At 61.0% G+C, this 121,886-nt stretch overlaps 5 protein-coding genes and 1 long non-coding RNA gene across 17 annotated transcripts; 4 read left to right on the forward strand and 2 right to left on the reverse strand.

Moving 5' to 3' along the window:
- Positions 1 to 2,017: 2,017 nt before the first annotated feature.
- On the forward strand, positions 2,018 to 38,200 carry PRX (periaxin). 2 transcript variants are annotated; one of them, XM_039510471.1, is made up of 7 exons: positions 2,018 to 2,294; positions 22,353 to 22,408; positions 23,165 to 23,266; positions 23,619 to 23,747; positions 24,551 to 24,710; positions 25,869 to 26,062; positions 28,275 to 38,200. In XM_039510471.1, the coding sequence occupies exons 4-7, from the start codon at positions 23,721 to 23,723 to the stop codon at positions 34,515 to 34,517; spliced, it is 6,624 nt and encodes a 2,207-aa protein (XP_039366405.1). In that variant the 5' UTR covers positions 2,018 to 2,294; positions 22,353 to 22,408; positions 23,165 to 23,266; positions 23,619 to 23,720; the 3' UTR covers positions 34,518 to 38,200. The 2 variants fall into 2 exon arrangements, with proteins under 2 accessions (XP_039366405.1, XP_039366406.1); XM_039510472.1 differs by lacking the exon at positions 2,018 to 2,294 and adding an exon at positions 10,641 to 10,732.
- A 2,199-nt stretch (positions 38,201 to 40,399) lies between these two features.
- Positions 40,400 to 47,566, reverse strand: LOC120388571. 2 transcript variants are annotated; one of them, XR_005590592.1, is made up of 3 exons: positions 47,406 to 47,566; positions 45,300 to 45,404; positions 40,400 to 41,164 (listed from the first exon to the last, which is right to left on the reverse strand). It is a non-coding gene; the product is annotated as an uncharacterized LOC120388571 (long non-coding RNA). The 2 variants fall into 2 exon arrangements; XR_005590593.1 differs by lacking the exon at positions 47,406 to 47,566 and adding an exon at positions 47,312 to 47,372.
- HIPK4 (homeodomain interacting protein kinase 4) lies at positions 41,599 to 46,310 on the forward strand. The gene is made up of 2 exons (XM_039510473.1): positions 41,599 to 43,303; positions 45,806 to 46,310. The coding sequence occupies exons 1-2, from the start codon at positions 41,630 to 41,632 to the stop codon at positions 45,980 to 45,982; spliced, it is 1,851 nt and encodes a 616-aa protein (XP_039366407.1). The 5' UTR covers positions 41,599 to 41,629; the 3' UTR covers positions 45,983 to 46,310.
- A 415-nt stretch (positions 47,567 to 47,981) lies between the features above and the next one.
- C22H19orf47 (chromosome 22 C19orf47 homolog) lies at positions 47,982 to 84,312 on the forward strand. 6 transcript variants are annotated; one of them, XM_039510485.1, is made up of 10 exons: positions 65,745 to 65,891; positions 67,630 to 67,704; positions 70,944 to 71,031; positions 72,128 to 72,242; positions 73,505 to 73,586; positions 74,194 to 74,328; positions 76,334 to 76,489; positions 77,733 to 77,803; positions 80,129 to 80,533; positions 81,172 to 84,312. In XM_039510485.1, the coding sequence occupies exons 2-10, from the start codon at positions 67,686 to 67,688 to the stop codon at positions 81,187 to 81,189; spliced, it is 1,089 nt and encodes a 362-aa protein (XP_039366419.1). In that variant the 5' UTR covers positions 65,745 to 65,891; positions 67,630 to 67,685; the 3' UTR covers positions 81,190 to 84,312. The 6 variants fall into 6 exon arrangements, with proteins under 6 accessions (XP_039366416.1, XP_039366419.1, XP_039366415.1 ...); XM_039510482.1 differs by lacking the exons at positions 65,745 to 65,891; positions 81,172 to 84,312 and adding an exon at positions 47,982 to 48,522 and having other exon boundaries at positions 80,129 to 80,867; XM_039510481.1 differs by lacking the exon at positions 81,172 to 84,312 and having other exon boundaries at positions 65,746 to 65,891; positions 80,129 to 80,867.
- Positions 49,103 to 63,313, reverse strand: PLD3 (phospholipase D family member 3). Of its 5 annotated transcripts, XM_039510474.1 has the most exons (14): positions 63,199 to 63,279; positions 61,695 to 62,010; positions 60,684 to 60,856; positions 59,951 to 60,037; positions 58,240 to 58,305; positions 57,207 to 57,355; positions 56,697 to 56,880; positions 55,677 to 55,797; positions 54,789 to 54,916; positions 53,798 to 53,998; positions 53,407 to 53,546; positions 52,692 to 52,857; positions 51,744 to 51,843; positions 49,103 to 50,693 (listed from the first exon to the last, which is right to left on the reverse strand). In XM_039510474.1, exons 4-14 carry the CDS (start codon positions 59,975 to 59,977, stop codon positions 50,494 to 50,496), a joined length of 1,482 nt encoding a protein of 493 aa, XP_039366408.1. In that variant the 5' UTR covers positions 59,978 to 60,037; positions 60,684 to 60,856; positions 61,695 to 62,010; positions 63,199 to 63,279; the 3' UTR covers positions 49,103 to 50,493. The 5 variants fall into 5 exon arrangements, with proteins under 5 accessions (XP_039366408.1, XP_039366413.1, XP_039366410.1 ...); XM_039510479.1 differs by lacking the exon at positions 60,684 to 60,856; XM_039510476.1 differs by lacking the exon at positions 61,695 to 62,010 and having other exon boundaries at positions 63,199 to 63,275.
- A 1,085-nt stretch (positions 84,313 to 85,397) lies between the features above and the next one.
- Positions 85,398 to 118,097, forward strand: AKT2 (AKT serine/threonine kinase 2). The gene is made up of 14 exons (XM_039510480.1): positions 85,398 to 85,567; positions 100,290 to 100,430; positions 102,391 to 102,519; positions 103,058 to 103,169; positions 104,177 to 104,330; positions 104,935 to 105,066; positions 105,692 to 105,757; positions 106,633 to 106,701; positions 111,414 to 111,536; positions 112,076 to 112,204; positions 112,806 to 113,020; positions 114,040 to 114,127; positions 116,621 to 116,723; positions 117,278 to 118,097. Exons 2-14 carry the CDS (start codon positions 100,385 to 100,387, stop codon positions 117,355 to 117,357), a joined length of 1,446 nt encoding a protein of 481 aa, XP_039366414.1. The 5' UTR covers positions 85,398 to 85,567; positions 100,290 to 100,384; the 3' UTR covers positions 117,358 to 118,097.
- The last annotated feature ends 3,789 nt before the right edge of the window (positions 118,098 to 121,886 follow it).

Consider the following 121,886-nt stretch of genomic DNA (forward strand, 5'->3'; position numbering starts at 1 on the left):
AGGGGGGGGGGGGAGCCCATGGACAAAGAAAATCAGCAGAGACTCCTCCACATGGCAGACACGCCCGTTTTAGAAACCTTCACCCATCATCGGGGGGCCCCTCGCGCCGGGCACCACCCAGACCCTGGCCGAGATCAGGGCCCCTCGCACCGGGCACCACCCAGACCCCAGCCGAGATCAGGGCCCCGAGATCAGGGCCCCTCGCGCCGGGCACCTCCCAGACCCCGGCCGAGATCAGGGCCCCGTCGGGCCTGGCACCACCCAGACCCCAGCCGAGCTCAGGGCCCCGTCGCACTGGGCACCACCCAGACCCCGGCCGAGATCAGGGCCCCGACGCGCCGGGCGCTGCCCAGACCCCGGCCGAGATCAGGGCCCCGTCGTGCCGGGCACCACCCAGACCCCGGCTGAGATCAGGGCCCCGTCGGGCCGGGCACCACCCAGACCCCAGCCGAGATCAGGGCCCCGTCGGGCCGGGCACCACCCAGACCCCAGCCGAGCTCAGGGCCCCTCGCACCGGGCACCACCCAGACCCCGGCCGAGATCAGGGCCCCTCGCACCGGGCACCACCCAGACTCTGGCCGAGATCAGGGCCCCGACGCGCCGGGCGCTGCCCAGACCCTGGCCGAGATCAGGGCCCCGTCGTGCTGCTCAGACCCCGACCGAGAGCGTGTGACAGAGCCGGGGTCTGAGCCCAGCACTCGGCTGTTTGATACACTCGAAGTGGCACCTTCCATGACCAGGAAGCAGCAGCCCAGCAGGAAATGACAAACCCTCCAGAAATGATTGTCACCCATCCACTTCCCGGAGCGGCGGCGCCTGCTGCCCCTCCAGCAATAGCTCCGGGGGCTCTGCCCTGGCAGCTCGGGAGCGGTTCCAGTTACCTCTGCCCCGCCCCCCCGTACCCTGAAGCCGGGTGTTTGCTGGAGATGGGCGGGTGCTAGGCCTGGAGCGCTGGAGACGGCCTGGGTGACTGTGGCTGAGTCGCGTTGGGGCAGCGTGGGCAGCACTCAGCACCCACTGGGAGCCAGTCTCTCTGGAAAATCAGCCCCTCCATTCGCTGGGCCTCAGTCCCCTCTGTCCTGGGGGTGACACCCGGCGCCCCCAGCACCCGCAGCCATTGGGCGTTTGCAAACAAAACTTCTGCCACGGACGTTCGCAGGGGAAAATAAACCATCATAATTCTACTGTGTGTGAGCTGGTCCCGCTCCCAAAGAGCTTACACTGAGAGTGTGCAGCGCCCGGCGCGACGGGCCCGATCTCGGCCGGGGTCTGGGCAGCGCCCGGCGCGACGGGGCCCTGATCTCGGCCGGGGTCTGGGCAGCGCCCGGCCCGACGGGGCCCTGATCTCGGCCGGGGTCTGGGCAGCGCCGGCGCGGGGCCCTGATCTCGGCGGGGTCTGGGCGGCGCCAGCGACGGGGCCCTGATCTCGGCCGGGTCTGGGCAGCGCCCGGCCCACGGGCCCTGATCTCGGGGTCTGGGCGGCGCCGGCGCGGCGGGCCCTGATCTCGGCCGGGTCTGGGCGCCCGGCAGGGCCCTGATCTCGGCCGGGGTCTGCGGCGCCCGGCCAGCGGGCCCTGATCTCGGCCGGGTCTGGCGGCGCCCGGCCCGACGGGGCCCTGATCTCGGCCGGGGTCTGGGCGGCGCCCGGACGGGGCCCTGATCTCGGCCGGGTCTGGGCGGCGCCGGCCCGACGGGCCCTGATCTCGGCTGGAGTCTGGGCAGCGCCCGGCCGACGGGGCCTGATCTCGACTGGGTCTGGGCGGCGCCCGGCCCGGCCGGGCCCTGATCTCGGCTGGGGTCTGGGCGCGCCCGGCGGACGGGGCCCTGATCTCGGCGGGGTCTGGGCGGCGCCCGGCGCGACGGGGCCCCGATCTCAGCGGGGGCCTGCAGACCCTACCCCATCCGCCTGGCCCCCGGGAGAAGGTGGGTCGCGCCCGGGGGTGGGGGGAGGGCAGGCCCGCGCTGAGCGGAGGGTTAAAGGCTGCGGAGCGGCTGGCCAGGGGCCGGGCCGGGCTAACGAGGCGCTAATTGGGCTGGGGAAGGCGCCTGGCCGGCGGCGGGCGGGGCAGCAGGAAGCGGCTCCCCCCGCCCCTGGGGCCCGGCTGGGGAGGGGACCCCCCCCCCGGCGCTCCCCGCTGGGACCGGGGGCCCCCGTCGTGCCGGGCGCTGCACAGACTCGGTCCCAGAGCCTGTCCCTGCCCTGCAGAGCTCCCGGTCTGAGCGGCCCAAGGCTCATGCTCCCCACGTGACAGGAGGGGAAACTGAGGCCAAGGATCTGCCAGGACTTCCCACAGGTGAGTGGCCTGAGTGGCCGCGTCTCCCGTGTCCCAGCCCGGAGCCTCGGCCGCAGCCCCCCCTCCCCCCCCCGCAGGCTTTAGGGAAACCCCCCTTCTCTGGCCCTGGTCCCCCCCCAGCCAGCCACCTCCCCCAGCCGTGAGCTCACATCCCCTGGGTCTCCTCCCGCTGCCTGCGCCCTAGTGCTGGGAGACCCCCGGAGCAATGTCCCGGTCTGACCAGGGGCCTGGCGCGTAACCCAGCGAGGTGCCCGTCCAGGGGGACTCCGGTTCCTGCCACGGGCGGCCGGGCGCGTAACCCAGGGGCCGGGCGCGTAACCCAGCGAGGTGCCCGTCCGGGGGGCTCCGGTTCCTGCCCCGGGCGGCCAGGCGCGTAACCCAGCGAGGTGCCCGTCCGGGGGGCTCCGGTTCCTGCCCCGGGCGGCCGGGCGCGTAACCCAGCGAGGTGCCCGTCCGGGGGGACTCCGGTTCCTGCCACGGGCGGCCGGGCGCGTAACCCAGGGGCCGGGCGCGTAACCCAGCGAGGTGCCCGTCCGGGGGGCTCCGGTTCCTGCCACGGGCGGCTGGGCGCGTCTCTCTGGTGACGGCGAAGGGACTCTGCACTGGGGCATGGAAAGCGCCCGCTGCCCTTGGTGCATCGGAGCTGCCCTGGCTCGGTGGCTCCAGGGTCGGAGCGAGACGCTGTCTCAGGCCTTGCAGGAGGGGTGACGGTCACGGCCCCAGGCTCCTGCCTGGCCTGGCCTCGGCGTGCGCCCGTCTCCCAGTGCAGCAGGGCCGGCTGGGCGCAGCGGGTGGCATGACTGCGGCAGGCGCGCTGGCATTGCCTCGGGGCTGGCTGCAGTCGCTGCGCTGTGCCCACTCTCCCCATGTGTGCGAATTCCCCTGCGAACCCACAGCATTCCTGGCCCGGCGGAGCTGAATGCCCCATTCTCTCCGCGCCCAGCGGCTCGTGTCTTAGAACCGTGGCTCTGGGCTCTGCCCGACAAGGCGCTTGGACCCGTGCGCCGGGGGTGCTTCTCCCGCAATCCGCGTAGCTGCAAAGCGGCAGAGCCCTGCAGGGCTCCCCGAGGCCTCCTCACCCCCACCCAATCCCAGGCACTTAGGAGCTGCAGAGAGCCCAGGGGTCCCGACTCCCAGCTCCGGGCTCCCTCTGCAGGGAGTCTGCTGGGCACTGCCCCGTGCACTGGCAGCTCTGCCCCGCTGCAGTGGGATGTTTGCCAGCTGCTCCCCCTTAGGTCTCCCCTGCCCCGGGGCACGGCACGTGCTGTGATCCTGCCGTGCTGGCCTGGGCCAACGGGCGCCAGGGTCCCAACCGCCTCCTGCCCGCCCCTGCGGCAAGACACCCGTCTCCTCGGACCGGCCTTGGCGGCAGGGCAGGGCAGGGCTGCTCTGGGGGTGCCGGGAGGGCTCCCGAAGGTCCCCGAGGGGCTGAGGCTGCAGAGACCCTCATGAATGACTCCCCCCCCCGGGGGGGGGCTCTCGGTGCCGCGACGGGACACCTGGGCAGCTCCTCCACTGCCCTGGGCGGTGGCTTCCCGCAGACCGTGCCCAGTGGGAGCCGCAGTGTGTGGGGACAGGGCAGGGCCCCGTTGGGCTGTCGGGGCGCTCGCGGGGGGTCTCTGCAGGGGCTGCCAGGCTGGCACGTGGCTGTAGCGTTAAACGGGGGTTGGGGCAGACCCAAGTGCCTGCTTCCTGTGTTCCCGTCTCTTGCTCGTTACACACGACTGGTGGGTGGGAACGGCTGCCCGGGGCGCAGGGCGGCTTGGGGTCGGGGCCGGGGCCGGAGGGACTTACAAGCTGGACCTGCACAAAGTGCTTCTCTAAGGAGTGAGGCAGGAGGGGAAGGGCCTCGGACGCCTGGGTTCCGTTCCCAGCTTGGCCGCTGACCTGCGGGGGGATCGGGGGCAAGCTGCTCCCCCCCGCTGAGCCTCGCGGGGAAGGACAAAGCCCGAGAGGCGCCGCACTCCGCTGCCCGGTGCTGGAGCCACGTGCGCTCGCCTCAGCGGAGGGCCCGGTTCGGGGGCACGGAGGACGTTCCCAGCAGCGCTGAGCGGCACAGCTGGAACTGGCCGTGCTGCGGGGAGCCTTCGGGAGAAGGCCGGTGAGTGAGTGTGCGCTGGGATTGCTGCCCACGGCAGGGGAAGGCCGGCAGAGCGTCTCTGCGGAGCAGGGCTGGCTTGCGTGGTCCTGCGTGTGCTCGGGGTGTGTCCATTACTGGTGGTGGGGCAGGTACCTGATGGCCCCGGGCTGCAGGGAAATAGGTGCTGTACATAGATGGTGATCTGAATTGCGTTAAACTTAATTGAAACCCGGCGTAACAGCTGCCCTTCGTTACTGAGAAAGGTCAGAAATAATTAAGCTCCAGGTAGCTAAAACAATAGCAGCCTCCACCCCAAGCACAGGCAAACCTGAGCAGAGGGGGTTTGGCGGCTGGCTATTGTTCCCTGGGGGGAGGGCGGGGGTCTGTGTGGGAGAAGCTGTGGCAAGCCCTTGAGAGCGCCTTTGGGCAGAGTGCTGGCTGGGAAGGGGCTTGAAGCTTTTTGCTCGTGTCGTCTCCTGGTGTTTTATTCCTGCTGCGTTAGGGACCAGACATTGCCACAGCGTTGTCACCCGGCTCCTCCCCCAGCTTCTCTTGTGAACCCAAACAACCTGCTCGCCCTTGAATGTGGGCGAAGTGCCTGGGCCCGAACGGGACACCAGCACCGTGCTGCCCTCGCCCCAAGAGCTTAGCACTGAAATAAAGACGACCCAGGGAGGCTCAGCCCCGGGTTAGGGGGTGAACAGAGGCCCCAGGTCGTGGCAGAGCCGGGCCTCTGAACCCAGATCTCCAGGGACTGAGGCTGCAAAGAAGGGCCGTTGCTGGAGCCGGGCAATCGAGGGAAGCGTCCGGTGCAGCTTCCGGCAGCGCGGGCCGGGCCGGGGCTTTCCAGAGGCTGTCTCCTGGCGGAAGCTGCTCCAGGAGGAGGATGTCCTGTGTTTACAATGGCTGGGCAGGGCCCCTGTTCCCAGAGAAAGGGCACAAACAGCCTCTTACCTGCAGGGAGCGGGGGTGGGGGTGGGCTGTGCTTCAAAGGGGGGGCCCCAGACCCCCGCGGGCACCGTCCGTCCGGGCGCCACCTTGGGAACCTGCGTGGAGCAGCGGGGCCCGGCCCTGGGGTGTAACAGCAGAGCCCAAGCGTCTCCCTTGCGAGCAGCCTGGGGCGGGGCTGAGTCCCAGCCGGGGCGGCCTGGGCACCTCACGCCCCCTCCCCAGAATCACTCGGGCTTGGGAGAACTTTGGTCTTTAGTTCGTAGCTTCTCCCCTTTTGCAAACGGGGATCTCAGGCGGAGCCCCCAGACCTGCTTTGCCTGCCGCTGAGGGGTCCCTTCCCCCGTCTCAGTAGGATCGAAACCAGGTGCTGAGAGAAGGAGATACCCCCCCCACCCCCGGGGCTGCTGGCAGAGCTGGGAATGGAACCCAGGAGCCCTGATTCTCAGCATCCCCGCCCCAGCCTACGTTCTCTCTCCGCCGGGGGTGCTGGGTTCAGGTCAAACTTCCTCTCTCAGCCTGATTCCAGTGCTGGGTCAACCCACCCACTTCCTGCAGCCCGTGCGGTGACACCGGGTGCTGCTGTGAGACGAGAGGTGCGTTCTTCGCTCAGTGACCCCAGGGACGTGGGGTTTGGGGGCTGGGGGCCGATCTTCAGCGGGGGCCGGTGGCTCCCCACCAAGCCGCACTCCGGTATCGCGGGGCCGGGGGCAGATCTCCAGCGGGGGCCGGGGGCAGATCTCCAGCGGGCACCGGGGGCTCCCCACCAAGCCGCACTCTGGTATCGCGGGGCCGGGGGCAGATCTCCAGCGGGGGCTGGGGGCAGATCTCCAGTGGGCACCGGGGCTCAGATCTCAGCGGGGCCGGGGCAGATCTCCCGCGGGGGCCGGGGGCAGATCTCCCGCGGGGGCTGGGGGCAGATCTCCAGCGGGCACCGGGGGCTCCCCACCAAGCCGCACTCTGGTATCGCGGGGCCGGGGGCAGATCTCCAGCGGGGACCGGGGGCTCCCCACCAAGCCGCACGCTGGTATCGTGGGGCCAGGGGCAGATCTCCAGCGGGCACTGGGGGCTCCTCACCAAGCCGCACTCTGCTATCGCAGGGCCGGGGGCAGATCTCCAGCGGGGGCCGGGGGCTCCCCACCAAGCCGCACTCTGGTATCGCGGGGCCGGGGGCCGATCTCCAGCGGGGACCGGGGGCTCCCCACCAAGCCGCACTCTGGTATCGTGGGGCCGGGGGCCGATCTCCAGTGGGCACCGGGGGCTCTCCACCAAGCCGCACTCCGGTATCGCGGTGCCGGAGCCGATCTCCAGCGGGGGCCGGGGGCAGATCTCTAGTCGGGGGCCGGGGGCAGATCTCCAGCGGGCACCGGGGGCTCCCCACCAAGCCGCACTCCGGTATCGCGGGGCCGGGGGCAGATCTCTAGTCGGGGGCCGGAGCCGATCTCTAGTCGGGGGCCGGGGGCTCCCCACCAAGCCGCACTCCGGTATCGCGGGGCCGGGGACAGATCTCTAGTCGGAGGCTGGGGGCAGATCTCCAGTGGGCACCGGGGGCTCCCCACCAAGCCGCACTCCGGTATCGCGGGGCCGGAGCCGATCTCCAGCAGGGGCCGGGGGCCGATCTCTAGTCGGGGGCCGGGGGCTGGTCTCTTCCTTTCCGCTTCGGAGTCGGACAAGTGTCCGCACAAGCCGTCCCCAGGCCCGATGCAGCGTCTCCGCCCTTCGCGCCTCCTCCTGCCTCGGCACAGAGCCCTCCCCCTGCAGGGCGGTTTGGTGCCCGATGGGCAGCTGCTGGGGCCTGGGCTCCCCTCCAGCTCCCGGGGTCCCTACACACCAGCGCTGCTGCCACCCGGTCCCTCTGCCCATTGCACTGTAATTAACACCTGCGAGACCTGCTGTTTGCACGGTGCTGACGAGGGGGCATAGATCACGGTGCTGCTCGGACGCGGCCCCGGGAGGCCGTGCTGGGGCCAGCCGGGAAAAGCAGGACACCCCCCCCCCCCTGCTGCTGCTCCGGCTGTCGGGGCGTATTGCACCAGAGCGGGGGGAACGTCCTGCCCGGCCACGTGGCCGGGGCTCTGCTGGTGCCCTGAGGTGGCCGAATGCTGCGCTCGCATTGCCTAGCGGTTAGAGCTGGCTGTTGGGGGGGTGGTATTGCTAAGATGGGGAGCCAGGACTCCTGGGTTCTAGTCCCCTCCTCCAGCACCCGCCCATGGCCCAGCTCGGCCTTCGGCGGCCTGGCGCTCGCCCTGCCTGCCTGTCCCCCCGCGCCGCCCGGGCACCCAAGCCAGGGGCTTTAACTTGTCTCCCTCGTCAAATCCGCCCTGGGCAGGGAGGGGAGAACAATGGGCCGGTGCCGTGTGGAAGTGCTGACGGTGGGTTAGCGTTAATCTGCTGGGCCCGCGGCCCATTCACTGCTGCGTGCAGGGGGCTTTAGCCTGCGGGAGCCGGGTGCTGGGAGAGGGGGCCGTGGCCAGGCTGGGGACGGAGCGGCGGGAAGATGTGCGACCGCTTCGGCAAGGCTCTCCGCACCGCCTGGGCCCTGGCCGCTGGGCGTGGTAAGCCAAGGCCTGGGGGGAGGGCAAGGACCTGGCCCTGCAGCCATCCGGGGGCTCCTCCTGCCCCCCCCCCAGGGCGGGGAAGGGGAGCCTGGCAGGGCTGGGAGTGCAGCCCCGAACTCCGGGGTCCCAACCCTACCCAGGGGTTCAGTAGCTTCCGGCTCCTCACCTGGGAGCTTCCCCGAGGCTGCGGGTGCGGCTGGGGGCGGATTGCCTGGGACAGACCCCGGCCGAGGTGGCAGACCCCTCCTCCCTCTCCGTCTCTGCACCTGGGGCCCTCGGCCCAGCGGTGCACGATGCTCACCAGTCGTCTCACGAGTGCGTCGCACAGGTGTGATGGAAATGGCACCGTCTTCCACCCCCCCCCCCCGTCACGGTAGGCAGGAGCGTGCTCCTGTGTCCTGACCCCTGCCTCGGTTTCCCCCACCCGGGAATGGCGCTAACCCTGAGAAGAGGGGCGTGGAGAGGCCCCGTGCTCGGGCGGCCGAGGGCTCAGCGCGGTGCTGCCAGCAGGGAACTCGGGAGCTGCCAAGCGAGGTTAGCTCAGCGCGGGGCCCTGTGCGGTGAGCAGCAGAAATTCCCTCGCACGGACGCCTGCCCCGGTGTGCAGCGCGGCCGGCCCGAGTGCCGTGGGTCACTGTCTCCCTGGCCGCGGGCTCTGATTGGGCCCCGCTGCTGCCTCGCCGGAGGGGCTGCCCCCTGCCCGTGTCGGATCTGGGGCAGTGCTGGGCACGTCCTGGCTCCTAAAGGCAAACTGGGGGGGCGAGGGGGGCATCCGGGGCTACACCTGGCGAAAGAGACGCCAAAGCTGGGAGCCAGGGAGGAGGTCTGGATGCTGCGGGGAGCCCAGAGCAGAGGGGGTTCAGCTGGCGTTGGGGTAACTGGGAATTTGGGGGGGTCTTTCTGCCAACTTTCTAATCACAAAACCAAACACCCCTGCTTTGAGGCCCCGCCCCTGCTTTGAGGCCCCGCCCCTGCTTGCTCCATCCCCCCTCGCTCGCTCTCCCCCACCCTCACTCACTTTTGCTGGGCTGAGGCAGGAGATTGGGGTGCAGGGGGAGCTCTGGGGGGGCCAGGGGTGAAGGGTTTGGGATGCAGGAGGGGGCTCAGGGCTGGGGACAAGGTTGGGGTGCAGGGAGGGCTCTGGGGGCCGGGGCTGAGGGTTTGGGGTGCAGGAGGGGGCTCTGGGTGGGGCTGGGGTTGGGGTGCAGGGGGCCAGGGTGAAGGGTTTGGGGTGCAGGGGGCTCTGGGGCTGGGGTTGAGGTGCAGGGGTGAGGGATTGGGGTGCAGGAGGGGCTCTGGGGGCCGGTGGTGAGGGGTTTGGGGTGCAGCGGGGCTCTGGCTGGGGACGGGGTTGGGGTGCAGGGGGCTCTGGGGGCCAGGGGTGAGGTTGGGGTGCAGGAGGGGCTCTGGGGCCAGTGTTGGGGTGCAGGGGTGAGGGATTGGGGTGCAGGAGGGGCTCAGGGCTGGGGACAGGGTTGGGGTGCGTGGGGGCTCTGGGGGCCGGGGTGAGGGGATTGGGGTGCAGGAGGGCTCAGGGCTGGGGACAGGGTTGGGGTGCAGGGGGCTCTGGGGCTGGGGTTGGGGTGCAGGAGGGGGCTCTGGGGGGGCCAGGGGTGAAGGGTTTGGGGTGCAGGGGGGCTCTGGCTGGGGACGGGGTTGGGGTGCAGAAGGGGGTTCAGGGTGCGGGGTCCCGCCGGCGCTTCCTGCAGCTCCCAGGAAGTGGCTGCCAGGTCCTTGCAGTCCCATGGCGCAGGGTGGCCAGGGGGTCTCCGTGCGCTGCCCTCGTGCCCACAGGTGCCGCCCCCTGACTGGACTTTTAATGGCCCGGCAGGCGGTGCCAACCGGAGCTGCCAGGGTCCCTTTTCAACTGGGCGTTTGCAACCCAGGGCCGGTGTCTAGCGCCCTGCCCAGCCCAGCCCCTCTGCCGGCTGCAGCCCTGGGCTGCCCAGCTCTGACCCCTGCAGTGACCTGCCCCCTGCAAGTGGGGGGCTGAGACGCCCCCTGACCGCGGTGCTGTTCTCCGAGAGGCAAAGCCAGCGGACTTGCCCCCCCCTCCCCCCGGGGTCTGGTCCCAGCCGCTCTGCTCCCGGGAAGCTGCTTTTCACCCTGACTCGAATACGCGCTCGGAAATCCAGCCACTCGCTCGGGGCGTCGAGCTTCCGAGGTCAGTTCAATCAGCCCAGGAAACGAAACTCGGCCAAACGTCCGCAGCAAACCTGGCAAGCCCAGAAACAGGGGGCTTTGGGGGGGGGGCTGTTCCTTTTTCTTTGGCCCCGACCCCCCCCCAGGAAAAGAGGGGGAGCTGGTTTGAGCTGTCTTGGACTTTGCTTTTGACCTGCTCGGAGCGTAACGGGAACGGCTCGGGAACGGCTCCGTGCACTGGCGCTTCCCCACCCGGCGTTCCCGGCTCGCGCCTCCCGGCTGCCCTGGCTGCAGCTCAGCGGGGCTGGGCACTGCCATGGGGGACGCTGCCCACCCGCCCCTGGCCGGGAAAGGGGCCTGCCTCTGGGCCAGAGCTGCCCCGGCCCTTTAAGTGCAGAGCCTGGACAGTCAGTGATATCTGGATCCCGTAAGGGGCCGTGAACACACACACACTCACACACTTACACACTCGCACAATCCCACGGACTCTGATGTCGGCCTGGCTGCAGCCAATGGCAGGGGAGCGCCTGCCCCTTTCTGCTCTGGGCTAGAACCTGCCTGTGTCTCCAGCCTCCTTTCCCCAGCCAGCTGCAGGGCTCGCTGGCCTGGGCCACTTCCCTCCGCGGGGCGGCGTTTGGCTCGGCGGGCTGGGGGTCGCTCTCTCTGCAGGGGGGCGCAGAGAGCCGGGGCCAGGGGCTGCCAGCTCCCAGGTAAGGTGCTGCGTGGGCTGCCCTGGCGCTGCCCGTCTGTCGCCTCCTGCGGGTGGAGGAGCAGCAGCAAAACGTGCCAAGATCTCACAGGGGCTTCAACACCCAGCCCAGGGCGAGCTCCCCACGCAGGGCCCCGGCCTTGGGGGTCGCTGCCCCGGTGCATTGCTGGTGGGGTGGGCTGAGACCCGTCCCGCTCGCTTCATGCCAGGGTGGGGGGCTGGGAGCACTGAGCTCTGCTCGCTGGCGCCGGGCTCAGCTGGCGGCGAAGTCCCTGCACCGAGGGCGACAGGCAGGGTGCAGATGAGCCGCCTGCGCCCCTGGGTGGCTCCGCTGGCCGGGTCGCTGCTGACGCTGATTGTTTGGGGACCTGAGGCGAGCTCTGCGCCGTTGGACGGTCCAGTGTCGGGCTGGGGGGTTCTCGGTACTTGTCAGCTCAGGACTGGCGCTTGGCAGGGGCGCGAGCGGCACCGAGCAAAGCGATGAGACCAGCCCTCTGTGGCGGAGGTTAAGCCGCGTCACCTCAGGCCCGGCCAGCGCTCAGGGGCGCCGGTGAGGGGAGCCGAGGGGCAGCACTCTCGGGGTGCTTTGAGTGATTGGCAGGGGGGTGCCCCCCATCTCTGCTGGGGAATCGCCCTGGGAGAGGCTGACCCAGCCCGGTCGAATCTCCGGCAGTGCCCCTGTTCCCTGGGAACTCGGGGTCTGTAGGAAGGAGGCTGGCGCAGGCAGGGATGTGGGGGTTGAGCTGGGTGCCTGTGGCCGGGTCGGAGGGACTGTTCCATGGGTGGCAGCTGCAACCCAGCCGGGGGCCGTGAGAGCTGCCCAGCCCGGGAGGGGCCCGGTCTCAGGGTGGGGTTGGGGCCTGGGGGGTTTGACCCCAGGGCTGCCTGGCCGCCCAGCTCGGTGTGGGTCATAGCAGGGCCCTGGCAGGCGTGAGGGGGACGAGCAGCCGCCGCCCGGCAGCCTGGGCGGTTGCACCAGTGCAAAGCAGGCGTGCAAAGGGTGACTGGTGCAAAGGGCTGCACGAGGGGTGGAGCAGCGTGGGACTTGGGGGTGGGCGTTGTGTGTGGCTGTACAGGGGGCCTGGTGGCGAATCCACCTGCCTCCGGCCCCGTGAGCTGAGCCTGCGGCTGGATTCTCTGCCCAGCCGCTCGCCGGTGCTGCGCCGCGTGGCGAGGGGCCCGGTGCCCCTGCTGGCTCCGCCGGTTCCAGGCGTGCGGGGTCAGGCTGGGCGGGATCCGGCCCCGTGCGGTGCTGGTCCAGAGGGCAGGTCGGTCTGTGCTCCGACACGCTGCCACAGCACCAGAGTTGGAGCCTGGGCGCCCTGGGGTGCACAGTCCCCAGCTGGTGCAGACGGGAGCCCATGGAAATGCCCCAGCTCTGGGCTTGGTCCCTTGCAGAGAGCGAGTCCCTGCGCTGGGCCCCCCGAGCTCCCCTTGCTCTGTTAGGCTGGGCAGTGACTCCCACTGCTCCCCCCTGCGTGGCCTGGCTGGCAGGGGCTGGCCTTGCCCAGGGCAGCCGGGGCTGGGCCGTTCTAAGCAAGGGATGGGTCTGCCCACTGCCGTACTCCAGCCCCAGCAGTGCCCAGGGCTCCAGCCTGAGCTCCGGGCCCTGCCGCGCTTGGAGCTGTACAGACGGGGTTGGGAGCTGCACGGATACTGGGGCCAGGCTGCTGCGGGCTGGGGCTCGTGGTGGTTTACTCAGCTCAGCTGGGAAGAGTAAAGCAGCACGAGCTGCGGCTAGAGGGAAGTACCAGGGTCCGTTGCTGGTGCTGCTGGCCCGTGGTGGCCCCTGCCTGAGGACCCTACGGCTAGCGACCAGGGCCCTAGCTGGGTACATTGCACCTGCCACGTGCTCCTCGTGGGGACCGGCTCAAGCCGGGCCCTCGCCAGCAGGGCCTGTGCCCGCTCCCCTCCGGCGCGACGAGCCCAGCCAGTGCTGGGTTAAAGGGTCTGAGGGCCCTGTGGAAATTGGGGGAGGGGGTGGCACATTTGCTCATATTTGGCCCAGCCGCCCCCACCCCCAGTCATGAAGGGGGGGGCTGGGCTCAGTCTGGGTGACATGCGACCTCCGATGCCACCCGCCCGAGTGCGGTGCTCAGGGTCCCCCCCGCGCCGGGGGCTCCGTGCGAGGGCACCCAGTGCCTGCTGGTTCCTCCAGGCCTGGGTGCGACCGTCTCTGAGCCAGCGCGGCCGTGCTGGCTGGGGATCCCGCCGCCCGCCGGAGCTGGGTGCGCACGAGGCGGGAGCAGAGAAATGGCTTCAGAGCCGCCACCACGACGTCTCCCGGGACAGGTGCGGTTACACTGGCCAGAGGGGAGGGGGCGAGGCTTTGGCTGGCACAAAGTCACCCCAGAACCAGCACTGTTCCGCCAGGGCAAGCGGGCAGCCACTGCCCCTGCAAACTGGGCACACTTGGCTGTTTGACCTGGGAGCACTTTGGCCAGGGGCTTCCCCCGGCCTCGCCGGGAGCCGGGCCTGGACCCGAGGGAACCGGGGGGCGGCTGCTCTGGGAGCCCAGCCATGCTGCCACGTCAGTGGTTCTGCACCGGGAGCCAGGGCACCTCGGTGGGGCCGCGCCCTGCCCCCCTGCGGCCAGCGCCAGCCGGGCAGGATGCGTGCCGTGACTCGCCGCACAGGAAGCCACTTCTCAACCTCCTGCCGCTCAGATTCCCCGGCTCCGCTTCCTCCAGGAAGCCAATTGACAAGTTTGTTTTGCCTGCAGCCTCTTCTGCCCCGAAGGAAACGCTCCCGGGGTGGGGAGGTGGGAGCTGGTGCTGAGCCGGGCGCCCGGCCTGGCGGAGCTGAGGGGCTGCTCGAGGGGGCCGAGAGCCGGGGATTTCAGGGCTGGATTTTCCTGTTCGGGGCAGCACCCGAGACCCCTGCCAAGGGCTGCCCGAGAAGCCGCCCCGAGCGAGGCCAAGGCCGGAGCATTGGAAAACCAGGGCGGGAGACCAGCCCTAGACACGAGGCCGCGGCTCGAATTCAATCGCTGGCTAATTAGATCCTCCGCATAATCGGCTCAGAGTCTTTGATCCCCCCCCCACCCCCTGGCCTCGTTTAATTCGAGTGGAATCGCTGGCACTAAACCGCCCCCGCTGGCTGGTGTCTCCTGCCGTGGAGCCGCCGGGGCGACCGGGAATGTGCTGGGAAGTGGGCCCTGGCGTGTGACGGCACCGGGCGGGATCGTCCTGGCACTGGAGCCCAAGGCCGGGGCTGTGCCCCAGAATGAGCTGCAGTGGGCAGGTGGGGGGGGAGGAATGGACTTGGGGGGCCGGGGGGCTGCCTGTCGGTCGGCTCCACGCAGGGCTGGGCAGGCGGGGGCCGTCGCCAGGACAGAATTAGAAACGGGAAGCCGGAGCAGGGTGGAGCGCGGCCGAGGCGCTGGAGCCTCTGGTGCCGCTCGGCCTTGGGCCAGATACCGTCCGAGAGCAGCCGGGGGCTGGCCAGCGAGTGCGGGGGGTGGGGGAAAGAGGCCTCGGCTGCCCCAGCTTGGAGCCGTCCCCCATGGGGCCGCGGGTGGTTCTTCCGCGGACGTCCCCTGGCCTGGCCTCGCTGCCAGCTCTCCTGTCTGCACCCCCGCGCCCCCCCTTCCGCCACAGGGTCGATGCTGCGCCCATCACTGCTGCCTCTGGGCCTGGGCCTTCGTGCTGCCCCCACCCCAGCCCCTCGGGGGAGCTGGGCGCAGGGGGTGGGGGATGGTCAGAACGGGCCCCAAGCTCAGCAGGGCCCCCCGAGGGGGAAGGGTCGGGGCCCCCTGGTTCTCTCACCAGGCCTGGCTGGGGGCCCACGGTGCCCTGTCCCCCACCCCGCTGGGGGCCTGGCACTGCTGGGTGGGCGAGGGGCCGCGGCCGGAGACCAGCACGTCCCCTCCGCGTGAGCCTGGGGTGCCCTGTCCCCCACCCCACTGGGGGCCTGGCACTGCTGGGCGGGCGAGGGGCTGTGCCCGACGAGGGGCTGTGCGCAACGAGGGGCCGCGGCCGGAGACCAGCACGTCCCCTCCGCGTGAGCCCGGGGTGCCCTGTCCCCCCACCCCGCTGGGGGCCTGGCACTGCTGGGCGGGCGAGGGGCCGTGCCCGACGAGGGGCCGCGGCCGGAGACCAGCACGTCCCCTCGCGTGAGCCCGGGTGCCCTGTCCCCCCACCGCCGGGGCCTGGCACTGCTGGGCGGGCGAGGCTGTGCCCGCGAGGGCTGTGCACAACGAGGGCGCGGGAGACCAGCACGTCCCTCTCGCGTGAGCCTGGGGTGCCCTGTCCCCCCACCCCGCCGGGGGCCTGGCACTGCTGGGCGGGCGAGGGGCTGTGCCCGACGAGGGGCCGCGGCCGGAGACCAGCACGTCCCCTCCGCGTGAGCCCGGGGTGCAGTGCGCCAGGGCTGCGCCCGCTGGCTCAGGAGGGGGCCTGGCCCCGCTCCGGCATGGCGGGGCCGGCTGCAGCTCGGGTCTGGGGCAGGTACAAACACACACTATGGCCTCCGGGGCCCACACGCGCTGGTCAAACCGCTGCCCCTCCCCCCCTGTGCAGTGGCTCACAGCCGGGTGCCTCCTGTGTGTTTGTACAGCGCAGTGCACCAAGGCAGAGAGCCCCTGGGTTCTCTTCTCAGCTCTGCCATTGGCCCGGCCCCTCTCCATGCCTGGTTCCCCATGTGCCTGCTCTGGTCTGTGAGCTGTGTGGGGCAGGGCCGGGCTCACTCTGCGGCTGTGCAGCACCTGGCGCGGAGCGGCTCCAGCCTAGGTGTCACCGCGCTGCAGGGGCGATGGCTCCTGGCCGAGGCCGAGCTCACCAGGAAACTTTTTTTGTTCCCAGGAAAGATTTCAGTAGAAACAGAAGCTTTAGTGACATTTTTCTTAGTTGTTTTTATTTTTCCAGCTTTTCATCCCCAAAAAGAGAGATTTTGGGGGCTTGGCCGACATCGGAATTTCTGCACTGCTGGGAAAAGCAGGTTTTTCCGGGGGAAACGCTTCTCCCCGCGAGCAGGGGGTGTGTTTGGCCTGCCAGCTCCGTGGGGCAGGGACCGTCCCGTTGGTCTGACTGCAGCGCCTAGCGCAGGGGCCCTGGGCTGCGCGCTCCAGCGCTGCGCCAGCTTTTGGGTGTCTGGGTTCGGTTTGCTTTGGGGTTTGTTGCTGGCACAAAGAGCTAAAACTCGACACGTTTTCATCCCTTTGCAGCACAGAAAGCCCGAGCCTCCCAAAATAGCCCCCGGGCCCCTCCTTTCCCACCCCCGGTTAATTTTTTTCTGCTGAGCCTATAAAATACTTGGCATTCCCCACTGCTTGCTCCCGCGGGGAGCAGCGGCAGAAGGAGCCGGAAAGGCGAACAAGCTGCCGGTTGTCCGGCTAGCGAGTGGGACGAATTCTCCGACTCTCTTTGCTGACTTTCCCCAGGGGGCTTGGGGGCTTTAGGCAGCGGCACGGGGAAAGCAGCGCAGGGGATGTGTCTCCCGGGGTGCGGGGCCTGCCTGAAGCCAGGGGCCTCTGCAGCCAGAAGGAATCTCGCCCTTGGCCCAGCATTTCTTCCCCCGGGAGGAGGACTTGGGTTCGCCTCTCTTCCCGCCTGCGCAGGGCTCATGGCTGCTGCTGCTCCCATCTGCCCGGTTCCGTTCTGGGCGGCGTGGGGTTAACGGGAGCCCTGGTTTTCAGCCTCTGAAGAGCTGGGGAGACCCAGCGTCTCCCCGGGGTCACCCCGAGGCTGGTCTCTGACCCCCAGGGCCGAGCTGCCCCTGCTCCAGAGGAAGGGTGGAGGCATTGGACAAGGCTATGGCAGGCTGCTCAGGCTCCTTGGGCAACTGCATCTCTGGGCCTCAGTTTCCCCACGTGGATGGGAGAGCTGGGCTCTGGGGCTGGCTCTATGACGGGGCCACGTAGGCCGAAGGACGGGGAGTCAGGTCCTGGCTCTGTTGCCTCCTTATGGGCAAGTTACTTCCCCTGGCTCTGCCACGTCCCTGCCCCCGGGAGCTCCTGGCATCTCCCACGCGGGGTCTGGGCAGCGCCTGGCACCGGGGGGGGGCGTCTCTGGGCAGCGCCTGGCACCGGGGGGAGCGTCTCTGGGCAGCGCCTGGCACCAGGGGGTCTCTGGGCAGCGCCTGGCACCGGGGGGGCGTCTCTGGGCAGCGCCTGGCACCGGGGGGGCCGTCTCTGGGCAGCGCCTGGCACCGGGGGGGCGTCTCTGGGCAGCGCCTGGCACCGGGGGGGCGTCTCTGGGCAGCGCATGGCACCGGGGGGGCGTCTCTGGGCAGCGCCTGGCACCGGGGGGGCGTCTCTGGGCAGCGCCTGGCACTGGGGGGTCTCTGGGCACTACCCTGATGCACCTGGTAACAAGCGGCGCCGGCGCGACACGCGGGATGGAGCTCAGCTCCTGACTGGCTTTCGACCCGGCTTGTCTCAGCGTCGCGTCAGGCGCGTGGGAGCTGGGCATCGCCCGCGCTCTCGGCCCCTGGGGCTCGGTCTCTGCCACAAGACCCGACTCCTGCAGCCCCTGGCGTACGGCAGGGGACGTTTCTCGCCAATGCGCCTCTCCGCTGCCGGGCTGTGCAGGCCGGTCGTGTAGACGCTTCCCCCGCAGCTCCTGCCCCTCGGCGAGAGCCGGCAGACCCCTTCCGCCCATCGCGCCTCAGCGCCCCTGAGCTCCCCCAGGCCGGACCCCGGCCGGGCCCCAGCTGCTCTGGTTTAATCTCGGGGGTTAACCCAGGCTCGGGCTTGCTGGGGGCAGCGCACTCCTGATGTGTGAACATGGGGTAGGGGGAGACCGGCCGGAAGTGACTAAACTCAGCTGAGCGGAAGCCGCTGGAAGTCGGAGTGAGAGCGTCCCCCCGGGGGGGCCCTGCCCTTTCCCGGCCCCACGTGACATTCAGGCCTGGTTAGGTCAGATGAGCTCCCATAAGAGCGGCCAGACCGGGTCAGACGAAAGGTCCATCTAGCCCAGAGTCCTGTCCTCTGACAGCGCGTCACGGACTCCCAGTCGTGCCCACTCGTGGCCCCGTGCGGTCTGTGGGGGGAGCCCCCTTCAGTGCGACAGCCCCTCTCGGGGGGCCGCTCTCCCTCGGGGTCAGGCCCCTCCACCTCCTGCAGCCGCACCTCTCGGAGCCTCAGCACGTCTGTCTGCCGTGGACCCCTCAGGGAGTCCCCTCGCTCTGGGCCCCCCGGGGCCTCCACCCCCGAAGGGGACGATGCCCCCCCCCCGCGCCCTGCTCTCTAGCCCGGAGCGACTCTCCCCCAGCGTAACACAGGAGGGTTTATTGAGAGTTGAACCCAGCACAGGAAACTCTCAGGGCCTCAGGCCTGGCCTCCCTCAGCCCAGCACATCCCAGTCCCCCTGCAGCCAGGGGGGCTCTGCCTGCTCCCCCTCCAGCCCCGAGCCCCCCAGCGTCCCCGCGGGGCTCCGGTAACCCCCGCCCCAAGCCCCCCCCGCCCATTATCTTCTCTCCAGGGACACAGGGTCATAAACTGGTCGCCTGGGCCCCCTCTCCCCTCTTCTGTCCTCTGGCTGGAACCGGCTGGTCAGGTCACCGGGGTCCTCTCCCCGCAGCCCATTGTCCCCCACTGGCCAGACCCAGCTGTGACTCCTGAGCTGCGTCTCCAGGTCACCAGTCGCTGGGGTCTCCATCCTCCAGGTCATCGGCCGGGATCCCAACTTCCCTCTCCCCCCACCTTGTTAAGCCAGTAACACCCGGGGACACTGAGTCCCACCCCCTCTGCACGCAAACCACTGGAAAACCATGACAAAATTTAAAAAATCCCCCACTTTGTCACACAGTGGCCAGTGCCAGGTGCCCCAGAGGGAATGAACAGAGCAGGGGATCAGCCAGTGACCCAGCCCCTCGCCCCTTCCCCGCTTCTGGCAGACAGAGGCCAGGGACCCCATCCCTGCCCAGCCTGGCTAGTAGCCACTGACGGGCCTGGCCTCCAGGAATCTACCTAGCTCCCCTTTGAACCCTGTTATGGTCTTGGCCTTCACAACATCCCCTGGCAGGGAGTTCCACAGGCCGACTGCGCTGGGTGAAGAAATACTGCCTTTGGTTTGTGTTATACCTGCTGCCTCCTGATTTCATTGGGTGACCCCTAGTTCTAGTGTTAGGAGAAGGAGTAAATAACACTTCCTGATTCACTTTCCCCACACCAGTCAGGATTTTATAGCCCTCGATCGTATCCTCCCTTAGCCGTGTCTTTTCCACACTGAACAGCCCCAGTCTGATTGATCTCTCCTCACACAGCAGCCGGTCCAAACCCCTCAGCGTTTTTGTTGCCCTTCTCTGAATCTTTTCCAAGTCCAGTAGATCTTTGAGACGGGGCGACCACATCTGGCCGCAGGATTCAAGGTGTGGACGTACCAGGGATTTATACAGAGACAATACAATATTTTCTGTCTGATTGTCTCTCCCTTTAATGATTCCCAGCATTGTGTTCGCTTTTTTGACGCTGCTGCGCAGTGAGTGGATGTTTGCAGAGAACTATCCACAGTGACTCCAAGATCTGTCTTGAGTGGGAACAGCTAATTCAGCCCCGTCGTGTTGTGTGGCTAGTTGGGATGATGTTCTCCAATGTGCATCACTTTGTATTTACCAACATTGAGTTTCATCTGCCGTGTTGTTGCCCAGACACCCAGTGTTGCGAGGTCCCGTTGTCGCGTCGGTGAGTCCCTGGACTGGAACCTGGGCCCGCGAGGCTGGGGGCGAGGGGTGTCTGGGCCTGCAGGGGTGTGTTTGCGGTGGTCGAATGGCTCCTCTTTAACTACCCTGGGGCTGTTTGGGCAGGCCCCTGGGAACGGGGAATTACCACGGCGCCCGGCCACCTGCCCTCTTCCACTCGAATTCTTGCAGCCAGGTTAGCCAGCCGGCTCCTTCGTGGGGACCGGTCCCCAGGGCTGGGGGCACGTTGTGAGCAGCTCGTGCCCCGTGCTGGGGGGCGGGGGGCGGCCGAGTGTGTTACCTGCCAGGCTGAGCGGGGGGGCTGGAGAGGAAAGCGCTCGCTGGCCCGAAGGATGCTGGGATGCTGGGCTCCCTAGGAGGTGTTTTACAGTAGCACTTACAGGCGCTGAGTGAGACGGGGGCACCGGGGGTGCTGCCCTGACCCCCCCGCCTGAGAGCAGGGGGCCCCCTGGGGCCGGGCGCTGCACAGACCCAGCAGATGGTTGCTGCCCCAAATCACTCCCAATCTGACCAAAGAATGGACCTGGCTCCCCGACCAGCTGGGACCCCCCCTCCCCCCACGCTGGGACCGGCCCCCAGGGGTCCCAGCTCCCCGACCCGCTGGGCCCCCCTCCCCTCCCCGCGCTGGGACCGGCCCCCAGGGGTCCCAGCTCCCCGACCCGCTGGGACCCCCCCTCCCCGGGACCGGCCCCCAGGGGTCCCAGCTCCCCGACCCGCTGGGACCCCCCCTCCCCGCGCTGGGACCAGCCCCCAGGGGTCCTGTCTCCCTGACCTGCTGGGACCCCCCTCCCCCCGCGCTGGGACCGGCCCCCAGGGGTCCCAGCTCCCCGACCTGCTGGGCCCCCCTCCCCTCCCCGCGCTGGGACCGGCCCCCAGGGGTCCCGGCTCCCCGACCCGCTGGGACCCCCCCCGTGCTGGGACCAGCCCCCATCCAAGAAGAAGAACCGGGGGGGGGGAGCTGTGGAGCTGCTGCTGTCGCCTGCGGGTGGGGGGAGCCGGGGCTGAGCAGAGACATTGTTCGGGGTCCCGGGAACCTTTGCCCAGAATTCCAGCTATGCCAGCGCGGCCCTGGGCAGGACGCAGGGGCCCATTGTTTCCCGGGGGCTGGGAATGTGAGATGTCAGCCAGTGACCTTTCCAGGGACGGGCCCCGCTGGCACAGGCGTGGGAATGAAATGCCACCGGGCCCCGTGCAGAGATGGGCGCCCGACGCCAGTCTGCCCCCAGGCCGGGATGAGGGGGGCCCCCGTGAGGGGTGCAGTGGGGAGAGGGGAGGTGCAGAAGGGAGAAACCTCTTTGGGTCTGGGGCAAGGAGGCGTCAGGCGCAGGGAGCCTCAGGGAGAAGGACACGGCCGGAGTCGCTGAGCGTGTCACTGCAGGGCTGGGAACCCTGGGAAGTGGGAGCCAGGACTCCTGGGCTCTCTCCCTGGCTCTGGGGTGGATGTGGGGGTGACTGGCTTAGGGGAGCAGCCTGTGGGGGGGCAGGGCATTGCCATTCAAAGCATCCTGCCCCCCCCCCACTGGTCTTGCCGCCCAAGGCTGTCAGGGGAGTGAGATGAGCAGCATCTGTGCTGACCCCTGACCCCCACATGGATGTTGCGCAGAGTCTTGCTAGTGCGTCTCGGCGAGGGGCAGACTCTCTCCATGGGGCACTAGTACTGGGATGCTCGAGCACGCGCCTGCAGCTCGTCAAACCTTCCCCTGGCTCCTGTGTTTATTGCCGTCAGGAACTCCTCAGTCCACACAGCTCACTGCCGAGCCGCCCTCGTCGTGCGTGTGCCCTGCACCCCCCCATACACACACACTTTGGGTGGTGGCTTCTATTCTTTCCAGCTATCATGCTCCACAAAAGGGTTAATTGCTCCTTCCATTTAGCCCAAAAGAAGGTCTGCAATCCACAGGCCATTTGTTGGCAGCAGTGAGCGCCATCCCGCATACCAGCCGAAGGAAGTTGGTGGCTGAATGAAGTGGGACTGGGCTGGACGGGTTTGCTCTGAGGTGACGCCTCGTGCCGCTCTAGGAGCGACACGCTTGATACCCCTTATGGAGCTGAGCGGGGGGCTGGCTCTCGCCCTACGCCGAGGGCTGGGGTCCTGCCTGGGAAACCTGCCAGCCCTGCCCCAGCGAGATGAGCGCGGCAGGTGGCCGAGTGAGCCCCTGCGAGAGCCTGGGGATGGGTGCATGGTCCAAGCCCCCCAACTCCCTGGGCAGACCTGCCTGCCTGGGGGCCCTGGGACCCCAAAACACAGCAGCAGGGGCGCTGGCCTGCGGGGGGCTGGAGGAGTGTCGGGGGCCGGGCTCCCCGTCTGTGTTATCAGGGTGGGGGTTGGGCTGGTTTCCCTGCTGACCACTGGCCCCGGGGACGCTGGTTCCTGACAGGGCCCCGGGGGGGGAGCGGGGGGCGTATTTAGATCAGGCTCCTTTGACCTCGGGGGCTCTCCCCTCACCGCAGGGAGAAAGTGGCCCAGTGCCCCCGAGGCGCGGTTACGTTCCCGGGGGCGCCTGGGGCTGCCGGGAGCTCCCCGTGTCCTGCCCCGGCTGTGTTAAATCGCACGACGTTGTGTGGTGGTTTGGGGCACGGCTCGCGTGTGACGCCCAAACGCCCTTCGGTGTTCGGAGCCTGCCGGACGCGTCCACCCACTGCATGGCGAGGCGACGCATCCGGCCGGGACGGGGCGATGGGAAAACTAGGGAGTCGGAGCCGTCTGGGATGCGAGATCCTCTGCTGGAATCTGGGGCGCTGGACGGAAACCCCCCGGGGTCAGCAGCTCCCCTGAGATTGACGATCTCAGCAGCCTGTGGGCTGGGGTCACAGATGGGACCCCTCTGCCCCCCTGCATTGCCCTGGCCAGGTCCCTTCAGCCCCGAATCTGGTAGTGGAGCTGCAGCGTATTTCTAGGCTGCCTCCTGCGGGTGCTGTGTGACTCGCGCCCTCTCCCCTCCAGGGCTCCGTTCAGTGGGGCTGTTTTCTCTGTCTGGCAGGCGCGGAGAGCGAGCGGCCGGACGGCCATGCTGTCAGCGCAGGAAGCCAGTCTCCCGTAAGTAGCTGCACGCCGGCTCCCTGCTCTGATTCTCAGGGGGTTGGGACCTGATCTGCAGGCCCAGGGCGAGGAAGGAGCATGGGCCAAACTGCTCGGCCCCTCTGGCCCCTCCTGGATTTCCAGGCCGCAGGGCACAAGCCTTGGCTCGGGGGTGCGGCTGGGCACGCGGCCCCGCGCGAATGCGCTGCCAGGGGGACGGATGGACAGACGCTAGGCAAGAGCTGCGGAGCGGGATCTAAACCCTCCTGCTTTTACCGGCCCGGGCTCAGGAGCTGGACCAGGGCTCTGCAGACGGGAGGCTGCGCTCGATGGGCCCCCAGTCTGATCCCATTCCCGATCCCCGCACCAAGCAGTGTCCCGTCCCCGAGTCGCCCTGGCCGGGCCCCAGCCCAGCTTGCAGGGTGGATGGCCCCGTTTTGTGGCTGTGGGGGGTCCCGGAGCGGCGATAGAGGTGGAGAAGAGGGTCCTGAACCTCGTCTGCTTCGGGGCTGAGCTGCAGCTGACCAGCCGCCGCTGAGCGTTGGGGCCGTGGCTCGCAGCGTGTGCTGGGGATAACAGCCTCCCACTGCTGCTGGCTGGGAGAGCGATTCCCATAGCTGACAGGGTAGGTTTGTGTGCTGCGGCGTGGCAGGCCCCAGGCCCCGCTGGTACCTTGGGGGGCGGTCAGCACGTTAGCCTGGGTGTTTGTGGCTGAGAGGGGGTGGGAGTGGGATCGGCTCCAGGCTGAGTCCTGTTTTCTCTCCCCCGCTCAAGGCAGCAGAAGTAAAGGAGGAGAAGCGGCCTGCACAGCCCCAGCCCTCGCCCGGGCCCCGGCCACGCCTGTCACCCGAGGAAGCCAGCAACGCGCAACGAGCCGTAAGGCCGGACGGGGCAGGGGAAGGGCTGGGGGAGGCGGCTCTGAAAGGCCTGTCTCTGTAGCCGGGCTGGTCCGCGAGCTAACGGCTGGGATCAGCCCCACTGGGCTGGGATCAGGCTCTGAAAGCACACGAGTCCCAGGGGTGTTTGGTGTAAATAGACGAGATGGGCACAGAGAGGGGGCTGGGGCTTGCCCAGAGCCACACAGCAGGTCATTGGGAAAGAACCCAGGAGTCCTGGCTCCCAGCGCCCCCTGCTCTAACCACTAGCCCCCTCTCCCCTCCCAGAGCTCCTAACCCCTTTCCAAGGTCCCAGCACTCACCCCACCTCTGCCCCCGTTTCCCCGTTGCAGGCCCAGAAGGAGAAGCTCCATGCAGAGCTGAAGCGGGTCTTGCAGCGGAAAGGCGAGAGCCAGCCCAGCGCCTCGGAGCCAGAGACGCCCCCCGCCCCCGCCATGGAGACCCAGACCAGGGTGACGGAGGTGAGGGATTAACCCTTCCTAGCCTGGCCACCTCCCGCCTTCACTCCCAGCACGGACCCTCCCTACCCCCATTGAAAACAACGCAGCGGCCCCAGGACTCGCCGTCCCAGCCCAGCGGCTTCTGGGTGCCGTCTATCAGCCTAGGGCCTCCGGAGCCCAGCCAGGGATCGGGGCCCAGTTGTGCCAGGCGCTGTGCACCCCTCTGCTGGAGAGACCCGCCCTGCCCCAGCCTCCGGGCGACGCTGCAGAGCCCAGGGTGGGTCTGTCCCACGTGTGATCTCTCGGGGGATTTCTGCAGCCCAGCAGTGCCGTGGCTCCAGGGCTCCCAGGGTGCAATCCCCAACGGGCCCTGGGCTGCTGCCCTCATGGACCCGTCCCGGCAGCCTGGGAGCAGCCGCTGGAACAAAGCACTGCAGAGCAGCCGCAGGCCCGTCTGTCCGGCCGTCCCTACGTGCCGGGCTGGGCTGGGCTGGCCCAGCTGCCCCCGACCCCCGGGCAGCAGCCATGGGGCTCACAGGGTCGGAGCCTGTGTCTCACATGCAGGCTTTGAACCTGCTCGGTCCCTTTGCCTTCCCAGGCACTCGGTTATCCCCAGGGAACCGCGCCCGGCAGCAAATGGCTTCCTCTCCCTGGGCCGTTCAGCCTCACGGCACCCTGGTGAAGAGGCAGACCGGGACGGGGGGGGTGATGGGTAGCCGGCACTGTGCCCGCCAGTCCTGTCTGAGCCCAGGGCCCAGCTCCTGGGAGCTCGGCTCAGTGCCAGCTTCCCCCTGCAGCTTCTCGCTGGGTCTCTCCCCCGCCAGGAGGCAGCGAAGACGGCGGAGCTGGTGGAGATCATCCTGGAGACAGAGGCCAGGGCCGGGGCCAGTGGGATCAGCGTGGCCGGTGGGGGCAAGGAGGGGCTCTTTGTCTCCGACGTGCTGAGGGAGTCCCCCGCGGCCAAGGCCCTGAGCCTGAAAGAAGGTGGGTGGCGCTGGCGGGGAGGGGAAGGTGAATGGCCTCGTTCCTCAGGAGGGTGGTGAAGGAGGCAGCCGGGGACCCAGGTCTGCCACCGACTCCCTGTGGGACCCTGGGCACGGCCCTGGTGCTCTCTGGGCCCCAGCGCCCAGTCTGGGAACTGGGGAGAACCATCCTTCCCTGGTCTGTTGGCACTGGAAATTTGTTGGGATGGGGGCTGAGCAGTGCCCGGCCCGATGGGAGGCACCAACCTGTCTGTGCAGCGCCCGGCCCGACGGGGGGCCCCCGACCTTGGCGGGGATCTGTCTGTGCAGCGCCCAGTCAGCCGGGGGCCGGGCAGCGTAGCGGGGCTGAGGGTCGCCCCAGCTTTGTTAAAAGCTTGCTCTGTGGGCGATGGGAGGGAGGTGCCCCGTAGCTGCCAGATCCCCGGTTCCACTCTCAAGGTAGCAGTGCTGGGCAGGGCCCCCGTCACTCACAGTTCCCAGTGGGACAGGTGCCCCCTGCACAGTGGGCACGAAGGGGCCCCCTTGCTGACCGCCCCTGTAGAAAGGCCCACGGCTAAAGGGACACTCAGCTCCGTCGGTGCCTAGAGGGGCTGCCCAGCTGGGTGGCTGAATTGTAACCTTTGAGCAGCCAGAGTGAATATGCGATCGGTGTCTCTGGCTCCGGCCTTGCGGAGACATTAATGCCACAGAGTCGGCAGGAGAGAAGCGTCCGCAGCCGGGCTGCTGCCGAGCGGCTGGCGTGGCCTTTGTGGTTGTTACGCCGGCAATGAGCGTAAGCCCGTCCTGCCCGTAGCAGTGTGGTAAGCCGGGAGCGGGGGCTGCAGGGGGACGGCCCAGTGACCGTGGGGGGCTCTGCTTTTCAAATGCTGGGAGAGGAACGCTGCTCAATTTCCTGGTGCAAGACTTTATCCAGGCACCTCCCACGGCCCATTGCCAGAGCGTTTCGCGATCTCAGCAGGGAGCCGAACCCCAGCTGAGTTCCCGTGTCCCTGGTGCAAGCCCTAAACCACTCGTTTGGGTGGGGGGCTTCCAACCCTGGCCAACATCCCTTGTGCGACGTGCCCTTGGCACTGCCGGCGAGGGCTGCCCCGAGGTGACTCCGGCCCATGGCTTCTGTTTCTATTGCTGCCCCTAAACTCCCCCCAACCCATCCCCGCAGGTGACCAGCTCCTGAGCGCCAGGGTTTACTTTGAGAATGTCCCATACGAAGACGCCCTCAGGATCCTGAAGTGCGCGGAGCCGTACAAGGTCTCCTTCTGCCTGAAACGCACCGTCCCCCGCTCGGACGTCCCCGGGAGCCCCACCGCCGGCGGCCTGGAAGTGAAGGGACCCCAGGCGAAGCTGGCCAAGCTGGTACGCGGTGCCGGCCCCTCCTGCTGACCTGTAACTCAGACACGGGTTTGATTCAAATGACTCACAAAGTGAAATGTTAGCGATGGGGGGGGCGCGTTTGTTCATTTATAACTGAGCTGAGCTTTGAGACTCGGCAAAATCTCTCAGGCTGATTCTCAGTTACCCGCTTCCTGCAGGTGGGGGACTTCAAAGGCCCCTTTGAGTTCCCTGTAATCTGGGCCCCTGGTGTCAATGACTGCAGCCTCAGGGCGGCTCTAACTCATGCTTCAGCCCTTCTGGCCGTGGGGGGCTGGAATAGCCCCAGTGCAGTGCGCTCTGGCCACACACCCCGATCCGCCCCCTACAATCAGAGGCTCGGAGCAGGGTCCTTCTGCCAGCCACAGGCTAGCCAGGGACAACCCTGCAGGGTGGCTGGGATTCCCTGATGGCCACTTTAGCCCCAGAAGGGCCTGGCATGACTGAGGATCAGGCCCCGGTGCTCTGAAACGTAAGATCCATGATGGGGACGGCTGGGCCGGGCCGGGCCCACTGGCCGGGACCCCATCTCGCTGGAGGAGGGGGAGGGACGGAGCAGAGGGTCTCCGATCCCAGCAGCATGGGATGGAAATGCCCCCTTACAGGGGGTCGCTCCGAATCAGCGCAGGACTGTCCTTGTTTGCTAGACCCTCCCTTTGTCCCACGTTGGACCCCCCCCCCCGCCACAGGACTCCAGCCCCGTTGTAGGACAGGAACACACAGGCCCTTCGCCTCCGTAGCCTGGCTGCAAGGAGCTATTTCCCTTCGTACTCACTGCTAGCCCCGTCCCTGGTGCCACCCGCAATGACTCCTCTTCCTGTCGGGACACCAAGAGGGACGTCTAGGGGCCATGGGCTCCATGGGCGTGGGGTCTGGGGTGTTTGCCTATTGCTCCATGGGTATGACAGTGAGGGAGCGGCTGTGACAGAGTTTTGGACTGGGGACCAGGCCTCCTGGGCTCTCTCCCCAGCTCTGGGAAGGGAGTGGGGTCTAGTGGTTAGAGCAGGGGGGCTGGGAGCCAGGCCTCCTGGGCTCTCTCCCCAGCTCTGGGAGGGGAGTGGGGTCTAATGGTTAGAGCAGGGGGGCTGGGAGCCAGGCCTCCTGGGCTCTCTCCCCAGCTCTGGGAGGGGAGTGGGGTCTAGTGGTTAGAGCAGGGGGGCTGGGAGCCAGGCCTCCTGGGTTCTATCCCAGTTCTGGGAGGGGAGTGGGGGCAGGGGCGGCTCCAGGCCCCAGCACGCCAAGCACGTGCTTGGGATGGCATGCTGCGGGGGGCGCTCTGCCGGTCGCCGGGAGGGCGGAGTCCCACAGCTCCGGGGGACCTCCCGCAGGCGTGCCTGTGGAGGACCCGCTGGTCCCGCGGCTTCGGTGGAGCCTGCGGGAGGTCCACTGGAGCCGCGGGACTGGCGACCGGCAGAGCGCCCCCCGTGGCATGCTGCCATGCTTGGGGCGGCGAAATGTCTAGAGACGCCTCTGAGTGGGGGCTGGTTGGGGGGAAGGGGCTGCGAGTCAGGACTCCTGGGTTCTATCTCTAGCTCTGCCACTGACTATTCTGACCCTCCCATCACATCACCTCTTGATGCCCGAGTTTCCAGGCCTGTTAGTGCAGGATCTAGGCCAGGTCTGCCCTGCAGGCTTACTTCAGTATAACTACGTCGCTCCGGGGTATCCCCGCTCTGGGTGACGTATTTACACCCACCGTAATGCCCCGTGGAGACAGCGCTATGGACAGAGGTGGAGTTGAGCCGCCGGGACAGCTCTCTCCCCTCGGCTTAGAGCGGCTTCGCCAGAAGCACTCCAGTGGCGCAGCTGCATCGGAGTGTAGACCTGCCCGAAGAAGTGGGAGTGGGCTGGCGTGTGGCTGTGAGGCAGGGACAGCGCGTGGGTTGGTAGCTGCTATTATCCCGAATACATCCCAACCTAAGTAACCACGCCGTTAGCCTCGGAACGCGGCAGCCTCCTGGGAGCGACTGCTGGAGATGGGGCAGGGACCTACGGAGATGCAGTCCAGGAATGTAGCTTGCCCGCCGCGAGCCGGGATCGCAGGGACAGAGTTGCAGTGTCGGTCCCAGGTTGCGCGCTGCTAGTGCGGCGACAGAGGTGGAGGGAACGTTCCCACGCTGCACAGCCGCCGGGGCGCTCGCTGGGGCGCAGAGGCTGGAACCTGACTGACAGGGCTGTGTTCTCCCTCTCTCCCCAGAGCATAAAGAGCCTGGCGCCCACGAGGAAGCAGAAGGGGAAGGGCCTGGCGAAGGCCCCGGAGGAGGAGGTGGCCCTGCCGGGCAGCGTGGAGCCATCAGCGGGGAAGCTGGATGTGGCCCCTGTGGACGTGGAATTCTCCTTGCCCAAGTTCGCCAAGCTAAGGAAGGCAAAGAGTGCGGCCGAGGCAGGAGCGGCCGGGCCCAGCCCAGCCGGCTCTGTCGAGCTCTCCTCTTCGCACACCAAGGGGAGGAGGCTCAAGTTTCCAAGGCTGAAGGTGAAGGAGGCGGCAGGTGCGCAGGCGCTGGCTGTGGCGGGGCCGCTGGAAGCAGCCGGGCCCAAGGGGAGCGTGGAAGGGGAGGCAGGTGTCCAGGGGAAAGCCCCCCAGTTCGCAGCCCCATGCCCCAAGGTGAAAAAGCCCAAGGAGGATGCTGGGCTTGTGGAGGTCGAACTCAAGGACCAAGTCAAGTTCAAGGCCCCCCAGGTTGAACTGGACATTCCCATCCCTGACCTCAAAGCCCCCAAAGTAGCGGCTGGCGTGGAGACTCCGGAGCTCTCGGGCAAGGGGGAAGCTTTGCGGCTCAAGCTGCCGAAGGTCGGGGTGTCCGCCAGGCCTGCGGAGGGGGAAATGGAGGTAGAGAGGCTGGAGGGGAAGCTGAAGGTGCCTAAAGTTGGGATTTCCCTGCCAATGGCAGACCGGGAAGCAGAAGAGCCAGAGGAAGAGCTCAGAGCTGGCATCAAACTCCCCTCGGTGGAAATAGCAGCTCCCAAAGTAGAGGTGGACTTGAGCCTTCCCAAAGTGGAAGGAGCCCTGGAAGCACCAGACCTGAGCGCCAAAGGGGAGGGCTTGAAAATCGAAATGCCCAAGTTTGGCATCTCTGCAGGGGAAATGGAAGGCACCCTGAAAACACCCGCCATCCCGGCCCCCAAGCTCGGCACCTCTCTGCCCAGCGACAAAGGGGACGCCGAGGGGGCAGCCGGGAGGTACAAAGCCGGCATGAAGCTCCCCTCCCTTAACATAGGGGTGCGGCAGGTGGCTGTTGAGATCCCCCTTCCCAGGGGCAAGGCAGACACGGAATGGGCAGTGGAGCTCCCTGACGTGACTGTGAAGATCCCCAAGACCAGCCTGCCCACGCATGAGGGCAAAGCCAAAGAGGAGGAGGTGGAGAGGGAGCTCAAGGTGCCCCAGGTGGAAGTGAAAGTGGGGAAGGCAGAGCGGGAGAGCCCTGAGTTGAAGGCAAAAGGTCCCAAGATTAAGATGCCAAGCTTTGGGATCTCCCTGCGGGAACACAAGCCCGACGCAGACACCAAAGCGAAAGAGCCTGCTGCCGAAGGGAAGGTGAAATTCCCTGTGGTGAAGATGCCCTCCATCGACATCTCTGTCCCCAAAGCTGCTGACGTGCAACTGCCCAAAACGAAGATGGAACCAGTTGGGCTAGCCGGTGAGGGGAGGGTGAAAGCCCCTGATGGGGACGGTGCTGAGGGTCCCGAGTTCAAATTCAAAATGCCACAGGTGTCGCTTCCGAAATTCGACCTCTCTGGCATGCCCGGGAAAGCCGAGAGCAAGGCCCACATGCCTTCGCCCAAAGCCCCGCAGCTGGAGGCCGACACCGGGGGCCTGGAGATCGCGGCTGGGAAGATAAGCATGCCCACGCTGGATATCTCTGTGCGGGAGATTAAGCCGGTCGATGTGGAGCTGCTGGAGGCCTCTTTGCGAAAGCCCAAGCTTGAGATAGCTGTCGAGAAGCCGAAGATTGAGGTGAGGCTGCCCTCAGGGAAAGCTGATGGGAGGAGGCTGGAGTCTGAGGTGGAAATGGCCCAAGCCAGGCTGAGTTTCCCGTCGGTGAAGATGCCATTGCTGGACATCGACATGCCCAAGGTAGGCGTTGATCTGGACCTGCCGAAGGCAGAGCCTGGCTTCAAGGGGGAGCTCAGGGCAGTGGCAGGCCTGAAGGAACGTGACCTCCAGCTGCAAAAGCCCCAGGAGCCTCTCCCGAATTTCGGGGCTGTCTGCAAGGACTTGGAGGTGGAGATCGATGTGCCAGCTCCCAAGGCCAAGGCTGACCGCCCCACACCACGAGCAGAGGTTGAGCTCCAGGGTGCAGCCTTTGAAGGCCCGGATCTAAGTGGGATGGTGGCGAAGATCCCCAAGGTGGATATTTCGTTTGGGAAAGAGAAGCTGGAGGGTGAGGAACTGGACAGAGAGGGGCCGGAAGGGAAGGGCAAAGCGGATAAGAAGTTCCCAAAGGTCGGCCTAGAACTCAAAAGCCCCGAAGTGAAGCCTGGGAGCCTGGAGGCCAGAGTGAAGCTGCCCTCCATTGAAATGTCAACGCCTAAGCTCCCCGACGTGGCCATCGAGGCCCCGCTGGGGGGAACAGCTGCCGTTGACATCAGTGGAAAACTGCCGGAGACCGATACCAAGCTGAAATCGCCCAAATTCTCTTTCCCCAAATTTGGCATCTCTGGCCCGAAGGTTAAGAAAGGAGGCCTGGAGGCTGTGACACTACAAGCTGAGCTGGAGGCGGAAACCCTGGAAGCAAGCACCAAAGGGCCTAAGCTGAAGATGCCAAAATTTGGGCTCTCGTTCTCCAGGTCGAAACAGGGGGCCGACTTGGATGGGCCCAGGCTCTCTGCGGAGGGAGAGGGGAAGGCTCCCAAGGGGAAGGTGGAGATCTCAGGGCCTCACGTCGATATGGACTCCCCCGAAGCCAAAATGAAGCTGCCTTCAGTGAAACTTCCCACGGTTGACATCTCCAGCCCCAGAGTGGATGTGGACATTGACTTGCCCAAGGGAAAGGGGGACGTCTCAGGCCAAGGGGTCACACAGGCTGGGGAAACATCGCCTAACATCAGCATGGAGGTCCCAGACATTAAGCTGAAGATGCCAAAATTTTCACTGCCAAAATTTGGGGGCCAGGACAGGGAGAAGCAGCTGGAACTGGAGCAAGAGACGCTCAAGGGAGAAGTGAAAGGGAGCGTCGAGGCCTTGTCCGGAGAGCTAGACGGGAAAGCAAAGGGCAAGGAGGCCAAGATGAAGATGCCCAGGTTCAAAATGCCGTCGTTTGGCATTGCCAGGAAGGATGTAGAGGTGTCTGGGCCCAGTGTGACAGCTCCTGAGATTGACGTGAAAGGCAAGAAAGGGAAAGCAGCCACCAAAGAGCCCGACGTGGCTGCTGGGAGCCCAGAGGAGAAGCTAAAAGGCCCCTTCATTAAGATGCCAAAACTGACGATTTCTTCTCCCAAGGCTGACCTAAAAGTAGAAGCCGACATGAGAGGCTCCAAAGATGAAAGTTACATCCAAGGCCCCGACATAGAAATTAAAATGCCCCAGGTCGAGCTGCCAAAGTTTGGAGCCAAAGAGGAGAAGGCCAACATGGAGATGTCTGAGAGACCGGAAAGCCCTGGCACCAAGTTAAAAGTGGGCATGGTTAAGATGCCATCACTAGACATCTCCGCGCCTGACCAAGTTCCTTCATTGCAAATCTCCGTTCCCGGTGTAAGAGCGGAAGGCGAGCCATCGGTGGGAAAGCCGGTCATGGACGTCTCTGAGGCTGATATCAAGGGGTACGAAGGAAACTTGAAAATCCCCAAGGCGCCTTCCATTGGCATCTCTGCGCCAAAGCTAGACTTGGATATCAGCTTGCCGAAAGCCAGTGTGGAGATGCTGGGCCAGCATGAGGCTGGGCTGAAAATAGAGGGGGATGCCGCCTTTAAGAAAGCAGACACCAAAATTAAGATGCCGAAGGTGGAGCTGCCCAAATATGGGCTGGAGGGTTTCTTGGGGAAAGACTTGGATAGAGAGTTGAGTGGTGCCGAGGCAGAGATGCACCTCCTCAAAGGACAAAAGCTGAAAGGGCCTTCCATAAAGGACCAGAAAGTAACCCTGGAGATGGAAGGGGGCAAATATGCAGCTGATGCTACCGAAGCCTCCCTGCTGGGTTCCAAGATCCGGGTGCCCAAACTGGATATTTCCTTGCCCAAAGCCAGGCTGTCAGACGTAGAGGTACCTCTGACCGAGGGGGAGATCACCATCGAGGGACTGGAGGAAGCTGAGGGGAAATTTAAGCTGCCGTCGGTTGGGCTACCTAAATTTTCTACCCCAAAGGTGAAAGCTCCAGAGGTAGGATTTGATGTTGGCTTAAGCAGAGATCAAGACTTTGCTCTGGACACATCTGGGCTGCATGGGAAGGTGCCCAAAGTCGAAGTGAGTGGCCCAAAGATTAAGCTGCCTAAATTTGGGGGAGCTAGTTCTGATGACCAATGGGAGGCAGATATAGACTCATCCAAGACCCCCAAGGTGGAGCTTAAACCCCCTAAATTCCGGGGGAGCCTCGAGACCCCAGGCAGCGAAGTGGTGGTGAAAGAGGCCAAACTCAAAATGCCATCGGTTCCCATCGGCTTCACTGTGGACAAGGGAGAGGGGGAGAGTTCCCCCAGGACAGAGGACTCTGAGACAGACGGTTACGACAGCAAGTTCAAACTGAAGATGCCGTCGTTCGGGATTTCCAAAGTTGGCTCAGAGGCCAAGGGGGACGAGTCCAGGATGGACACCCAGCCCCTCTGCCCCACAGCAGAGGGAACGGACTTCTCCTTTAAAATGCCTCAGCTTGTCATTCCAGACGTGGGGTTCTCAGCAGGCCCAGGGGACGCTCCAGCTTTGGAGGGGGGGAAAGCCGAGATGGGTGGAGACGCCAGGGTCAGGGTTGAGAAACTGGCAGGTGCTGAAGATCTGGAGCGAGACGTGGGAGGGTTAGAGGTCAGGCTCAAGATGCCCAAAATCAAGATGTCACCATTCGGGATTTCAGGATCCAAAGGAGACGAGGGGAATATGACGGCATCTCTCCACAGCCACAAGGGTTCAGACTGTGAACAGATCGGGGGGAAGAAATCCCTGTTCAAAATGCCAGACCTGGAGATCTCTGCCCCAAGTATCAAGGCGCATGCAGAATATGAAGTTGAGGGGGCTCAGCTTCATCACAGTGGTTCCACAGAGCTGCCGAGAACTGGTGCCGCTGGCATCCAAGGTGAGGATTGTAGTGTCAAGGCTCCGGGAGGGAAGGGGGACACTTCTGAAGCCGAGGCAGGGAAGAAGTATAAAATGAAGCTGCCCAAGTTTGGGATCGCCCTGCCCAAAGCCACCCAGGAAGGAGGAGAAGGGCACCTTTCTAGGGGGGAAAGCAAGGCCCAGGAGGCTGAAACCAAGGTGAAGATGGCCAAGGTGAAGAAGGCGGTCTTTGTGCTGGTGAAGCCCAAGGGGAAGGGGGCAGAAGCATCCTCTGGGCTCTTGGAAGGAGATGGCGAAGCTGCTGCTGGCTCCTTGGAAGGGGATGGGGATGGCAAGGCAAAGGTGCCCAAAATAAAGCTGAAGCCCAGCTTTGGGTTCTCGCTCTCCAAACCCAAAGCTGGGGTGGAAGTCAACGGGGAGCTAGAGCCCTCAGCCAAGGAGGAAGGGGAGCTGGAGAAAGGCTCCAAGCTGAAGCTGCCCAAGCTGGGCTTCTCCAAGGCCGAGGTCACGGACCTGGGCACCAGCGGGAAGGGATCAGCATCTCAGCTCAACGGGGAGGAGGGAGAACTGTCTCTGCAGAATGGCTCCCAGGACAGCAAGGCAAAGCTGGGGAAGATCAAGCTGCCCCAGGTTGAATTCTCCTCCCCGTATAAGGCGGCAGAGATGGACCCTGAAATGAACCTCAAGCTGGTGAGGGTGGAGGAGGCCAAGGATGAGGCTCACGTCAGCACCTTCATGGCTCTCAAGGCGGCCAAGTTCAAGTCCCCCAAGATCACGTTCTCAGGTTTCAAGAAGAAGGAAGGGGAACACGCCGGGAATGTGGTCTCTTCGGCTGCCAGGACAGAGATGGCTTTGTTGGAAAAGGGGGAGAGGGATCAAGATGCCAAGCCAGAGACGTCCAAGATCTCGCTGGGCTTCACCTCCAAGTCGAAGGGGGACTACAATGTGGAGAGAGGCGAGCTGGATGGCAGAGATAAATCCCCTAAGTTCAAGTTCCCCAAGCTGGCCTTCAGCCCCAAAACCAGAGGAGTGCTAGAAGTCACTTCCAAGCAGCAGGAGAGAGGGGGCTCCTCCCAGGGGGAAGGAGAGAAGGGGCCGGGAGCACTGGAGGGATTCAAGGTTCGGACGCCCAAGCTGGGTTTCTCCACTCAGCTGGAGGAGCAGATCCCAGAGGAGGGAGGGGGCCGAGTGAAGCCAATCAAGGGCGAGGTGATGGTGGGGAAATCGTCCCCCATATGAGGTTGGACTGGGGCAGGGAAAGCAGAGACTTGAACAGCCCCGGCCCCTCCCTCTCCCTCGCTTGGGAGCTTGGCAGGCTGGTATCTGTACAGTTCTGTAATAGATGCACTAACCACAAGACGAGCTTTCAAACCACAGCGTGGGATGGGGGTGGAAATGGGGGTGGGGGGAACCCAGCTGTTCTAATAACCAGCCTCAGTGTGGGCTCCCCCCTGCTCTGACGCCTCCTCGAGGGGGGCCAAGTGAATCTTCTTGGGGCAAGACTTTTTTTTTTTAATTTTTGTTGAAAATAATGTGAATAAATAACCAAGCTACACTTAGTATTTTTTACAGTTTTACCAGTTTATTAAACAGCCCCTTTGACCCGGTGCCAGCGCCAGTTCCCCCAAGGCCCTGCCTTGCAGGGGGACACGGCGGCTCTGAATGCACTAAGGGCTCCAAATGATTTTTTTTTTAACTTAGGCTTTAACTCTGTTTCTCGGGGGGTGGCTGTTCCATTTATACTTTTAAATTAAGACGCTTGCAAACTAATGGTCAGTAAGGGAACGGTAGGAGAATAAAGCAGTCTGTGCTTTCCACCCGGAGACCAATGCCTTCTTACTAGCGTAACGCTAAGCTTGGAGAAAGGAATCGATTGGAAGAGGAAGGATAACGTGAATTAGGGGATATTTAAAACACAGCTCGCTCTGGACTGCGCAGCTTGTTCATATTCTAGTACCAGGGGTAAGGAATTTCCAAGAAAGGAACAAGAAAACGGCAGGGGGTGACTGTTGCACTGCTCCAGCGGTAGGAAGGGGCCTTTGTGGAAGGTGGGCTCCTGCTTTTTAATGAGGGATTCTAGGTGTGGGGAAAGCAGGGGTTTGATCCCATGAGTTCTGGAAAGCCTGGCCTGGCCAGCTCCACTCTGTTTACCCTCAATTCCTAACCTCTGGCTGCCCTTTTGTCAACACAAATAGCAGCGGAGTCCAAAGGGTTCCTCCTTGGAAGGCGGTTTAAAAATAACTAGCGTGTTCTCTCCCAGCGTGGGATCAAAGAGGAGCCTTCTCAGGCAGAGCAGGGCTGGTGCCTGCTGTCGGGTTCGCTCCCCTCACCCAGCCCCCCGGCTGGGGTTGTGTTAAAGCAAAGAGGAGTCATTTCCTTTGGGCTGGGGAAGGTCGGGATCACAACAGGGCCATAGTCCCAGCTCCTTCCAGACAGGAAAGAGACCAGGAACCTCAGCTGATGACTGGAAAGGCCTCCACAAGATGGGGTTAGAGCCAAGGGCCAATCACCCTCCTGTCGTCTGTAGTCCCCACTTAGCCACCGCTGCATGTGTAACCTCCGGAGAGCCCCTGCCCGGCATTATTACTGGGGAGATCAGGACTGTCCCGCCCTAAGGAGCTTGCAATTTACATGGATGAGACAGTCAGAGAGAGGCTAATTAATTATCCCCACTTCCGGCCCAGAGAGATGCAGTGACTTGCCCATGGTCTCACAGGGAGTCAGGGGCAGAGCTGAGAAATGAACCCAGCTGTCCGGAGTCCTAGAACAGTGCCTTACTCACACAAGTGTGCCCTTCCCTACAGCACAATCCCACCCCAGTGCCTCAGTCAGCCCAGGGGAACAAACTGGGAGATCACTAAACACCACCGTGCTTTGAATGTTCCTGAGTATTTACATTTTCCCCAAAAGAAAGGATGGAATATGCCCCCACTGCTAGTTTGATTTCTAGCCATTGTCTTTGTGGGGGTGGGAGTCTGTCCAGAAATCCCTCTGCTTGCTTCTGGGGGCAAATGTGTACACAGAGTAGAACCTAAGCGTTATGAACACCCCAGGAATGGAGCTTGTTCGTAACGCTGAACAAAACATGACAGTGGTTCTTTCAAAAGTTTACAACTGAATGTTGCCTTAAAACAGCTCTGAAACTTTACTATGCGGAAGAAAAAAGGGTGAAAAGCAGCATTTAATTTAAATGGACCAAGCCCAGAAACAGTTTCCTTGTCAAATCTTTTTGTAAACTGTCCCTTTATTTGCTAGTAGTTTACGTTTAGCACAGTACTGTACTGCACAGTATTTGCTGATGTGGTGTCTCTGCTGCCTGACTCCATACTTCTGGTTCCCCCTGAGGTGTGTGGCTGACCGGTCAGTGTGTAACCCTGGGGTTTCTAACGCTGAGGTTCCACTCTTAACGAAGCCATAACCCAGCTGAGCTTCAGTGTTGGGGCTTGTATTGAAGGGGAGCGATTGCACTCCATGGGTGTGTTAAGCACGCCAGCCACCATTGCCATGGACTGGAGGGCTAGCTTGGCTTTCCTTATGATAAAGGCAGGATAGACGTAACAGGGCGGAGGAGAAGCCCTTGTGTGCAGTCACGTTGTATTTCCTGCCTTGTATCTAATGTGTAACTGTGTGATAAGGGGACTAAGGGGTGGGAGTTCGGGTGCCTTTCCATAGCTAGTAGTGTATTAGCGCATACACAGCATACCTGCCAAGAGAGAAACCTGGATCTTACTTAATGAACTGTGTTGCTTTGGCCTCTTTTACTGACGATCTGTCTATTATTAATGGCATTTTATTTTCAAGATTGTCTGATCTGATGACTGGAAAAGAATTAAAAAAAAAAAAAAAAGATTGATGACCCAGACCCCCCAGCCCACACTCGTGCCAGGTTCCTGAGGGTGGGGATGGCTCGCTAAGCTAGCCCCAGGGGGAACCAGGACTGCAGGGCCAGCTCCCCACCAGTGTTGCCTGTGACAGCTGTGGGGCACTGGGAAATGTGGCCAGAAGTGGTGTCCTAGGAGGTCTTGGGCGCTTTTGGATCCCGGCAGCCCGCATAGGCTCCCTGGGGGTGAGCTCCACCCTGCTGCCAAGAAGCCAGCTCATGGCCTGGGTACTACTTAACTCCCTCCTCTTCGGCCCAAAGGCTGACGCAGGATGTGAGTGGTATCTAGGCCTTGTGGACATGGCATCTCACTCCAGCCACGCCACTTTCAGTGTCCAGACCAACACAGACACCAGAACAAGGCCTGAACTACCGTCCTCCCAAACACACGCTAGTGGGTTCCTTCCCCTTTCTCTCTGCCTGGGAGACACACACGCAGCCCTGCTGGGACGTGCATTGAGTCCGATTCTCTGCTGCCCTGGCTTCAAATGGATGCAAAACGCTATTCAGTGAAGCCAGTAATGATTCATTCCCACTTTGCATTGGTGCAAATAACTGTGCAAGGGGCAGGGGTAATGGGGCCCACTCTCTTTCAACTTGTCCTCAGCAGCAAGTGGCCGAGCAGGAATTAGCAGGTGTGTGTGTGTCAGCTTCCTTTGCAGGGGCTTTCTTTAGCCAAAACCACTGACATTTGGAGCAGATGGGAAGGCGTTTGGAGCAGGGGCAGTAGCTGCAGCAAAGCGAGGAAGCAGAGCGCTCTTCTCCCACCCTGGTTTGTCAGGGCTGTTTTAAAAGCATTGCTCTTAGATGCAGGGGGATTTTTTTATTCCCATTAACGCCAAATGCCTCTTTACCCGGAGTCCCGCAGAGCTATGGGGGTGCCCTGTTCTCCAAGCTTGCCCTGCCCACAGCGATGCTCAGATCCAGTAACCCTGGGTTCACTTTGTTACCTTGTCTCAGAGTCACTGTGCTGCTGCTTTTTCTTTCTATTTTGGGTTTGTCTGAATAAAATTAATCTGTGAGCGAGTGGAGTCCTGGGCGGTGTCTTTCTTCGGACCTCTGGCAGATGAGACCTCGGGCCGCAGGGCTCAGCGCTCTAGGTGGAAGTGAAACATAAGGGTCCTGGCTCCTGTCTGTAGCCCCTCCCGTCTCCCAGGCCGTGTGTCAGCTCCCACTAGCCAGAGAACAGACCTCTGCTGATCCCACACACGGCACTGCTGCTCTCCCTGCACGGCCCCATTCTGCTGAGTGCTGCACCCCACCCCTGCTGCTGGACAGCGGCTGCCCCGGGCAGCTCCCTCTCCCAAGATACATTTCCGTGGTACAGGTGGGGAATTGGGCACTTCACCTCCTGGTCCCACAGTGAGTCGGTGCCAGTGCCAGAACTGAACCCAGTTCTCCTGAGGCCCAGACAAGTCCATCCCTTTGTCATCAAAATCTCCAGGCCTTCCAGAGGCGTGGGAGCACATGGCTGCCCCAAAGGCAGCAGGCTAGGAAGCAGGCCCCCTTGAGACCGGGTATCCACCCCGCTTGCTGCTGCAGGGAATGGGGCTTCCAAGGTGTGACCCAGTAGGGAGCGGGCGCATTGACCTGGGAATGTCACTGTCTGCATGGGGGATGGGAGAGCAGGGGATGACTCCACATCAGTGAGGATACCTGAGCTGGGAGGGGCTTGGACCCAGGTGACACCTTTGCCCGGGGAACTGGACAAAGGCCGGGGGAGGAGGAGTGAGACTGCTGCGGTGGAGTTTCAGTCTTGTGCTGGCTGGGAAATCGTAGGCAACCCCAAGGTTGGGGTCTAAGCTAGGGTAACCAGATGTCCCAATTTTATGGGGACAGTCCTGATTTTTGAGTCTTTTTCTCATATAGGCTCCTATTACCCCCACCCCGTCCCGATTTTTCACATTTGCTGTCTGGTCACCCCAGTCTAAGCTCCCTACCCCCCAGAAGGACCTGACAGAGGGGTCCTGTTTATGCCTCCAAGCTCTGGCTTGGACTGTGTTCCTGTCGTCTGATAAACCTTCTGTTCTAGTGCCTGGCTGAGAGTCACAGTGAATCGCAGGAAGCCGGGGGGCGCAGGGCCGTGTCTCCCCCACAACTCCATGACACAAGGTTATTAATTGATTTCAGGAAGAGCTTAATCTAGAATGGCACAGGGGCTCTGGAGTAACTCAGGCCTCGTCAGTGTCCGACACCTGCTGCTGCTGCAGCCATAACCCATCAGCTGCTTAAAAATCTCCCTGGTCAGGGGACACCACTGGGGAGCCCCATTAGTAGAGCAGCCCTCTCCCCCCTCTGCGGCACGCCTGCCAGATCTCAAGTGCAGTCAGGGCTGGGCTGGGCCACTTACCTGTCCTACCTCTTAGCCTTTTTCCCCGTGCGGCAGTTCCCGGCAGTTCAGGGGGTGAGAAGGGAGCCTGGTGCTGAAATGTTGCAAGCCGGGGAAGAGGGATAGGAGCCCTGCAGTGGGCTAGGGCCAGCCCTAGATAACACAAAACAAACTGCCAGTGTCCAGGTTTCCATGCCACTTACCAAGGCTTGGGGCACCCTCTGGTGGCCAAAAGGCAGGGACAGAGGGGTTTGAAACTCGACTCTCCTCCCCGGCACCGGCTGCACTGCTCAGAGGGAGGCTCAGTGTGGGGAGAAGCAGGCCCCACATACAGCGAAGTGCAAGGGGCCCGACAGGATGAGCCGGGGCCTACCTCAGCGTCCATTGGGCACTGACGAAGAGGCCGTTTTGAGACCAGCCGAGCCATTTGGAAACGTGGGCCCCACTCGTTGGAGCTGTAGCTTGGCAATCTGGCCCTGAGCTCCCAGGGGATCTTGTGCAGTCACTTACACCAGGGCCACAGGAGCTCAGTAAGGCCTAGGCTAGGATGTGACGGTATGACATGACCATGCTGGCTAACAACAGGTACCACCTCAGTGCCGCTAACACATCTTAACCTCACTCCCGAAAGCCTCAGCTAGCCCAGGTCTCAACCGCGCGGCTAAGCGGTGCTGGGCAGTGCAGAACCGGAGGCGGGGAGCGGTATACACAGAGCTCGAATGCCAGAGACATACACGCTGGTTAGGCAAGTGCAAGGGACTGTGGGGGTGAAAACTCAAAATGACGGTTTTTAATGCCCGTCTTTCAGATGTAAAGGGCCAGCATCCACACGCAACCATTGTGTTTCTGCCTGCCTAGCAGGTCTGCGTAGCACCCAGGGCTGCAGGAGCAGAGCGGTGCCTGGGATGGTGCAGCAGGGCAGGAGGGAGCTGGCCTGGAGGCTCTGCATGCTGAGGCGGGAGCTGGCAGGTGAGTACAGCTTTTCTCTTCATTCTTAGGGGGTCTCTGCTTCCCACGTCCCAGGCAGGTTGTGGGGGAGGGGAGAGGAGGAAGAAGGGGTAACTTGGGATGGGATGAAGGTTCGGGGCATGGTGGGATGGACTCAGCATTCCAATGGAAAGTAAAACTCCAGATCCCAGCACCCCGGGGCATTCAGAACCGAGCAGTGGAGTTGGCACCCTGGCTGTATGGGTTAAACTGTGGGGCTGTGATACAAACTGAGCTAAGGGGCTGTCACAAATTCCTTGCTGCGAGGGTCAGCCCCATCCCAGGGGCTGCAGCACACTGGGTGTCTCATGGGTCTTTGCTGCTTCCCACCAAAGTAGCAGGCCAAGGCGGTTAGCAGAAACAAGCTGCTGGACTCAGGCGATGTGAACTGGGGTGGCAGGAGGCAGGATGCCAGCAAGCGAACCCAGGTAGGGGAACTGTCTGCTCTGCAGTGAGACCTGAGCGCAGTGGTTCTGATCTGGTATTACTGGGGTGGGACAAAGGAGTCGCTGGACCAGTGGTTCTGAGCTGCTCTGGGAAATCCTCTGTTCCAGATACTACCGGTGAGCCCTTCACATATGACCTGAAAGGCCAGCCATGCTCACGCGCAGTGCAGGCTTGCGTGGAAGGATTTGCCCACAGGTTGGACTTTGCTCTTCTGTCCATGTTCATGGCACTTGCCGCCTGGACCTATGATACAGCACAACAGTTACTGGGTAATCAGGGCTGAGAACCCCCACTCCAGGATGGCCCTCGAATGGAGAAACACAGGCCTCCTGATTTTCCCTGTAAGGTAATTTACACCCACTTGCAAGGCTCCTTTGCACTGCCAGAGTGGCGCAAAGGGGACTCAGTGTAAATGAGTTTTTGCTGGGCAATGTGGGCCAGATTTCCCAGTGCACTACTCCAGTTTTACACTGGCATAATGGGGTTCTGCGGGTGTAAAACTGGAGTAACTTCTTCTCCCCCACAATAGAACTTTCTTGGCCTGGCAACTTTGGAATGAAGGGCACTGTTGCATCAGCCCCGGTTCCGCTGAAGGGCAGCAGGGGGTTCTCTTTGCTCCAAGGAGGTGGAGCATTCTTTTGCAAGAGGCCAGTTGCCCCCGTGTTTCTGAGCTCGGCCCAACGGAGAGGGAGCAGTTAAGAACAGAACATGGTAACAATCGAGTCAGGCAGTGAATGTTTTGACATCATAGAGATTTTGGGGAAAGGCACCTTTGGGGAAGTGGTGAAAAGCTGGCGGAGGACCACGGCGGAGATGGTGGCTGTCAAAATTCTGAAGAATGATGCCTATCGGCGCAGGATCATTAAAAATGAACTAAAGCTGCTGCAGACTATGGCGGGGGTGGACTCAGAGGAGTCACACATTATCCAGTTCCACACGTTCTTCCATGATGAGATGAAGTTCTACTTGGTCTTTGAGCTCTTGGAACAAAATCTATTTGACTTTCAGAAGGAGAACAATTTCTCTCCTCTGCCGGTCAAGCACATCCGGACAGTGACCGCCCAGGTGCTCAAAGCCCTGGCCAAGCTGAAGGAGCTTTCCATCATCCACACGGATCTGAAACCTGAGAACATAATGCTGGTTGACCAAATGAGGTACCCTTTCCGAGTCAAAGTTATTGACTTTGGGTCAGCCAGCATCTTCAATGAGGTGCGCTACGTCAAGGAGCCATACATCCAATCCCGTTTCTACCGGGCACCGGAGATCTTGCTGGGCCTACCTTTCTGTGAGAAGGTGGACGTGTGGTCTCTGGGCTGCATTATGGCAGAGCTACACTTAGGCTGGCCCCTTTACCCTGGGAACAATGAGTATGACCAGATCAGGTACATCTGCGAGACCCAAGGGATGCCCAAGCACAGCCTGCTCAATGTAGCCAGGAAAGCTCACCACTTCTTCAAGAGAAACCAGCATGCTGAACTGGTAACCCAGTGGCAGCTGAAATCCTCATCCGAGTACTTGGCAGAGACCAAGGTGAAATCTGTGGAGAGGAGGAAGTATGTTCTCAAGTCCCTGGAACAGATGGAGTCGGTGAACATCCAAAAGATGATCTACCCAGACAATGAAGCCCTGGCTGAGTACTTCGACCTGAGAAGCATGGTGGAGTTGATCAAGAGGATGCTGACCTGGGATTCGCATGAGAGGATCACGCCAAGTGCAGCCCTGAAGCACCCTTTTATCTCCATGCAGCTGCTTAGACTGAGCTATGAGCTCACCCAATACTACCAGCTCTGCCTGCGGGGCTTCCAGGAGTCCATCAAGCGGGAGAGCAAGGACAAGCAGAAAATGGCCTTTTGCAGTGCCATGGAAGAGGACACCTTCTACCAGGCGCAGGAGTATTTCAAGGAGGAGGAGCATGTGCACGGCATCCCTGGCCTCTCCAGCGTCCAAAGGACCATCGACCAGATGGACGATCTGAGCATCGCCGAGCCAGGCAGGGAGGCTGCCATGAACTTGTTAGGGGAAGGCGCCAGGATGGGAGCGTCTGAGTCCTCCATTCCTGCTGAAGTGGCCGACATCACCCTGGGCCACATGGGAGTGCACAAAGCCACTTACCAGAACCCCCGGTTAAACCACGAGCAGCATCAGGAGCCAATCCAGGCCTATTACGGAAGCCGGCATGGCAGCTCCAAACACCGCAAGCACCCTCGTCACACCAAGTCCGACCCCACTTTTGGGAACTTGATCCTACTGGGACAGCAGTCTCCTGGGGATACCGTCAGCTGGGAAAATGAGAGCAATGCCAGCATCTCCCCTGTTGCCTCCTCCCTCCCCGAGCCAAGCAGTCTGGATGATCAGAGACATCCACTTTCTCCCACCACTAAGGTACCAGGGACAGGTCCATTTTGGCTGGGCAGGAGCTGTGTTGTTTCATTATTAGGAGGCACCCTTCTTGGGGTCAGCTGAGATAGGGTTTGCACCAGTGCTTTACAGATAAACCAGAGATCTACAAGAATCTACCTGGACCTATAAGGAAGATTTACAAGGCAGATCCTTGAGCACAGTAGATACAGGAATCTACCTTGATATTCCCACAACGAAACAAGGGATGGGCCAAGACCCAGCTCCTCAAAGGTAGACACCTAACTCCCTTTGATTACATGGGAGTGAAGCGCCTAATACAGTACCTTTGAGGATCTGACCCTAAGTGACCACTAGCTGTCCTTCCCCATTGTGGTGATTGATCTATCCAACCCCATATAAACCCCCTCTATCTATCTATCTATCCATCCCCAACCACCCCCTCTATCTATCTATCCCCATCCACCCCTCTTATCTATCTGTCTAACCCCAACCACCCCATCTATCTATCTATCCCCATCCACCACCTCGATCTATCCCCATCCACCCCTTCTATCTATCTATCTAACCCCAACCACCCCATCTATCTATCCCCACACACACTCTCTATCTAACCCCATACACTCCCTCTATGTATTCCCATCCACCCCTTCTGTCTATCTAATCTATCTATCCATCCCCAACCACCCCCTCTATCTATCTAACTAACCCCATATACTCCCTCTATCTATCTAATCTATCCCCACCCACCCCTTCTATCTATCGATCTACACTGATCACCTAGCTGCCAGTAGATCTCTTATTCTTCTTATTCATCATTTAGATACCATCCCATTTATTAATTATCATCATATAGTGCCAAGAAGTGTCAGCAATGAAGCCCCATTGTGTTAGACATTGCACCTACTCAAAGAGGAAGGCAGATCTGCGCTACAAATAGCTGATGGTCTGACAGGCCAACAGGCAGACAAACTCAACCTCAGCCCAATTCTGTGTGCAACCAAAGATCAGACATTCACTGGAGGGTGGAGAGGAGAAGTTCCTCGGAAAGATGGTTAGTTTTGATTGGAGTTTTGGGGTGAGAGCATGTTCAGTGATTGCTCTGGGTCAGACTGAGGCCAGCAGACGAAGCAATCTGTTCTGGAGACACGGTGTACCTCTAAAGCATAGGGGTATTTAAGCCTTGGCTTCTGCCCTAAAACAGAAGTCTTATTATTTGTGATGTGCACTGTGGTAGTGTCTAAGGTCCTCAACCGAGCTCAGGACCCCATGATTGTTGATATTATTTATTCTACAATGCCCACAAGTGCCCTGCACTTAACACAGAAAAGACACTGAAGAAAGGTCCCTGCCCAAGGAACTTACAATCTAAGGGCCCAGTTCTGCAAAGACTTGGGCACACGCTTAACTTTATGCTTCAGTGGAACCCCTCCCGTACGTGAAGCGAAGCACAAGTGTCTTTGCAGGATCAGGGCCAAATAAACCCGGATCCTGCAATGGGATTAGCATTGGCAGAGCTTGCATGGAGCCCCTCTGACTCAACTAGGTTGGTGTCAACCTGTTTGGACTTGGTGCAGGATCAGGGTCCAAGACTGTTCATGTCTAAGCTGCTGCACCCTAAACCAGGATTGCCCAAACTCTGCCCCGAGACGGACTGTGATGGTAACTCATCAGCACGCCAGGGTCTGCGGCTAATGTATGATTATTTATTGATTGATTGGCTGTTTGTGTACAAAACCAACTGCAGCCTCCCTGCCTGATCTTTGATGGCTATGACTGGTCCCATCAGCCAAAGATCTGCTTCCCTATCAAAAAAGCCAGTGGCCATGAGTCATGCTGTAGAAAACCCATCTTCCGTGCTGTGGTTACCTCTGCATGAGCACAGTGCCCCTGCAGTTTCTGATGTCAGTTGGGTTCATTATTAGGATTTAAGGACAGCTGAACCATAGCCAGAGATGCGACAACAACAGGGAGGCTGGGAAAAGCTTAATTTAACCCAACATTTTATTTCAAAGCTTACCCTGCAGATGAGGCGCTCTTGAGTCCTGACTGGCTCAGCGGGGACTACCTCCTTCCCTCCTCTTTGTCCTGATTGGTGGCCTGGCTGAAGCTTTCCTTGTCCCTACTGGAGATACAGATGCTAATTAATGTCCATTCAAATGGGGCTGTTGGGTGCTATATGGCCTCATGTGAAATGAAACTATTCCGACCCTGGGAAACAGCTGAGTCAGAGACCTCTGGGCTGCCCTGTCCCTGAGATAATGTGCTTGTCTACCTTGGTGTTTGCCTGGCTGTGTTAGCGTCCAAATTCTCAGCGTGTGTGAACAGGCAAAGCTGTACTGCACTCACTGGAGCTCTGAGGATCTAGGGGTTTAGTGCTGCTACACCAGGAGCTGGAGTGCCCTGTTTAGACAAGGCCGGAGCCCCAAGCAGCAGCCTTGCTCTCCAGTCTCAGCAGCAAGGGCAGTTTTTTGGCCTGGTGTCCCTCTCAAGCCTCTACTTCTCATGCCCTTCTCTCGCCCGCAGAGAGCCCAGCCGGAGCTGCCCGACCCCGAGTCGCAGCTGCCCAGCGCCAGCACATGGCTGAGCGGTGATGACTGGCTGATTGAGAGGAGCAGGGAGAGAGCCCACATCAAGAGCACACTCCACCACACGCCGAACAGGCACCAGCCCTACCTGCAGCACATCGCGAGCCACCACTGAGCCCGGGGCAGCCCGCAGGAGGGACAGGCCAGGCAGAGGCACACCCCCCCACCCCTTTGCAGAGTCATTTGTAGCCATTAAATTATAGACTGTTCCCGCCTCAATGCCGTTTACTCATGAAACCCAAAGCTACCTCCCTATTAGTGAGCAGTATGAAACCCGGACTGCCCCGTGGCCGCTGGGCTGGGCTGCGGTGCCATACCAGGGCAGGAAGTCCATCTAAGGGAAGGCCAAGGCCACTCCTGCATGGGGATAGCAGTCAGCCAGGGGCATGTGGGCCTCACCCTGGGGCCGGCTCATTTCTGTCTCAATAAATGATTTATCAGTGGCAGAGTGTTGAATGTATATTGTTATGGGATGGAAACCAGCCCTCCAGCCCCATTATCTCACTTCTCTCCCCATACCCCACCCCCAGCAAGGACAGCCCAGGGGTCAGCACCCATCCACCCTGCCCTGCCCCGAGGCGAGGCCGGCCCAGGGACCAGCCCCCCCCTGCCCCCAGGCGAGGCCGGCCCAGGGGCCAGCCCCCCACACCCACCCCACCCTGCCCCCAGGCGAGGCCGGCCCCGGGGCCAGCCCCCCACCACCACCCACCCCACCCCAGGCGAGGCCGGCCCAGGGGCCAGCCCCCACCCCACCCCACCCCGCCCCAGGCGAGGCCGGCCCAGGACCAGCCCCACATCCACCCACCCCACCCTCAGGCGAGGTTGGCACAGGGACCAGCCCCACCCCCACCCCACCCTGCCCCAGGCGAGGCCGGCCCAGGGACCAGCCCCCGCCCCAGGCGAGGCCGGCCCAGAGGCCAGCCCCACCCCACCCCACCCCACCCTGCCCCCAGGCGAGGCCGGCCCAGGGGCCAGCTCCCCCACCCACCCCACCCTGCCCCAGGCGAGGCCGGCCCAGGACCAGCCCCCCACCCCACCCCCACCCCACCCTGCCCCCAGGCGAGGCCGGCCCAGGGACCAGCCCCCTGCCCCCAGGCGAGGCCGGCCCAGGAGCCAGCCCCCACACCCACCCCACCCTGCCCCAGGCAAGGCCGGCCCAGGGCCAGCCCCTCCACCCAGCTCCCAGGCGAGGCCGACCCAGGGACCAGCCCCCCACACCCACCCCCCCCTGCTCCCAGGCGAGGCCGGCCCAGGGGCCAGCCCCCCACACCCACCCCACCCTGCCCCCAGGCGAGGCCGGCCCAGGACCAGCCCCCGCCCCAGGCGAGGCCGGCCCAGGGACCAGCCCCTGCCCCAGGCGAGGCTGGCCCATGGCCCAGCCCCCCACATCCACCCACCCCGCCCCCACGCGAGGCCGGCCCATTGCCCAGCCCCACACACCCACCCAGGGCCAGCCCCACAGCTGCCCCTCCCCCTGCCCCATCTGAGGGGAGCAGAAGCTGGTAAACAACCAACTGCCACTTGATGCCGGGATGTACCATTCTCCGCCTGGATGGGGGTGCGCAAACCTACAGGCTTTATTACCACCCTGATTAGAAAAATCACCACACCAGGGGCTCTGAGGAAAGGGTCTGTGCTTTGTGTTCTCGCTGGGAAATGACCTAGGGGGTTTTACTGCCCGCTCCCCCCGTCAGTGAAATGGTTCCTTCCTAGGAGTGAGTGCCCGCCCCAGCAGCAAAGTGCTGGAGTGAACCATTGCATTGGTGGGGGCGATGGGAGCAGCTGGCCAGGGCTGATCACCGAATGGAAATTATTACTGGTATTATTTTATTATTTACCCAAGCTGTTTACTTAGGCTGCACCGTGTGCTTAGGGTGATTTTTAAATAAACCTGGATATTTTGGGGGAGGAGGCACCTTTCTCCCTCCCCCTTTCCAGGGGAATGGTACCTTCCCAGTGCTATTTAATTGAGTGGCTGGGCCCCAGGCAGCTCCCCCAGGCAGCTCCATGTCAGGCCGAGGTTTGGGGGCAGCCTCGTTGTCCTGTAACGTAACCACAGGGATGAACCAGGCCATCGTGGTGATGTCATAAAGGCGGTGATGTCATCCCAGTGACCCATCGGGACATTGTGATGTCACAGTGATGTCACGGGGGCAGTGAGCCCCACTAGCTAATGCCTCAGGCCTCCTGGAGGACTTGGTTTAGCTCTTAGAAGGGGCAGGGCCGGAGGCTGCTTTGCATGTTGGGCTCTGGCACACCCTACATTGACATCTTGAGGGTCATTCACCACAGAGCAACAGCTGGTTTCCCCAGGCCCTGCTGCCACAAGCTCAGCCTCTCTCCTGGGCAGTCTGGAATTGCTCTGCCTCAGGTTGGTGAGGCTGCTCCATGTTTCCTTAGTGAGCCGCACAAGCCCTGGAGTAAGCAGCCGAGTACCCAGGGGAGAAGCGAGCGACAGAACGGCTTGTACCCAACCATCTCACACGGCAGAACTTCGCCGTTACCCAGGGCTGGCTGGTTTCCTCTGCCTTGCACCCTGGCAAATCCTTTACAACCTCTGCAAGGTGATTACAAAACGCTGAGCGAACGGAGCGGTCTGATGAGATGGTGTTTTACACCTGCTCACTCTGGTGTTCCTGACTTCACAAGTGCAGGGTAAGTCCAGTGAACCTAAACTCAGCCAGCAAAACTATTTAAACAGGATTTGCTGAGGCTCATCACCAGCCATCCAAGGATTTGGCAAGTAGCGTAGTGCAAGCCCCACCCCAGGTCAGTCTAGAGCAGCCCTGATTTTCTGTACCTTGTCTCACTATCTACACCCGTGCAAAGCGGATGCAGCCTGGGGGAATTCTGTTTCTAGTGACACTGTGCAATAGCCACATGATTAGGATTAAGATATCACTGCAGGGCAGAGTGAAGGTTGTGGAGGTGCCTTAACGGTGTATTTCTTATGCGCACAGGTTTGGCCTTCTGTGGAGTGTAACATGAGCTGTGAATTGCCAGGGTTCATAATGCTGGGTTTGGGGAGAATTGCCACATCTTTGTGTCCCAATATGTCTGTGCTGTTGCCTCTGTGTGCAAGAGACCCTTCCAAGCACCGATGCCAAAGCCAGAGGGCAGCTACAGACCCGTCAAAGAGCAGTGACCATTGGGCCAAGAAATCCGACAGTGAGAACTCTGCATGCAGGGTTGTGGTAGCCGGGTCAGTCCCAGGATATGAGACAGACAAGGTGGGTGAGAGAATAGTTTTTATTGGACCAACTTGTGTTGTTCTTGGCACTTCTCCAGCCTCCCAGTAGCACTGAGTCTCTCATAGACTCATGGCTGCAGACTAGCTGGACAGGAAAGGTGGGGTTACCTCTGTCACACTGGGCCCAGCTAACTTCTCTGTAACCTCTCCCATCACAATACGGAATCATGTTGCTTCATTACAACCTATTGCTTCCAAGAGAGCCTCAGCACCAGAGTTCCATTCACGTTCACCTGATGGAAAGTTTGAAATAGCTACATTATTCTGTTCAACTCATTTGGGACAAAGAAAAGAGTGACACCGGCTAATTTTTTAGAAGAACTAGTTGTGTATTAATTTGAATGTGTGAATTAACAAATGGATTTACATGGAAATTCTCAGTCATTCTGCGTTCAGAGAGGACATACAGTATGCTTGAGGAGGGCACACTACATTTTTCTTACAATATAAAGATGCTGAATCCCTGCTTTGAGTACAAAATGGAACTCAGCCTTTACCTGAATGCACCTCCATAACTGGTGACTTTATTCAAACCTATTTGCTGTTCTCCTCCTCAAGTTTTCAGCTATTGAGTTAATGCTTTCCTTGTTCCTTGCGAGACCCTGCTACAGAGCCCTGCCTTGGAGTGAATTTTTGGAATATCATATCAATTCATGGAGAGTAAATGATCCATTGGTGAAATTCACCCCCGGGCAGAGGGGCAGCACAAGACCTAGGCATCAGTTCAGTTACTGCATAAGTATTTAAACTAGGGCTGCAGTAGGACATCAGTGGTTCCCTGGCCATGCCTTGTCCCTCTGAACGTTGATGAATTCCATCCTGTGTCCGTGTGTATGTTCTCTTTGTATAGCTCCCCCTGTGTAACTCGCTGTATCTTCCTTCTGATGGACTGAAAATACAGACACAAATTAGACTTTACTAGCACCTCCCATCTCCTGGCACCTGTATACAAACCCTTTGGCGGGGATCTGGACAATTACATATCAGACGCTATGGAAGCCCATTCCACTGGCCTACACATGAAAGTTCCTGCTCAGTTCAGCACAGAGGGAAAGCAGCAGCGGGGTGTGGTAGAGAAAAGGATGAACTCTCCCCAGCCTGGCTCAGCTGTTAGTGTTTGAAGATGGGGTGTCCTTGTGATCCAGAGAGACACCAGGGCTCAAAAAATGGCTAATGCCATTGCAGATAAACCAAAGGGGCTAGCAAGAAACCAGGTGATGCCGGATATTTCAGGCCCTGGAAAGGACATGTCAACCCCACCATGTTTGCAGTGCTGGGGGAGCCATGCCGCCCTGGCGTGTATCCTTGACATGCTGTAGCCGGGTCGTTCTGTGATGCCAGGATTTCCTTCCATCAGTCCTCAGAGGCGTAGCCTCCTAGTGACCTGTGCAGATGTTTTCCCACTGGCCCAAGGTGCTGATGTCGCTGCTGTATTTGGAGTTCCAGTCCCGTTCGAACACGGCCTGGAGTTGTTCCCGCACTGTGAGCTCGCCCTGGGCATTCGTGTCGCTCTGGTTCACCACAAGCGCAGATCCTGCTGTTCTGACAAAATAGTCTCCTGACCAATTGGAGGTACCTTCGGGGAGAAGGAGGAGAGAGCTTATCACACCTGCCGGCCCAAATGCCATCATGACGCTGGCAGCCCTGGGCTCTCCCATATCGGACACGTCTGTTCTACCAACCCAGGCATGTCCGAAGACAAGAGTGCTTCCTGCCCCAGCATTTCCTGGGTATGCCACCAGCCTGCAATTCTCAGCCAGGTCCTCCTCTCCTCTTGTCCTAACTAGGAACGTGCCCTCCCCCCCGCGAGTCCAGCACCATGGCGCGCAGCTGCTGTTCTCTCATGTGCACTGACGGGGAGCACGGACCAGCCATGTGCGGGCCCCTCCGCTGGCTCCCTGTGTTTCAGGCTTGAGTTCAAAGCTGCCCACTTCATAGTTAAACAACTTCACGGCTTTGCTCCTATCCTGACCCTACAGCCCCTGGGCCCAAGTCTCACTCCCACGAAGGCCCCTTTAAACCATTCTAGCAGTGTGTAAAAGGGCCTTACAGCGAGTGGGAATGGCCCCTGAGCAGCCCCCTGGGTGGGGCTGGTGTAAGGCCTCCGCCCCCGCCGGTCTCAGCCCCTGGCCTTGGGGTGCGGCCGGAGTGCCCAGCGCCCGGGCTAGTCTCTGCTCCCCAGAGGCTACGAGAAGCACAAGGTAAATCAGAGCAGACTTAGGCCCCTTGTAAGGGTCTCCCACCGCACGCAGGAGGGAGGTAGCTGAGAATCGTACCACTGGCGTGCCTCTCGCTCTGCCCCCCTCCTCGTTCCCGGGGCCAGCTAGTTTCACCTGCCTCCCCCCCGTCCATGCAAGGGCGTCTCCGGTGCCGGCAGTCGGAGTCTGTGCCGCGCTGCCTCGCCATCTCCTGTCAAATCTTGGCTGGACACAGCACAGCCTTTGCTGGTCTAGAGCTCCGGCACTCTCCCGGGCTCTGGGTTATTTAGTATGTAACTGAACCATATTATCCAGTGTGCAGGGAGATGGTTTGTCAGTGCGACAGGGAGGAAGGATACAGGATGTATTTAATAGTGGCGGTAGGGAGGCGTCAGCAGCGGCGGTTCGATCCTTCGGGGTCTACTCACCAATATAGGCCACCTTGTCGGTGACCATGTACTTATTGTGGTTGACTCTTGCGTAGGGGATCTCGGCTTGTGTTTCATTGACTGGAATGGTGAAGAGCCTCTTCAGATGGAAGGGAGGAAAACAAAGACCCCACAGGATGAGTGTCCTAACGCATCAGTGCACCGCAAACACCGGCCGTGAAAGAGCCGCTCTGAACCCATAGCCTGTGGTGTGGAGACCAGGCCTAGGTGGACAAAGCCCCAGGTCCTGATTCTCTGGCCCCTGCACCATGTGCAGCCACTGCCGAGGGAGTGTAAAATGCACCCACCTTGCCCACTGTTTGTACTGGTGTCCATGGCAGCCCAACAAGCAGGGCAACAGCAGTGAATTAACCCTTAGAATTGTCTCAGAACAGCACGTGCCTACGGTGCAGCTCACCCGAGAATCCAGCTGCTGCGGACCAGACCGTGCAGATCTACCCCAAACCAACTCCCAGTCACAGCACTGGCCGGGGCTTGCCACCGCCAGTTTCGCTGCTGTGCTCCCCTCACAGCTGATTCCAGGACACGCGCTCCCCAGAGAACCCTGCTCAGAGGCAGCACTGCGTGATCAGCGAGGTTCCTAGTTTGACATGGCTGGGTTGATTTCACGGCTCGGGGAATGAGGGACAATGGTCCCTTTAGCCTCAGCGAGGCCCTTTGGACCCAGCTGGTCTCCTACCCTGGAGGAATCTTTCGGGCAAATGCCCCAGCATTCTAAGGATGAGGAAACCAGTCCAGAGAGGAGCAGTCTCAATGGAGGTCAGGACGACGCCTGCTTAGCTTTAACCGTGGGCTTAAGTGCTTTGCTGGATCAGGGCTTTAGGGATTTGCCAAAAGCCACAAGAAGGGGAATGAGTGTAAGAGGCAAGAGCCGAACTCCAGGATTCCCGACCCCTGCTGCTGTGCCGAGCTCAGAGCATTACTCACCACTTCCACACTGTAGTGCGTCCTATTGTCCTGCATGGCAGCCAGAGACTTCAGGAAAGGAAACATGGCTGGCTTGGAGTGCTCCCAGCAGCCAATCAGCAGTCGAATGTGGACTTGCCTTTCGTAGGCTGCTTTCCTGAGATGATTGTCAATAGTTGGCCAATACCTGGGGAAACAAACAAGGCTTGGCCTGGCGCCTCTCCGAGTTACTAGCTACAGTGGTGGCTGCCTCGGGTCCTTTTCAAGTAACTTTTTCAAATATATTGGCCTGAATTTTCAGAATGGACTAGCAATTTTAGGATGCCCCATGTGCAACGCCTGAAAGACGGGACATCTGATGAAGATCGGGTCCCTTAGGGCTGCTAAAATCACAGGCCCCTTTTGAAAACGGGGCCCATGGGTTTTACTCTGCGCAATCCTGGCGGTTCCCAAGAGAGGGCATGGCGTGAAAAAGGCAGGGAGTGGATCGGCAGCGGGCACAGGAGTGTTAAAGGGAGACGTCTGAGCAGCACATAGGGCCCAGGAGGAAACAAAGGCAGTGGAGACGGGTGAACCCTTAAAGGACGAGGATTACACCCCCCTGCCCTTGTTACCGAGTTCAACTCGGACACAGCTCATGCCCGAAAATCTCCCCCGGCACACACTGCGCTGCGAACTCAGCACAGCCGCGAGCTCGGCCCGAGAGCTGCTTCGCAAAGGGCTGCTGAGGCTTTACCTCCGGGGGTGCGAGAACTCCATGGTTGGCAGGTAGCTCATCACGGCGATGTGCACGAACTGGCTGGCATCGTCGATGACGCTGAGCAGTGCACGGAGGTCCTCCGTCCGTCCCTCGGCACACAAGGCTGGCGGGGAGCTCTGGGCACAGCACAGAGGGGTCAAGCTGACGGCTGCACGGTCAGGAAGGAAATTGTCCTTCCATGTGCTGCACGGCCTGACTGGGTCAGGGGCACCACGGGGGGCTTGGACGCACTTTGAAGCAGCAGGTATTGGCCACTGCAGGAGGCGAGGTGACTGACCAGAACAAGGCTCTGTTTGATTACGGCAACTCCTACATGGAACCAATAAGAAGGGGCAGAAGAGGGTTATCCTGAGGTGCCTCAACTTACAGAAAGGTACACGTCGGCATCCGTCCCGTTCAGCTGCACCTCCAGAGGCGTCTCCTTGTTGTACGTGGTGGAGTAATTGGCCGGCCAGGGCGATGGAATGGAGGCGTCCGGCACTCCCAGAACCCAATAGGCTTCAAACATCTTCCCTAAGTCCTTGGCCAAGCAGCTGCAGTTGTAGACAGCCGCGCCCAGCTCCTTCACCTGCGGGACAAGCAGCACCGAACTCTCCGTCACGTGCAGCTGGCTGGCGTGAGGAATTCCCAGCGCTGTGGTTGTGTAAGCTGCGTATTTCAGAGCCTCTGGGGACTCCTTCCCCCCCCACTCTAGCTAATCTCTCTAGGTTCTCATATCGGCACCACGGTACGAGCGTCCCAGAGAATCGGAGCGACAGCGCTGGCCTTGCCGGTGTCTCTGCTGGGCTCATTCTGACAGCCCCTCAAAGTGGTGCTGGAGCCAGTCCAAACTGCTCCTGGGACTTGAAATCCTGGCCCCAGGCCTGGAATAACATTTCCATCAGGCTCTCCGAGGGGCCATACACAGCAGCTCTGACCTTGAGCCCTGGGCACTTTGCTACAGAGATGCTTTGATTTTCCTGAGGAAGGGTCTTTGGCAGCCCCCAGGATTCCCCTCCCGCGCAGGCTTGGCCTAGGTGTTAGAGACCAGTGCCCCAGTTCCACAGAGAGCTCCATGTGGCTGGCTCCTCCCCTGCCACTGCCCTCAGTGCGGTCCGGATGGGTCAGGCTCCATGTCCTCATGCCAGACGGGGCCCCAGGTCAGTAGCAGAGCTGGGACCACAGCCCAGGCTTCCAGTTCCTACTCTCAGCACTAAGCAACGCTCCCTCAGCTTTCCCTACACCCTAGCCCGGCCCTGCCTCCGCCCTAGCTCAGAGCCCGCCCAGCGCCTGCCCCCGCAAGCAGGGCTCCTTCTGACGACCCCCGATGAAGGCACAAGAGTCTGTGGCACCCCAGCTTGCCCCTCGGAGGAGTTTACCTGGGTGAGGGAGCGCCAGTCCATGTTAGCGCTGCCAAGATAGACATGGGTCTTGTCGACGATCCAGAACTTGGTGTGCAGCACCCCATCAGTCAGCCTGCGCATGTTCACTTTGCGGACAGCAGCCCCTAGGGTATGTAAAGGACATGGAGCTTTTTCACGGCCAGGTCCCGGAATCGGAACGGTCCCTTGGGAGAGCCGCACAGGCGCCAAGTGGATCGAACTGGGAGAAACCGGCCAGAGGGGGCCCTGGGGAGCCGTGTCCTGATTCCCCGGGTGTCTTCTTGCAGAGCCTCTCATGACATGGCCAGGCGGTGCCCAGCGGTTCGTTATCAGAGGGCTGCTCCTGAGCGCTGATTGTAAGGACTCGGGGACTAGAACCTGGGTCTCCAGTGCCGCAGGAAGTACCGCCCAAGAGACCCCAAGTGACAGTACCCTGCGGCCCTCGGATTGGCCACGTGCCCCTACTTAATCCCAGGGGCTCACCCAGGAACTTGTCTGGGCAACCACATGGACCATGGCTGCTGCAGTGCCAGACTTCCCCTGATCTCCGGTCTTTGACCTTGGCCTGACTCTGACCCTGGGATCCAGCCTTGTGATTCCTCCAACTCCTGCCCGGTGATGCCTGTCCCTGGTGGGCAGACCTCAGCCCAGCTGTAACCACTAGGCCAGACTGCCTATGCCCCAGTCGCTTACACTGATGGGGCTACACAGGCTGCTTTGGTGTTAGAACAGCCAAGATAGTCAAAAGTGCCTAGTGAATTTTGGGTCCCCGAAGTGTAATACCACAAAGGGGCTGATTTTCAGAGGGCAGGTGCTTGGCTCTTTCTGGAAATCAGGCCCCATCAGGGGGTCTCAGGTTGGGCCCCCGGCACACAGGAATCTTACCGCTCTGCTCCAGCGCTTGCAGGTCATCCAGGGGCTGCTTTGAGGACGGGCTGCTGACTGCGATTCTCACCGAGACACCTCGCTGGGGTAACTGCAGCAGTTCTGCCAGGATTTCTTCACCCTGTTTTTAAAAGAGGAGTTAAAAACACCAGTAAGTCCAGACGAGGGGCTCTCTGCCAGTGCTGCCTCCTCACCAGGTCAAAGTGGCATGATTCATATGGCCATGTGCATGTGCCTATACCCGCAGCCCCATGGGCATCACACCGACTCGGGGAAATTCACCCCGACTCGTGCTGGTCTCTCTGCATGAGGCAGGGGCCTGCTCCAGCTAATTCTGCCTTCACAGCTCACGGTGCTCCCTGCGTGGGCAGGGTGGACTCACCACCGCTCCTTCCAGTCTGGCCTTGTCTCTTTTCTCTGCCAGGATCCGAGCTAGCATGACCCGCTCTGATCTAACCAAAGCCATGAAAGAGGCTTTGCAAAAGGAGGCTCAGACTCCGGCAAATCAATGTTCCACTCAACAGCCTTCCCTAACTGGCTCCCTTGATGGCCTGGGACGAGGAACCCGTTACTGGCTTGGTAATTAGACGCTAATTTGGGGGTGGATTCAGCTGATTTGACTGCGGTTTTCTGCCCCAGCCGAGGGACAGCTGGCTCCTGTGCGTTTCACTCGCACTGACACAGTGGTGGCAGAGTGAATGAATGAATCCAGCGGTACCAAGAGGAGTCTCGGCACTTTTCTACACATGGGTTTGGAAGTGATGCAGTTAGATCAGTACAGCTTCTTCCTGTAAATTACAATACAACGTAGTCACATTGGCGCCAGCCCTGGGAGCGCCAGCCCTGGGAGCACCAGCCTGCAGCTGAGGAGCGTTCTGGCTCCATCCAGCAAAGCATGTGAGCACACGCCGAGCAGGGGAGCTGTTCCACTGACTGTAGCAGGTTGACTCCCTGGCTCGAGCCCGAGGCAGGATCCGGCTCTGGCAGGATCCAGCCCCTAATTAAGCTTTTGCTATTTACTTGGTCAGCCGTGGCTTCCTGAGTGTGCGTGTCATCGTTGGTCAGGGTCCAATAGAAAGATGCGATGTCCAAGCTGTTCGTGGCACCTCCGATCAGGCTCCTCCAGGCCTGAAAAGTGGACGGGTTCACCGTGCCGTTGTCTTCATACACCATTCCCTCGGGGATGCTTTCCACCAGCACAATCCTAGCAGGGACAACATCACTGATACCCTCTGAGCTGTCACCCGTCGGGCCCGGCTCATCACAGCCTCCTGCCGTCACTTACAGCCGCGCAACGTGGCGTGTTGCACCGCTGTGTACGGGACTGCGCACGGGACAGGACAGCAGTGACCTGGGCCTGTTCTGGGAGCATTAATACCTGGGTGCAAAGGATACTGGCCTAGGCTGCCCTGTATTCTGGCAGAGCGCGCCATGGGAGAAACTGAGCAGCTGCTGGGGATTGCTAGTGAGCAAAGGCCGAGACGCCCTGACGTACAATAATTAAAACCCACGCTCAGAATAGTCACTCACCTGCAAGGGTCACTGCACGTGTTGCCTGGATCCTGCCCCACTTTCCCTCTTCCCAAAGGGGAACCGAACGGAAAAACTAAGAGACGAGTGAGAATCCCGGCCAAGAGCACGCCCACCAGGATCACAGCCAGCAGGGCACGGCGGGGATACTGGGGGCGGAAAGAGAGAACGAAATGGAGACGGGCAGGCAGCAGCACACACAGGGTTGAGACATTCTGCTGAAAAGCCAAAGCCTGGGTCTGATTTGCCACTGCCCTGCGCCCGTGCAGTCATTTACACTAGTGCAAAATGGGTGTGAAATGCTACTGAATCAGATAGCATTTTGCACCCCCTCTGCACTGTTTGCACTGGTGTAAATGACCGCACAAGGAGAAGACAATGATTAGAGTTCTGGTCTCACACCAGTTTTACACTGGTGTATTTCTACTGTCTTTAGTAAAGTTATTCCTGGTTTACCCCGGTGTAAGTAAGAGAAGAATCAGGCCCTCTGATCCCAGCCACTCGTTCCTCTGCCTGCATGCCCAGATGTAGCCAAGTCTGACTGGCACAAGACACCTACCCAGCGGGTCATAACAGGTGCAACGGAATCCACAGAACATACTGGGCGTGATTCTGTGCTCACTGCCGCAGCCGTACATTGGGAGCAAGTCCCCGAGGCCAAGGGGGCCTGATTCTCAGCTGGCAAGTGCTGCACTGAAGCCAATGGAACTATGCTGATCTGCTCCAGCTGAGGATCTGGCTCAAGAGAGTCGCTCCAGTGCAAATCCGGTGTGAATGGCGAAGGGGGGCTGTTGACTTGGGGCTAGTCCTGGAGTGGAGCTGTAAGCGTCCCCTGCTCTGGCACTTCTCAGCAAACACAAGCTGTAAACTTCACGCCTCTTAAAACCACCCCCGGGGCGTGATGCAAACATAAGCAGAACCAGCCCAGCATGACACGGGGAATGCAGAACAAGCGTCTCCTTTATGGGGCTGTTCCGCTCTGCTGACTCCCTGGTTTTCTGGCTGAGCTCAGCCCGTTGGCAAAACAACTTACCTTCTGGGAAAGCCGGTTCGGCTGCCCAGGCAGCAGGAGCTCTTCCTGGCTCCCTAGAGCGTTCAGCTGTGAGGGGACAAGAAAAGACAGCTGTCTGCTGTATCTGAAACAACTGGCGTGTTGGAGTCTCACCTGCAGACTGGATGCAGCTTGTGCACGGGGAGCATGCAGGGGGCGGTGACAGGCCCCGATGAACTCAAGTAGTTGGGTTCCTAGCTTTCAGTGAACGTTCAGAGCCTAAATCCTTCTGTGCAGCTGGGCCATAACTCCTCCCAAGATGCCGTGCATTATTAGCCCATATCCTGCAGTCCTTGGGGTTTTGCCTGATGCTTGGAAAGTGGCTGGACCACAGAGGACAACAGCCTCCTGCCGCTGCTGGCTAAAGAAGCCACTTCTTTAGCTCAAGCGGGAGAGGTGTGTCCTTTGGTGCGAGTTGCTATGTAAAGGCTGCACAGTACATCTGTTAGGTGCACTCCTTGTACAGCAAACCCGAGCAGTGGTTCGTTTTGCACCAATCTCACTCTGCTCTCGCTCGTTTCACTGCCAGCAGAATGTGGGGCGTAAAATGACGGGGAAACGGAAGAGTCTGGTTTGGGTCCAAGGGAAAAGAGACCCGGTTCTGGGATTCAAAGGACCCCAGGCACCAATGACTGCTCTGGAAACAGCCCACTTGCTTCGGGGACTAATTGCAGCCACTGGCCTGGCCTGGCAGTGGCGTTCACACTTTGCCTTGTAACCTTTGGCTTCCTCTGTGGGTTTTTCCCACTGTTGGGTTTTAGTGTCCCACATGTTCTAGGGGACGGGCTCTCGGGGAGAACCTAACCCAGGGGCTTTGTGCAGGTTCAGCTGAGGGGAGATTCCAGAGCGAGGCCTCCCGGGGCTCTGAGTTAGCATTTTACTATCACACATGAAGGGTATCTGGCAAAATTCTCTCCTCAGCTCAAATCTCAATGCTGGGCATTTGGCCACTGGTCCCGGTTGTCAGGGTGCGGGGGTGTAGAATCCAGGCTTGTGGGAGCCTGGGTAACTGCTGCACCACATTGCCTCCGGGGAGCTCAGCAAAGTGACTGGAGGATGAGGCACTGCAGGAAGTCCTGGCCGGAGAGACCAGAGCGACGGAACCCTCTGGCTGCCCCATTCAGCCGTGTAAACCAGAAGTTCCCAAGCAGCAAAGCAGACCCTGGCTTGTGCCCTGCCTTGCTCCTGCCTCTTCCCTTTGACCCTGGTCCAGGCCCAGCCGCCTCCGTCCCAGCCACTGCACCTGGCTGGAGAACGCACCACACACCTTTGAATGCATGTGGCCGTCCCTGTTTTACAGAGGGCTGAGAGCAACGTAGATTCAGACCATGTAAACGCTTCTACTCCATGACCCCTGGCCACTCCTCAGAGCTGTCTCTGGCCAGAGCACCAACAGACTCCCGTTTACTCAGGCACTGCAGTAAAATACTGAAGCAAGTTAATATTGCTGCAGAATCCCAGGGCACGGCAGCACCTCGTGCATCTGTCAGGCTCCTCCTTGGTTAACCACAGACCGAGAGGCGTACGTTGAGGCTCAGCATCTTATAAACCTCAAGCGTGTATACAAAGCCCAGGACAGTGAGACCCTGGCCATTCTCACCGGAGCCCATACAGACCCGGGACCTTCACTAGAGCAGCCAGTGGCAGGAGCCGAGAAGGAGATGTAGCGTTTGTGTCCGTTTCTAAGGCTTACCTTAGTGGGGGTTACAGAGGGCTTCATTTCTCCAGAACCTCGGAGGCCCAGGGTTGAGTTACGCAGCAGGAGAACGAACCAGCAAACCTGGAAAAGGCCAGATGGGAGCAGAACATAATTTCACTGGATTTACACCTCATTTAAGCCAGCGGAAGTGAGATCAGAATTGCGTCCTGCTAAATTATACTCTAGAAGGTGACTGGCTATAAGTCACCCTGTGAGTGCCACTTTAATTCCCTCTGTGATCCCAGGGCAAACGTGACCCGCTCACCAGCGAGAGGCGGCGTGCGCTAACAGCTGGCACGTGGGATCCAAAACCCCAGCTGGCTTCTTTCTACCTTCACATCCTCATTAGTGCTAGGGATTCGGCACTCTGCCCTGGACTGGCGTTTCTGTGGCTGCTCCGTGAGCCAGAACTCAGCCCAGCTGGGGACGGGGGGGGGGGGGGGAATGGGGGACAGCTGCCCTGGGGCCCCCTTACAAATGTCTGTCACTGGGGTGAAACAGGATGGCACCCCAGCAACCAGGGCGTGGCTGCCAGCGATGGGCAGTAACCTGGCTCTGTCTCTCTCCCAGCAAAGGCCGTGGGCAGTTCCTAGCCGTGCTGGGATCCTTTCTTCCTGTCCGTGAAGGCCCCGGCCTGCTTTCCTTTGCCCCGGGTGAGTCACTCAGTAACACATGCACGTTGTCCTAGCCCCCACCTCGGAGCCCCCGAGCCGGCCTGAGCAGGCACCTGCTAGCACACGGCCAGGGCGAGTTATTCACACGCAGAACCCGAACCCAGGCCCTGCAGTGGTCGAATCGGGCTTTAAATCCACAGGCCCCCAGCTTGAGTTCAGCGGCTCCGCTCCTGTGAAGTTAAGACTTGCCCCAGCTGAGGCTGTGGCCTATAATGTCTGAGTGGGCCTGAAATTAGGAAAAAGTCATTGGACAAACCATCCATCCATCGACCTGTCTAGCCCTTCCCTGCACCCCCATCACATCCTGCTTCTCTCCCTAGTTCCCGGCCCCTTCTCTCCGGGTTCTTCTCTCCTCAGCACCCCCGGCGTAAGCAGCAGGACGGGGGTTTCTGGCCCAGCCGCTCATGCAGCGCAGCGCTCCCGCAGCTGCAAAGGGGGTGCAGTGCATGCCCGCTGAGCGCCTCCCCCATCTCTCTGGTTCCACTGCGGACGCAGTCGCTGTGCCATGAGTTGCACGGTGCTGAATTCACTCCCGGGCATTGCCCTCCCTGCCCCAGGCCTCCTTGCTGGGGTGGGGGATGGGGACACTGGCTTCTGGGCTGGATTTCACAAGAGCAAGTGTGGTGGGTCACAAGGCGGTTAGCACCCGGCACGGGGAGGCTGTCATGTGTCTTGGGCAATCCGAAGGAAGGAGGTTTCGCTGCAGGAGGGGTCAGTCAGCACATTCAGGGCTGTGACCGCTCGCCTGCAGAGGTCAGGAAGGACATTCCCTGCCCCCATGCAGAGTCTCTAATGAGCCCTTACTAGCCCAGCTCAGAGCCGTGGTCCTCGCCTTTCACGCCATCAGCCCTGCTCTTCTGAAGCCAAGGGAGGATGAGATTTCCAGAGACTCTGTCCCCTCCTGCCTCTCGAATTGCTCTTTCAGGGTGTCCTTCAAAGGATCCTGTGGGATTTCCACAGAGCTCTGTCCTGGGTCCCTGTTTCTTCTCCCTTTACACCTTATCTCTGGGCCATCTCATCTACACACATCAGTTCAGCTACCGTCTCCTTGACCTTCCTCTCACCTTCTGTCCAAACTGAAATCTTAGCCTGTCTCTGCGATGTCTCCTCGGGGAGGTCCAGCTGTCAGATCAAGCTCCGCATGGCTAAAACAGCTCTTCATCTTCCCCGCCCAAGTCCTCCCTGCTGCCCCCGTTCTTCATGCTGCCTGTCCAGGGGAGCCCAGGAGAGACGCTGAGGCTGGCAAAGGCAGCCTTTGAGCGTAAGGCCATGGGAGCCCCATGCAAAGGCCTCTGGTGCCTGGGAAACGTAGATCTCCAGCCGCAGAGCCTGGCGCCCTTCCCTGGTGCCTGTTCCCGGCAGGCCTGGCGGGGACTTGGCCTGCAGAATGGCACGTTAGATCCTGCTGAACCTGTTATTGTGCAAAACTTCCTACAGAAGGACTGAGAGGGACAGCCTGGCACCTCACCGACCAGCCGTCCCTAACGCACCCTCCCAGCCCCCGGCTCCCCTCGCCGGCACCTCACCGACCCGCCGTACCAGCCGTCCCTAACATGCGCCCTCCTGGCCCCCGGCTCCCCTCGCTGGCACCTCACTGACCCGCCGTACCAGCCGTCCCTAACGCGCCCTCCCGGCACCTCACCGACCAGCCGTCCCTAACGCGCCCTCCCAGCCCCCGGCTCCCCTCGCTGGCACCTCACTGACCCGCCGTACCAGCCGTCCCTAACATGCGCCCTCCCGGCACCTCACCGACCAGCCGTCCCTAACATGTGCCCTCCCGGCACCTCACCGACCAGCCCTCCCTAACACGCCCTCCCAGCCCCTGGCTCCCCTCACCGGCACCTCACCGACCCGCCGTACCAGCCGTCCCTTAACATGCGCCCTCCTGGCCCCCGGCTCCCCTCACCGGCACCTCACTGACCCGCCGTACCAGCCATCCCTAACGCGCCCTCCCAGCCCCCGGCTCCCCTCGCCGGCACCTCACTGACCCGCCGTCCCCAGGGTCAGGAAGTCTCTCCGTTGCCTCTGGGATCAGGCCCCAGGACAGTCAGGCAGGATTTCCCGCTCCAGATGGGGCGGTTTCTCTGCCACCTCCAGGATTGAGGGTCTCTGCCGCCCGGGCTGCAGCGCCCAAGGGCTCTGCGGTACTTTCTGCTGCTCTGGTTCCTCGTTTATCCAGGGCAGGCGAGCAGCGTCCAGGCCTCGCCTCGCCAGGGCAGGTGTGTCTCTGCCAGGGTAGCCGTTCCCTCGGGGTCCCCGTCCCACAGCACCGTGCTGGGGCTGGGGGGCAGGACTCCAGCTGCCTGTTCCCTGCAGGAGCAGGACTCCAGGGCTTCGGTGCCCGAGCTGTGCCGGAGACGCAGCCGGAGCGGGCATCGCGCCGGGCTCCTGCTCTGCGCCTGCCAGGGCTGGCCCCCTCTTTGCACGGCAGGGCACCTGGGGGGGTTTCCTCCTGAGCCCCCCCCGCCTTACCCACAATGCCCCTCTCTGCCCAGGGCCTGCTGCCTCGGCCCCCCAGCGGGCAGCCAGCGGGCAGGGCCCGGCCCCCCTGCTCCCCTCCCCGCCTACCTGCAGCAGCAGCAGTTCCCACGCTCCCTCCGCCTGGGTCCCCGGCCCCTGGCCCCGGACCCGCCAGCAGCGCACCCAGCCCAGGCCGTGGGGCGGAGACAGCAGCCTTCCCCCTCCCAGGGGTGGAGCCTGCCCCCCCTCCAGCCTGCCCGCCTCTGGGCCGGGCTGCACGGCCGGGGGGTGGGGGGCAGACGTGCTGCTGCCAGGAGCTCTGTCCTCTGGACCCAGCAACCCCCCGAGCCGGAGCTAATGCACCCGGGGCGGGGGGGGGGACCCGCTTTGCGTTCCTGCCCCGTTGCATGCCTGGCCTGGCGAGATGGATGCTGGGCTGCCCCGGGCCACTGGCAGCAGGTCCTGTACAGCGGGGGCCTTATGAGGAAGGTGCTGGGCGAGGACTCAGCCAGTCTGGTTCAATGCCTGCCTCTGCCCCTGACACCGCATCTCCCCGGGCCTCAGTTTCCCCATCTGTAGGAGAGGGACTCATCCTTCCTTTCTCCCACCCTTGGGCTGTCTGGGCTAGTTAGACCATCTCCCACTCTGCGTGTGGCACAGTGCGGGCCTGAGCCCGGTTCGGGGCCCGGCCGGTCCACTGGCATTCAAGCAGTAACGATCTACATAGACCACTGCTCTCTCGGCCTTCGTTAGGTGTATTACTGGGCCGAGGAGCCCATGGCGCCCGATGCTGCTCTACACACCCAGGCCAAACGGACGCTCTGAGTATTAGACGAGAGATGGCAGCGGGATCCAGCAGGTGGGAGGGCACGAGGCGATGCTGGCCAGCGCCACAGGCAGGGCTCTCAGCCCACCTAGCCACTGCCGAGTGTTTCTGGGCAAAGGAGAGTTTTCAGGAGGCCACTTTGCAGAGGTTCACGGGGAGCTCCTCCCGCGCGCGTGGGGCAGCACCGGAGAAAGCACCAAGGGGCTTGTTTGAACTTCTGACAGGCGGGCGATGGAGGCTGGTGTCATGGGCTGACGGGAGGGTGCTGGATGGAGCCTTCTCTGTGACGTTGTGGCCAGGACCTGAGATAACTGCCTCTCTGCTCGGTCGGCTGGCCCCCGACCCAAACGCCAGAGCGAGCTCTTTCCTGTTATTATGAGCACGTAGGGGCCTCCGGCAGGGATCGTGGCCTCAGCACGCCGGGCGTAGGCCCTGTCTCCCAGGCAGGAACACGCAGCCGGTCCCCCCTGCTCTGTGCTGTTTGACCCAACTGAAGTGATGACTGGGCTCACTTCATAATTTCAGCATCTGATGGTTAGTACTAGCTCAGGAAGCACCCACCCAAATCTGCTCTGGGTTTGGACTGAGCAGTGACATTAGCACCGGGGACTAAGCAACACCTGGTGAGTCAGGATTCGAACCAGCAGCTCCCGGTTACACCCGCAGCAAGCCAGGTTGTAGGAGAGAGATCTTTGCTAAGTGCACAAAGGCCAGTGCCTGTGTTTGTCTGGTAGCCACATGGCCCAGCTTGCAGTCCTTCCTGGGCCCTTGGGTGTCACACCAACGTAGCCTGGTCTCCCTTGAAACTGGCCCCTCTTTTCCCAGCCCCACCATCACATGGCACTCCCAACCCCCATGTGTGCATGTCATGTGCCTTCACAAAACCCTGCCTCCCCACCAGAGCCCCCCGAGCATGGATGAGCCATGGGGGAACCCCAGCCCCCGCAAGCTTGTGGTGTCCAGGCATGACATGGGAACTGAACTGAGCCACGCAGCAGGAATAATTTACAGTCTGCATTCAAACCAGCACCCTTGAGGTGAACAGACCCAGCCAGGGCCATCCTATCAGACAGAGGTAGGGAGGATTTCTGTATCCCCATCTTTCCTCACAGGTCAGAGGCCAGGTCCTCAGCTGGTATCAACCAATATGGTTCCATTGTGGCCAACAGAGTCCCCGGCCATGTGTGAACTGCACAGTCACAGATTTGAAGCCGGCCGGGATGGGACCATTACAGTTTCCTAATCTGCCCTTCTCCCGTGATTCCTGGGCTGCCCCACGGAGCCCTGTGGCCTGGCTTGCAGGTGTTTTCTTGTGCGGTTACTCCCTCTTATGGAGAGAGATGGGACAGGGCAAGGAGAGACCCAGGAGATGAAGCCGTGGGAGCTTCTTGCCCTGCAGACAGGCTGCTCCGAGGGAGAGGAGGCTCCCCAGAGTCCTGCCTGGCTTGGTGGGGAGCAGTTCCAGAGCATCGCCCGGGGACGCCGTGACACCCCCTCCCCTCTCTGGAGTCCTGGCTCCCAGCCCCCCTGCTGCACTAACCAATAGAGCCCACTCCCCTCCCAGAGCCGGACACAGAACCCAGGAGTCCTGGCTCCCAGCCCCCTGCTCTAACCACTAGATCCCACTCCCCTCCCAGCGCCGGGGATGGAACCCAGGAGTCCTGGCTCCCAGCCCCCCCCTGCTCTAACCCACCAGCGCCCCCCCCCCCAGCCAGGATAGAACCCAGGAGTCCTGGCTCCCAGCCCCCCCGAGCTGGGAGAACCCAGGGACCGGGCTCAGTCCGCGCAGGCGCGGAGCGAGGCGGCGGGCGGGAGGTGCGGAGGCAGCCCCGCTCTCTATGGTTCCCCGCCGCCTAGAGGCGGCTCCGCGCGGGCCGGAGGCCGCTTCCTGTTCTCGCTGGTCGGCGCTTCCGGCTGGGCCTGGCCCCGGGGAGAAGCGGAGGGGCCGGGCCGGGCCGGCGTGGGGAGCGCAGCGGTGAGTGGGCGGGGGCCGTGGTGATGGGGCTCTATGGGGAGGGGGAGTTTGGGGCGGGGATGGGGGGCCATGGTGACAGGGCTCTATGGGGGGGAGTTTGGGGGCGGGGGCCATGGGGACAGGGCTCTATGGGGAGGGGAGTTTGGGGGCGGGGGCCGTGGGGACGGGGCTCTATGGGGAGGGGAGTTTGGGGGCGGGGGCCGTGGGGACGGGGCTCTATGGGGAGGGGAGTTTGGGGGCAGGGGCCGTGGGGACAGGGCTCTATGGGGAGGGAGTTTGGGGCGGGGGCCGTGGGGACAGGGCTCTATGGGGAGGGGAGTTTGGGGGGCAGGGGCCCTGGTGATGGGGCTCTATGGGAGGGGAGTTTGGGGGGCAGGGGCCCTGGTGATGGGGCTCTATGGGGAGGGGAGTTTGGGGGCGGGGATGGGGGGGGGGCTATGGGGAGGGGGAGTTTGGGGGGCAGGGGCCCTGGTGATGGGGCTCTATGGGGAGGGGAGTTTGGGGGCGGGGGCTATGGGGAGGGGAGTTTGGGGGCGGGGATGGGGCAGGGGCCCTGGTGATGGGGCTCTATGGGGAGGGGAGTTTGGGGGCGGGGATGGGGCGGGGGCCCTGGTGACGAGGCTCTATGGGGAGGGGGAGTTTGGAGGGTGGGGGCCATGGTGACGAGGCTCTATGGGGGAGCTGGTGTCTGAGGGGGAGTTTGAGGAGCAGACACTGGGACTGTGGGGTGTCTGGGGGGACTGTTGGGGAGGAACTCACTCGGCGCGTGGAAGGGGAGATGGCTACTGAGGATTTTAGGGGAGAAATTCCTGGGGATTTGAGGAAGGTTGTGGGGCAGAGACCGTGGGGTCCTGATCTCCTGTGTTAGACTGAGCAGTTTGTGTTCCTAGCACAGGGGTTTGAACCTGGGCACTGGCCCCACCACACCAGCAGGTGTTGCTGGCCAAGCTGGAATCCTGGTGGGCCCCGGCAGCAGGGATTGCTGAGCTCGAGCCCTTCTGCCTTGAGCTCTCGAGGCCCCTTCCAGGCCTAGGATTCCAGCCTCAGGAAGCTCTGTGAGCGGCTTCTAGTTATTGATTCCTGGGGCCGCAGCTCAGCCATTTTGTAACTGTCCTTCGCTGGCCCAAGCATGGCAATTGCTGTCCCCTTCTCTAATAGGGAAATAGTTCTTCAGTCCCAGCCAGGTGAGCGAACGTGCTCCCCAAGCACCTGCTCAAGTCATCGTGTGCTGTTCCAGAGCAGCAGGCACCTGTCTGAACTCCCTGGCAGCGCTGGTCCCAAGCAGACATTCATGATAACAAGACCCTGGTGGGATAATGACCTTGAGGGGGAAACAAGCTGCAGGAGAGAAGGAAATCTTAGCAACCAGATCATGATTCTAAAAATGCCCATAAGTGATGAGCCAGCGACAGGATCTGCAGAAAGCTGACTAGCATTGTCACCATTTGCGTCTGCACACTCTCCAGGTGCTGTCTCTGCCCTCTGCAGTTGCCTCTTTCAGAAGCACTGAAGTATTTGTAGCCCTGGACAAAGGACAGGAGCCTAACGTGGTCTAGTCAAAAATCCCTTTGCGTCATAAGAGCCGCCATTGTAGAACCAGACGGGGGGTGTTGTGCTTTAAACTCCTGGGCTGGGAGTGGGTAACGGGCTATTCTTGTTCCATGAATGCCAGCACTGGAATTCTGCCTGCGTCATCCATGAAGTGCAGTTGCCGTAATGATATGTTGTTTCATTGCAGGCTTTTCAGCACCGTGAGAGCCAGGCCCCACCGGGGGTCTTTCTGGATTTCCCACAATGGTGTCAGTTACAATGGGTAAGTCTGAAATGATGATATTTTGATTTTGGAAGGTATCCCCCTTCTTGTGTAAACGGAGATCTCGGTAAGACAATAGCCCCGGCGTAAAGGCGCTCAGAAGAGCAGATTTTATCGGTAACTTTTGTGGCATATTCAAATGTCAGAGGAATTCAGTGGCTGGTGCATGAGCAGCCAGGCTGATGTTTGACAGCAGCTGTGAATGCTCAGCATGTGGTGCCGGGGATCTGTGCCCTAAACCACAGGAGAGATACTGAAGTGACATTAGGATCATGACTGAAACCTCCCAAGGCCAGGAAATCCAGAGATAAAGCCCGTGACTCATCGAGGATAATGTCCTGCTGTTATTTAGAGTCTTCTGCAGTTCTGATAACCTCTAGGGTGGCTTGTGAAGAGTTTGTATTTTAATTCTTAATTAAATTTGTTGCATTCTCAATTTACTTCATGAAGCCTGATTTTAGAATATATTCCAGGCTTTCCGCTGAAATGTACCGGCTGACGATGATATGCCGCTTTAATTTAGGTGTGTCTCTCCTCTCTGTGTTTCCAAATGACTATGAATTTGAGGGATAAGGAAGCTGCCATGAAGCAGTTTCAGTAACAGCTATGGGATAATTTGTGGCTGGTAAAGATTAACCAACCACTGATTCTTTTCCTCCCCCCAGAGAAGTAACACCAACATCTTCATGAAAGAATAATGTTGAAGCTAGTCGAAACTGACTAGAGGGAGGGAAGGAAGGCACCTGCTTGCTACTGATTGACCCTGCTGCTGTGTGGGCGTCTCAGGACTCTCCAAGCAGCACTGGGGGACTCAAAGCAGTGGTGAGCTGGAGACGGTTCGCACCAGTTCGCATGAACCGGTTGCTAAATTTAGAAGCCGGTTTAGAACCGGTTGTTAGGGTTACCATACAGCCAGCAGCTGCGGCTGCTTCTGGGAGACAAGACACCTCGACTCTGTGCAGCTGAAGAGCCAAGAGTCCTTTGCCCGATCGCTACCTTCCCCCGTTTGCCCTGCAGCCCCCCGAACCTCGTCACCCCAATTCCTCTCCCCCCGAGCCTCGTCTCCCCCAATTCCTCCCCTCCGAGTCTCGTCTTACCTTGGGCTCCGGCAGGCTGATTGAATCAAACTACAGCTCTCCTGCCTGAGCTGATTCAATCACTCTGCGGGAGCCCAAGGTAAGATGAGGCTCGGGGGGGAGAGGAATTGGGGGTGACGAGGCTCGGGGGGCTGCGGGGCAAACCGGGGGAAGGTAGCGCTCGAGCAAAGGACTCTCGGCTCTTCAGCTGCACAGAGCTGAGGTGTCTTGTCTCCCAGCAGCAGCTGCCGCTGCTGTGAGGGGAATCACACTGCAGCTGGCAGCCAGTGGAGCCCAAGGTAAGAAGGGGAGGGGAGGAATCAGAGTGACGGGGCTGAGGGGGGAGGAATCAGGGGATGATGAGGCTCGTGGGGGGAGGAATTGTGGGGTGACGAGGCTGGGAGGGGGAGAGGGCTGGGATCCCAGGGTGGCAGTGAGTTCCCTGTCTGTATGTTCTAAATAATAGCAGCTGTTCCCCTAGCAAAACCCTCTCCTCTACATTTCCTTTCTATTTTTGCCTCATTTTCTCCAGTCTACAGTTCTGTTTTTAAAGCCTATATTATCTATTCATGTTAATCTGTCTCTTTGTTTCAGACAGGGTTAATTAAATATGTAACTTGTTTTACATAGAAAAATAGCTAGAGAGATAATGGTAAGACTAGATCACCCAGCATTCTAAAGAGGATCTGTCCTTTACACTTTGTGACTAGGAAAAACAAAACTTGTCTTTGAATATTATTAATCAATGTAATTGCTTTTAACACATCAGGAAGAAAGGCAATGACTTTAAGACCTGTTTGTATAATAATGGAAATACTATAGTTTCTCATTTGCTAACTGTTAAAATATCATTTCTTTTGTTTACAGCCACTGGCAGTAGCTATATAATCCCTTACCCCACAATGGTGTTCTGTAACATTTGCCATGGCTACTGTCTTAATTCTTGCCAAGCTTTTCATCATATGCACAGAACAGAGATTAAATTAATGTAACTGCTAGCTTCAATTCATACTAGTGCTTGTAAAAGCTGCTTCATCAAAGCACTTAGTTCAATTTTGCAATAAATATCAGAATCCAATAAAGACTATTAAATCTGACTTATTGGCTACATACGTATTGAATAATAGCTGACTGCATCTCCAAATATAACAGTGAGTTTCGGGGGGTGGCTGTCAGGGGGCAGGGGTGTGGAGGGGGTCGGGGCAGTCAGGGGACAGGGAGTGGAGCGAGTCAGGTAGGAGGTGGGGACCTGGGGGGCTAGTTAGGGTGGGGGGGTCTTGGGAGGCGGTGGTCAGGGGACAAGGAGCAGGGGTGGGGTTGATGGATTGCAGGTTCTGAGGGGAGCAGTCGGGGGCAGGACGTGGGGGGGTGTTGGATGGGGAGGACAGCTGTTTTGGGAGGCACAGCCTTCCCTACCTGGCCCCGATACAATTTTGCACCCCGATGTGCGGGGCCAGCTTTAGGAAGTGTGGGGCCCGATTTGAACAGTTTTGACAGGGCCCTGGCAGGGATGAACTTAAAAAAAAAAAAACATAAAAAAACACGTGGGGCTTACTCACCAGGCGGTGCTCCAGGTCTTCGGTGGCACTTTGGCGGCGGGTCATTCACTCGCTCTGAGTCTTCGGTGGCACTGAAGGACCCGCCGCCGAAGTGCTGCTGAAGACCCAGAGCGAATGAAGGACCTGCCGCCAAAGACCCGGTAGGGAACCGGTTGTTAAGATTTTGGCAGCTCATCACTGACTCAAAGGTTTGCCTGAGGGCCAGGGTAGCAACTTGCCAGGAGCCCAAGGGATGAATCGAAGTGACCGGCCATGCAGCAGATTGTGGTAGGCGCTGTACGGCCACAACAGAGCGACGGTGCCTGCCCCAATGAGTAAACAGTGCAAGTGTCAGACGAGAGGGCAGCCAGGCAGCGATGAGCCCATGTTGGCCAGCACGATAGGCAGTGGTTTCAGGATCGTCCCCCGGCCATCGCGTTATGGGGATTTATGATTTCTCTGGGTTTCGTCTCCCTCTCTCCATGTCTCAAGCAGTTGTCACTGGCACTGCTTGTATTGGCTGGCAAGATGACGAGTCCGGGGCATGCAGCTCCTGGCGCATCTCTGCCTGGTTACAGACTGCGGGTAGTTCAATCACATTCTGTTTGTGTCTCGCGTCATTCAGCTACATCCGAGTGGATTCAGTTCTTTAAGGAAGCTGGCATTCCTCCAGGCCCTGCTGTCAACTACGCAGTTGTGTTTGTGGATAACAGGTGAGGCTGCGGTGAGACGCGGGCAGCAATTTTCCGTCACTTAAAACAAATCCTGGGCACGAATGTCCGGGACTAAAACCGCTTCGCAGTCTCAGTTACAGACTTCTGTCTTCATTAGCATACCCGAAAGGAGGGGGGTATATTCTAGACATGGGACGCCCTCGGTGCTTGCGAACAACTCACTTCCTGGCTCCCTGCCTCAGGTCCCCTCTTTCCAGAGGTGCTGCTGAGAAGACAGGCTGCCTTTAAAATACCTTTCCGCTGTCGCTAGCCCTGTGTGTGTGAAGTATTCATTGTCTCAGGGACTTACTTTCTGGGTGGGAGGGACAAGTCTGCCACTAAAGAGTCTCTTGGGTAATTAATTGTTGGAGGATAATTGCCCATTGGAACATCTTACAGGGTCGTGGGGGATTCTCCATCACTGCCAGTTTAAATCAGGATTGGCTGTTTTTCTAAAAGCTCTGCTCTAGGAATTAATGTGGGGCAGGTCTCTGGCGTGTGCTCTATAGGCGGTCAGACTAGTGTTCAATGGTCCCGTCTGGCCTCGGAACCTTGCTCCTAGCCGTTCTAGTCCCCATCGTTCTGTGCAGAGTCCCGGGCCCCAGGGAGGGTACAGCTCACATTGCACCAATAGGCTTTTGCTGGGAGGAATGGACGGAGGTCTTCACTCCAGCCTGTCAGCAGCGCTCCTTGATCACCCAGCAGGGGTGACACATGAGACTTCGGTCAGATGATCTGACCCTGAGCTTCCCAGCACTTGTGGGCATGAAGATCCCATGATCTATTTTGCAGGAGAAAGAAAAGGTATTAGCCCTGGTGTCCTGGCCAAATTCCAGTCTGCTTAATTGGTTACATTAACTATTAATTGGACACCTGATTCTCTTCCACTTCCAGCATTGTGAAGCCTAGCTGCATTCTGTTACCAGCTGCTGCCCTCCATCACAGAGCTGGGATATGAGCTTTTCGTACTTTAATTATCTTGCATGGGGTTCATGAGGGTCAGTTAATTTGTAAATGCGTTGAGATCCTCCAGGGTAGGGCATGGAAAGTCTTTACCCATTGATGAAGTCTTTGCTCCATGCTTTGTTCTCTACAGAATCCAGAAGAACATGCTGCTGGACCTGAACAAGGAGATCATGAATGAGCTAGGGATCACGGTGGTGGGGGATATTATCGCTATCCTCAAGCACGCTAAAGTTGTTTACAGACAGGTAATCTGTCTGTCAGTGTGTTGGTTTGCACTGGTCATGGCAGGGATGTGCTTCCTTGTCAGTGTGAGCTCAAGTAGGCTCTTTCTGTGTGGACAACCTGAGCTCGGTGCCAGGTCTTTGAACCACAGGGTGTAAAATATTCTAGGAATCACATTTTCTAAACTTTAGTGACTTCTGCCCTTTGGGAATGCCTCTGGATTTCCCCAGGAGGGGAGGGATAGCTCAGTGGTTTGAGCATTGGCTTGCTAAACCCAGGGTTGTGAGTTCAATCCTTGAGGAGGCCACTTAGGGATCTGGGGCAAAAATTGGTCCTGCTAGTGAAGGCAGGGGCTGGACTCGATGACCTTTTGAGGTCCCTTCCAGTTCTAGGAGATTGGTATAGCTCCAATTATTACCTTTTATTACCTTATTACCAGGAGCAAGGCTCACATTGGAAAGTGAGGGTAATTAACCATCAGGACAGCTTTCCAAAGAGTATGGTGGATTCTCCAGGATTTGGGGACTTCAGCTCAAGGCTGGATTCTTCTTTCTTTCAGTTGTCAACTTCCGGGGTAGATCCAAGACTCACTGGGGGAAACCCTCTGGCCTGTGTTGTGCAGAAGGCCAAACTGGATGACAGTGGTCCGTTTTGGCCTTAATAGCTATGAATTTCAAAGATGTGGCAGCCCATGAAACCCTTCCTAGTGTCCTAACACGTTCCTGTCGCACCTTCTGTGTAAAGCTCTCTGCCGGCTCTGAACCCACACGGCCAGGCTGAATGACAGTCCGGCGGCGTAGGAGGGGAGCCTATGCCCCCGTTTTGTCTATGGGGTAAAGCGAGGCAGCACCATGAGGCTACCCGGCTGGAGTCACATAGCAAGTTCCTGGCAGAGTTTGGAATAGAACCCGGGAGTTCTGACTCTGGCCCCTTTCTCTGAGCGCTAGACACGTCTCACTCCCCAGTGAATGCTGAACTCATGAGAGGTGAGGGGAAGAATTGAAAGTGCCAGACATTAGTTCATTCCGATGCCAAATCTCTGGGCAGAAAGCGGCTCGTACGCTGTATTGGCTGTTTGGAGCCGTCCTGTCCGTCTGAGGTAGCCGGGTCTCCGTGCTGCTTCAGCCCTAAGAACCATCCCGAGGGGAGTCCGAGAACCATGCGGGTGTTTGCTGCGCTTGAACGGAGCCCTCATGTCGCGTTGGGGCTTTGCCGCCACGCTATCGGTGAGAGCAACGCTGCCCTGAAAGCCTGTCTGACGAGAAATTGCCTTGGTCTCTTCTAGGAGATGTGCAAGGCCGCTACTGAATCGGTGTCCTCCAACCAGCCCAGTATGCAGTCAGAGCTCCGCAGGAACGCCACCAGCGGTAAGTACGGGCCCGTGGGACCGACCCTGAGCTTCGGCCCTCTCCGTAAATCAGGTCTCTTCCCCATTCCCCCTCCGGAACACCTGAGCTTAGCCTCCGTCTCCTCCGAAATGGAGTGTCACACCTAATCGACATACGCTGGAGCACCTGGCAGCTGTCTGCATCTCCAGTGCTGACGTGCAGCCCATGGGGACCACAGGCCCCAGCAGTAGATGCGCTCGCTTGAGTCTGTCTGGCTGGTGATTCCCACTAGGCCTGATGTCGCCTCTGGGCTGCTCTTCTGTATTCAAAGGAGGTGCCGTTGTCTGGGCCCCTCTTTGGCCACTCCCAGGACACAGTCTCTTGTCTTTATGAATATGGTACTAGAATTGCTTGGCAAATGACCTCATTGCTGGCTGTCCTGCGTTACGGGGTGTAGGCAGCAGTTGTAATACCCATCGTCCTCTGCTCCACTCCGTTGTTTAACGGGGCAGGGCTAGCCCCTTCTCAGCCTGAGCAAGCCCCTGGGGTTTGGGGAGCAGAACAGGAGCCCTGCTCCATCGTGTACGCTGGGAATACGTCACTGGTGCCTGATTCTGCTTCGTCACCAGCTATTCTTGCCTTCCAGCCGCCACCCGTATGATCGCTAACAGCTTAAGCCGAGATTCGCCACCTGCCACCCCTGTCCGAAGACCTGACACCAGTACGTCCAAAATCTCTGTTACCGTGTCCAACAAAATGGCTGTGAAGAATGCAAAAGCAGGTATGAGGGAAACCTGTGAAATGCAGCATTGGGAGCGCTTCTTTTTCTCATTATTCTAAAGTGTTATGTGCTGTTGCTGTGAGCTACTTACCAGCTGCTGTGCTCCACCCCAGAGCTGGTTGGGTTTCAGTGGTGCGCAAGGTGATTTCTGTCTAGTTGTGTGATTACTGATTCTATTTTGTGATATGGGGCTGTAAGGTGCTGTGTAAATGTAAATTACTGCTCTAAATGATTGGAGTGGGGAATCTCAAGATTGCCATTATATCCACAACCTCCCACTTCCAGGTCACCAGTTCAGAGCCAGCCTAGCCTAGAGGTGCTGCCATCTAGTGGCTGTTGGTGGGTGTCATGGTTTGGGGGATTTCTCTCCCCTCTTGTGGTCTCTTCCAAGTGCACCTACTCCCTCACGAGACTCCCACTCTCAGGCTGGGATACAAGGCTGCGGCACTGTGCTTATGCCCAGCAGGTGCTACTGACCTCAGGAGCCGCAGGTCTGTCCCTCGGGGGGCTTGTGACCAGCGCTGAGCATTGTTTGAGCTCAGGAGAGGGAACCCGGCCGAACAGGAGAGTAGAGCTTAAAACAGCCCAAAGCTGACCTGCCTAGAGGCTCGTCTTCCCTTGGCAGAGACTCAGCTTCCTCGTCAGCCTCAGCCTCGGGAAATCGAGGGGCAGTTTCTCCCGTTAACTGTCTCCCCTCCAGGGAGCTTATTTCTTTAAATCCACCTCAGGCTTTTGAGCTGGGTGTCGCAGTCCTGGGAAAGCTGGGCTTGGCAGAGTAGCAGCATGTCAGGGGTGTTTGCTATGGGGCTCGTATCTGGGCTGTCGTCTGTTTCCCTGCCCCCCCCGGTTACTGAATTAGTGCAGTGTGTGCATAACAGTACTCAGACAAACGTACAGAGCATATAAAATCCATAGATCGTCACAGGCAACTCCAGATCCGTCAATGGGGTCTCAGTCCAGGTCCTAGGGGACAGATATTCCCCATCACTAACAGCAGCAGGTGGTTGTCAGTATTCCCGGCAGAGGAGCCAAGGACTGCATGGTCAGCACAGAGCGAGCCGGCCGGGGAGGGGGAGGGGGGCCTGCCCCCGCATGGTACCTGGTTGGACAGGGGATGTCAGTCCCACGGCTGGCAGGCCTGCTAATGCTAAAGTCCTACTCAAATGGCAGCTGGGTCACAGGTGAGCTGCACTGCGCGGCGACTTTGGGGGGGTTCCTGCCAGTTGTTCTGATCCGAAGTCCACCACTGGAATGTACTTAGCGACTCTGGTTTTGTATTAGCTGGGTCCTGTAAGAAAGGAATATGGTGGAAAAACAGGGCCACAGAACTAAACCCAACCATGTTCTTAAATCTGCGTAAAGGCCTCTGGGCAGGAGTGGTGACCAGGGAACCTTCTGGGCCATGTAATGATCTCCCCAAAGCTCTTTGGATGGACGAGGAGCTCAGACTAGTTCTTGCGGAGACCGGCTGGAACGGGGCAAACGGCCGAGCCCCGGTTCCTCCCAGCTGAACTGGCACACCCAGAGCAGCCTGCAGCCCTGCCCTGGTTCTGCAGATGAAGCAGTAGAGTGGGAGCTCTGGAGTGAGGTCTCCTTGTGGAGACTTCAGTTAGTTCTACCAAATCCACTCCTGAGCAGTGCAGTGTGGTCACCAGTGACACTACGGCTCAGGAAAGGACCCAAGTCCAGCGTGGGATGCAGTATCCGGAGTGGGCTTTGGCTGGTCCCTTTCCCCAATCTGTTCATCTGCAGTGGATCTGCCAGTCCCTGAGGCCAAGCAGCTGCCTCCTCTGCAGGCTTCCTGGCGAGCAGAGAGTGCATCACAGCAGCTCTAGGACACAAAGTAAAGTGACTGTTGGGCTGCCATACCTTAATCCATCCCTAAATACTGACTCCTCTGCCACCGAGCCTCTGGAAGGAAAATGCTTTATCCAGTGGGATCCCTAGAGCACGGGAGCTGACGGGGTAAAGCTGGAGCTAGCAGAGTCTGATCTCTTTTCCCCAGCGTTATGCGATCCAGCGGACGAGAGCCTGGTGGGCCCGGTGAAACGACGGCGAGTTACAGCGGAGATGGAAGGGAAGTACATCATCAACATGCCAAAAGGTACCACGCCCAGGACTAAGAAAATCCTGGAACAGCAGGCAGCAAAAGGTACCCCTGGTATGTTCTTAGCCCCTTGGCAAAGTGTGTGTGTGTCTTCCCCAGAGCCAGCTGGCACACTGACGAACCCTGCGTCAAGAGAGACCAGGTGGAGGAGGCCATATCTTTTATTGAACCAACTTCTGCTGGTGAGAGAGCGGCTTTCGAGCCGCACAGAGCCCTCCATCCGTCTGGGAAAGGAACTCTCAGCGTCCCAGCAAAGTGCAAGGTGGAACAGTGTTTAGCACATTCAGTCTTACGATCTGTGCTAGCAACTTATGCTAACCAAGCTGTTCCACCCTGTCGTTAGCTGTGGTGCTCTGGGTACCTTCCCTGCCCCGAAGGAGGGCTCTGTGCTTCTCTTTCTCACCCCCTGGTCTCTAGTATCACAGGAATGACATGGCTACAGCTGCACTGCCTGCACCCTGGTGTCTTGCAGCGAATGTGGCTGCTGGTGGTTAGCAGAGACCTGGTGCTTAGGACCCGCTTTTACAATGGCAGGTGAACAGTACTTCCTTCTCCACGCCCGCTCAGCGAGCACGTGTGACTAGCAAGGGGGGCGAGCCGCACCCAACCAGCCCCGTGAGGCTGACACGCTGGGGTCACACACACAAGGTCTGATCTAGACATGGGTTTGGTGCCAGCGGGTGTGATATCATTAACAGTGTGGTAATGCTGGTCCAACCCCATGTGTGGTGCAGAGCTGCCTCGTACCGGCGCAGCGTATTCCTCGCCCCACCTGGCAATGGCTGTACTGGGGTAAAGCATCCGGGCACTGCGTCCACATGACGGGGTGCGCTGGTACAGTTAAAGGCCTTCGTGTACGTGGGACTTTCAAGGCAGCCATGAAAGCCAAGGTCCTGTTGAGAGTCCCACAGAGAGCCCGAGAGCACTTGGCTGGTTTCTGAGAGAATCCTGGCCAAGTGCTCCTTTACCGCAGTGTCGAGCAGCATGTTGTACCCTGGCCGCCGTGCTCCACTCCAGAGGTGGCTGCATGTCCGGAGGGCTGTGCAGCTGTTTGTGAACCTTTGGAAGGAAGAGTGGGAGAGGCGTGTCGAATATTCTCCGTCGGATGTCAGTGGGGAACCGTCTGCAGCAGGGCTTGCAGCATGTGCTGCTAATGGGCAGGGGAGGGCAAGGTGACCATTTCCTGCTGAACCGTGCTCGCAGCCCACAGGATGCCCTGTGGGGTTTTCGTAAAACCTTCCCCAGTTTCCTTCTTGTGGAAGCCTGAAAGCACTTCTCTCGTCTTGGCTGCTGCCAGGTGTGCCCAGGACGTCTGTGTTTGACCGGCTGGGAGCTGAGATGAAGGCAGACACAACCACAGGGAATAAGGTGAGAGGGAAGGGTGTTTCCATGGCGGTGGAACCTGACTAGCTTGTCAGAGAGGGCCCTGCGTCCTGGCCAGAAGTCCCCTGCTGTGCTCTGTGTCCCATTGAAATCCCGGGATGGCTCACCATGAGAGTGGGACAGTCTGGCTCCTGGTGTCATAGGCAGGCATGTGCGCTTTGCACAGGCAGGATTGAAATGCGGTTTGTGGGGGCTCCCAGAGCTCCTTCTCATCCAGCTCGGTGTTACCGCTCTGGGGCCCATCGCTGCTGTGCCTGTTCTCACAGCCGCCTTCATTGCTTTCACGTCAATTCGTTCAGGATCCGCAGCCACGGTCGAAAGGCTGAGAAGGGGTCATCGGTCACTTCTGCTACAGCCGGTGTTCTTTAAAGCCGAGAGAATGAGCCCTCTGCTCCCGGGCTGTTTGCGGCCTTGGTGAAAGGATTCCGGTCTGAGAGCCGTTCCTAGTGGACAGGTGCTCGCGTCACAGAAATAACCACGATACGTTGCGTCCCTGTTGGCAGCCTGAACCAAGAGAGGGGGTTAAATATGTCCCCTCTGGGCCATGGGGTGCATGTTGGGGGGAGGGGAGGGGAGGGGAAGCACTTCCCCTGACGCTTCTCTGCCTGTTCTGGAGGTGGAGGACCTGGGTCTTGTAGCCTGATTTGGGGTGGGTTAGTAGGGTTGGTGTAATTTAGCCACTTAATTTCATTTTATTTGATTAATTTTTAATTAGTAGTAATAATAATAATAATTGGATATTAATTAGTATGGGTTTGGCTCGCCAATATATTTGATCAGAAGATAAAGTTCGTCCTGAATCAGGCTTCACAGAGTTTATAAAAGGAGCTTCGGGGTCTACGACAGGAGCTCACACGGAGACAGATATAATCATACAGACCTTTTATTAAATTCAGTGAAATCATAAGCAAATGTTAAACCAGTTCAAGATTACAAAGTTACAAAATATCACAGTTCTTTGAGAGAGAGATTTATGACAATACACTGTTATAAGCTCACTCTGTGTAGTGCAGCAGCACTTTGGGCGTTTTTCACACCTCCGATAGAGGACGCTATTGTATGCATTCTGGTTTAACGCTATATATACTAAATGCTTTAATTAAAATGAACTATGAGGGAGATTAAATCCCTTTTCCCTTACTGTTTTGAAAAAATAATACTACGGCCTATTAATAGTTAATAGCCGTCGTAGATGGGTGGCGTCGATACGTAGATGGGGGTGGAGGCGATGAAGAGTAGACAGGAACAGATAGGTGGGTGTATCGCCTGCCTAATGGTGATTTATTTCACCTTTTATAGAGCATTTATTGGAAATCCTTCCTCTTATGCCCAAATTTCATCTTTCCCCCACGGAAAGGTTAGGGTACACTTGTCTCATAGGCTAAGATCTCTGGGCGTAGGAATGACAGGTATGTACGCATTTGTGGTGTACTTGTTAGATTTGTGGGCAAAAATCCCTTTTTCCACCCTTTACTGTTATTGGTTCAGTTAAAGGTCTCCAGACATCTGCGTAGGCATTTTGTCTTATTGTCACTTTTCTGAGTAAGGGTCCTAAAATATGCTAAAGTTGCCTTAGTGTCATACAGGATGTTTGACCTGTAGGTTTCTTGCATTACAGCTATTGCATTATAAATCTAGAAGCCTGTTACATCAAATACTTAAATTTATCAAAAAGACATTTCATACAGAACAACAGATTAATCCTCAGGGCTACAGTCTCTCTGGTTGTCCGTTAATGCCTGTCACTGTCAGCGCATTCACATCAAAACCTGAGACGCACCTGAAACAGAAAGTGGGGCCGGGCTGGGATTGGGGAATCCTGGGATCTGTTCCCAGCTCTGCCGCCAACCTCGGAGTGACCTTGGGCTAGTCATGCCCCTCTGTTCCTCAGTTTCCCCGTCTCTGCTCTGAGCTAGATACTGATCTCGTGTTCTACGTCAGAGCAAGGTGGTTGTGTGGCTGTTAACCCGCCGGAATTGTATGGCTCTCTCCAGTGAACATGAAGGGGAAGAATATTTTACCAACCGTGCTCTGTTTTAGGAGAAGAATAATCCCTTGCTCTGATCTAGCACGTCTTGTCAGTGCGTCTTGGAGCACATCGCAAGAGAGGCTCTATAATGTCCCCCAGCTGGGGAAACCGAGGCACAGTGCAGGAAGGGGACTTGCCTGCCCCAGGTCACCCAGCAGGCAGGTAGCGGAGCTGGGAACACAACCTGTGTCCCAGTCCAGTGCTCGGCCCACTAGGCCACACTGCCTCCCCATTTTTATTCCTTTTGGCCATGTGTTACTAATGCCTGTGGTGCATTGCAGCCGACAGGGGTCTTCAGCCGACTGGGGGACGCGCTGGAGGCGGAGGAGGACAAAGCCACGGAGAGTGACGACGACTGCTCCGTCCTGCAGTATGCTGGGGTCCTGAAGACGCTCTCCAAGCCTTTACGCAAGGAACGTGCCCAACCAGGAGTAACCATCAAAGCAAAAGCCACGAGCTCGGAGGCAAAACCAGCTGTGACGACCATTCGGCGACTTGGCAACAAGAGCTCCAGCCTGGCGGTGAAGGAAAAGAAGCCGGAATCAGCGTCCAAAGTCAGCGTCATCCAGAGACTGGGCAAGCCCTCCCTGCCCACCGAGGCCCAGGACAGCAGCGTCACCAGCACGAAGAACAAGGCTGCGCCGCAGTTCAGGGTCACGCTAAAGAGGACTTTGGGTAGCGCGAAGGTAAGCAGCACCAGCGAAATCTATAGCGCTCAGATGGACAATACAGGGACTGTTAGTGTCTTTCGAAGACTGGGCAAGAAGGCAGACTGATCGGTGACCAGCACCTGGAGGGTTTGGTTCTGTGGCTGCGAGTGTCCGAACCACTTTGTCCTTTGTCTGCGTTGTTACCGCTCTCGTTACGTGCATGAAACCCCGTGGGGGGGATCCCCAGAGACCCGTCTCTGTCTCCTTCGGCAGGATCGGGGCGCCTGGCCCAGACCCAGCGTGGCTTGAGTGGAGTGTGCGTTTGCTCTGCTCCTGGCTCGTTCCTTACCATTAAACTCAAAGGGCACAAGCCGCTGTGTGAAATGAGTTGGGATTCTTGCAGGGTGGCTGCCGACATCAAACCAGAACCATCGCAATTGGTGTGAGTTGTGCACCCCCTGCCTGGAGGCCTCAGCAGAGACGACCAGGCGAGAATGGGTCATGGCGACTACTCCCCTCCTCCCCGCAGTGGGTCTGCGGCACGGCAGCAGCCTGGGCTCTGGCTAACGCAGGGTTTTCCTCTCCCAGGCCGTCGGCCGAGCGCCTTTCACCAGCGCTAAAGTTCACTGAAAGCTTTTTTCTATTCTTTTTTTTCTATCTTTTTCCCTCTGCAGGTTCTTGCCTGTATCTAGGAAGTAGCATCTCGAGGTCTCCGTACAGAGATAATACGGAGCGGGGACACTGTGCTGGAACTCTTGAGCCTAAGAGGGTTTCCTAGCAACCTATAAAACCAAACGGAAGGGCTCCAGCCTGTTTGAATGTTGTCAGTCCAAGAGTATTAATCTGAGCCCACGGGAGATGTCTCTTCTCCTTCCTCCTCACACCTGCTCTTGTGCAAACATTTCTGAGTCCCTGTGCTAGCATCACTCCATCTGCCTCGGCCAGTACAGCATTACACTTGTATTCCAGGCATGCGGTTCCCCCCGCATCTGGGCAGATCTCGCACTCTGAGTGCGGCATGGATTCAAACAGGTCCGTGGGCAGCTCCAGAGTCTGCCAGGAACATGCTAAGAGTATGCGTGGCCTGGATTGGTTTGGCCAGTTCAAGAAGAAATATTTTGTTTGTGGGGGATGGGGAGATATTTTGTTCAGACTTCAGTGGCCAGTTGCCCTCAGGTGTAAAAGAAGCACAGTTCTGCCCAGGGCCGGCTTTCTCTTGGGATTTCCCAGCTCAGAGTCAATCGGCCTCGTCCCCAGAGGCTAGATACTGGCGTTGCTTTCCAGGAGGCAGCATAACTGCCCTCTCCTGACGGGATTTCAGCCCCCTCGTGCTGCGAGGTTTGGTTTTGGGTGGCACAGAGATTCAGCAGTGAAGTAATTTTGCACATGGCAGATGTCTTGGCTTGATTACTTCTCAGCTTCTCTGTCCCCAGGGCAGGCAACAGGCCTTGCTCCCCTTCCTAAAAGGCAGGACTCCTTTGTGTAGGGAGACTAGCCCATTGTCAGCCTGGGACAGGAGCCAGGGTCACTCCCATGCTGTGTGGTGGCCCCCGTGCCGAGTGGACACGTGTCTGTATCAAAGAGCCACCGGTGCAGTTGGTGCTGTCACTCCTGGGGACGCCTGTGCAGAGAGGCTGAGGGCTGAGTCCTGACAGCAAGCTCCTCTCTCCTCTCTAGGGCAGAATATAGCATACGGCAGGGGCAGCTTGTCCTGTTCCGTGGGGAGTCGTGGGCTGTCAGGCTGTGGGCCGGCTGGTTCAGAGGGCTCTGTTTGTGCTCCCGTCTTCCCCTCACGAAAAGGGGTTGCTCCTCCCAAGTACGGACGGGGTTTAATGCCTGTCAGGCTAGCTGGGCAGCTGTGAGGAGTTCCCAGACAAAGCTTGGCGGTGTGCCGAGAGGGGTTCCCTGCGGGAGCCCCAGACTAAGGTGGTCACATGCAGCCCACAGACCTGGAGCGTGGCATGCAGCCGCACTCCTCCACCCTCCGCTGGTGAGTGCTGCACGATATTCGGATAAGGAGCCCTAGGTCCGTGCTAAGTGGGTTATCTTGCTAAAGAGAGTGGACTGGCCCCAGCCGTCTTGGCTGGGAGCGTCTGCGGGACGTGGCACCGGAGCAAAGATGAGTGGCTGCTGTTGGCCTCCTTACCAACTGATTAAATGCGGTGGTCGCTGTGGACCACCTGTGCCCTAAAACCAGGGCTGTGTTAGCCTGCCACGTCGGGTGGCTTCAGGTCTCTGTGTGTTGGTGCTGAGCCGAGGCGCTGGCCTGAAGGACTGACTGTTAATCCAAACAACAATTCTTCCTTCTTTTATCTACTGTTCTTAAGCCAAACCGCAGGTTTAATGTCTCTGGTTTAGGTCTCCTCAGGAGATCCTGTCCCTTTTTTTGCTGTGGGTTTACTGCAGCCCTTTAGCTTGTCTAGTTTAGAATCGGTTTTTAAGTGGTTGCCTGTATTGGCCTTTCTGTTTGTTCTGAAGCGCTGACTTTTCTTGTGACACCCGCTTTGCAGGTGCCGTCGGCTTTAAAACACAAGTGTTCTGCTGGGGGACTCTTTGCTGCAGGCTGTTTCTGAGGGGAGGGGATGGGGTCATTGGATCCAAGAAAGGGAAGTTTGGGTGTGTCCTCCCCCCGCCCCCCCAAGACACAATAGGAAAGTTGGCATAACCCATTTCTGGGGGGTTTCGTCGTGCTTTCGAAAGGAGGGGTCCGTGTTCTGAATGTTTTTAGACTATTCGAGGCAAAACACTTTTTTTAAGGAGGAGAATGAAATCTGCGCACAGGCTACGTTGTGCAGTCAGCCGCCGGGAGGTGGTAGAGATTTCTGTAATGCACTCAGGGCACATGCCGGGATTCTTCAAGGATTTGACATGCTGTTGCAATAAAGCATAAAAAAAGCCATACTCCTCTCACCCCTCCTTGGGCTTTAATGGATCTCTGCTGCTCGGCAATCCCTCTGGTTGCGTTTAAAGCAAGATTCATGGTCTGGGGTCCTGTGCGGCTAGGGATAGTACTGTCGACCTACTCAGCACCTCCAGAGCCTCAGTGTGAAAAGGGCTGCACAGCGGTGGATGTTACCCTCCCACTCCCTCTCGCAGATAAACTGCTACCCAGAGTGCAGCGGTGACCTGCCCAAGGAAGGGCCCTGGCAAATCTGGGGGCGGGGGCAGGGACCGGGGTCCTAGGCCCAGGTTGAGATATCCGGCTCTTGCTCCTAGAGACTAACCCGCCCCCTCCTGCCCAGGATGCTCAAAACGTTTTACCCCTAGCAGTTGTGCGGGGGTGGGGGGTTGTGCTTTATTGAACAGGTTTTCCATTGACTGTGCTCCCTGGGCCAAAACTACCACGCCGTTGCCCACCAGCGTGCGTGAGACTCGTCTCCTCCGGCGCCTGGCAAAAGAAAATCCGAGGGTTTTAATTAACACTTGTCCTCCTGCTCCTGCTCTTCGCCAGATCCCCCAGCAAGAAGGGAGCGTTCTGAGCAGCTGGTGTGACCTGTCTAACCCACCTGCCCTCACAGCTGTTGCTCCATCCTTCCCGCCCTGTGCTGCTTTCACTCAGCGAGCTCTTTACCGAGAATGTTGCTGAGTTCTGCCCCTCTCTTCCCCTGCGGGGGAGGCTGCCTTCTCTGCTTCCTGTGCCAAGGGGTAGGGTAGCAGTGCTGGTAAGCATCTGCTGTGTCCCACCCTGCCCTGGGGCGAGGAAGGGATGTATGGAATAGATACTGTCAAGTGTGTAGGATGCTACCCAAGAATTGTGATGTGTTGCAACTGCACTGTAGCAAACACTCCTACATGGGATCCCTAGGCTGATTTCAGTGTTAACTTCTCTTTCTGGGTGTCTGCACAGCGGGGGAGGCGGGGGTGAGTCCCCCTACAACCTCATGCAGTGGGGCTGATGCAGCTGAGGCTTTCGTGCCCCCACCTCCCTGAGATTGACAGCCCAGGTGGCAACATCCACACAGCCACTGTTAGCACAGCAGCATGAGTCCTGCGGGCACCCTGCTGCAGTGTGTGTCTGAGGGAGGGGGGCGAGTGCCTGGGAGGGCCTGCTGGCAGCTGGTGGGGGTCAGGGCCTTGCTCCCCCCAGGATGCCAGGGTTCTGGCAGCTGGCCCAGGGACCGGGCCCTAGTTCCTCCAGGATGCCAGGGTTCTGCTGGTGGGAGGAGCTGGCCACTGCTCCCCCCTGACCTCCGGGGTCCTGCTGGCAGCTGGCCAGGCCCTGCTCCACCCCCGGATGCTGGGGTTCTGCTGGCAGCTGGCGAGAGGGGCCAGACCCTGGGTTCTGCTGGCAGCTGGCGAGAGGGGCCAGACCCTGGGGTTCTGCTGGCAGCTGGTGATGGGGGCCGGGCCCTGCTCCCCCCCCCCCCGGACCCTGGGGTTCTGCTGGCAGCTGGTGATGGGGGCCGGGCCCTGCTCCCCCCCCGGATGCTGGGGTTCTGCTGGCAGCTGGTGATGGGGGCCGGGCCCTGCTCCCCCCCCCCCGGACCCGGGGGTTCTGCTGGCAGCTGGTGATGGGGGCCGGGCCCTGCTCCCCCCCCCGGACGCCGGGGTTCTGCTGGCAGCTGGTGATGGGGGCCGGGCCCTGCTCCCCCCCCCCCCCGGACGCCGGGGTTCCTGTTCCCACCATTAGCCCAACACCCTGTTTGCTGCTCCAAAATCAATTATGCGCTATGGAAATTTATGCAAATCTATGGCGAGGCCCGAGGGGCGGGGCTCTCGGGGTCCCGCCCACCAGGGGTGCTGCGCTGCCAGCGTGCGGACGTGGTAGACTGAGAGGCGCGGAGCAGGCGCACTGGGGCCCAAGTCCGCGCAGGCGCAGTGCGGCGGGGCCGGCCGATGCCGCTTGGCCGCATGCGCAGCGCGCGCTGTCCCGCCGTTTCTGCGCAGTGCGGCCCCTGGGCGGGTCCCCTCGCGCCCCCCGCTTCCGGTGCACTGGAGCCCGGCGGGAGGGGTTTCCGGGAGCGCGGGTGCTGCGGGGCCTGACGCGGCGGTGGAGCTGGGCCCCGCGCGGAGGGAGGCGGCACCGGGATGAGCAGCGGCCGCCGAGGGAGCCCGGGGCGCCCGTGACAGGTGGGGAGCCGGGCCCCGGAACGAGCCCCGCGATGGTACCGCCCGCGCCCCGGCCTGCCCCCCCCGCGATGGTACCGCCCGCGCCCCGGCCTGCCCCCCCCGCGATGGTACCGCCCGGGCCCCTGCCCGCACTCCCCATGGTACCGCCCGCGCCCCTGCCCGCACTCCCCGCGATGGTACCGCCCGGGCCCCTGCCCGCACTCCTCCCCGCGATGGTACCGCCCGGGCCCCTGCCCGCACTCCCCGCGATGGTACCGCCCGCGCCCCTGCCCGCACTCCCCGCGATGGTACCGCCCGCGCCCCCTGCCCGCACTCCCCGCGATGGTACCGCCCGCGCCCCTGCCCGCACTCCCCGCGATGGTACCGCCCGGGCCCGCACTCCCTCCCCGCGATGGTACCGCCCGGGCCCCCTGCCCCCGCGCTGGTACCGCCCGCGCCCCTGCCCGCACTCCTCCCCGCGCTGGTACCGCCCGGGCCCCTGCCCGCACTCCCTCCCGCGCTGGTACCGCCCGGGCCCCTGCCCGCACTCCTCCGCGATGGTACCGCCCGGGCCCCTGCCCGCACTCCCGCGATGGTACCGCCCGGGCCCCTGCCCGCACTCCCTCCACGATGGTACCGCCCGGGCCCCTGCCCGCACTCCCCGCGATGGTACCGCCCGGGCCCCTGCCCGCACTCCCTCTGCGATGGTACCGCCCGGGCCCCCTGCCCGCACTCCCTCTCTGCGATGGTACCGCCCGGGCCCCTGCCCGCACTCCCTCTGCGATGGTACCGCCCGGGCCCCCTGCCCGCACTCCTCCGCGATGGTACCGCCCGGGCCCCTGCCCGCACTCCCCGCGATGGTACCGCCCGGGCCCCTGCCCGCACTCCCCCTCCGCGATGGTACCGCCCGGGCCCCTGCCCGCACTCCCCTCCGCGATGGTACCGCCCGGGCCCCCCTGCCCGCACTCCCCCTCCGTGATGGTACCGCCCGGGCCCCCTGCCCGCACTCCCCATAGTACTTTCCAGTCCCCCGGCCCGGTCCCAGCCGGGATCTCCCTGTCCGCCCTGTGATGGTACCACCCCCGCGCACCCCGTTCCCCTTCTCCCGATGGAACCGGCTAGACTCCTTGGGCCCGGGTCCCCGGGGTGCAGGGGCTCCCCAGGCAGTGCTGCGGGGGGGGAGGGGGATGGAGGATTTCTGGGGGGGAGGGGGGCCTTCTTTCCCCGGGGCTTGGGGGGGCCGGGCTGGAGTGGGGGCTGGACTGGGGGGGGCCTGTCCCCTGGGGTGCGGGGGGTGCAGGCTGGGGTCTCTCCCTGGAAAGTTCAGCAGGGAACTTGGCTGGGGGTTTCTCTCTCCAGGGGGAGGGTTTGGGGGCGGGGGCTCCGGTACGTGATTCCGCTCTCCAGGGCACCTCAGGGTTCTGCACTGGCCACCCGCTCCCCTGCGCCGTCACCCTTCTCCAGCACATGCTTCTGCCTGTCCGGTGCCCCTCGGCAGCACCTTCCCATCCTGAAGGCGCCCGGACGCCGCTTTCTCCTGTGCTGCCGGATGCCCTGCTAGATCGGGGCTAGAGGTACCTTCCTGCCCCAGTCCCAGACACGCTCAGGCACCTGCCTCCCCAGATCTCCTTTGAAAATCTCATTGGTTGTTACAAGCGTGGGGGCCCTGGAGAAGGGCACATCCTGTTAGGAATGTGTGTTACGAGCTGTCCCTGGCGCTTTCACCCTTTGTGCTTTACGGACAATCCCCGTGTCACTTAACCCTCCCACACGCCAAGAGAAAGTCTTTGCTATTTGTCACTAAAACTTCTTTGAAAGCATCTGCTCCTTGCCGTGTTATCCACAGGACAGGATGTAGGACGTGGTAGAGATGCAAATCTTTGAAACTAGTGTTTGGCTTCTGTTTTTCATTGCCACTTGGAAACCATAAACCCTTAAAACTACCCCCAAAGTGGGCACGTTGTAAGGCTGTGTTTGTATCTCTGCATGCCAGTGCTAGGGCTGAGAACCACTTGCTCTTCACTCTTGTGGCTTCTTTCTTGTCATCAGAATCCCTCGATAGCAAATCTGGGGAAGCGGTGTAATAAACGCGGCAATATACGAAAAATAACTCCAAATCCCGGTCAGGGCTCTGAGAACACATCTGTCCGCCTGCTGGCAGGCAGGTTAGAATTGGAGAGTGGGCAGTTGATGTTCTCCTGCTTGTTCCCATCTTACGTGTGTGCTTTGGGCAGCAGGTGCAGTCTTGCTCTGCACTGTACATAAGGCTGAATTAGAAATCCCAGCTTGCAGCGGCATTGAAAAATATAGAAAAGCAGATTTCCATAGGCCTTAAAATACGAAGGGGGTTAAGTTAATACTGAGCTTCCTGGAACTTGGCTGCTTGGGTTTTCCACTTTAGAAATGGTTTGACGCTGTCCCTTTCGTAGGCGCCATGATTTGGTTATAGCTGAGGTCAGAGCTCCATTGTGCTGGACAGACCCTGCCCCAAACAGCTGACACGCCAAGACAAGACAGGGCCAGGGCGCAAGTGGCGGCTGAGTCCCCGAAGGGTGAAATAACTTCTCAGCCGAGGTTGCAGCGGGTCAGTGGCAGATCTGGGAACAGGAGCGAGGTTCTCTGAATGCTGGTCCAGCATTGCCACCAATGCACTGCACTGCCTCCAATAGTAACTGTGTCCGTCTGTCCGCTCTGAAGGCAGTGACTGCAGTGGGCACTTTTGAGCAAAACACTCGTGTTTCAGTGTTTGCAGCGTGGTAAAAACACCGCTCTCCGGATAATTATTCAGCCTTTGGCTTGGCAGGCCGGAGTTGCAAGGGGGGAAGGAGGTGCAGTGCGGTCTTGTGGAGGTGAATGGGGGCTCTCCTTTGCCAGATGCAGTGTCTGCCCCAAACTTAGTCAAGGGTCAGTTGTAAGCAATGAAGGTTGTTTGCTTTTCATTGGAGACTGGCCTCTTCCAGTGGGAGCTGAGTGTGTAACTAGAGCTGGCCTGGTGAGAAACGGGCAGGAATGTGAGAGGGGATTCTCAGCTTTCCACTGGAACAGGTAAAGCTGTTGGAATATGTACAGCTTCTTCATGGTCCTTTTAATAATGCTCACCTCCCCGCGCTCCTCCTGAAGCATGGCAGCCATCCGGAAAATGAGTCTGGACTGGAAAATCAGGACTCCTGGGTTCTATCCCCACTCTGGGAGAGGAGTGAAGTCTAATGGTTAGAGCAGGAGGCACTGGGAGCCAGGACTCCTGGGTTCTCTCCCCAGCTCTGGGAAAGGAGTGGTGTCTAATTGTTTAAGTGGGGAGGGAGGGGCTGGGAGCCCGGACTCCTGGGTTCTCTCCCCAGCTCTGGGAGGGGACTGAAGTCTAATGGTTAGATGGTGAAGTCTAATGGCCAGGACTCCTTGGTTCTGTTTCAGTGGCACAGCCAGATTTGATTTGCCCACAGTCACACAGCTTGTCTCATCTTAATTTTACCATTGGGGGTTATCATCTGCCTCCCAAGGAGAGGTGCATGGCTTGCTTAATGTGTGGAAAGCTGTGAGATCCTCTAACACAGGGCTGTAGAAAGGCCATGTGCTGTGATTGCTTATTACCATTAAATAGCGGCTCACCGGGGAACCCGCCAAGAAGCCACGGATCTTGGGCAGAAAGAGCACTGAGCCAAAGGAAGATTTGTAATGAAAGATATTTCTGTCTGGAGAACAGAAATGTGCTTTAATCAGAGAACAGGTTCAAGGTCAGATTACGACATTTTTCAGAAATGTTCCCTGTTGCAGCGCAGAGGCACTTGTGATCAATTTGGGGCCAGAGCTGCTCAGCAGACTTGGCGATTAGGCTGGGTGAATTTTCAGGACAAGGAGTAAATGGGAAAATAGACCCTCCCTTTATAAATGATGCATTTTGTTCATAGGAACTTTGTGCAGGTCTGTGCACAGGATCTTTTCCAAATACCTGTCCTGCCCTGCAGTCTGCATCCCAGGGTGCTCTGAGCCAGCTGGTTATGGAGGCTCTGTAGGAGCGTTGTCTTTCCAGAGGAATGTAAACCACGGCTTCTGCTTGTGTGGTCTGAATTGTCCCTACCGTTCTCTGTCAGCGGGATACCCAGCCAGCGCATCTCCACGGCTCTGGATGGGATCAGGAAGTGAGCTGGGAAGGGAGGTGCGGAGATGCCAGCGGATCTGAGGTAATGGTTAGTGGGGCTGGTCAGTGTCGCTCTGTTCGAAGGGGTCCCTGTATCTGACGGGCTGGCGTGGGAGGAGCAGTCAGTTAATGGTCCTGAGAACCTGGCTTAGAAAACACACTTGTCGCCACTCAGAAGTGACACGTGGCACTTGTCTCGACTTGACACAGCGGCAACACGCCCTTAGACACTTGCTGCGGTGGCAGGAGGGCTTCTCCCCTGGTCATAGACTCCAGCTCCCCGCCAGCTGGTAGCTAGGTCAGCAGAAGAATTTGTCTGTCAGCCTCGCGCTGGCTACGCTTTCCGACATTGTCGTGGGGCGTGGGTTTTTCATCCCCCCCAAGCGACAGCCAAGCGTGGTCCCTGTCATTGCTTGGGTTCTTAGCGCGTCAGTACTAACGAGTGGGCAGGTGCAGTAGGAGGAGCTGGTAACCGCGTGTTTACCTGTGTTAACGCTTGTAATGGACAAGCTGAGTAATGCTGTGGGGGTGTTTTTCCTAGTGCAGCTCCGAGACGAATCAGTAACTCACCGGCACGGGGCGCGTTGCTCTTTGCAGCTAGAAGAGCCACACAAGGGGATGGGGAAAGTGAGGCACAGTGAGGGGAAGTGACTACCCAGGACATTGCAGAATCCACAGATCTTGCCTCTTGTCGGTGGCGTGACTCGTAGCCCACACGCCCTCCCAGCCGTGAGTCGGAGAGGGGAGCCCTGCTCCCAGCCTCAGGCTTTAACTAGCCTGGAGTAACACTTGGAGTGTTTAACATCAAAGCTGTTCGCAGATCTAGGCATGTGGGTCCAGAGGCCTCTGAATCCCGTGAAATTTGCTTGTGGAATTCCAGTATGCCGCTGGCCAGGGGAGGCTGCCCGCCTGTGGGATCGAGTTCCCGCGTTCTCGGCCCTTAGGGTGCAATGTGCTGACGCAGTCTGTCTGGGGCAAGAAAGCAAAGCAACCCTCTGCAGCGTGTCCAGCTGCCTTGGGCTGCGGGGAGTGACTCTTTGCAGACTTTGAGAAAGCCACGAAGCAGTGTCCTCTGCTTCCCAGGGCCGCCGAGAGGGGAGGCGCTGCTCGCCAAAGTGCTCCCTTAGCACCTCTCAGTCCTGCCCCCAAGCTGCTGCCTGTTGTAAGTTTCCTGTTGTGAGTTGTAGGGCATCTCTCATTCATGCCCCTGGCAGATGACTCAGCTGATGCTGCAGCCATGACCTCCAGTCAGTTGCTTCTCGCTAGTGAGAAGATACCCCATTATTCTTAGCATCTTCCCCCGCTGTAAAGTTCATGCCAGGCTTTGCAATGCCTGGAAGTCAGCATGGGCCGGCTGGCAGCAAACGAGGAGCAGTGATTTATCTGACCTCGTTCCAGCATGTGCCGCTCTTAAAACCCAACCAAGGAAAGACCGACTCCCGCAGCTGGCCAAGTAGCTGCTGTGTAGCATCCGGGGACAAGCTTCTGTATCCAAAAGAAAGCAGCCGTGTTCCTTGAGGTTCCACTTTGGCCACTGTCGGTAGACAGATACTGGGCTAGATGGACCTTTGGTCTGACCCGGTACGGCCGTTCTTATGTTGAGGTCTGTTCCGTACTGAGCATCCTTTCTTACTCGTAGCCAGAAACCCTCACGGGCTCCGACGGACGGCTTGACGTGGATTCCGTCGGGCCTTTGCACGTGTCTGCACGCATCCCTACAAGCTGTCGAGAGGCAGATTGATGGATTTTCCTTAATTAGCTGCATGATGTGGTGAAGCAAACCCAGAACCAAGAGCTGTGAACTCCCTAAGTTCAAAGACTGGTTTTGACTCTGCAGCCTTGTCTGGTATCAGTGTGGCCCCACTTTGACTTTGAACTGGGCTGCAGACCCCTCTGTGCACACTCTTTAACTCTGCCTGTATCGATTTTCGGAATAGAGTTAAGCAAAATCTATATAAACCAGGTTGAAATCTAATTAAGAATGTCCACACTGGAATTCACACCAATTTAACGGGGCCAGTTTAAAATCATGCTTTTAAACTGAAGCAACTTTGAACATACAAGGCCTAACTCTCCCTATGAATTTGTCAGGTCTCTTGATCTCTGCCTCAGTTATCCCGTCCGTAGAAATGGGGTGATTAATACTTATGTCTAAAGTGCTTCTTAAATCTGCCCTTTGTCTGTAACTCTGATTTCTGCTGGCAAAGAAGCGTGTGTACTTGCTGGAGGTGTGCTGCAGGGATTGCTTTGTCTCCTAGGCGTGATGCTGATGCTCTGATTCGTGACAGAGGAGGGGGAAGCGTGCATGTGCTGGGCTCGTTTGAAGCTGCTGTTAATGATCACGCTCAGTGTCACTGCTTTGGTGACACCCAGACAAGCCATCAGTCACTGTGCGTTAAGGTGTCAGTGTGGCTTTCGGTTCTGCAAGGTGTTAATTAGCACCGCAGGTGAACCTGGAGTGTGGCTTGTTGCCTTTTCTTCTCTTGGGTTAGTCTGTGGTTTTTCAGGGGGTGACAAAATGAAAGCAGGAAAGATTTTTGTTTCAGGCTTCCAGGAAGTGATGTTGGCTGGAGCTCAGTGAGGGAACGGAAGGCTCAGATTCTCCTTGTCCTGGGCCATATGCTGTCATTTACCTCGATTTCCTGTTGACTGTATCACCATGGACAGCAGGCAGTGCCCATAACTCAGCGCCGGGGAGTAGTGAACGCTCCATAAGATGTGGGTTTCTCATACAGCGCTGCCAACTCTTGTGAGGTTTGCCATGTTCCATCAATCCCCAGCTCCTGGAGTCAAGCTCTGGTGATATCTTGGCCTTCATTTAAACTAAAGTAAGTTCCTAGCCTTTTTGGTTTGGAGAAGCACTTGAAAACCTGACCCAGAAAGCAAATCAAAAGAACCCAGTGTCTATTATTTTGTATCCTCGTGTGATTTAAACCAATTCCATGATTTTTGGCGGGCCTTTCCCAGGGTTTCTGAATGCTTTGTGCTGCCAGGGCTGCTTATCCTTTCTCTTACTGTGGTTAAAAAAAATCCACTGAGCTCATGAGTTTGGTACAGTTCAAGTATTAAGTCAGGCAACCCAACAGTTAATCTTTCCTTTGCACCTTTCATGTCAGGAGCTTGGTGCTTTTGAGATATTGAAGGCCACGATCCTGCACTTTGTTCCAGGCTGGCGTAAGACTTTGTAATCCCTCGGAGGTAGGTACATTCCTATCCCCATTGTACAGCTGGAGAAAGAGAGGCATGGAGGGCAGTGACTTGCCAAGGCCAGTAGCAGGTTTAGAAATAGAACGCAGGAGCCCTGGCTCACATCAGACGTGGTCCCTAGATAAAACATGATTTGATTGTTTTTTAAACGTGGCTACAGAATTGCATGCGGCGGAGCGGTCTTGTGGTGAAGGCACTGCTAGAGTGAACTCATGAGGTCTGGGTTCATCCATCACTCTGCCACGCTCTTCCCATGTCACTTAAACCACTGGGCCTCAGAACTCCCTCTGGCAACTGGGGGGGACCGGGATCTTGCCTCTGTTTTGTGTGTTTGGATTGTAGGTGCTCTGGGGCAGGGACTGTTCCTTTCTCCGTGCGTGCAGCACCTCTCTGTGACTTGGCTGCGCAGTCGCAGTGCGGGTCAGACGCCCCGACTGAACTGTGCAAAGTCCCAGTGCCAAAGTCATGCTCATAAGCTACATTCTCCAGGAAATCACAGCCCGACCGCCCGGGGGGGGCTCCGAATTCAGTGGAGACGCTATAGACGTGTGTTATTTTCTAGCTTGTTTTCCAGAAATGAGTCACTGGGAACCCCCTCATCCCGCCCCCAGGCATCTTTTGGCACAGGTGAGCGCAGCCTGTTTCAGGGTGTCTCAGGTCGGGCTGGAGCTCTGGCACCTGGCACGTGTGGTTTGCTCTTACTTCGGGGGCCTCCTTTTCTCTTGTTGACATTTGACCAGACTCGGGATGTGGTGACGTGTGGCGAACGGCGCCGTCTCGCGCGCAGACACGGTAACGCTCATCCCTCGCCGGGTGGATGGCTGAGGTCTTTGGGGGGGTTGCACCCCAGTGTACGTGGCTAGCGCAGCCCTCGTGACTCTTCCAGCCGAGCTCCCTGCTCCCCGGGATGCGGGTGTGGCCCCGCAGGCCGGAGCCTGGCGTTTTGGGCTGGTCGCAGCCGAGCTCCCTGCTCCCCGGGATGTGGGTGTGGCCCCGCAGGCTGGTTTGTGATTTGCAGTGCAGGAGCCTCTGGAGAGGGTTGCCAAAGGGTGTCAGATGTCAGACAACCAAGTGGAAGAACTAATGTTTATTGAGCCCTTTGTTCCAGTGACTGTCACACACCAAGACGGGGAGGGCTGTGCCCGTCCGTCCGCAGACAGGCTGGCTGGGTGCCCGGGAAGAGGAGGGGCGTTGTTTCCCAGGCACCCCCAGGTTCTGCAGGGAGCCTGGGGCCGGTGTTAGGACTCTTCTCTGCCCGGGAGCTTTGCTTTACACACGTCCATCCTAGCAGCGCACAAGCCACTCCTCTGCCTCTCCCCCTTCTGCACATCCTGAAGGGGGTAAACAGCCTAGTGCGTACTTAGCTGAGTCACCAGGCTGGCCAGCCAGCGGGAGCGGGGCCAGCGGGCTGAGCAGGCACTCGCTGGGGGGTGCCCCCTGGCATGAGGGCCAGCGAGTGTGAGCTACCGAGGTAGCAGATCTGTCTGCATCCGAGCCGCTCAGCTGCCCCTCTCCGTAGACTCTGCATTTCACTCGCTCTTTGAGATCTCTCCTTGCACCTTTTGCTGCTGGGAGCTGATTCCCGCCCCACACCTCTGACATTAAAGCCACCAATCAGTCCAGTGCCAGATGCTTCGGAGGGAATGAACAGAACAGGGCAGTTATCGAGTGATCAGTCCCAGCTTCTGGCCGTCAAGAGCATGGGGTTGTGTCACCCTCTTGGCTTGTAGCCATCGAGGGACTTGTCCTCCATGAATACGGAAAATATTGCACTTCTAGTTGAGGATCTCAGAGCACTTTGCAAGTATTTAACCCTTCCAGCGCTGCTCAGGGAGGTTAGGTCCCTAACGTCAGTTCCATTTGACAGAAACTGAGGCCCCCAGTGAAGAGCCAATCTCCCCGAGGGGATGATGCTCTGGTCTCCTGGGCCTTAGCTAGGAAAATGCACAGAGGCACTATCGAAAATCCTCCTCATTCAGATCTGCTCCCGCTCAGCCAGCTGGAAGCAGGAATGCCTGGCCTGTGCTGTGCGGGAGGTCAGACTCTTCAGTGTAACGGTCCCGCCAGCCTCAGAGTCGCTGAACCAATGACCCCAGCTTTCTGTGGGAGTGCCCGCAAGGCCCCAGCCCCCACCGCATGCTGTTTGCGTTCCAGTCCTGTGCAGAATCCCTGCTGGAGACAGGCGCTGTCCATGCACGCTGCCCTGGGCACCTGTGACCTGCCGGACTGAGCGTTCAGAACAAGGGTCTAAAGTACTGCCGGCGCGGTCAGAAAATCGATCGGCCAGTCCCTGCAGCATCTGTCTGGCTGCTGTCCCTTGCCCCTCTGGCGTTCTCACGTGGCCCCGGGGCCGCAGGATGGCTGCACGTCCCCATCTTTAACGTACGTTTTTCTCCCACCGTGCCTGGGAAGCCGCTGAGGGAGGAGACCCTGGTGTGCTGAGGTCAGACGGGAAGACAGCATCAGAGCAGGGACTCGAACCTGGCTCTCCCAAGGCCCTGGCTGCATGCTAACCACTGGGCACTCCTTCCTTCACGGAGCCGCAGGGAAACTTCTCAGAAGAGCCGTCGTTTCATCCCGGCACGTTCATGTCTCCAGGCCAGCAGGGACCCTTACAATCACCCAGAACACAGGCCCCGAACGTCCCGCGCTGGTTGTGGCAAGCACCAGCCTGGCTTTCTCAGGGATCGGTTGGGATCGGTTTCTGAAGGTCGCAGGGTCAGTCTCGCTGGCGTGCATGAGTGGGGAGGCTGCCTGCCGGGACGTCACTTTGCGCTCTCCCTGCACGCAGCTGCCCAGTGAAGTCTCAGAATCCAGGGTGAGTTTCAAACGCCCCGCGCATCACTTGTGTGAAGGGGCGTAAACTGCTCAGCTCAGCTCTCAGGACGCTGCTGAACGTAAACAGTTTCCACTGGCTTGTTCTGTACCTGAGGAGCGTGTGTGGAAGCCCAGGCTTGCGGAGCTGGTGAGGGCGGGTCGATCCGAACCGCTCTTAGATTGCAAACTCCTCAGGGCAGAGACTTTGGGGGAGACGTTTCAGAAGCATCTAAATGAGTGAGGAGCCAGCAGGAAGGTCAGTGGGGCTTTGGCTCATAAGTGATTTAGATTTGTCTGAAAACGTTGCTCTGTGTCATCTGGTGGAGGCCAAGTGCGTGGCCGGCATTCCCAGAGCCCGCGGCCGCACGCCGAAGACAGGCACGTCGCTTTCTCCCTGTGGGTCAGAGCCAGCCAGGGTTCTGCTGCCAAGCTCTGGTCTGGCTCTGCTGTTCTCTCGGCTGCAGCTCGGGGTGAGCGTGCGGCAGTCAGAAATGCAGGTGAGGTATGTGATGTTTGCCGGAAGGTGGATCCTCGCCGTTGCTCTGTGTCCCACAGTGCTGGCTCAGAATAGCTCCCAACTCGGCGGAATTGTGGGCATTCCCCAGTGGCTTCTCTTCGCGGGCGTACCCGCACCAGCCGGCACTTTGCAGGCTTCGTGGCCGGGCCGAGGACCTGCGGGACCCTAAGGCGGTGTCGGAAATTCCAGCCCTTGATAATCTCCTTGTTAATCTGCTAAGATTAGCACTAACGCTGGGGCTGCGTCTTGTCTCTAGCTAGAGCCAGGGCGTTTGCTCAGTCCCGGGTTCCAGTCTCTTCTCGGCGGTGCGGTGCGTTGCCTTGGCCTAGGACGGGGGTAATGTTACCTCCTGCGCTGGGCGATAGCCAGGCGAAGAGGTGTTACTGGTAGGTGAGGGTCCACGTTTGCTGTTCGTCTGACCGGTGCTGCTAGTGGCATTTAAGAGGAGGACTGCGGGGAGCACTGGGCTGGGACTCAGCAGACCTGGGTTCTGTTCCTAGCTCTGCCACTGGCCCACAGGGTCGCTGTGGATGAGCCACTTCCTGTCCCCGTGCCTCAGTTTTCCCTCTGTGGACAGGGATGACGCTACTTTCCTCCTTTGTAAAGTGCTTTGAGCTCCGGATGGAAAGCTAGAGGTGAGTGAGCCCAGCCGGGCCGTGGGCTGGACGCCGCCCCCCTGCCCCGCCGCCTGGTGGGGACGACGAGTCCCGAATGGGCAGTTCCCCTGCCAAGTCTCAGGGGTCTGCACCGGGCTGTTGGTCTGGCCTGTTTCACCCACACGTTGTTCGTTATAAACTGTTCCTGGGGCGTTTCTCGGCCGGCGGATGGACGGACGGACGGACGCCTCTAACGAGGTCGCTCGTGGGAAAGGGTTACGTTCTGGGGCCAACAGGATCCTTTGAAGCCCGTCCGGATGGTTCCTTCTGGAAATCGAGCAGCTCCACGTGCCGCCAGTTTCACTGGGTCTTACCCCTTGGTTTGCTCCCCCCAATCGCATGGCTCTGTCTCTGCAGCCGCCGTCCAGTCACCTGCATTCTAGCCTATTGCAAATACCTTTTGCCGTGTGGGGGGTGTGTTCGCAGCCTCGGACTCGCGCCGTGCGGGAGCGTCTGGGGCAGCACTGCCGTGGCTTCTCCAGCCTCTCGCTGAGGCAGTTCCCAAGACGGGAGGATGGCACTGTTGCGGGCGTTTTGTTGAACCTTTAGAACTGTCTGTAAATGAGTGAAATCCAGTGGCAGCCCCGGCTTTGTTTGGTAGCCAGGATTGCGATAGTGGTTCTGTATAAACTCGTCTGCTGGGATCAGAGTGACGACGTCTTTCTCCCCCTCTTGCTTCTGGTCAGTTTTGCCAATGAAAATACGTGTGGATTAAATCGCCTTGTTTGTGCAGGGTTCGTTTAGCTCAGCCGTGGAGCTGGCGGGGAGAAGTTTGGCAGTTCTGGGGCTGCATGCGGCCTGCGCCCGGCCCGCTCGCTGTCTGCTGGTGTGTGGGTCGTCATTCTCTGATGTTTCGTTTGGTAAAACTGGGGGCACAATCTGGGCATCGAACTAGAAGCTCAGAGCGCTGGAGTCCTCCGGCCCTTTCGCCACCACCCACTCAGTCCCTTCCCAAACGCGCCGGCCGGCACGTCTCCTGCTCTCTTTGCCGTCGGTTTCCCTCGCTCAGGAGTTGGGCAGATCTGTTGGAAAAGCACCTGTGAGGTATTTCCAGCTCGCCGCAGCCCCCCGCTCTGTGTACGCCCACAGGCTGGCTGGCAACATTACACAGGGCCTCTTCGGCATTTGCCATTTTGCTCTTATGGGGTGAGCTTTGGTCCCCCGGTCTCCAAGCTCAGTTACCCCAGTGGCCAACCAGCTCCTGGACTAGGCCGGATGTTTGGGCAAAGTTCTCCGAGCTCTCCGGGAGGACAGGCTGCAGAGATGTGAGCGGAGAGGAGCTCTGGGCTGGTCAGACGATCTCCGAGGAAAACAGGACACGAAAGGGAAGTCTCCCATCCTCACAGCGGCCAGCCCAGAGTGGGCGAAGCACGTCTGTGACCGAGCACCGGTGAGGAGAACCCAGTTCCCCAAAGGGGTGCACCCAGGAGGGCAGTGAGTTGACTAGGAGAGCTGGTGAGGGGGCAGGGTGGTCGAGCTCCACTAGGCCTCGGACGCCAAGGAATTCTTGACAGGCGATCTGACCTCTTCCGCTGGGGAACTGTCCCAGCACCACTTCCTCCTGTTCAGGCAGCCCTGGAGCCAGAGCAGCCAGCCGGCGGCGGGACATTTCGCCCCTTGCTTCTCCCCGGGAACTTCCCTCCCTCTGCAGCAGGAACCTGGGGGAAGTAGAGCGAAGAGCTGCTAGGTGGGTCGTAAGGAAAGGGAGCAGCACAGCAGGTGCTGCAAATCAGCAGGGGGTTCTCTGATTTGCCGCTCCTGAGTTGGTTACGCTAAGGTGTCCGAGGTGGATCTTCAGCCAGAGCCCGGGCTAGATAGGGGATCTTTACACCCTGCAAAGCTGGGACCAGCTGCCTTTCTAGTGACATGAGGTTTTATCTCTGCCCTTGTCTCTGTTCGTTATAGTCCTGTCATTCCGATTACCGTCTTGCTTCGTTTTCCTGCTGTTTGTCGTGGCTGCCGGCTTGGCTGTAGTTAGGACTCTGAAGCACCGGCTCCGGTGGCTCGCACAGTGCGGTCACTGACCCGGAGTAGCTAGTCCGGGACAAGTGCTCCTGTCACGCTTCAATCACTGATGTGATTCAATCAACCTCTGCTCCACCAGCCCCATGTCGTGGGCCAGCATGAGGCAGGTCCGAGGCCTGGCATGGGGAGGAGGGACCAGGCCACAGTGGCTGGAGAGCCGGGAGCCGGTGGGGCTGTGGCTGGGCTGTGGAATCCCGGCATTGGGCCTGGATGTTTTTACCTTCCTGCGCGTCTCGTGGCTCTGTGCCGTGCCGGCTCCAGCCTGGCCTAGGACAGCTCCGTTCCCCAGCTTCGAGGGGAGCCGCCGGCTTTCCCTGCCGCGCCGCACCATGCCGTCCTGGAATGGCTGAGTGGCTCCCCATAGCTGAGCTCCTGCAGTGCGAGGAGCCAGGTTCAGGCAGGCCGGGGTCTGGCTTTCGGGCAGGCGCTGCCGGGCTCCCGGGCTTGCTGGAATGAAAATAGATCCAGTGGAAGTGCTGAGCGGCCTGGCAGCTCTCGGTACCCGTGCGCCATCACTAGTGGTCCGGTGCTCGAGCGAGAGAGGGCTCAGTGCAGGCAAACCTCTCCAGCTCTGTGCTGGGGGGAGCCCGAACTCCCTCCCTTGGGGCGGCAGCGCAGCCGCCTGGACCTGGAGCCAGAACTGGGGTGGTTCAGCCCGGTGGCTAGCAGGAGTTTTCCCTTCTCATAGCAGCCCAACGTAGGCGATGGCGAGCGTTGGCGGGCAGCGATCCTGGCTTCGTACGACCATCCCAGGCCGTCAGGTGGCTCGGATTAATTTTTCTCTAGCTGTTTGTTTTGTAAGGGCTCTGCCTGTGTTTTCCCCGCCAGTGTCTCTGATCTGAGCATGTGCCATTAGTGCCTCTTATCTCCAAGGCTTTTTATCATCAGTGATGGTAGCACATGGTGCTGCGGGAGATAAGGGCTGGTAAACACCTCGCTGGGTGCCTGAGCAGGTAGCTGGGCTGGGGGGTGTTTGCAAGCAGGGCTCTGATTCCCTGGGGCCTGTGTTTATGGAGGCTGCAGCCCTGTAGCGGGGGAGTTTTTAATGCTACCCTGTGTGGGGGCGGTTTCCTACTGATGCTGCCTTTCTGTCTTCAGCGGGAGAGCTGCGTCTCGGAGGCGTCCCCGTGTGCAGAGGGCACTGGGCCCGGAGGGGCAGAGGCTGATCACCTCTGTGTCCCCCCGCTCTGTCTGCCTTGGTTTGGTTTGTAAGCTCAGCGGCAGGTGCTGGTGCGTGCTCAGTCCTCTGGGCGGAGGGGGCAGATTCGGACCCCGTGGCGAGCAATGCTGGATCTTTGGTGGCAGCATTTGTGGGAGCTCCATCCGCGGCTTTGTCTGGACGTCCAGTGAATTCTGCGATGGCAAACGGCTTCTTTTCTCTCACAGACGCTCACTGCGCCCGCAGCGCGTCCTGCAGCTGGCAGCGTTACCCTGGTTCCTTGTCCTGCCCTGCAGAGGTAGCCGGGAGCTGGGGCACCAACATGAACGAGGTGTCAGTCGTCAAAGAGGGCTGGCTGCACAAGAGAGGTAAGGAGCTCACCCAGAGGTGGGGCATGTTGGGGGGGCACAATCACAGCAGCCTAACTAAAGGTGGGATTTTAAACCGGTGCAGCTGTGTGTGTGGACACGCTGATAAGGTTTAGACTGGCCTGTGCCGCTTTAGTTTGCACTGTGCGTTTCTAGGCATGAGTTAAACCCATGGAGCCTGTTTTAACCCGATGTAAGTGTGTCCACACAGGTGTTTGCACTTGCTAAACTAACCTGGTTTTTGAACTGCTGCAGCTTGTGTGTGAACCTAGGCCCTAGCTTTTTTCATGGCTGCGGCAGCAGGTCTTTGCTGAGCCCTGCGGCTAAGCTTTACTCCTGGAGGAGGAGAGTGCCGAGACTGCTGGCCCAGGGTGGCAGGGCCCATGTAGCTCCCCTCTGACCCGCTGACTCCACCCCCTTGCTGTCCGTGCGCAGCCCTACGGGGCTGCCAGCGCTCTGAAAGCCAAGCTGTGCTCTGCCGGCCCCTCTGGCGTTTCCGGGGCAATGCCCTGCCGTGCCGAGCCGAGTGGAAGGTGCAGCCTCCTGCTGCAGGCAGAGGCTCTGTGTTCCCTGCCGGCGAAGGGGAGGCTGTTTGAGGGCTGTGCCTGGCTTAGGGGTGCCACGGGGAATAGCCCCTTGCCGCTGCCGGGGAAAAGGAAGGCTCTGGTTTTCAGTTACCCAGCTGAGCCTGGAGTGCGGGGTGGAAGGGAGCCCTGCCCCGAGCTGGGCATAGGCTGTGCTGCATTTTCTGCAGCTAGGGCCTGAGCCAAAGTGAACAGGAGTCTTTCCATTGGCTTGGGAGCCGGCCCTCGGCTCGATCGGACTGCAGCCCACGCGGGAGAGCTCTGCCCGGGCCCTGCTCGCAGCACGGTTACATCGGCGCTGCCGGGCCTCAGGCTGGGCTGTTCGCCCATTGCCCTGGCCAGCGCGGACAAGAGATGATTTCTGAGACCCACGTTAAGCAGCTCAGCGTGTGGCCGGAACAGGGCTTCGCCCCCCCTTGCCGCAGTAAACGGCCCGGGAACGGGGGTTGGGAAGCGGTGCCAGCAACAGCAGTGCTAGAAACCCGGGTGTGGCCGGCCTGGCCTCGTCCTGCAGCTGCCAGGCTGCCCGCAGGGGCACAGGGCATGTCCCCCGGGCGCCACCGCGCGTTTATTGTCAGCGGTGATGGGCTCTTGGAAGGGGGGGGCTTTGCAGCAGCTGTGCAGGGGGTTATTTATAGCGATGCTGGAGGTGGCCCTGTTCTTTCCTCGCTTGCCGAGCGCTTTCAGGAGCAGGCGCTGGCAGCCCTGCAGCGCAGACAGATCCTGCTTGGCTCCCTTTACTCCAGGGCTCTGGATCCAGAGCAGGGGTCACGATCCAGTGCGATTTCTGTCCTCGGCATGGTGTGCCGGGCCCTGGGGCTGAGGCTGCGGCCAGCGTACGCGTCAGCGGGGGGAGAGGTGCTAACTGAGTGACCACCGCAGAGCCGGCTGCTTCAGCTAACGTCAGGGCAGGGACCTGGGAGCCGGGACTCCTGGGTCGGGTCCCAGCTTTGCCACTCTCCCTCTGTGTGCCTTGGGCAAGTACTTCACCTGCCTGGGCTTGGGTGGCTATTTCCCTGCCTTACTGGGCTTCCCCGGGGACCCCAAAGGAACCGCCAAACTCCTGCTTTTTCCCCAGAGGTTACCCCGAAATACCTTAGAGGACCCCTCATTTCATCACTGAGGATCTGTCTCACGTGTTGGGCGGCGTGGAACCACTCCCACTCTTGGGTGTCCGTGGCTCTGGCTCACCCGCACGTGGCTGTGGGCCTTGGAGTCGGTCAGCGGGAATCCCGAGGCTCTGGCGCGTCGCCGCTGAGATTCGGTTGTTCGCCCCTTCGCTGGCTCCTTGGCGAGAGCAGGGCAGCGGCTCGGCGTTCCCGGCGGGGTGGGCCCGGTAGCGAAGTAACGCCAGGCACAATACGGTTTTGTTCCAGGGGAGTACATTAAAACATGGCGACCCAGGTACTTCCTTCTGAAAAGCGACGGCTCTTTCATCGGCTACAAGGAGCGGCCCGAGACGTCTGATCACAGCTTGCCACCTCTGAACAACTTCTCGGTCGCAGGTACGTCTGCCGGTTACACCCGGAGGTGCAGGGACACCCAAGGGAGACATCTGTATCTCTCCCCAGCAGATGCACGGCGGCCCCCTTCTCCCAGAGCCCATGGCCCCTCTGAAGCTGAGAGGAGAAGTCAGTCTCCAGGCTCCTTGTGCCATGGTGCTGTTTAGGGCCGGATGTGGTGCCGCTGAGGGCTCGTCCAGCAGCTGCGTTCCCCTCTCACGCTGCGATGCTCTGACGTACCCCCCCCCCAGCGCTGTCGCGGGGCGGGAGAGCAGCGGCCAGCGTTTGCAGCGGGACTGGTACAGTGCTGGCCCCACTGAGAGCCCTGGTGTGGACGGGCTGCCGGCTGCCATCTTGGAAAGGAAGCTGGCAGGCCGCAGGGGCGGTATCGGGAGGGTACCCAGGTGAGGCCGGCGGGAGGCATTCAAAGACGCAGGGTCGTTATTTTAATGGGATCCTGCAATGAGCAGGGAGCCAGTGCAGGAGGTTGGGGGCCTGGTCTCAGAAATCACTGGTGGCCTGCACTCCCCCCCGCCCCCAGAATGCCAGCTGATGAAGACCGAGCGGCCCCGGCCGAACACCTTTGTCATTCGGTGCTTGCAGTGGACGACTGTCATCGAAAGAACCTTTCACGTGGACTCTCCTGACGAACGGTAGGTGCAGCTCCACACGCCCTGGCTGCGTCCTCCAGACCCATCACGCAGGGTGGGGCCAGGCTCTCCGGGAGCTTAGCTCTTGGTCTGCAGATTCCTTGGCAGCCCCTGGCCAGCCAGCGCTCCCAGCCCTGCGGAGAGGCAGATGTTCTCCCCACATCAAGCGGGAGATGGGGGCGAGGGAGAAGGGTGTGTCCATCCCCCTAGACCAAGATCGGGGGCCCCCCAGTGTTCCAGGTGCTACATCTCCCCCCCGCCCCCCGACCGAGCTCAGGGCTTCCCCGCGTGCCAGGCTGACCAGAGGCTGGGAGCAGGGAAGCGAAGGGCAGGAGTGTTCGCGTGACCCACCATTGGAAGGCCAAGCTAGGGACCCGCAACTCCAGCTGGGCTGTGCCTGGCCGTTAGCAGGGAGGCAGACGGAACCTCCCTGGCCCCCAGGCTGGAATTCCCGCGAGTCCCAGCTCTGTGCTGCCGAACCGGCCACGCTGGTGCCGTGCCGCACGCTACCTACCAGAGCTCCTTGTCTGGCAGCCTCTGCTGCCCTGGTGAGCTCAGGCACCTGCGCTGCCCTGTGTGGCTTCCCAGCTCCCTGCTGAGCCGTGCGAGCGAAGCCGGGCTCTGGCGGGGGCTGCTGCCCGGAGGCGCATTGCGTTCACCGCTCGAGTTCTCCTCAGCTAGCTGCCAGGGGCTCCCTGGCCTTCCCCTCGGGCGGGGGTCTCTGAGCCCAGCACGTCCTCACGTGGGGGCCTCCTGCAACCAGAACAGGTGGGGAGTTCTGTGTTTGCGCTAAGTGCAAAGCAGAGGGGATGATGGGTTGCGCTGGCAGAGTGTGAGCCCAGGGGTGGGGAGGCCTGGGCTGGGCTGGGACCCGGGGTCGCTGCTGTGGGAGAAGGAAGCGCAGAAGCCTCCTCAGCGGTGCTGACGCACCGGTCCACCCCTGCCGCGGTCTCCTCCCTCTGAAACCGGCAGCCCTGCTGCGGCCCGTGCTGAGCCCGTGTTCACCGCAGGGAGGAGTGGATGCACGCCATCCAGACCGTCGCCAACAGCCTGAAGAACCAGGAGCCCGAAGAAGACCCGATGGATTACAAGTGCGGCTCCCCCAGCGACACCACCGGGGCTGAGGAGATGGAAGTGGCCGTGAGCAAGACCCGGGCGAAAGCAGTAAGACGCCTACCGTGCTGAGGTTTCTCAGCGGGGGGGGCCCAAACCTCGTTCTGGCTGGCCTGTGAGGTCAGGCTCTGGGGAAGGTCAGAACCCCCTGTGGGGGCGCAGTCGTGGCGCTGGGTCCGTTCCTCGCTCCAAGCTGCTAACGGCCCACGGCCAGGTTCTCCTGCGCGCTCGCTGGGATGGGGAGTCACTCCCCCTATGTCCAGGAGCCCCGACTCCTGCTACAGAAACGCACTGGGCCCCCTCAGCACCTCGTTGTCTGGAACACGGTTCCCTTCCGCCAGTCATCTTCTGTCAGCTCCGGAGGGGCCCCGTGATTTCTGCCAGCCCCTCCCCTAGCGGCTACAGGAAATAGTTATCTGGAGCAGGAGGCTGCTCCGCGGGTTGAGGTTGGCCGGTTGGCACGGAAGCGCACGAGACCTTGGTGGAACTGCCCCCTGTGCGCCCCGGGGGGCTGGAGTGGGGCATAGCTGGGTGTCCTGAGCGTGTGCTGCTCTACCCCGGCGGGGGAACCCCTCGGCTGTCGATTGGCTCGTTGGTCAGCGTTTCCCCAGGTTGCAGCGCGTTAACCCTCCCCCCCGTCTGCCTTTCTTCCTAGACCATGAACGATTTCGACTACCTGAAACTCTTGGGGAAAGGCACCTTTGGCAAAGTGATCCTGGTGCGGGAAAAGGCCACTGGCCGCTATTACGCCATGAAGATCCTGCGGAAAGAAGTCATCATCGCAAAGGTACGGTCTGGGCAGGGGAGGGTCAGCGCGGGGGGGTCGGGGGCAGCTCGCTGAAGGCAGATGCCAAGTGAGCCGAAACCAGGCGTATTCCACACCCACAGGCGCGTGCGTGCGCGTGCGTGCGTGTGCGTGTGTGTGCGTGCGTGTGCGCGTGTGTGTGCGTGCGTGTGCGCATGCCTCTAAAAGCAAGGGCAGTAATTCTCACCTGGGCTTCAAAGACTTAGAAATTACCGTGTTGGCCCGTCGCCAGCCGCCTTCGGCTGGAAGCTGCTTGGGGCAGGGCTGTGTCTGTGTGGTGCTTGTACAGCATCTGGCGCCATGGGGGCTGCTACGTGGCTGGGATTCCTCGGGGCTAGAGCAATAAATGGGGGCGGGGGCGCTGTGGGCACTGAGTCAACAACACACCTAAGCACCCGCTTCCCTTCAAGTTCAGTGGACTCGAGCGTGTTCTCCCGTGCTCTGCTGGCCAGCGATGAGCGTTGTTCCCCTCGGGTGCGAACGCCGCCCCCCGGGCTGGATTCCGGTCCGCACCTGCCAGCTCGAAGGCCTGCGGCTCTGGGGCTGGGTGGCACGGCTGGCTGAGAGCGCACGACTGATCTCCTGCTGTGTCTGTCTCTCCCCGCAGGACGAGGTGGCGCACACGGTTACAGAGAGCAGAGTGCTGCAGAACAGTAGGCATCCCTTCCTGACGGTAAATCCCGCCGTGGGGTCTCGGGGCGGGCGTGCCAGCGGGGGAAGTTCCTGTGGGGTCTCGGGGCGGGCGTGCCGGCCGGGGAAGTTCCTGTGGGGTCTCGGGGCGGGCGTGCCAGCGGGGGACGTTCCTGTGGGGTCGTGGGGTCTCGGGCGGGCGGGGCGGGCGTGCCGGCGGGGGAAGTTCCTGTGGGGTCTCGGGGCGGGCGTGCCGGCCGGGGACGTTCCTGTGGGGTCTCGGGGCTGGCGTGCCGGCCGGGGACGTTCCTGTGGGGTCTCGGGGCGGGCGTGCCGGCCGGGGACGTTCCTGTGGGGTCTCCGGGCGGGCGGGGCGGGCGTGCCAGCGGGGGAAGTGGGCTGCTTACCTGCTAGTCTAAACCTGAAAAATCCTTCAGCCTCCCAGTGTCACCTCCTTCAGCAGCGCAGTAAGTGTCCCCTGTCTTTGAACGCTGCCCCGAGCTGGGTGCCTGGGTGCAGAGCGCTCATCTCTCGCTTGCCGGCTCCTGGGCAGCCGAACTGGGAGGGAGCACGAGCCAGGGCTGCGCAGGGCCACTGGGAAATGAATGTGCCGGTGCCCAGCTCCTGCCGGTGGCCCCAGGCTGGCGCTGGCGGCCTGGCGCTGGGCGTGGCGGCCGGAGGGAGCCGGATCTGGATGAATGTGCCGGTGCCCCCCAGCTCCTGCCCTGGGAAATGAATGTGCCGGTGCCCAGCTCCTGCCGGTGGCCCCAGGCTGGCGCTGGCGGCTGAGAGGCCCTGCGCTGGGCGTGGCGCCGGAGTGGGAGCCGGATTCCAGCACCGCCGTCCCTCTGCCGGCCTGGGGAACGCCGAGCCATGCAGCTGGCAGCTGCCTCTTCTCAACCGCTCCCTCTGTTGCAGGCGCTGAAATACGCCTTTCAGACCAACGACCGGCTGTGCTTCGTGATGGAGTACGCCAACGGCGGAGAGGTGGGTCCGCTGCCTGCAGCCTGGCACCTCAAACGCGGCACGGGCTGGGGAGGGGAAATGCGAAGGGGAGAGATTCGGGAGCCGTTCTGCCCTCTTCACTGGTGAGGGGCCCTGTGGGGTGCAGAGGAGTCAGCGGGAGGGTGGCCCATGTCTGTGACTGACCCCCCCAGCCCCCTCTGCGGCAGGGCAGAATTTCAACTTGTCCCTCGTCTCGCTCGGGGGCTCTCAGGTCTTACAGCAGCTCGTGCTGGCCCCAGCCCCTGGCAGGGGTGTGTTAGCCCTGCCGTAAGGAGCTGGGTGTCATGGAGTGTGGGGGAGTCGGGCCCTGCACCCCCGGGCTCCCTGTGATTCACCAGGACTCTCAGCCAGCCGGGAAAGCAGAAGGTTTATTTAGCCGACAGGAACACAGTCCAGCACAGGTCTTGCAGGCACAGATAACAGGATCCCCCCGGTTAGGTCCCTCTTGGGGCCCCACAGCCCCCCTCGGGGATCAGAGCCCTCTCTCCCTGCTTCCCCTCTGTTCCCCAGCCAGCTCCAGTCTGCCCCCCCCCCCCCCGCCCCTCCTCTCTGCTCCGCTGTTTTCCCGGGCCAGGAGGTCACCTGACCCCTTTGTCTCCAACACCTTTAGATGCACCTTTGCAGGGAGGGGCCCGGCCATCAGTTGCTAGGAGACAGAGTGTCAGGCATTTGCTGCATGGCCTTTTGCTGCTAGATACTTAGGATCTGTACCCAGCCCCCAGTAAGACCAGTCCCACTTCGTCACACCTCTCCCCCCTTCGAGACCGAACTGAGCGGGGTCACTCCAGCCAGTGACCTGGGGAAGTTCGAACCCACCTACATTCCCATGGCTGCCCCAGGGTCCCCCCTGATCTGGGGGGAGAGTTACCCCAGGTCATTCCAGTTTCCTGCCCCCCTGTAGGTCGGGGGGACTCGAGGGCACTTGCAGGTTGCAGGGGGGAAGCCTTATGCCACCCGCGCCCTTTCCCCACCCCAATACCCCTGGGGTGCACGCTGGGCTGGGGCCTTCTCCCCACGTTCCAGTCTGGGGGGCTGGGATTCGGGTTCTCTCGGTTCAGAGCCCCCCTTCTGACCCTGGCCCCCCTCTGGACAGGCTCCTCGGGGCGGGGCGAGGGTCTTACAGCCATCTTCCCCCTGTCCTGGGCCTTCCCCCCCTCTGGCAGACGTCGCAGGAGCGGCAGTGCTGCCGGACATGGGCAAAGACCCCAGGCCAGTAATAGTTCTGCAGCAGCCGCTGCTGGGTACGCCAGGCTCCCGGGTGCCCTGAGGGGGGAATGTCATGGGCCTGGCACAGCCGCTGGTGGCGATACTCCTGGGGTACCACCAGCTGCCTCCTGATCCCCCCTGACTCCATCTTCCCTGGGGGAGCCCATTCTCAGTACAGGAGCCCCTTCTCCCACAGGAACCTTTTCCGGCCACCTCGTCCCATGGTCTGTCCCCCCCCCCGAGGCTGGCCAGGTCCCCTATCCTCCGCAAGGAGGGGTCTTCCCGCACCGCGGCCTGGTACTCAGCCGCTGGGGCAGGGACGGGGATCTGCTCTCTCTCACCGGCTGGGTCCGGGGCCACAGCCTCTCTGAGCCCTGTCCCTGGGCGTTCCCTCCCCACCGGGTCAGGGTCCGGTGCCTCAGCCGGAGTACCTTCCCCGGGGTCAGGGTGCAGAGCCCTGCGTCGACTCTGACTACGGTTCACGGACAGGGTACCCTGGGTGTTACTGGGCCAGTCCTCGAGGTCCCCCCCCATTAACACCTCCATGGGCAAATGTGGGTGCACCCCCACGTCCTTGGGGCCCTCCTTGTCCCCCCACTTCAGGTGTACCCTCGCCACAGGCACCTTGAATGGGGTCCCGATCACACCCCTCAGGGTCAGGTAGGTGTTGGGCACCATCCGATCTGAGTCCACCACCTCGGGCCGGGCCAGCGTCACCTCTGCGCCCAGTGACCTCCCTCCTGTCTACCTCCAGGGGAACAAGGCACTCTTTCCGGAGGGGCAGCCCCGTGCCCACCCTGTAAACCCAAAACTCAGGGCTGGGAGCATCCAGCCCCTCGGAGGGGTCGACCCGGGCCCCCCCTCCCTCCTTCGCAGGTGGTACGCGGCCAGCCCCCCTTTCCTGCGAACGCTGCCCCTCGTCCGACTGGGTCTCTACCCAGTTAACCCGGTGGGGGGTTGGTCTGCTCAGTTTGTCCGGGAGTTTGGGGCACTGGGACCGCAGGTGGCCCCTCTGGCCACATTGATAGCAGCTCATGTCCCGTTGGTCCCCTCGAACCGGTCGGTTGTCCCTGGCGCTGGCCGTTCCCTTTGGGAGGGGGCTCTCCCTATTCACCTTTTGGGTGGTCTCAGGATGACTCTCTCTCTGCGTCGCGATGGGCCTGTTCCTTTGGGGCTCCTCCCTGCCACCCCCCGACCGGCTCTTCACATAGTCATCGGCCAGCCGCCCTGCATGTCGCGGGTTCTCTGGCTTTTGGTCCCTTAACCACAGCCTCAGGTCGGATGGGCACCGCTCATACAGCTGCTCCAGGACCAGCAGTTTAACCAGGTCCCCCTTCGTCTGGGCCCCAGCTGCCCACTTGCTGGCGTACCCCTCCATGCGGACGGCCAGCTGCAGATAGGAGACCTCAGGGGTTTTATCCTGACTCCGGAACCTCTCCCGGCACATCTCAGGGGTCAGCCCAAACTCGCGCAGCAGGGCCTGCTTGAATGGGTCGTAGTTCCCTTTCTCCTCCTCTCCCAGCTGGCCGTACAATGCCACGGCCTTGGGGTCCAGTAAGGGGGTGAGAACCCGGAGCCTGTCCGCAGGATCCACCTGGTGCAGCTCGCAGGCCGTCTCAAAGGCATCTAGGAAGTCACCCATGTCCTCCCCCTCCTTGCGTGGGGCCAGGATGGACTTATCAAAGCTCCGCGCAGTCCCGGGCCCCCCCTCACTCACCGCCGCCCGGGGCCTGCTGCCCCCCAGCCTCGCCAGGGCCAGCTCATGGTGACGCTGTCGCTCTTTCTCCGCCCGTTCCTGCTCCCTCTGTTGCGCCTCATGTTCCCTCTGTCTTGCTTCATGTTCCCTCTGTTCCTTACGATCCTCCAGCTCTCTCAGTTTTAGCTCTCTCCCATTCCAGCCGCTGGCGCTCCACGGATGAGCGTCGCCTGGACGATTCCTGGCTGGGGGGGAGCTTCGCCGAGAGGATCCCCTGCTGGCCGGGGGGGTCACGGTGCCCTCCGTAGCTGGGCTCCTCCTCCCCCTCCCCCTAGGCCTAGGGGTGGGAGGTCTCGGGGAGCCCTCAGCGGCCGGCTGACCACTCCCAGCGGGGACAGACACTGGTGCCTGCGCTGCATCTGCCCGGCTGCTTCCCTCAGAGACAGGGATCGGTTCATTCACAAGATCTGCCTCCTCCAGCCGGGCCATCAGCTGGTCCTTGGTTAGTTTCCCACTGCGCAGCCCCCTGTGCTTGCAAATCTCCACCAGTTCGCACTTGCGCCGCTTGGCATACATCTTCCTGCTGGCCACTCGCAGGCCGGGGTGCTCGCCGCTCCCCATGGGTTCCAGGGGGACCCCTAGTGTGTCAGTCCTTGAGGTCACCCCCTCTCTGCCAGGGTCGAGCTGCAGCCTCCTCCGCCCCTGGGATCGCTCGCTGTGATCCCCTGGGTGACCCTGTTACTGCAAAGTCCTGCTCTCTGGTCACGCTCTCCCAGGGGTTAATCGCCCCGTCGTTTTACTGCTCCCCAGTCATTTACTGCAGGAAGCACCGTCCACAGGGTGCAGTAGATCCCACCGCTGCCACCAGTTGTCACGGAGTGTAGGGGAGTCAGGCCCTGCACCCCCGGGCTCCCTGCCGATTCACCAGGACTCTCAGCCAGCCAGTAAAGCAGAAGGTTTATTTAGCCGACAGGAACACAGTCCAGCACAGGTCTTGCAGGCACAGATAACAGGATCCCCCCCTGTCAGGTCCATCTTGGGACCCCATAACCCCCATCGGGGATCAGAGCCCTCTCTCCCTGCTTCCCCTCTGTTCCCAGCCAACTCCAGTCTGCCCCCCCCCTCCGGCCCCTCCTCTCTGCCCAGCTTCTTTCCCGGGCCAGGAGGTCACCTGACCCCTTTGTCTCCAACACCTTTAGCCAGCACCTTTGCAGGGAGGGGCCCGGCCATCAGTTGCTAGGAGACAGAGTGTCAGGCATTTGGCTGCATGGCCTTTTGCTGCTAGAAACTTAGGATCTGTACCCGGCCCCCAGTAAGACCAGTCCCACTTTGTCACACTGGGACACAGGAAAATCTGCTGCCGCAGGCAGGGACCTTCCGTGTCAGGACTCCTGGGTTCCCTGCCCAGCCGTCGCTGATTGGCCGTCTGGCCGCAGGGACGTCATTCTCCCAGCTATGGGGGGATTGTTTCCCGCAGGGCGGGGCGGCAGGTGTGGCTAATGCCATGTCCTGCTGGCACCACTGACCAGCCTCTCCTAGCCAGCGTTCCCGCTCTGCACCGTGCCACTTCCTCCAGCATTGCGTGTGCTGGGCTTGGCAAGGGAGACACACGGGTGAGGGAAGCTGTGAATCGCATGGCTCGGGGTACGTTCTCCCGCCTTGGGAGTGCTCAGGGCAGTGCGCGTCGGACACACCCGCCGGCGTTCTCGCCGGCCCAGGGCTGCCAGAGCCATCGGCCCTCGGTTGGCTGCTTTCGCACTAACGGCCCCCGCTCGGATTTCCTTCCCTCCAGCTGTTTTTCCACCTTTCGAGAGAGCGCGTGTTCACAGAGGACCGGGCCCGTTTCTATGGTGCTGAGATCGTGTCGGCGCTCGAGTACCTGCACTCCAGGGACGTGGTCTACAGGGACATCAAGGTAACGTCGGGGCAAACGGCCGTCTTGGGGGTGCTGAGCGCCTGTGGCTGCGGCTGGAGTCGGTGCTCAGAGCCGCTGGAAACCAGGCTCCTGGATTTCGGGATTCTATGCCCTTGGGTCCCTTTTCCCCACGTTGCTCGGCTCGGCAGCGACGCGCCCTGGCGGGATTTCGTCGCTGCAGCAGGGCGTCTGGAGAACGCGAGGCGAGGGCCCTTCGCTCCCGTTCCTGCTTGTGAGGGCCCCGTCCCACCCCCAGGACGGCCTGGCGAGGGCGGGTAGTTCCAAGCCCCCTGTCCTGGGCGATCTGCCCTGGGCCCGCCTGCCTGCCTGCCCGGACGCTGGGCTGGGCTTCCGGGCCGCTCCTGAAGGCAGCAGGCGCCCGTGTCCGGCACAGTGACCAGCACTGACTTGCCGTGATCGTTACCCAGGCCTAACGACGGTGGCGGCGTCTGTGCGGACCGGCCTCCGCGCCCCGTCGAGCTCAGTCCCGGCTCCGTGTGGACGAGCGCTGAGTCCCTCGCTCCCTCTCTGCCTTTCAGCTGGAGAACCTGATGCTGGACAAGGACGGACACATCAAGATCACGGACTTCGGGCTCTGCAAGGAAGGGGTAACGGACGGCGCCACCATGAAAACCTTCTGCGGGACGCCGGAGTACCTCGCCCCAGAGGTATTGATCCCTCACTATTAGGTGTATTACGGTAACACCGCCCTGGCCTAGGCCAGGGGGGCTGGGAGCCAGGACTCCTGGGTTCTCTCCCCAGCTCTGGGAGGGGAGGGGGGCTGGTGGTTAAAGCAGGGGAGGTTGAGAGCCAGGACTCCTGGGTTTTGTCCCGGCTCTGGGAGGGGAGTGGGGGCTAGTGGTTAGAGCGGGGGAGGTTGGGAGACAGGACTCCTGGGTTCTCTCCCCAGCTCTGGGAGGGGAGTGGGGGCTAGTGGTTAGAGCGGGGGAGGTTGGGAGCCAGGACTCCTGGGTTCTGTCCCGGCTCGGGGAGGGGAGGGGGGTCCAGTGGTTAGAGCAGGGGGGTCTGGGAGCCAGGACTCCTGGGTTCTGTCCCGGCTCGGGGACGGGAGGGGGGTCCAGTGGTTAGAGCAGGGGGGTCTGGGAGCCAGGACTCCTGGGTTCTGTCCCAGGGAGGGGGGTCCAGTGGTTAGAGCAGGGGGGTCTGGGAGCCAGGACTCCTGGGTTCTGTCCCGGCTCGGGGATGGGAGGGGGGCTAGTGGACGGACTCCTCTCCGCAGCTCACGAGCCCCCTGCTTTCCCTGCACAGGTGCTGGAGGACAACGACTATGGGCGGGCTGTGGACTGGTGGGGGCTGGGCGTCGTCATGTACGAGATGATGTGTGGCCGCCTCCCCTTCTACAACCAGGACCATGAGCGGCTCTTCGAGCTGATCCTCATGGAGGAGATCCGCTTCCCCCGGACCCTCAGCCCCGAGGCCAAGGCCCTGCTGGCCGGGCTGCTCAAGAAGGACCCCAAGCAGAGGTGGGTGGGTGCTGGGCACTCTCACGGGGTCCCCGGGCGCTGCTCTGGAGCTGCTCCCCACCAAGCCAGGCAGGACTCTGGGGAGCCTCCTCTCCCTCGGAGCAGCCTGTCTGCAGGGCAAGAAGCTCCCACGGCTTCACCTCCTGGGTCTCTCCTTGGAGCATTCAGCATCCTCTGCCCCTCCGTGCGCTTCCCCCAGCGAGTCCGCCCAGCGGGGTCCTGGGGGGGCCACAGGGTCCTGCCCCCCCACTGCGCAGTCAGACGTGACTCTCAGCCAGCCGGGGACACAGAGGTTTATTCGATGACAGGAACAGGGGCTAACACAGAGCTTGTAGGTACAGAGAACCGGACCCTCGGCCGGGTCCATTCTGGGGGGCAGTGAGCCAGACCCCCACGTCTGCACTTCACTCCTCGTCCCCAGCCAGCTCCAGACTGACCCCCCCCTCCAGCCCCTCCTCCTCTGGGCTGTCTCTCTTTCCCGGGCCAGGAGCTCACCTGATCCCTTTGTTCCCCTTTAGCTATTCCCTTGCAGGGGGGAAGGGCCCGGCCATTAGCTGCCAGGAGACAGAGAGTCGGCCAGAGCTGAGCCCCCCCCAGTATTCAGAGGGAACATTAAGAAGAGCCCCACTTCCTCACAGGCACATGGCGCCGGCTCTCGCTGGCTTCCGCCCGGGGCTGGCGGCTGCACCTTGGCAGGTGCATCGGTCACCGTGGAGACAGTCAGGGCTGGGCTAGCGCCGGGAGATCCCCCGTGGCAGGTGTCCTCGGCTCCTGCCCAGGAGAGCCTGGCGTAAAGCTCCTAGGCTCTGGCCTGGCTTGGGCAGAGCTCAGAGCAGCTGGCACCAGGCCGAGAGCCTAGCAGCCGCGCTGCTGATGGCCACAGGCCGGGGTCCTGCTGCTTCACAAGGGGCTCCCCGACCTTCGGCACCATCTGACTCAGTGGATTTCAAAGCGCCCCTGGAAAGCAGTGCAGGGGGCCCGGAGCGCGGGCAGGGAGTAAGGCTGCTCTGTGTCCCCAGGCTAGGCGGAGGGCCCACCGACGCCAAGGAGGTGATGGAGCACCGCTTCTTCACGGCCATCAACTGGCAAGACGTGGTTCAGAAGAAGGTAAGAGGGGGAACCCTCTTTGCTGTGGGGAGGTTGGGGGTTCTCTCATCCCCTGAACCACTTATCTGAAGAGTTCTCGGAACAGCCGCTGCCACCGAGTGTGTGAGGCTGGGCAGAACCCGCCCGCCAGCGCGGAGCAGAGCTCGCTGTCCCGCCTGCTGGGACGGACAGGACGGGAAATCCCGGCGCTCGCTTCCCTACGTCAGACACCTCCACGAGGAAGCTCTGGCTGCTCACAGCGCAGCACCTTTGGTTTGAATTGCGAGACCCCAGAGCTGTCCCGTCAGAATCATCCTTCCGAAAAAGTGATCCCAGGCAGGGTTGGGAGAGGCTACGGAACTGCTGGCCGTCGTCGGGGGCTGATTTCCGCCCGGCGTGCGCGGTACAATAGAGCCGTTCACACAGGAATAGCGCGGCCCTGGGGACGTAAACACAGACCTGGCCAGCAGCTTACAGTACACCCCGCGTCAGTGCGAGGTGAGGGGCCGGTCACGTCGCAGACGCGCCCCAGCGTCGGTGCCAGGCGAGGGGCCGGTCACGTCGCAGACGCGCCCCTGCGTCGGTGCCAGGCGAGGGGCCGGTCACGTCGCAGACGCGCCCCAGCGTCGGTGCCAGGCGAGGGGCCGGTCACGTCGCAGACGCGCCCCAGCGTCGGTGCCAGGCGAGGGGCCGGTCACGTCGCAGACGCGCCCCAGCGTCGGTGCCAGGCGAGGGGCCGGTCACGTCGCAGACGCGCCCCTGCGTCGGTGCCAGGCGAGGGCCCGGGCCGGTCGCAGACGCGCCCAGCGCCGGTGCCAGGCGAGGGCCGGTCACGCCGCAGACGCGCCCAGCGCCGGTGCCAGGCGAGGGGCCGGGCCGTCGCACGCCGCAGACGCGCCGCCCCGCGTCGGTGCCAGGCGGGGCCGGTCACGTCACAGACGCGCCCCAGCGTCGGTGCCAGGCGAGGGGCCGGTCACGTCGCAGACGCGCCCCTGCGTCGGTGCCAGGCGGGGGGGCCGGTCACGTCGCAGACGCGCCCCTGCGTCGGTGCCAGGCGAGGGGCCGGTCACGGCACAGACGCGCCCCTGCGGCGGGGCCAGGCGAGGGGCCGGTCACGCCGCAGACGCGCCCTGCGCCGGTGCCAGGCGAGGGGCCGTCACGCCACAGACGTGCCCCGCCGGTGCCAGGCGGGGGGCCGGTCACGTCGCAGACGCGCCCCAGCGTCGGTGCCAGGCGAGGGCCCGGGCTGGTCACGTCGCAGACGCGCCCCAGCGTCGGTGCCAGGCGGGGGCCGGTCACGTCGCAGACGCGCCCCAGCGTCGGTGCCAGGCGAGGGGCCGGTCACGTCAGACGCGCCCCTGCGTCGGTGCCAGGCGAGGGGCCGGTCACGTCACAGACACACCCCTGCGTCAGTGCCAGGCGGGGGGCCGGTCACGTCGCAGACGCGCCCCAGCGTCGGTGCCAGGCGAGGGGCCGGTCCTGTCCGACGTGCCCCTGCGTCGGTGCCAGGCGGGGGGCCGGTCACGTCGCAGACGCGCCCCTGCGTCGGTGCCAGGCGAGGGCCTGGGCCGGTCGCAGACGCGCCCCAGCGTCGGTGCCAGGCGGGGCCGGTCACGTCGCAGACGCGCCCCAGCGTCGGTGCCAGGCGGGGGCCGGTCACGTCGCAGACGCGCCCCAGCGTCGGTGCCAGGCGGGGGCCGGTCACGTCGCAGACGCGTCCCAGCGTCGGTGCCAGGCGGGGGCCGGTCACGTCGCAGACGCGCCCCTGCGTCGGTGCCAGGCGGGGGGGCCGGTCACGTCGCAGACGCGCCCCTGCGTCGGTGCCAGGCGCGGGGCCGGTCACGTCGCAGATGTGCCCCTGCGTCGGTGCCAGGTGAGGGGCAGTCACGTCGCAGACGCGCCCCTGCGTCGGTGCCAGGCGAGGGGCCGGTCACGCCGCAGACGCGCCTGCGCCGGTGCCAGGCGGGGGCCGGGTCACGCCGCAGACGCCGCCCCGCGCCGGTGCCAGGCGAGGCCGGTCACGCCGCAGATGTGCCCCTGCGTCGGTGCCAGGTGAGGGGCAGTCACGTCGCAGACGCGCCCCTGCGTCGGTGCCAGGCGAGGGGCCGGTCACGTCGCAGACGCACCCCTGCGTCGGTGCCAACCGGGGGTCCGGGGGGCCGGTCACTTGCACGGCTTCTCATGCTTGGCTCAGAGCTGCGGTGGCTGGTTTGCAGACCCAGGGGGAGGAGGGGTTGGAGCTGTTTTCGCGGGAACCTCCCTTCACGTGGCAGCAGGCGTCACTGCTCGGCGAGCGTCTGGGTGGGGCGCTGCGGCTTAGCTCCCGGGGTGAGTGGAAATGGGCGCAGCCCCCGGGCCCAGATGGCGAGCGGCGTCGCTTGGTGTAACGGGGGCTGCGGTGGAGGGAGCTGGGCCCTGGGAGGGTTCGGTGGCAGGCGCAGACCCTGTCGTGCTGGGGCTGGTGGGAGCCAGCGGACGTTCCCGTTACTGATCGCAGCCTCTCTTGCTCTGCAGCTCGTCCCACCGTTTAAGCCCCAAGTGACATCAGAGATCGACACGCGATACTTTGACGACGAGTTCACGGCGCAGTCGATCACCATCACGCCCCCTGACCGATGTGAGTATGGCCGGGCTCTGGGGAGGGGCTGAAATGGAGGGAGCCCCGCCCAGCACAGAAACAGGTCACGCCTGGCTGCTGGCACCGGACCGGGAGCTCTAAGCACTGTCATGGCACCGCAGTGTGTAGTGAGGACGTGCGGGGGGCTGGACGCCGAGTGGCCGATACCCGGGCAGGGCTGTCGTCTGAGACCCCAAGACGCAGGGTCCCCTGGGAGCAGTCACAAGGACCGGCGCAGGTCTGGGGCCTTGTGTTGCCGGGTGCTGCTCAGACGCAGCGAGAGGGGAACGGTGGGACCCGAGCTGGGAGCAGGCCTCCGCGGTTCCAGCCCACCGGGCCCCCGGCTTTCTCTTGGTGGGAAGGAGGCAGAGATAACACCACGTAGCCCGACTCCGGGGCATCTCGGGTTGCACAGGTGCTCTGGAGGCAATTTGCGGAAGCACCCGAGGGGTTTAGGAGCATGAGTCCTGTTAAAGGCCACCTGGGTGCTGTGCTCCCAACTCCCTGTGGTGCTTGGAGATCCCCCCATAAGCCGCTTCTCTCTCTGGCTGCAGATGACAGCATGGACTCCCTGGAGGCCGATCAGCGGACGCACTTCCCCCAGTTCTCCTACTCTGCCAGCATCCGAGAATAGGCGGCGGCAGGCAGAGACTTGGGCTCCGAGCACGGGAGAACTTGTTGGTTTTGTTCCTGGGATTTCTCTCCAGCAATCTGGTCACACACTAGCCCAGCCCCGGAGATGCAGGGGCAGCCCCAGCTGTTTGAAACGCCGCCAGCCTGGCATTGCACCGCCGGGCGGAGCCGCGTTGAGAGGAAGGAAGTGCTCCTGCTCCGTGGCTCTGAGCAGCTCCGAGCCCTGGCTGGTTCAGTACCATGGGGTTGCTTTGATTTTTAAACTCCTAGAAGTGCTTACAGCTTTTAAAGACAGCCCACCCCACGAGAGAGCCTTCCTCCAGCATCCGAGGGCCAGGATGTCAGCTAGCCATAACCTAACCCAGAGCCGGAGAGACGTTCGTGGAGAGGAATCCTGTGGAATCGAAACTGATCGCCAGGAATGCCGAGTTTCTGGTGGTTACGGAGAGCGTCGCCGAGTGGCCGGGGCGGGACGGGACTCTCCGCTGGGACGCACAGTAAACCCTCCGAGCAGGCCGAGCCGGCGGCTTGGCCCTCAGCCCAGAGGGCTGTTTACTTCATTGCTCCGTTAGCTCGGCTCCGGTGCGGCGAGGGACGCTGGCTCCCAGCCCCAGGGTTGGGTTCGTGGGTCCTGTTTTCTCTTCTGCCTGTTACATCTTTACAGCCCTTCCTGCACCTGACGGGAAAGGGGCACAACCGAGCCGGTGGAAGCCAGAGCCGCGTGGATCTGGGCGGGCGGGCGGGCGGGAGGGACGGGGGCACCTGGAGACTCAGCAGGGCTCCCAGAGCACAATAGCACTAAGGAAGAAGCCGGCTCTTTGCACGGGAAGTGACGTGTCAGGAAGGCCGGGGGTTCTCGTCGGGGGAAAGCCGAGCCCAGCCCACGGCGGTACCTGTGTACGACGCACACGGTTGTAAAAGCAATAACGTTTTTTCTTCAAAGCTGCCTTAAAGCCAGAAGTCGGCGCTGCGGTTAGTTCACACCCGGCGTGCGGCAGGATTTTCTACAGAACAACCGGGCGGCTAATGAACTCTGCAGCGCTCGGCCGGAGACGCTCCTTCCTCCGCAGCTCCTGGGAGCGTCTCGCTCGCAGCTCAGCCCCCCGACTGGGCTAAGCTTTTCCCACAGCGCACGCCAAAGGCCCCCTTTGCCCATCAGGACGCCCCCTGCGCTGTCACTGACGCTGCCGGGGGGGGCGCCCCACCCAGCGCCAGTGGCTGGGCAGAGTGCATTGGGCGCCAGAGCGCTCTTCCCCACTGGCACTGGACCCCGCGTGTCCGACTCAAACGCTCGGAGCCATCTGCAGCTTTGAGGGGCGCGGGGGAGCAGCTGCCTTCCCGGCGTCGCGGAGCCACAGCCCAGCGGCTCTGAGCGACGCCTGGGCCATCAATCGCCTGCCCTGGGCGGCTGCCATTGTGCCTGGGGTGCCGGTTACACCCACGGTGCAGGGCATGTGGCGGGGGACCCTTGCTGCAGCTGCTCGGACAGAGCCTGGCCCCCGCGGTGTCTGTCAGACACGTTTGGATGGGACATTCTCCCCTGCTCTGGTGCCTGGGCCAAGCTGCGTCCTGGCCTGCGGGGTCTGTTTCACTGGTCAGCCCGTTGGCCATGAATTCCGGGGGTGGGTTCCCCGCGGGGCGGGTCCCTTGCAGGCAAGGGATGCACCGGTGAACGCCTGATGCCCAGGACACCGCGTAGCCTCGTGGTTTGGGAAATAGACCATGAGGTCTGGTCTGAGGGAGGAGGGGCCAGGGCTCTCGGTACAGACGCCCCAAGTGCTCGGCTCCTGCTCTGCAGTCAGGCCCCAGGGCTGCTGCACTGGGGCTTGGCAAACTTGCCAGCTCGTCATTGTTAAGCTCTTGCGTATTTCTGCTGCTTTTACCAGTGTCAGAGCCAGTGCTGCTCTGGGCCCCGGCTGCTTCTCGCCGAAGCCTCTGAATTTCTCAGGGAGGGCGAGAGCCTCGTCCCAAGTGCAGGAGCCAGCCGTGCAGCCTGGCTGCGATGGGGGGGAATGTACCACTGCTCGGCTGCCCCCCGGAAAGGCACCGGATCTGGGGCTACTCAGCGAGGGGTCCCGTGACCCTAGATACGGCTCCAGCGTCGCTCGCACAGGGTGACTTGGGCTGAATTTGAGGCTCAGGCACTTGGCACTGGGGGGGGGATGGTTCTTGGGACGTGCCCCTGGCAGCACTGGCACAGGGGGCTGGGGCGTTTCCCCTGCTCATTCAGAGCCCGCTGGAGAGTCCTGGCAGTGCCAGTCTGTCTCCTCCCGCAGCCCAGGGCTCTGGCCTGGGACCTGCAGAACGGCAGATGCCCCCGAGCTGCCAGAGCCCCTGGCTGGAGTCATCTGCGAACAGCCCCAGGCTGAACTGAGGAGCCGGATTTGTGCCCCGTCTCCACTGGAGAGAAGCGATGGGATCTGCTCCTGGCCGCGGCTGGGGCTGGGGAGGGGCCCCGCCAGGCTCGGTGCTGCCCCAAGGCTCCCAGCAGAAGGTTTATCCCCATTGCTCCCCCAGGGTTACACAGCTGGGGAGGAAACCCCCGTCTCCCACTCCGGTGCCTGCAACCTCCCTGCGCTTCCTCGAGCTCTGCGGCAGCAGCCGAGGCCAGGTCAGAACGTGCAGAGCTCGGCTGGCGGCTTCGGCGTCCGGGGAGCAGCGCGGCCCCCCCCCCCGCCGGGCCTGGGCTGCCAGGCCGGGCTGAGGGCGCGCGGGGCTGCCGGGCCGGGCCGAGGGCGCGCGGGGCTGCCGGCGGCTGCCGGGGTGGAGAAGCATTTGCAGATGCTGTCAAAGTGCTTCATTGCTCAGCCTGTGTATTTCATGCTGCGTGTCAGGGAGCCAGGTGGGACCTTGGCAAAGCTTTAATTTAAAACCCACGTGGCCACCTGGGTTGCCTGTCTGTGAGCAGGTCACCCCCCCCTCCGGGCGCGGTGCTCTGGGCGATTCGCCACCCCCCCCTCCGGGCGCGGTGCTCTGGGCGATTCGCCCCCCCCCTCCGGGCGCGGTGCTCTGGGCGGGTCGCCCCCTTCCGGGCACGGTGCTCTGGGCGATTCGCCCCCCCCCCCGCCCGGCGCGGTGCTCTGGGCGATTCGCCGCCCCCCCCCCTCCGGACGTGGTGCTCTGGGCAGGTGCCCCCCCCCCCGGGGCACGGTGCTTTGGCTGTTTCTCGCTGAGCCTTAATGCCTGTTTGGCCTTTCGCTTGCTGCGTGTCGCTGGCATTTCCTGGTGATTCACCTGGCTCAGGTGCTGGGCTCCCACCAGCACTACGGGCTTTGCTGCCCACCCAGTGCCCTTCTGTGCCTCGCCAGGGGGTGAGGGCTCCCCCCAGCTGGCAGGGGCTGTCCCAGGACACAGTTCCCATTGAGAGCGTCTGCTCTGCCCTGGTCTGCGGCCCGGCTTGGAGGGTGGACGAGCAGCCAGCGGGGCAGGAGCTTTCTCCCCCGGGGGGTGGGAGTTCTGCCGTGGGGCTGGGGAGTGCCAGACCCCCCCGCGGCGGAGTTGCACCCGCTGAGGTGCGTTGCTGAGACTGACATGTCCCCGGGGGGCTCCCCGGCAGCGATGGGGGTGAACGGCTCCGGAGCTGGATTGGGGCCGGGCTGCCGGCGCTGACGCCCGAGTGGCTCTGTGAGTTCTGGATGTTCTGCTTTGCCCGGGGCCGGGCAGGGGATGTTCCTGGAGGGTTTAGTTCTGTAAATCTGCCCACGCTGCGCTCGCTGCGCCCTTGGGTTCGTACGGTACAAGCAATAAAGTGTTTTTTGGAGCTGTGGGTCCCACATGTTGTACCCTCCCCCCTCGCCCCCCAATCCCGGCGCTGGGCTTCGCCGCCAGGAGCTGCCCCAGATCCTGTCGGGCATGTCCAGCTGCTGCGGCAGAGCGAGGCCCCAGAGAGCCACCAAGCTGGGGTGAGAACCTGGCCCCTGCCCTGCGTCCGCCCACCCGCACCCTGCAGGGCCGGGCAGTGGCCTCCTTTCCCAGGCCGGCACCTGCTCGCAGTGTGCTCCAGGGCCCGGTTCTGAGGGGTGCTGAGCCCCAGCCAACCAGGCCTGGCTCCCCCTGGTCCCTCGGGGAGCCCCCCAGGTCTGCGGGAAACTCCCCGTCTCCTCTGGGGTCTGCAGGGACCTGGCCTGGGGGACCACGTGCCCCCCCCCCAGGCCTGTGCCCGCTCAGCGACTCGCCAGCTCCGAAGGGAGCCCAGCAGCTGGGGCGTGGGGTGGGGCTGGCTCCGGGTGGGGGGTCAGGAGCTGCTCCCCAAGCAACACAGGTTCCTGTGAGCCTCTCCTGGCCCTGGGGGGCCAGCGCTGCCCAGCCCCCGGCCCAGAGCGGGGCCCCCTCGCGCCGGGCGCTGCTCGGACACAGTGAGAGACGCTCTGGGTCCCTCGGAGGATCCTTCCCCCCATATTACCGAGGGGGAGCTGAGGCCGAGAGAGAGGCAGGGACCTGCCTCGCATTGTCTGGGGAGACTGTGTCTGTTCCCAGCCCCTTTGCACAGCACGCGTGGCTGCAGCATGGCCCTTTCATTCCCTTTCTCTG

The sequence above is a fragment of the Mauremys reevesii genome, linkage group 22, assembly GCF_016161935.1.
Source record: "Mauremys reevesii isolate NIE-2019 linkage group 22, ASM1616193v1, whole genome shotgun sequence".
Classification (NCBI taxonomy): Eukaryota; Metazoa; Chordata; order Testudines; family Geoemydidae; genus Mauremys; species Mauremys reevesii.

Bases quoted from the DNA above. Each gene is read 5' to 3' on its own strand.
- AKT2 (XM_039510480.1), top strand. From the start codon at position 100,385: ATGAACGAGGTGTCAGTCGTCAAAGAGGGCTGGCTGCACAAGAGAG. The intron at 102,520-103,057 runs GTACGTCTGCCG...CCCCGCCCCCAG, and splicing joins GAACAACTTCTCGGTCGCAG to AATGCCAGCTGATGAAGACC. The intron at 114,128-116,620 runs GTAAGAGGGGGA...CTTGCTCTGCAG, and splicing joins AAGACGTGGTTCAGAAGAAG to CTCGTCCCACCGTTTAAGCC.
- PLD3 (XM_039510475.1), bottom strand. From the start codon at position 59,977: ATGAAGCCCTCTGTAACCCCCACTAAG. The intron at 53,999-54,788 runs GTAAACTCCTCC...CTTGTCCCGCAG, and splicing joins ACTGGCGCTCCCTCACCCAG to GTGAAGGAGCTGGGCGCGGC. The intron at 51,844-52,691 runs GTGAGTAATGCT...TTCCATCTGAAG, and splicing joins CGCACTACAGTGTGGAAGTG to AGGCTCTTCACCATTCCAGT.
- HIPK4 (XM_039510473.1), top strand. From the start codon at position 41,630: ATGGTAACAATCGAGTCAGGCAGTGAATGTTTTGACATCATAGAGATT. The intron at 43,304-45,805 runs GTACCAGGGACA...TCTCGCCCGCAG, and splicing joins CACTTTCTCCCACCACTAAG to AGAGCCCAGCCGGAGCTGCC.
- PRX (XM_039510471.1), top strand. From the start codon at position 23,721: ATGGAGACCCAGACCAGGGTGACGGAG. The intron at 24,711-25,868 runs GTGGGTGGCGCT...CCATCCCCGCAG, and splicing joins GGCCCTGAGCCTGAAAGAAG to GTGACCAGCTCCTGAGCGCC. The intron at 26,063-28,274 runs GTACGCGGTGCC...CTCTCTCCCCAG, and splicing joins AGGCGAAGCTGGCCAAGCTG to AGCATAAAGAGCCTGGCGCC.
- C22H19orf47 (XM_039510482.1), top strand. The intron at 73,587-74,193 runs GTAAGTACGGGC...CTTGCCTTCCAG, and splicing joins CCGCAGGAACGCCACCAGCG to CCGCCACCCGTATGATCGCT. The intron at 76,490-77,732 runs GTATGTTCTTAG...GGCTGCTGCCAG, and splicing joins GGCAGCAAAAGGTACCCCTG to GTGTGCCCAGGACGTCTGTG.